The sequence below is a fragment of the Spermophilus citellus genome (genome assembly GCF_964194105.1).
Source record: "Spermophilus citellus genome assembly, chromosome: 18".
In the NCBI taxonomy this organism is placed as follows: Eukaryota; Metazoa; Chordata; class Mammalia; order Rodentia; family Sciuridae; genus Spermophilus; species Spermophilus citellus.
This window is the reverse complement of record NC_138200.1, coordinates 10,258,313-10,365,406: the sequence shown is the minus strand read 5'-3', so window position 1 is coordinate 10,365,406 and position 107,094 is coordinate 10,258,313. Positions and strand designations below refer to the sequence as shown.

The following is a 107,094-nucleotide window of genomic DNA, read 5'->3' as shown; positions in this document are numbered from 1 at the left end:
TTAGAGCTCCAACAATACACCCTACTGACCTCCAACAATACACCCTACTGACCTCCACTGACAGTTCAAAGTCTGGCTGACCACAAGCATCACTTCTCCCCCACCCCTTGATGGTCCCTCAAATCCTGGCGGACCCCTGCGTATCCACAAGCCCCCCAGGATTCCATCTGATCCACTATTGGTTAATTTTTCACTAACCTCCTATATATATATAAAATCCATGATTTCACTATCTTCAATAACCACACACCTCCAAAACCCATGTCTGCTTCTAAAATTTTATTGGTTCCTGCATTGTCACCAGTGTCCCAATGATCAATCCAGTAACCCAAAGTCTCCCCTCACTTCTGCTGAAGACACCCGTGCCCTAAACCCATGTACTCAGTGACTTCCCAGATTTCTTTTCAGAATGCCCCAGAGGTATTTCACACTCAACAAGTCATATGGTGAACTTGGCATCTTACTCCAAATCCTGCGCCTCTCTGTGTCCCGGTCTTAGGGTCACCTGGGCCACAGACCAGGTGTCTTCCTAGATTTGTACCATTTCTCTTCACTCCCTTTCTCTTCCAGTTCCCAAGTCTTTTGCTTTCCACTGCCTGAATTCCTCTTTCCTCGTTCTTTCCTCTCTGCAGCCCTGTCCAAACTCGTCTTCGGCTTCCTGAGACCCCCCATCACCTGCATCAACCTTGTTTCTGGTTTCCCAGCCTGCTGTGTCACCCCTACCTACTCTTCCAATAGGGGCTGGCAGGGCTGGGGCTGGCATTCAGAAGGATCTTTCTAAAACACAAATATGTTCAGGACCTTCTATTGCTGGTGATCGCCTGCCATCCCTAGTGCTCTCAGGGTAAAGTTAAGCCCTGTGTGATCTGGCCCCTGCCAATTTCTCTTTCTAACCTTATCTCTCACCACTACCCCTTCACTCTAAGTCCCATGTAAACATGTTTGAGAAAGTACCTCAGTACATCACATCATACTCTCCTGCTCTTGGGGCTTTGCACATGCCATTCCCTATGCTGGGAATGCCCTTCCCCATTCTTTTCTTGACCCTATCAGAGTTGCTCAGGAGCTCTGTCAGTCCTCTGAGCCCCATAATCTGAGTTGCCACTGTCTTTTGTGTAGTGTTTGAGGCCAGGAAGGCAAGGCTGGAGCTACTTGGTCACCTCTGTGTCCTGGGCACAGGACTGGGCTGACAGGAGTCCTGTTTAATGACTACCAGGCAATGTTTGTGTCCCCAGAAGAGCCCCACAGCCCTGGCTTGGCATCCAGGTCAACAAATGTGGTGAACAGATGAATGAATGACTTGGCCCTGCTGGGGGGGCAGGACCGAGTTTATTTTGAGAAGCTTCCTATCTGCCCTCCAGGGGCGGGGAAGCAAATCAGTAGCAAGAACACAGCTCAAAACTAACTATATATAAGGGAAAGCTGCTGTCTACCTGCTTGGGGAAAGGGGCTCAGTCTTCCAGGTCCTCATCCTCGTCCTCCTCCTCATCTTCCTCCTCCTCCTCTGCGGCCGCCAGGGCCTGCTCCTGGGCAGCCTTGAGGGCCTGCTCCTCCTCCACCGTGGGGTCGTTCATCTCGGTGATCTCTGGGCCACTGGGGTACTCCTGCTGAATGGGGGCTGGCAGGGCCGGGTTGAAGTTGTCAGGGCTGTACTTGTGGCCCCAGCCAATGTAGAGGTTCTCAAACTTCCTAGAGAGCAGCGAGATATCAGGAAACTTAAGGATGAGAGCAAGCATAGGCATCACTGATTGCAAAGTCACTAGGGGACAGGTGAAACGTGCCCACCAGGGTTTCTCGCAGCTATTCCCTGAGCACCTGTTCTGCACAGACCCAGCGCCTGTGGCTATAGAGCGCTTCAAAAGTGGCAACTGGGAACGGAGAACTGAATTTTAAATTTTATTTAATTTCTTTTTTTTATCTTTATTTATTTTTTTTAATATTTTTTTTTTAGTTCTCGGCGGACACAACATCTTTGTTGGTATGTGGTGCTGAGGATCGAACCCGGGCCGCACGCATGCCAGGCGTGCACGCTACCGCTTGAGACATATCCCCAGCCCTTATTTAATTTCTGAAGTTGCTTTGTGATTTCCTCTCTGACTCATTTGTGATTTAGACTTGTATTTTTTTTTTGTCAAACATTTGTGAATTTCTCCTGTTTCCTTCTATTACTGATTTCTAATTTCATTCTGTGGTGGTCAGGGAACATATTTTATATGATTTCAATCCTTTTCTATCAAATGAGATTTGTTTTACGACTCAGTACAAGATCTGTCCCAGAGCATGTTTTGTGGATAGGCCTGAGATGAAGGGATTCTGCTGTCATTGGTTGAAGTGGATTTTATTTAATTTTAGTGAATTTCAATTTAAATAATAAAACTGATACTCAGTTCCATTATTGGAAAACTTCTTAGTATGCCTGGAGCAACTTGGGGACAAGGACTTCCTCTTTTAACTGTAAATGTTGTGAAGTCTTTCTGATGAAAATTTAGCATCCAGATTGAGACATGCTGAGTATACAGACTCTGAAGACTTAGTGTGAAACAAGAATGAAAAGTAGCTCATGAATGATTATTTTATGATTGATATCACCAAGTAATTATAACATCTTAGATATTCAGGATAAATATGTTACTAACATTCATTTTGTCTGATTATTTTACTAGGAAATTTTTATTTACACATGTGGTTCATGTTATTTATGTCGAACCTAAATAAAATGGTCCAGGTGTTGGGGACACAGCAGTAAATAAATGAGACAAAGTGGCCCTGCTGTCAGTGTTCTGGTGAGAGGCTGAATAAGCAAGAAGGGATCCTTAATCCTCATTCTACCAATTCTACCTGTCCAGAGAAGGAAAGAGGAGCAAACAGGACAAGAGGAGGGGACTAAGGGACAGGGAGAGACAGACAGGGAGGGGGGCAGAGAGAACTAGAGGGAGCAAGAGAGAAAGACACGGAGACACAGGGCTCTGGCCCTGGAGGAGCAGTTTTATTTTGACCTCATTTTCATGGCTTTGCAATTCTCAAGAGCATTCTCGACAGCTCTCCAGGGCTCTCTGGGAGCCCTTCCAACACATGGCTTCCTTGGAAGCCCCCCGATCCCCGCCTGTCCTGGCTCCCGTAGCTTTGAAGGTTTGGCCTCACCAGGGAGCTTGACAGAAATGGGGAATCTCAGACTCCATCCCAGACACATAGAACCAGAATTTGCATCTTAGCTAGATCCTGGCTGAGTCCGCCACCCACAGAACAGGACGCTGGGGATCCGAGGCTCCTTTTGCCTGCCTCTCCCTGACACCTCTTTCTTTTCCTGCAGAATTCAGATTAATTCAGATTAAAGGGTGTTTTTCCTTCCCTGATCCCCTGATGCCCTAGGAAAAATGGCAGTGTGGTACTGTCAGTGGGCCCTGCACTCTCCTGGTGGCACTTACAAGACTTTGTCACAGAGTATTTGGTGGGAGGGGTGGAAGGAGTGTTGTACAAGTAATGCCTGTGCTCCCTCCATCTGCTCTGGGGCCTGGGGTCCAGCACATAGCTGGCAAATAGTTTACTTCAAGGTTTTCTTCTTTTTGGTAGTGGGATTGAACCCATGCACTTTAAGACACAGCTACATCTCTAGCTCTTTACAGTTGATCTTAGCCAAAAGGCCGAGAAGCGATCTCTAGCTCTTTCTTTATTATTTTATTTTAAATTCGAGACAGGGTCTTGCTAAGTTGCTGAAGCTGGCCTCTAACTTGTGATCCTCCTGCCTCAACTTCCTGAGTCACTGGAATGACAGCACATCTCACCAGACTGGCTCAAGTCTTTATGAAGGAAAAAAAAAAAGTGGATGGATAATGGATGGAGACTGGGCGGCTGAATGGGAGGGTGGGTGAATTGGTGGTTGGATGGGGAGGAGGATGGATGAGCAAGTGGAGCTCAGACTCTGGAACTTTTGCTCTCAGAGGGCTGTAGGTAAATTAGGGTGTGATCAGAAGAAGCCTTTTGGCAAAAGCAAATGTGCCTCTTCCAAGCTTCTGGAGAAGAAAAAAAATGATAGCCAAGAATGTGGTTAAGAGCTGGGCGCAGTGACGCGAGCCTCAAATCCCAGCGACTCCAGGGACTAAGGCAGGAGGAAGGCAAGTTGAAGGCCCTCAGCAACTGAGCGAGGCCCTAAGCAACTTGGCAAGACCCTGTCCCAAAAGTAAAAATTAAAAGGGCTGGGGAAGTAGCCCAGTGGTAAATTGCTCCTGGGTTCAATCTCTAGTACCAAGAGAGAGAGAGGGAGAGGGAGGGAGGGAGGGAGGGAGAGAAAAGGATGTGGTTAAAGTATCAAGTTACATGAAATCCCACCGTGACAACATGGGGTTGCAGCCCAGGTTCACATTTATAGGGAAAAAGGAAATCTATGAAATTCATCCTGCCCTCTGGTGGTCAGGGCTGGTAGCACCCCGAGGAACTTGAGGGGAGTGCGGAGCCAGGATGGGAGGAGGCAGGGGTGACTTCAGTTTGCCCATCTTTTGACATTAACTGAAGCAGGATCCTGGTGGGAAAGATTTATGCCCTAGAGAGAGAAGACCCTTAACTGGAAGATCTAGGGGACCCAGGAGAGGAGTCGGGTCCCCCAGAGATGAGATTCCCTGTCAGAGATCCAGGTTTATATCCCACAAGTGTGGCCCTGGGCCAGTCTCTTCCCCTCTCTGATCCTCCATTCTTTCCTCCAAGGGGTTCATACTTTCATCTGGCATTTGTTTGTTTGGAGTGGAGTCTCTGTTGCCCAGGCTGGCCTCGAACTCTTGGGCTCAATATCCTCCTGCCTCAGCCTCTGGAGTAGCTGGGGACGTGGGCTCATGCACTGGCCCAGCACGGGACATCTCATCTTAGCCCCAGTGGAAGCCCTGTGAGCTGGGAAGGTCAGTCCTGGCGGTTCCTGAGGGGCTCTCCCAGGCTCTCTCCTAGTGAGCTTCCCTGTCTACCCCGGTTCTGAAGAAGACCTAGGGGGTCTCCTGCTGGAAGGGACAGGGACAAGACCTACTTGCCACTCGCGTAGGTGTAGGCCCCTGGCCAGAGGTTGGAGCGCACCACGGCCACCGAGTACTGCGGACAGAGGGTGCAGGACAGGCGGATGGTCCAGGGTGACAGGTGCATGATTTCTGCAGTGAAAAAGCGGAGAGTGATAGGGAAATCAGGGGTCCCTGTGTCCAGCATGGCCTCCTCCAGATGAGGTGGGGGACAGGAAGGGAACAAATCTGGAGGACTGGAAGGCCCAGGGGAACTGCCACAAACCAGTTCACAGTCTTCGGCTTCTGTCTAGGCCTCAGGGACATGGGGATACTCATCTTGCAGGGTGACCGGGAGGCCTGGTGACAATGTCTGCAGTGTACCTGCTGCAGTGTCGGGCACCAGCCAGCCCTCCTAAGTCTGTCATCAGTGTGGATCCAGCTGCTGAGGGCAGGGCGCAGGCTGCAGACTCATGGAATCTGAATTCACATCCGGGCTCTGTCCCCTCACCCTCTCCTACCCTCTCCGAGCCTCTCCTTCCTCTTTCCTTCAGGTACCTCAATCTCAAGAAATCCCTGTCACTGGGCACAGTGGCACTCCTGCATAACCAGAGGCTCAGGAGGCTGGGGCAGGAGGATCACGAGTTCAAGGCCAGCATCAGCAACTTAGCAAGGCCTTAAGCAATTCAGTGAGACCCTGTCTCAAAATTAAAAAATAAAAGGAGCTGGGGATGGGGCTCAGTGGCTAAGCACCCCTGGGTTCAATCAGAAAGAAAGAAAGGAAGGAAGGAAGGAAGGAAGGGAGGGAGGGAGGGAGGGAGGGAAGGAGGAAGGAAGGAAGGAAGGAAGGAAGGAAGGAAGGAAGGAAGGAAGAGAAATCTCTGTCCACTCATACAAAGTCCAGCCCAAGTCTTGCCTCCTCTGCAGGGGCTTCCCTAAGCATATATCCCTCCCCCAAGTCCACATGGGACTCAAAGGAGTCCTGTCTTCAGATCAGGGCCATTGCCAGGTGCCAGGTGTGATTCCAAATATGGTTGCATTACCATAACCCATGGGGAGGCAGTTCGTGATGCCCATTTTACAGATGAGAGCAACTGAGACCTGAAGAGATGGCCTCACTGATGGATGGCCCTGGGCAGTCTGCCTACCCAGCCCTCCTCAAGGCTCCCCGTAAACCCTACCTGCATCCTCGGAGAGCGGCGTCAACAGTGGGGGCCCGACCTCCTGCTCTACCTCCTCTATTCCCTCATCCGCCTTCTCTTCCTCCTCACCCAGCTCTTCCTCCTCCTCTGTCTTCTGCAAAGGGTTCACCCAAGTGCAGCGACCCTGGAGGTGGAGGAAAGGTCAGGTGACATCCCCAGTGTCAGAAGCCAGCCTACACCAGGGTTGGGGGTGAGGGCCAGGCAGGACACTGGAACACTGGCCCTGTCCTTAGGGACCCAGGTACAGGCAGGAAGACAGGATTAGTTACCCAGGCCAGGGGCCTGGGGAGAAAGGGTCGAGAGATGATCCTAGTGAGGTAGAGCCTCCTACCTACCATTGACTATGATCCCCATATTCACTTATTGATAGTTCTTTTTTTGTACCAGGGATTGAATCCAGGGGCAATTAACCACTGAACACATCCCCAGCCCTTTTTATTTTTTTATTTTGAGACAGGGTGTCATTAAGTTGCTTAGGGCCTTGCTAAACTGCTGAGGCTGGCCTTGGGCTTATGATCCTCCTGCCTCAGCCTCCCTAGTCTCTGGGATTACAGGAATTGATCATATATTTAATGAGCACCTGCTAGATGCAGGCCCTGCTCTGGGTGCTGGGGACACATCTTTGAGCAAAGAGACCTTAAAATTTCTGCCTTCAAGTGGCTGACACTTGGCAGCCCATGTCCTCTCTCTGCTTGTCTGTGGAATGGAGGTGTGCCTGTCACTGGATTGTTGTTGGATTCCACAGACACTCAAGAGCCAAAGAATGCTGCTGCTTACACTTCCGCTTCCTCCTCTTCTCCTTCTTCTTCTTCTTTGTGTGTGTGGGAGGCTGGAATTGGAACCCATGCTGTTCTACCACTAAGTTCCATCCCCAGCCCTTTTTAAAATTTTGTGATAGGGTCTCATTAAGTTGCTAAGGCTGGCCTCCAACATTCGATCCTCCTGCCTCAACCTCCCAAGTTCCTGGGATGGTAGGTGTGAGCCTCTCACCTAACTTGCTGAATGCTTCTTTTTTGGCAGGGGGTGGGGGATTGAACTCAGGGGCACTTGACCACTGAGTCACATCCCCAGCCCTGTTTTATATTTTATTTAGAGTCAGAGTCTCACTGAGTTGCTTAGCGCCTTGCTTTTGCTGAGGCTGGCTGTGAATTAACTCATGATTCTCCTGCCTCAGCCTCCTGAGCCACTGGGATTACAGGCGTACACTACTAAACTGCCCAGAGCTGAATGCTTCTTGAAGGAATGAACTCAAGTGCACAGCATAGAGAGATCCCTGTCTCATCACCATGGAATAGGAATGGTCAGTTGTACTGATCTGGAAAGGAGTCATTTGACCCAGTACAGGGTTATTTGGATTCAAAAAAGGGAATTATTTAGATTCAATAAAACATAAAGTCTACAATTAAAAAAATTAAAACCCCATAAAGTCAATAACAGTTTAATTAATTAAAAGTTCCTCCCACATGCAGCAGGTGCTTCCTTGAATGAATAAATGTATGATGTACAGTTGGGATGTACCAGGCATGCAATAAATGCAGACCCATGACCCTTGGCTCACAATTTAAAATCTGAAAAGCTCAGAATGCCACAAATGTTTGGAGGCTGGGGATGTGGCTCCATGGAAGAGCACTTCCTAGCAGCCCAAGACCCTGGGTTTGAGAAGAAAAAATTTTTTCATCAGTCATTTGGCAGGCCAGGAGCAGGGTACTCGCCTATAATCCCAGCTATTGGGGAGGATGAGGCAGAAGGATTGCAAGTTCAAGGCCAGCCTCAGAAAATTCAGGAATCCCTGTCTCAATTAACAAACAAAAAGGGGGCTGTGTTTGTGGCTCAGTTGGTAGAGCACTTGCCTAGCATGTGCGAGGCACTGGGTTCAATTCTCAACACCACATAAAAAAATAAATAAGTAAAATAAAGGTATTTTGTCCATCAACAATCCAAAAAGAAAAAAAAATAAGAAAAACGAAAAAGGGCTGGGGATGTAGCTCAGAGGTAGAGGGAGCTTGAGTTCAATTCCTAGTACAAAAAAAAAAAAAAGTGTTTAACTCTGTGTATGTGTGTGTGTGTGTGTGAGTGTGTGAGTGTGTGTGTGAGTGTGTGAGTGTGTGTGTGTGTGTGTGTGTGTGTGTGTTTTGGCAACAACCTGAGCTGATGAGAGGTTTACTCCAATTTGCTACAGAAATATTGATGCATTCAACTATGGGCTGGAGTCCCCCTGCCCATTGCCTGATGTGTTCATAATGTATGGTACATGCAGTGAACCATCTTTTTAAAATCTGAAAAAATTCTGATCTTCAAAATGTTGCTGGTGCCAAGGACTCCCAATGGGCATTATCAACCAATGCCTGTTGAATAAAGGAAGGAGGGATGGGAAGATGGATGGATGGGTGGGTGGGTGGATGGGTGGATGGGGTAGCAGAATAGGGGATGGATGGATGGATGGATGGGTGGGGGGATGGATGGGTGGGTGAGTGGATGGATGGGGGTGGGGGGTGGGGGATGGATGGACGGATGGGTGGGGAAATGGATGAGTAGTGACTGGATAGATGGGAGTAAGGGGGATGAGGGATGGATGATGGATGGATGGATGGGTGGGTGGGTATTATTGAACACAAGGCCTTGATCCTATGCGGATTATACCTGAGTTACCCTGCTCTGCGCTGGGCGTGGAGGGTGGGGCCCCAGGTCCTCACCTGCGGCAGGATGTGCTGCATGTGGTGCACCCAGTTGGCCAAGGAGTCGACCATCTCGAGCACTGGGATGCCCTCAAAGTCGGGGTTCTCCTCAAATGAGTCTCGGCCCGCGCCGCCCTCCTCCTCCTCGTCGCCCTCCTCCTCGCCAAACTGGTAGAAGCCTAGCGGGCTGATGTGCGTGGCGGCCGAGATGCGCGCGATCTGGGCGCGCAGGTAATTGGCCTCGTTGCCGGGGAAGGGCGGGTAGCTGATGACCGGCGCGTCCAGGTGGCCGGTGAAGAACTTCTTGATCTTGCGGGCGTGCACGATCTGCGCGGGCGTGACGTGGGGCAGCCGCGTCCACGGCCGGCCCGGCTCGTTGCACACAAAATACAGGTACTTGTTGGCACCGGTGCGGCTGTCCTCCTTGGGGATGGCTGGCGGCGGCTTCCACGTGGGCTTGGGGATAACGTCCACCGCCTTCTCCTCGTCCTCCTCTCCCTCCTCCTCGCCGTGCGCCTCCACGACCTCACCGCCCTCCATCAGCTCCTCCACTTCCTCCTCCTCGGCCTCCTCCTCGCCCTCCCGGAACTCCACCTCGGCCACCAGGTAGCTGCGCTGGAGCCCCAGGATCTTGCCCCAGAAGCGGCACGTGTGAATGGGCTGCTGCTCCACCAGCTGCTTCAGGGCCAGGAAAATGCGGAAACTCTCCACCGAGCTCAGGCCCACCCCGGCCTGTTCGAAGTAGAAGGCGGCCTCCATGATGTTGGGCACCGCGGTCTCGACCTGCGGAGGCGCGAGGGAAGAAGGCTGAAGCTCTCTGCGCCCTCGTCTGACTCTGGAGTCAAGCAACCGAAAACACTATGTAGCTGAAGAGCTCATGATAGCAGTTTTGGCCAGTGAGTTCAGGGGATGTCCCTGGGGAGAATGTCCCTTGGTGGAAAAGAAAACCACACTGAGGAATCAGCGAGGTCAGAGGATGGAGCGGGAAGACCTGCCCTCACTGCCTCCTGCTCCACCATCTGCTTGGATGGGGGCTCAGAAGGGGTGAGAACAACTTAAGAGCTGAGAATGGAATCCAGCAGAATCCAGTGAGATTTGGGGGACTACCCACATTTGAATATGTGAGGCGCTGAATAATGATAATCCCATTTGATGTAGAAGATACAAACTTTTTGGGGGGGGGAGGGGCTATCAGGAATTGCACTCAGGGGCACTCGGCCACTGAGCCACATCCTCAGTCCTATTTTTTGTATTTTATTTAGAGATAGGGTGTCACTGAGTTGCTTAGCCCCTTGCTTTTGCTGAGGCTGGATTTGAACTCACGGCCCTCCTGCCTCAGCCTCCCAAGAAGCAGTGATTACAGGCATGTGCCACCACTACACCTGGCCTCCAAACTTTTTTAAAAGTTCAATTTTGAGGGCCCAGGTGAGGCTCAGTGGTAGAGCCCAGGCTTCTTCTGGGGGAGCCCTGGGTTCATCCCCAGCACCAAAAAGCAAAAACAAAAACAAAGCAAAACAGAACAAAAAAATCAATTTGGAGCACAGTGTTGAAATGGACAATGGACTCCATCTTCCTCCCAGGTCTGCTGGGTGACACTACTGTTCACAGATGTTTGAAGTCTCTCCCTCCCCATCCCCACCCCCCCTTGCCACTTCCTTTGACCCGTGGAAATAACAACAGGAGGGATGTGTGTCTTGCTCAGGGCAGAAATGTAAGAGCCCATGTGCAGTCTGCAAGCTGTGCCTCAGTACACCCTCCTTCGCCAGGCTCCCAAGGGACCCAGTGGCTCAGCCCTGGGGGGACAGCTGCACCAGCAAGAACTGCGACATGTGGCTCTCAGCTGCTGGTGGCTTGTGTGGTCCTAGGCTTGAGAGACCACTCCCTGACTCACACTCTGGGAGGACGATTCTTTTTAAAGTGATTCTGGCATTTTCCCTCAATCTGAAATGATACAAAAGTTCAATCACTAGCCCATGTTGCCCGTCAGCAACTCAGGAGGCAGAGTCAACACCCAACCCCATGACTTGCCATCTTGCAGCAGGGAGGGAAGTTGAAGGGTTAGGTGTGGGCAACTATTCGGGGTATGTGCTTGGCGGGCCCATGAACCCACCACCATCCCTTTTCTGGAACCTGCCATGCACAGGTTTCCCCAAATGGCAGATCAGACCCTGCTCTGTGGCTGGATGCAGAGACGGCATGAATGGCACCCATTGCCCGGAAATCATTTTCTGAGACAACTGGGTTTGAACTTAGCTGTTCGGACCCCAGAGGCCATGTTTGTAGCTCTTATTCTACATCCACCCCCACCCCCACCCCCAGCTTCCTGGCCTGGACTTTTGTTGTTGTTGTTTGTTTGGTACTGGGGATTGAACTCAGGATCACTGAGCCACATCTCCAGACATATTTTGTATTTATTTAGAGACAGGGTCTCACTGAGTTGCTTAGCACCTCACTTTTTTGCTGAGGCTGGCTTTGAACTTGTGATCCTCCTGCCTCAGCTTCCCAGTCACTGGTATTACAGGAGTGCGCAAACCTACCCAACTCTGTGGCCCGGACTTTGTTCCTTTTTCTCTCTCCCAGTTACCATACACAGGAAAATACCACCTGGGATCTGGGAGAAAAGAATTCCTAGTGGAAATTGGGTGCATTAAAAATAATAATAATAATAATAGGTTTATTTATTTATTTTTACGTGGTGTTGAGGATTAAACCCAGGGCCTCACATGTGCTAGGCAAGGGTTCTACCACTGAGCCACGTCCCCAGCCCCTGGGTGGAATGTTTAACAAGTTAATGTGCAACTGGGGGGTTTGGGGGCTCCATGCCACCACGTGGAAGGACAAGTTGGCCCAAAGAAAAAGTAGCGGAGATGGGAAGAGAGGCCTAGAGGTGATGTGACCCATTGGGATCCCTGATTCCAAGTTGTGCCTGAGATCCAGCCCTGTCCCTACCCTTGAATTCCTGCTCAACCCAGAACGGTCCCCAACCCCTTCTCCACCTCCACCACCCTCCTTGTCTGCCAAAGAGATGCCAGTGGAAGCTTTCTGAGGCACTTCTGGGAAACTTTTGTCCCTCTGATTTTTAAAAAAGGAGGGAGACATACAAACAAGCAAAATATCCTTCCTTTTCTGGAAGGGGGTGTGGATGTCTGGGGCAGTGGTAGCCACTTTGCAAACAAAAAGTGACCGGCTCAGGAATGAAAGGTGGACCTGATGAAGAAGGTGGCACAGGTGTGGGAAAGAGCTAAGTTCCTCCTGGCCTTGCAGGGCTTCTGCACCAGCTCTGCCCACTTCCAGGTGTTGTTGTTGTTTAATCTTCTTGTTTTCAGAGATGCAGTCAAAGATGTATTTAGGAAAGCAGAGACACATTCAAGCCACGGTGTCTTGCTGAACTGCTTTAATCAAACACTTGCACCAAAAATAAGCCTGACTGACTGCAGTGGACAGAGACGGAGTTCAGGTCAGGCTGCTCTGATGCTAGGAACTGCTCTCTTGGTTTAAGAACAGGGAGGGAGGTTGAGTGCGTGGGGAGGGCAGTGCTCGGTGCCTCTTCACGGGGGAGCCACTTTGCCAGTCCTCGGCAGTCAGCACCTGGCTATGATATGTGAGGCAACGGTGGATCTTGTCCAAGCCACTTGTGTCTATTTCTCCAGAATCATATGTTTCTTAACTTAAAATGATCTCCCTTGTCAAACAAGTACAGTAAGGTGTTAGTTTTTGGAATGTGGTTTAAAAAATAACTATAGTTAGTTTAAAATTATAAATGAGACGAGTCAGACACTTTTCAAAACAGAGGTACAGGATGGGAAGTGTGCTACCAAAATAGCAAGCCCTGCTGCCAGACGGATGCACACCGCACACAGGAGGAGCCCGCCCAGGGCACAAGGTGTGCACAGTGCAGCGACCGGAAACCTGAGTCCATCCCAGAGAAAACAGTGCTACAGATAGCCTTTCTTTTTCTTTCTTCACCCCCCCCCCCAGATTTATTTAGGAAAAGCAGATACAGATTCAAGGGAGAATGTGGGCTATCACAAGGGAGAGATGTCTTTAAGGGTAAAAAAGAAAGAAAAGAAAAAGTAAGAAATACAATTCCAGGAAGAATACCACCATCTTGAGAGTAAGAAGCTTTTGAGGTAAAGCAAGGAACACCCAAGGGAGAGTGCAGGCCAGCTCCTGAGGTGGAGACAGCCGGGGGTGGCACTTCAAGAAACTTGAGAAAAAGAATGAATTATTCTATAAATACTTCTAGGGATTGTGTGTACCTAGCCATTTGGAAGAAATAGAAAATTCGAGAATTTAAGAGATTTGCTCAGACAAGACAGAAAAACAAAACGCTTAGTCATTGATTTCTTTAAGGAAACAGCACCCACAGTTTTGCCATATACTGACCCAAATTGAGAATTCTTGTTTTTCTCTTTTTTGGTACTTGAGATTGCACCCAGGTGTGCTTTACCACTGAGCCATATATGCTCAGGCTTCTTCTTCTTCTTTCTTTCTTTTTCTCTCTCTCTCTCTTTTTTTTTTTTTTTTTTTTTTTTTGTGTGTGTGTGTGTGTGGTGGTGCTGAGGATTGAACCCAGGGCCTTGTGCATGCAAGGCTAGTGACAAGCACTCTTCCAATGGAGCTATATTCCCAGCTTACTGTTTTTTTTTTTTTTTTTTTGGTTGGTACCAGGTATTGAACTCAGGGGCATTTAACCACTGAGCACATCCCCAGCCCTATTTTGTATTTTACTTGGAGACCGGGTCTCACAGAGTTGCTAAGGGCCTCGCTAAGGTATTGAACTCAGGGGCATTTAACCACTGAGCACATCCCCAGCCCTATTTTGTATTTTACTTGGAGACCGGGTCTCACAGAGTTGCTAAGGGCCTCGCTAAATTGCCGAGGCTGGCTTTGAACTCTCGATCCTCCTGTCTCAGCTTCCCTAGGCGCTGGGATTACAGGCGTCCCCCACTGCGCCGGGCTCCCTTCTTGTTTTGAGAAAGGGTTTTGGTAAATTGCTGAGGGTCTCGCTAATTGCTAAAACTGGTGTGAATTTGCGATGCAGAGTGTCTGGGATAACAGGCATGCGCCATCCGCCGGGGCCAGCTCTGCAGTTCCAAGGGGGTGGGTCTCCCAGAACTAGGCATCCTAAGGGGGCGGAGCATCACTCGGTTTACCCATCAACGGGGGCGGGTCTTCAGGGAAAGGCGGCCTGAGGGGTGAAGCCTCCTTTTCTGTGGCGTTCTAAGTGGGCGGGCCTCTGAGGCACAGCGTTCTAGGAGGTGGGGCCACCAAGGACGTGGGTTAGATGCGGGTGTAGTTCTAGGGGGTGAAGTGGTGGTCTGAAGTTTGAACCCGTATTCTCAGGGCAGTTAAAAGCTGCCCTTCCGGCGTAGCGCTTGGATTCTCCTGTGCGCTCTGCTCACCCACGGATTCATTCATTTGTCACAGTGCAGTTCCTGAGTCCTCCCACCCCACTGTGTGCAGAATCCTAGAATCAGAAACCGCCGACCAACAAGCCTTATCTACAAGTGTAGTAGAGGCTGCAGCCTGGGCTTTAGAGGTCGTGGTCCTGCCTTCCTTTTCCTTTCTAGGACACTTTCTAGTTGAGTGCCCTCTGAACCTCAGTTTCTAACTCCATAAAATGAGAATCATAAATAACATCTACGGGGCTGGGGATGTGGCTCAAGCGGTAGCGCGCTCGCCTGGCATGCGTGCGGCCCGGGTTCGATCCTCAGCACCACATACCAACAAAGATGTTGTGTCCGCCAAAAACTAAAAAATAAATAAATATTAAAAAATAAAAAAATAAATAAATATAAATAACATCTGCCTTGCGGGGTTGTTTCAAAATAAGACAACACTCCTGGATCCCTTAGCAAGCGACTAAAGATGTCAGGATTATTAGATCCTAAACAAAAGTTTGTTGAACTGAAAGAACATTTCACCTAAATTTTAAGCATCATCTAATTCTGGAAACCTGTGGATGGCAGCAGGTTACCGAGTCGCGGGTGGAAGAGTTCCCGGCAGGACTTAGTTGACACCCGGGGAACGAAGGCTGGGGGAAGGGGAGCGATGGATTCAGAGTCAGAGGCCCTGAGTTTCAGGAAGACGTCCCAGGGCACAGTTATTTTCTGGAGAGGGAGGTGGGGGCTAAGGTGTGGTAGACCAGCCTCCGTGTCCACGTGACAGCCGGGGGTCAGCTACCTAACAGCGGAGCTGCCCGGCCTTTCCCCTGCTTCCAGACTCCCACCGCCCCCGGGAGCAGCAGAGGAGCTTCAAGGCCCTCTGCGCCCCGCCCACCCACACACCAGACTGAAGTCGCTTCTGGCCTCAGCCAGGTCTCAGCCCAGGCCGCACCCTAAGCCTGGGTCCCCACGGCGCCCCCCGCACGCCTCTCCCCACTGGCTCACTCACCACCTCCTCCTCCATCTCCTGCTCGCCCTCGCCGCCGCCGCCACCGCCGCCCCGACTGAACAGCGCCTTCTGCTTCTCTGCCATCTCGTAGGTGGGCTGCATCTCGGGGTCATTCCGCAGCGTGTCCATCTTGGGGTGGAACCACTCCCACTGCGTGGTGCGGTTCAGAGACTCCAGGATCGACAGGGGGTCCTCGGGCCGCTGGTTCAGGATCTTGGTCAGCAGGTTCACCAGGTGCTCATACCTACCTCCCGTGGGGAGGAGTGGAGGACAGAGTCTAGTCAGTTCACTGGAGACACAGTAGGGAAGAGAAAAGATCCCTGCCCTTGTGGAACTGACCTTCTGACGATGGAGACGCCATTGATCACATAGGCAGAATATATACCGTGCCAGCCATGGGGTGGCAATTTCTTTGTTGTTTTTAGAACCCAGGGGCACTTTACTACTGAGTTACAGCCCGAGCCCCCTCCCCCGCCCCCTTTTGAGACAGGGTCTCACTAAGTTGCTGAGGGTCTGGCTTTGAACTTGTGATTTTCCTGCCTCAGCCTCCTGAGGTGCTAGGATCACAGGTGTGCACAACCACAGCTGGCATGGGGGAGTAATTTCTACTGAGACAAATAAAGTAGGGATTACCAGGCATGGGAGATGGTTTGCAATTTTAAATAGAGAGGCCAAGGAAGGCCTCACCAGGTGGCATTTAAGCTGAGATCTGAAGGAAGTTAGGGGGTAAATGATGATTTTTTTTGGGGGGGGGCAAGGAGAGTGTTGGTCAGAGGGAATAGCAGGTGGACAGGCTCCGAGACACATTATGAGTCTAATGTAATCTTTATACCAAGACCCAACGACACAAGGGGAAAGGAAAAGTTGCTGAAATCCTAAACAAAGTTCAGTTGAGCCCAAAGATGTTTCCATCAACAATGGGTATCTATATATGACAATGGTATCCTAAGATTATATCACCTAGTGACGTTGTAGCTTAGTACACTTAGTACAAGTACACTCCATGCACAATAATAACCAACACACAAGTCTCAGACAATACCATTAAGCAACATGTGACTGTGTTAGCATCCAGCAATTCCTAAAAAAGGATGACATGCCACCATTAAATTGAGCTAATAAGACTGCAAAGCTTGAGTGACATTTAAATAAATAATCTAATTCATCAGATTTAAGATGTTATGTGAAAGGGGATATATAAGAACACCTCAATTGGTACAGAGAAATTCTTCATAATTAAAAAAATCTTCTATAACAAATTAGGAAAAGAAAGTCTTCTTTTCTTTTCTTTTTCAGCGCTGGGGATGGAATTCAGATTCTCACCCAGGCAAGCACTCTATCACTGAGCTACATTCCCAGTACAAGAATAGTTTTTTTTTTTTTTTTTTTTTTTATGATGTTGGGGTACAAGTGATCTACAACACATACCAAATATAATGGTGAAAAATTATAGTTTCCCCTGTGAGATTGTGAATGAGAACATTTACTTTATCCATTTCCATGTAACACCATTCATAAGGTCATAGCCAATGCAATAAGGCATGAAAAAGAAAAAGGTTTGAGAAGGGTAGCAAAACTGTCATGGTTTGCTGATATGACTGGGAATGTGCAAGGATCTTCAGATGTGGGTTATTTGCCTGCTGGAAGAACACAGTGATGATTTTGTGTGGCTGGAATAGAGAGCAGGGATTGTGGGATTCAGGATTCAAGGAATACAGAGTGATAATATTATTGTAATGGTTTCCATTCTTGAAAGCCAGGCACCACTATGGGCACTTGAGAGAAATGTTGAATCTGCACAATAGCTGTGGATTTCCACACTCCAGACTAGGCACCAAGGCTTAGGAAAGTTGAGGTTAGGAGGTCACCCAATGGTGGCATAGTCAGCATCTGAAAGTAGGTTAGTCTGATTTCAAAGCATGTCATTTTAAGCTGTCGGTGTGTGAACTGAGGTCAGCCTCCTTTGAGGTTGCCCCCCTGTGACCAATTTGTTGGCAGCCTTGAGCGTGGTGGAGAATGAAGGGCCCTGACTAAAGCTGAGTAAGTTGGTAAGAAGAGGTGAGACCAGCCAGGGCTTTTCAGGAAGGAAACCTGAAGCTCCTAAGAGTTGAGATTTGTTGGTGGACCACCAAGAAGTTAATTTTGACTGGATTCTAGGGTCTGAGGTAGGAGGGTAGTGACTAGAGGACCTTGAAGGCTCTAATGAGAGCCCACACCTCCTGAGGGCAATGAGGGACCATTGCAGGTTCTGAGCACAGGAGGGGTAGAATCAGCTCTTTGCTTCAGCAAGACCCATTATTTCATCAGCCTCATTTCCTCCTAATCTTCCCTTTCCTCCCTTAGTTCCAGAAACAGCTTCTTAGGTGTTTCTCATACACAGCAGGCCTCCACGCCTTTGCCTTTGCTGTGCCCTATTCATGGACCACCCTCCCTCTAGTGATCTGGAGTGCCTGCCCTTCCCTCCTCCAGGCCCCTGGCCAACATACACCCCATCCCCCAATCCTTGCCTTATTTCTCACCTTAGCCTTTACCATCACTTTACCATCTTTTAATGTTTATTGTTCACCTTGCTAGAAGTGAACTTCATGAGTATCTAATGGAGTCAGAGAGGTGTATTGAGACTTCAGCTAAGTGCCTCTGGCAAGTACCTTCCTTGGGCAGGGAAATTGCATGGATAAGAACAGGGGCCTCAGAAGCCAAATCCCTTTTCTGGAATCCTGGCTCTGCTGCATCCTAACCGAGTAATATTGGATAATCAACCTAACTTCTTTGGTTCAGTCTCCTCTGTGGAACAGGGACAGAGATGCACTAAGGTCAGCTGTGAGAACTAGATTCTAATGTGAGAAGTGCTGGTGAGGGTGGGGTAAATGAGCTAGCTACCATCTGTCTCAGTTCCTAGTTGTTAATGCGTGGAGGGGTCAGTGGTTTCCCCTGAGGACAACCCTGCTTGACTCTTTAGACCCCACAGCCAAGGCAGGCCCCTCCCTGTGTGGGTCCCCCACCCCTGGCTCCTGGCCGCCTCTCACAGGCTGAGGTCGCAACTGATGCTGGTCTGCAGCAAGTAGGCCTTGGCATTCTGCACAGCCAGCTCCCGAGGCTGCGGCTCAGGCATCTCCATACCGAAATTCATGAAGCCCATCTCCGAGGGTGAGAAATGCAGGGCAGGGTCATCCCTTAGGTAGGGCCCATGTTCTGTGTTTTGCATGAACTGCGGGTCATCTGTCTGGTACATGCTGTACTGGCCCAAGACATTGGCCCCGGGGTCCTGGTAGACAGGGGATTCCAGTTGTTGGAAGAAGCCGCCTTGGCTCTGCTGCAGCTGCTGCATTAGGTCGGTGGTTTGTTCTTCCTCTGGGATTCCGCTTTCATCCAGGTAAGTCCGGGTCTGGAACTGCAAGGGAAAGCCTGCGCTCGAGGGCTGGTACTCCACGCCGCCCATTATGCCTTCCTCCGCTTGGTACAGCGGCAAGTTCTCATCTTCGGGCAAGTTGCCCCCCTGTGACCAGCGGAGGTTGGTCTGGCTCGCCCGCAACTCCTGACTGGGCCGACTGGGCCGGCTGCCCCGACTGCCCCTTTGCTGGTTCAGCAGGGCCTGCTGCACCTCGTCGGGGAACGCCGCCTGGGCCTGTGAGGGGTCCCAGCTGCGCCTCTGCGCCTGGGCCTGGGAGCCCCTCCGGCTCGAGGACTGCTGGGAAGGGGCCTCAGGGTTGGGCGACGGCGGGTCCCCCATGGCTTGAAAGGGGGCGCAGACGACTAGAAGGAAGGCTTAAGAACAGGAAGGCCAGACCAGTCACCCGCGGGTTCACACAGGGTTGCCGGCCTTTAAGGTCTGGAAGGGCGGGCCGTTACTAAACCACGCGGGACGCCCGAGCGGCGTGTGCGCGAGCAGCAGGCGCAACCAGGGGCTTCCAGCATCGAGGGCCACAGGGCACCCACAGGGCGGCAGAGAGCAGACGGCACCCGTGCCCAGACCGTTTCCTTTATTGTTTTTAAGGCAAAGCACCCACCGCCCGGCCCGCCCCGCCCCCCACGTCCCCGTCAGCTGTTCCCCTTGGTCTCCGGCTCCCCCCCTTCTTCCGTGGCGGGGCTAGGGGTCTTCACAGCATCTTCCCCCGCAGGGGCGAGGGTCTGGGGGCTCCGCTCCTCCTTTGAGGTCAGCCCGCCGGCTGCTGCTTCCTGGTGGCAGAAAGCAGGGGGCAGTACATCAAGAGTGTGGTCGCACCTTCAAACCCTCAACGCCCCACTCCCCCCGCCTGGCATACACTTCACCCCGAGCTTTGAGTCTTCCACTGCATCTCTGATCGTCACCCCTACCTTAGGCAAGGGCCCCTCAAGACTAGAGTCCAGGAGTGCGGCCTCGGTCAGCCCAGAGTCGTCATCCATGCTGATGAAGATGGCTGGGGTCTCGCACTCAGGCCCCTCCTCCCGAAAATCCATGGTTTCCTCCGTGGGGGCAGGACCCGGTCGGGCTGAGGACGAGGAAGACGCCACGGGGACTCCCGAGCCTGCAGGCTTCAGCTTTTGTTCCTCCTCTAGCTGCCGCTTTAAGGCCTTCTCCTGGGCCAGCCGCAGGCCGATGAGGTCCTGAGGGGGCCGAGGGGCCGGAGCAGGGGCCAGAGCCAGGGGTTCCAGGTCATCCTGGGGATGGGGAGGGGCACACAGAAGCTCAGGGAGAGTGCTCGCAGAGGATGGGGTAAAGGAGTCAGAGACCACCCTGCTGCGGAGAGCAAGGAGGGTGCTAGGTCAGGAGCGCCTTATCATGAGCGCAGGGAGGACGGGGGCAATTAAAAGGGCCGCCCTCTTTCAGTAGGAGGGTATGCTGACACAGGTAGCCTAGGCAGCCGGCACCTCTCAGGGTGGGAGGAGGTGGGAGGCTCTTGCCGGTTTGGATTGACAGGGTTGGGGAATCTAGACTGGTGGGCTGCAGGACCCTCACCTCTTCCAGGGACCCTGCAGGTGCCTCCTTGGCCTCTGGCTCTTGCTTGCCACTGGCCTCCAAGATGGTCATGATCGAGTTGGGGATGTGTGCTTGCTAGGTGAAGAGCAGGAGGAGGCGCTGTGGAGAACTCTGGCTCGGAGGCCCTCTTAGACACCCCCAAAACCTCTAGAGTCCTTGATCTTCTGTGGCACAGCAGGGATCCCTTTGCACCACCATACTGCCCCCGAGCTACCCATCCACACCCTGGGGTACCTGGTGGGGGGTGAAGGAGCGCACGTGGGCCAGCAGGGGCTCCCGGAGCTCAGGGCACTTGTCAAAGACAGCTCCCAGCTGCTGGGGTGGCAGCTGCAGGATGACCTGGAAGCTCTGGGGCTTGGTTCGTTGGCAGCACTTGATGAAGCCCTCCCACACTTTGGGATACTTCCACACCTGGACCAGGCAGGGAGGGAGCTGTTGGGAGGAGCCGCAGGCAGCCACCCAGTGGAAACTGGGCAAAGACCTTGCTGAGACCATAACCCAAATCCCATTGTCTGAGATTCTTCTGGGCTATACACAGCTCTGCCCTCCCACTGGGGGGGCTCTGCCTTCCCAATCCAGGCAGCTGGAACATGAAGACAACTTGGGAAAGGAAAACACTAAGACCTGTCCTCCCCTCCAGCCAGCTCTCCTTTGTCAGTCTAGACAAAGACTCCACAAGCAAGGTCTCATGTATTCTCACAGTAGCCTCAAGAGGGCGACCTTACCCCTGTTAAAAAAAAAGGCTGAAGAAGTACAGGGACTTGTCCAGGGTCACAGGAAGTGGGGGCAGAAACCAAATTTGAACCCGTCTGCTTCTGCATTGAGCTTCTAAGCCAGATGCTGCAAAGTGGCAGTCTTTGTGCTACTATCTGGTGCTTGCAGGTGAGATTTTTTTGGGGTTCATTATTTCTTCTTTGGTACTGAACCCAGGGGTGTTCTGCCACTCAGCTACACCCCAGCCCTTTTTATTTTGATAGGGTGTTGCTGAAGCTGGCCTCAAACTTGTGATCCTCCTGTTTCAGCCTCCCAGGTCAATGGGATTACAGGCATGTACCACCATGCCCAGCTTGGTATTTCTAAAAGCTCTGATTTCTCATCAATTGAAAATTGGCCTATCTTTCAGCTGTGGGATGCATCTTGGCCAGGAGCAGTGCTGTGTGCAGCCCCTCAAGCCTACACCACTCCTACCACCCAGCTGCCCTCACTCACCACCCTGTGGCCTTCCGAGTCACAGGCCCCTGGAGCACTGTGCTTTCTTGGCAGGAGGCAGAGCAAGGGGTCTCTGATGGGCCTGCTCAGCCAGGCTCCCCTTGGGGGGAGGAGGGCTCAGGTGGTCTCCAGTCTCTCCTCAGCACCACCTCTGCAGTCTGTTCCTGGGGGCCAGGGCTGGATGGCCAAGGGCAGGTTACCTGCTTCATGATGAGTCGGGAGAGGATGTTCATGACGAAGCCCCCCAGGCGGGGGTACATGGTCAGGGACTGGATGACGGTCCTCATGAGCAGCATGGGCAGGGGGCTCTGCTCCATCAGCTGCTGCATCACCACGGCCAGCACCTCCGACGTGTATACGTTCCGCTCCGCAAAGCACAGGTTGGTGGCTGTGAGGAGGCGGAGAGTGGGCCTGTCCTCTCTTTGCCCAGCCACCCCTGGGGAGTGGGAGTCCAACCACCCTTGAAGAGCCTCAGCCCTGCTGCCACGTGTGAGGACAGGGGCCGCCTCAGTTTCCTGGAGCTCCCAGGCCCCAGCAGAAGGCCCTCTCCTGAGGGCACATTTCAGCTTGGCCTTTGGTCACCTATGGGCTTAGTGCTAGGGAGGAGACATGTCCCACTACCTGGAAACCTCATGCCAGGCACACTGGGGACACCATAGCCCCTTTGAGGACAGCCCTGGGAAAGTAGCTACTGACTTCCATAAGCCTCTCCAGAGGGGACAGAAGGTGGCCCTCCAGCAGGCTGGTTAGGAGCATAAGGGTCTGTGCTGGTGCTGGGATGATGGGGGATACCAGGGCTGGCAGGTGTGAGGACACAGGGACACAGCAGGTTCTCAGGCAAAGGAGGGACAAGATGAGGATGGGGCTGGGACATATGATGAATCCCCCAGCAGCAGGAGCCAGAAAGGCTGGCCTTGGGGTCTGTACCCCCAGGAGTGGTGGCAGCACCCCATCCACTGTGCTAGTAGGGAAACCCAGGAGCTGCCTCAAGCCCACCTTCCCCAAACACCACTTGCCATGTGAATCTGTCAACAAGGAAGTCTTTATTGAGTCATAAGAGATCCCCCAATCCTTGAGAGATTAGTGGAGAATGGGGTGGGATGGTCCTACAAGGAACAGGGGGCCCAGAGAGGAAGGAGGGGTGTTCTTCAGGAAGACAGACCCAGGAAAAAGGCTGAAGGGACAGAGGAGAGTGCAACCTGAGGACCTGCCGGAAACTGAGGAGGCACCTATTCCTCGTTCTCATGACCAGAGGCCATGGGTCCAGCCTGCTCTGCTGCCTAGAGGCCTCCAGAGCCAACCCCATTCCCTAGCCCAACCCTCACTCCTGCCCAGCCTCCTCCAGGGCTGCCCGCTCAGCCTCTAATATGCTCTCCACATAGGAGCCTAAGGGGTCTCCCACAAGCTCAAACCTGACCCTCTTTCCCCAAGAGGACCGAGAGAGATCAAGGACAAATCACCACTGGGGCCTATAGGACTCCATGTGGGCAGCCAACCTGGCCTCCACCTGGTGCAGCCCTGGACCACTTCACCCCTACTTAGCCTTCCTGCTCTCCTTGGGCTACTACCTTCTCCAGGAAGTCCCACAGCCAGGCTAGGTCAGACAGGTCCTCCTGGCTGCCCCATCAGAGTCCTGTCCTCTGAGCTGAGATTGTCCCAGCAAAGTGTCTCCCTCTCTGGACTCTGAACCTGGAAGGACAGGACTGGGTCTGACACCATCTCTGCATGATCCCAGCATCAGCCAGAACAGGGCTGAGCCAAGTGCTATGGTGGGTCTAGTTAGAAGTGGGGGAGCACTTGCTGAGTATGCATGAGGCCTTGGGTTCCATCCCCAGTACCCACCCCCGCAAACGGGGCATTCAAGGAGTCTAATGACCATTCCTGGGCCATGATCTTTTCTTCCCACTGCTATTCATTAGATGCCAGTGTGTGTATATGTGTGGTGGGGGTTGAATGGCAGGGGCACTGGCTCCAAAGTCACAGGTGAAGACCGGACTTCTCAGTCTGGGTCTTGTGGTGCTGGTGCTAGTGTAGCCAGGACTACTGGGGCCTAAGCAAGAAGTATGCTCTGGGCTGGGCTGGGCTGGGTGGGCTGGTGGACTGGGTGCAAGGATTCAGCAGGAATGGCGGTCGTGTGCAGGCCTGAGAGCCCGGCAAGAAAAAGGGGTGTGTGAAGAGGGGCAGGCCCTGATGAAGCTTTCAGGGCCCTAGCTGCTGGCCACCTGCATGACTGTTGGCAAGGCCCTTTTCCTCCCTGGGCCATGGTTTCTCAACCCTAGGCCGGTCAGGGCTTCTGCTCCAGGTTCAAGGACAGTCTTAGTGGGTATGATGTTGATCCCCTCAAACTGTATGCAATCTATCTGAACATGTTGCCCTTGGGAACAGGGCGGAACTTTGCTCAGTACTTCAAAGGGGTTGAGGAGAGGAGGGGGTGTAGTTGGTGGAAAAGCACATGCTTAGCATGCATGAGACCCCGGGTTCAATACCCAGCACTGCAAAAAAATGCAGGTTGCAGGTGGCACGAGGAGCCTAATGCCCGACTCCTGGACCATAGCCTACCCACTCCTCTCCCCCCCACTGCTCTCCCACTAGAGGCCTCGGTGCCGCCCCAGTTTCACGTCTCTATGAGCTCCTCTCCTGCTGCAGGGGTCTCGGAGAGCACCTGCTGAGGAGAGCTACGGAAAAGCACGCTGAAGAAGCCACTCCATGCCAGAACATGAAGGAAGAAGCTCAGAGATGAGGCCCCAGACCCGAGATGAGGGGAGTCAGAGAACAGTCGTCTTCAGAGCAGAGAAGGGAATAGGCAGGGACTTCATTTCCAGAGCAAGGACAGCTCCTGACCCAGAAACCTCATGGAGAGAGGGAGTGCAGGGGCTCTGGAGAGCTGGGACGAGCTCTCCTCAGGGAGGCCCCCTCCTCAGGGAGGCCCCCTGAGTGTGTGTGGGCAGAACCCTTAACTCAGGTCCACCTAGTTCAGATTCTGTTCTCTGTCACACTGCCTAGGTGCTGTGTGGTCCTGTGCAAGTTACTTAACTTCTCTGGAATTCGTTTCCTGTCTACAAAGTGAAAGTCGACATTCTTACCAGGTAATATGATGGCACCAACAGGAACAGGCCGTGGGCAATAAGGAGAGCCTGGCTCAGAGTGAGTGGTGTGCAGTGAGAGCTGGACAGTTTGTTGCCAACTCCTGGTCACAGAGGCACTCTCCTACCTCATCTCAGGCCTGGCACCTACTTCAGGCCAACAGGTGCCTGGTGTCCCAACTCTGCTCTGCCTACTCGCAGCAGTGGCTTCCGACCACTACTCACTGTGGGCCCTGCTTGTTCCCTGGGACCACCCTGTGCCAGTATAGTAGGTAGGTACGCCACGCCTTATGTGGAGACCGAAAAAGGTGAGGGCCTGAAAAGCAGGACCTGGGAGTGGAATAGAGGGGAATGCGGTGTCTTGGAGCCAAAGGCAGGCTTCAGGGAGCAGTGTTCAATGGGGGGGCAGTTGCCAGCCAGTTGTGTGGGGCCATGGAGACGCTACACCCCACAGGGCTGGCCACTGAAGTGTGGGGGGCGGGGCACCTCACCTTTGATGATGGATTTCATGTCGCACTTCACTGAGTCGATGTTGTGTAATGCAATCAGGAGCTCTCCAGGGTTCAGGGGGGACAAGGCAGAGTTCCCTTCACCTGCAGCAGGTGGGAGGAGTGGGGAGACAGTGGGGAGTCTAAGTGGGGGCTCCGAGGTACCCAGACTGGGGGGGGGGGAGCTGTAAAGATGAGATGCCCTGCTTCACAGGGGCTAGGGCAGGGCTGGAGCAGGGGAGGTCTGTGGGTGAAGCTCGGAGGCCTTCGCCCTGCCCTGCTCTCCCCCACCTGGGTTCCTGCCCTCACCAAAGCCTGTCAGTGCGGCAGGGCTGCTGTGGCCCCTGAAGGTGGTCCAGGAGGGCCCACAGCTGGCTCCTAGCACCAGCTCTAGTATGGAACAGATGCTCATGGACATCTGCAGGGCAGGGCAGGGCAATGATCGCAACCCAGAGTGGCCCCAGTGAAGAATGGTCACAGAGGCACTCTTCTGCCTCATCTCAGGCCTGGCACCTACTTCAGGCCAATAGGTGCCTGGTGTCCCAACTCTTCTCCGCTACTTGCAGAGTGTGTGTGTGGGGAGCAGCGGTATGTGGGGTGGTCCTCTGCTGCTGCTATTTGGACGCCCCAGGCCCTCCTGGGCACAAAACCAGCAGGTGTGGTGTTTCTGGCCATGGGGGAGGAGGCAAGGAACCCTCATTACTTGATAGTTTTCTTTTTTGACCATATCAGACAAAACGCCCCTGGCCCACAGCTTGAGGGATCCAGGTAAGATCTGAGGGACCAAGTGCTTGGCCTGGGAGCACTGCACCCACTGAGACCAAGGCAGGCAGCACCACAGGGAGCAGCACAAGTAGATGCCTCTCCCAGAAGGCGATATATGCCTCCCCAGGCACTCTGTATGCCCTTTGTGCCCACCTGAGGGAGGGAGGCAAGAAGGGCTATCACCTGTCACCTACCGTGCTGGGTGCCCAGCAGGCGGTTGAAGACTTCTTTCACCACAATGGGGTTGAGTTTGATGAGCTTGGGCAGAGCCTGGATCACCTCCTTCTACAGGGGAGGTGGGGTGGGCACCATCAGATACACCCCACCCTTTCCCCAACAGGCCCCACGTGCTTGTCCTGGGGAGGGCTCCAGCCCCCATCTGTGCCTTCCTCCCACCATTTAGGCTGCTCCCCCTGCAAGGTGGACAGAGCGCACCATCCTTAGGTAGATGAGGCTGGCTCAAGGTCCCAGGCTCACAGGGTGAGAGCCCACCAGGGATGCAGCACTTGAGGTGCTTCCCCCACATTGGGGACACCAGTGTGTCTGCAGGCCTTGGGACAACCGTGTACACACAGGATACCACTGTAGTCCTCAGCTAAGATGGGACGTGACCTGCTTAAGGCAGGAGCAGCTCTGGGACTGTGCCCCTGAACATCTCCCACAGGGCCCAGCTGATGGAAATTCCTGGCCACAGGCCAGCTGCCTTTCCACCTGGCCTCTCATGCTTCTGCCCCCCCCATCCCACCACACACTGGCAGGGGACAGCCGGACAGCCCACGCTGTACCTTCTCCAGCCCATTAAGCACTGGGATGAGGAAGCGGACATCGGGCAGCCGCTTGTGGTAGAGATCCCGGACCCGCTTCACCAGCTCCGGGGAGGGTGGCACTGCAGAGGGGAATGAGCAGGAAGCAGTTGGGGTGGTGAGGACAGGTGAAGGTGAGCACCAGAGGCGGAGGCACAGGCACGTGGGTAAGGGACAGCTCAACTGCCCAGCAGGGACCCCCATTGCCCTGGCTGACCACAGGCAACCAGTGATATCCTGTTCTAAACAGAGAAGCCAGGGCCCCAGGACAGGAGAGACCCACTAGGTACAGTCATCTGGATCCAGCAGCCCTGACTCCCAGGGCTGGGAACATGTAGGGAAGGCCAAGGAGGGAAAAGCCCAGGCACCTTTATCTGTGAGGCTGTGCAGACATCGAGTGACTAGTGTCTCTGCCCCCTTGGGGCAGTTTTCCACCAGCAGGAGCAGCTCTGGTGAGTTCATGCCCATCCCTCGAATCTAGAAGCAGAGATTAGGAGGACTTGACCAGGGTGAGAGCTTGGGGAGGCCAGGGGCATCAGGGGAGGTTGTTGAGGGGAATGCTGGGAACAGGAGAACTGGACATGGAGTTGACAGCTGGGGGACCTCTGGACAAGGTGGTAAGAGTGGAGGTCAGACACACCGGGCTCTTCCTAGTATCAACTGGGACCTGTTCCAGCCCCCTGGCCTCTTTGATGCTGCCTCTTCTTCCACTGTCTTGAATCTAGCCCGTGTGCCAACTCCTTGGGTAGGACCTTCCCACGACCATCAGCTTGGCCAACACCCCAGGCTCAGCCTGCTGCTGGTTCTGGAGTCAACAACGGTAGTAGGAGTCAGGCTCCCCTTTGCTCGAAAACATTTACAGCCATGAAGAAAAATTGGCTACCTGCAGCGTGATGGGCTCTTTCCCGCAAATTGCAGGTGGCTCACCTTGGAGGTGCACAGAAAACCTTGTTATCCCCACTTTATAGGTAAGCACACCATCACATCTGGAGGCAGGTGTGTGGGGAAGAACACACTGTTCTTTCTCCCTTTGTGTCTGTTAGAAATTTTCCAGTTTAAAAGTCCAGGGCAGAGATGAGATTATGAAAGTCATTTCAAATCCCATGGCAAACTGGAGGGCGGACACTGCGAGCTGCAGGGCTGGCCTGCCAATGAGCTGCTTCTCCTGTGGGCAGCCCTGTGGCTCCATGGAGAAGGGCAGGGGGGACATTTTTATGTAAAGACAACTTAAGATTTCTATTGGCAATGGAGGGGAAAGCCAACTCTAAGTGGTGACAGGGGCACAGAGGATGATATGCATGTGTTCAGACTCCTGAAATGCTTGGGAGACTGGATCATGCCCTTTGTTTTCACTGACAGGGCCTAAGGACACGGTGAGAAAGGAAAAGGCAGAATATGAACCCAGGTCTGTCCAACTTCAGGCTCTGAGCCGCTGGGCCCACCTGTCTCTTCCTGCAAATACGGATGATGTGAGGACCACCCACAAGCCACTGAGCTGCAGGCCCAGGGTGACAGCCCTCTGGGCTTAGCCCTAAAGCAGAGACACCTGAGCAAGAGCTGCAGTTGGGGACTCAGCCCTGCCAGGGAGTGGGCACAACCTGGTGGGCTCAGGGGCCTCACCGGCTGCTCAATGACCCTCAGCACGGTCCGCTTGATGTCAGCGATGGCCTCGGTGTACACAGCGGCCAGCTCGTGGATCAGCTTGTGGTTCTGAGGCAGGAGGGCCAGGTAGAGGTACAGACATTGCTTCACTGTCTCCTCAGTCCAGGGCGCAGCCACCTCTGGCAGGACAAGGCCAGGTATCAGACTCTCCACCCAACCCCTGACCCCAGTGTTTTCCTTTCCAGGGAGCAGGGCAATGGGAGGAAGGGGGCAGGCATAGAAGGGAGCCAGCACTGGGAAGCAGATCCTCCAGGGAAGTGGGGCAGCCCAGGACTCGTGCTTCCAGCCGCCTCTGACCACGAAGCCATGGTAACTAGAAGCATCTTTCTAAAATGCAATCTGACCCTGTCCCCCTTCCAGTCCTGCCAAGACCGCCCTGTGGCCTCAGGATAGCCCCTGGCTTCTTGCCTGGCATCATCTGCCCTGTGCAGAGAAGGGAGCAGCAGCCCCGGCACACTCTGCCAGCCATGCAGCCCCTGAGGCCAGCCTTCCAGGTCCTCGCCCTACCAGCTCCTCTTCTCACACCTCCTCGTCTTGGGGTTCACAGTGCTCTCCTGGGCAGGCTTCCCTGCACCCAGGCTGAGCCTCGCCTCCTGTGCTCTCACCAGAGCCCCTGACCTTCCCAGGCAAGGGTCCACTGACTTGGGGCCTAGGTTTCACTGTCTAATTCTGAGGACCTGGGGCTCTGCTAGGGACCTAGCTGGAAAGTCCTTCCTGGAGCCCACAGCGCCTAGCCCTCCTTGTCCTTAGGCTTCTCCGGCCCCTTCAGGACAGGACAGGCACCCTCTTCACCAGGGCTCCTGGACCCTCCTGGACCCCCCTGGCTAGCTGTGCCAGCCCTGCCCGCTCCCATCGCTTGGTCTGAGTGTCCTCCCTAGCAGGCTGGGCAGGGCTCAGTATGCATCTGATGAACCTGCACCAAACCTGTGTCCTTGTCAGCTCCAAACAGCACAGAGGGTGGGTTGGGGTGGACCAAGAGCTGCAGGTAGTTGAGGGCAAACTTCTCCACATACTCCCGCAGCTGCTCCTTCTCGTACATGCGCTTGATGAACAGCAGGGCCTGGGAACGCACCTGAGGAGAGAGGGGCATGAGAAAGGTACAGTGGGCACCAGGAGGGGAGGGCCAGTTGCCCTTCTCAGCAGCACTAGGGTGAAAACAAGCCCAGCATGAGAAACGGCCAGCACAGCGGGGACGGGGCCAAGGCCCATTGCCAGTGGGAGGGAGGTGCCCCTCCCGGCTGCTGCACATCATGACCTCTCTTCCACCTCCATGTCAATCTCCCAGGCCTTGCCTGGCTCACTACTCCACGCAGCTTGAGCTTTCCTTGGTTCCTCAAAAGTGACGCTGCCTGCCAAGTCTCTGGCTTTGCGACTTGGCACATTAGGCTCCCCACTGCCTGGAATTCCAACATGGGCTTGGTCTGTTTCACTCAGACACCATCTGCCAGGAGCCACGAGCACCACTTTGCCCCCAGTGACAGCACAGACCAGGGAGAGTACACTGGGGTACACTGAGTGAGGGATACTCCCAGGCCACCAGGTGAGGGTTCTGGCAAAGGGCTGGCACAGGGACAAGCAAGGGCCCTGATCAGGCCCTGAACATGCCCATCAGGCCCCATCCAGAGCACACCCCCCATTTACAGCCCAGGCCTCGGCACACTCCTCTCTCCCATGAGCCTTTCCACCTCTCCCCCCACCCCCACCCAGCGCTCACAGCCACACACTGCTCTGCTCCAGCACTGAGCATGCCATGTCTTCACTGCCTGCATCACACTGGCTCCTTGACTAGTCAGGTCCAGCTTTTAGGGGTTCAAGCCAGACGTGGTGGCCCACGCCTGTAATCCCAGTGACTCGGGAGGCTGAGGCAGGAGGATCGCAAGTTCAAAGCTAGCAACTGAGCAAGGCCGTAAGCAACTTAGTGAGACCCCATTTCAAAAAATCAAACAGTCTGAGGTTATGGCTCAGTGGCTAAGAGCCCCTAGGTTCAATCCCTGGTGCCAAACCAAACCCAAAAATCAAAATGTGTTCAAGCTCACCAATGTGGGTGGAGTGCAAGGGGGGATACCACATGCTGCTGGAATCCCTTGTTTTTCAGTGGCCTTGTGCCACTAGGCTGGCTGTTTGCTAGGGACAGGGGAAGGCCTCCACACACAACCAACTGAGCACAGCCCAGGGTGGTACAGGGTTCACCTTGTCCTTCTCGTGGGAACTGAGGTCCAGGAGGACATGCAGGTACTGAAACTGGCGGGATGGGCGCTTGAAGATCAGGTCTCGAAGGGTGGACATGCCCAGATAGGTGCGGCTCTGTGGCAGGAGGGAGGGGATCAGAACGCCATCTATGGCCGTGTGCCCTGGAATCTGTCCCTTACCTCCCCCAGATCAAGTCAAAAGACCAGGCCTCCCATGCCAGCCCCACCACCAGGTCTAGGTTCTGTGCCCTTCAGACCCCGAGGCGGGCACTGTCCCCAACCGGGTTGCATGACCAGCAGGTCCCTGTGGCACCACAGCCGCCTGGCTCACCTCGTCTTCACAGTACTTGCGAATCACCTCCAGGGCACTCTCGGTGATGAGTGGTGCCTCCAGCACCACCTTGGTGAAGATCCTGCCAAGGGAGGCACAGGGAACAGCTGCAGAGGAAAAGCTATCTGCTTCCCAGTGGCCCAAAGCTGGTTCCAGAGCTTTGACATGAATAGGCCACAGTTCAAAGCCACCAGCTGGCTGATCTGAGCAGAGACTTCTCTGAAAGTCAGTTTCTCCCTTTGGTCAATGGCATTCCTAATTTCACTCACTTAATTCAACGATGAGAGGGAACAACGGGGTGCAGGTGGAGAAGGCTTTGTTACTTTAGATGTGGGAGTCACACAAGACCACCTGAGATAACATTTGAGTCGATGCTGGTGGATGAGAAGGAGCAGCCACATGAAGAGCTAGGGGAGGGGAGTTCTAGGCAGAGTGGACAGAAGGAGCCAACGCCCTGAGCTCGGCATGTCAAGGAACAGGCAGAAGACCAAAGTGGCTGAAATTTGGGAGGAGAGGGGCAAAGAAAGGCTAAAGAGCCTGGGTGACACCAAGACTCATAGGCCAGGAGGCTTAGGAGGCTGTATTTTACCCCCAAGAGCAACGGAGAAACATGGAAGGTTCTTGGAGGGGAAGTAACCAGACAGCATTAACACCACAAGATGTCACCAGAGCTGCCCAATGGAGGACAAACAGGTAAGCCGAGGCCAAGAATAGGGAGGACGCTAGATTAAAAAAACAAAAGAGGCCCAGAGGTAAGTGCAAAGGCCACTCCAAGCATGTGGCAGAACTGGGCAAAAGCCCAGGGAGCACAACCCAGGCCCCACACTCAAAGCTGAATCCTTGCACATGGAGACAGGGAAGCAAGAAGGGAAATGCAGGTGTGTGTGGGGGGGCACGCAACTGACATGGGTGATGGTGAAGAGGGAAAGGAAAGCAGGACACAGGAGGGAGTCAGGAGGGCACAGGGGTGTCTCCCTCACCCATCTTTCTGGTCTGGTTTCTCCTGGAGGCCAGAGAGCAGACGGATGAGGCAGTCCTCGTACTTGTCCAGGGTGCCTGAGGGACCCGCTGCCAGGTAAGCATTGTATTCCTGGTAGAGCCAGGCAAAGGCCAGGTCCAGCCGGGCCCGAACATCCTCCAGGATGAAGGACAGGACCTCAGCCTTCAGACCTGAGTCAAACTGTGTCACCAGGCTGGCTAGGATCTTGATGCGCACCTGGTAGAGCAGCAAGAAAGCATGACGGGTGGGCCGGGCCATCCAACACCCCATAATCACACCCTGCAGCTCCTCCCTCCTGGACTTGGAACCCCCAGTGCAGTCATGGTGTTAAAGTAAGGAAGGCAGCTGAAGACTCCGTGCCCAGCAGGGTCCCGTCTGTGTGGCGGGTGGAGGAGGGAAAGGAACAAACTGTCAATCAGCACCAGATAAATGTGAGTTGGCCGAAGTACCTGGGTCCTTACAAGCACAAAAAAAGATCTGGAAAGATGCTCCTAATTTGGGTAGTCACCTCCGGAAAGGGGACAGGAGGCAGGTGATGGCCAAGGAAGACTGTATTGTGTCTACATTGCCTATAAATCTTTTGTTTTGTGGTGATGGGGGATGGAACCCAGGGCCTTGAGAATGCTAGGCAAGCGCTCTACCACTGAGCCACATCCCCAGCTGTGGTAATATATTTTTTTTTAAGTCTTTTTTTTTTTTTTTTTTTTTTTAAGAGAGAGAGAGAGAGTGAGAGAGAGAGAGAGAGAGAGAGAGAGAGAATTTTTAATATTTATTTTTTAGTTTTCGGCAGACACAACATCTTTGTTGGTATGTGGTGCAGAGGATCGAACCCGGGCCGCACACATGCCAGGTGAGCACGCTACCGCTTGAGCCACATCCCCAGCCCATATTTTTTTAACAGCCTGTGTCCTTCCTTATACTACTGCCTAATTAAAAACCAATTTCAAATAATGGGGGAATGGTTGATTAACAGGGTTACAGCAGTAGCAAGCAGCAGAATCAATTTGAAACAAGGCGTGCCTGACAGTAAAACCTGCTCCTAAGAATGCTGACAATCACAAAGGACCAGGACCACAGGCGCAGCCCTCCTCCTAGCCTGGCCCCAGGACTGGTGAAGAATGTGTGTGTGTCTGCATTCCTCTCTCTGGTGGAACAGCCGGAAGGCAGAGCTGGCGTCTGCAGCCAGGAGGTAGGACCCTGCCTAGGCTTTCCCTGGGATATGAGGTAGACCCTTGGGGCAAGGACTGAAGGACTGAAGGACGGCTGGGGGACAGGCATACCTGTGCTGCCCCGCTGCAGGCCACAGCCTTCTCAGCCCGCAGGATCCGCTTCACAGCACCCAGCTTCATGGCTTCAACCTGTGCATCTGTCAGGGGCTTCAGCACGTCACTCAAACGGAAGATCTTCTTGCGCCCACCGGCACCTGCCAGCCTGTGCAGGAGAACAGGGTCAGACACAGTGACCTGGAGCATCCTCTGTGTAGCCAGGGCCCATCTGCTAACTCTCCCCACCTCAGGCACGAGACAAGCCACACAGGTGCTACCTGTCCTCATGCTGCATCTAAACTCTCCATGACTCTGAGGCCCAGCAAGGCAAGGAGCAAGGGGCAGGAAGAGCTGCCACTGGGTTTTGCTTAGGGATGGTTCCTGTGAGTAGAGACCTGAGTGAAGGTGGCACCAGACACCAAGACCAGGGGCAGCTTTCCAGGTAGAGAAAGAATGAGTACAGAGCCTTCGGAGGGGACCTGCTGTGGGTGTGATGCAAGGAGGGAGCAGGGAAGGGACAGAGAGCCTAGAGGGGGCGGGAGGTCCCCTCAGTAGTACACAAGCCCAGGTAGCTGGTTTGTGATCCACATGTGAGGGAGACAAAGATAGAATGAGAGTGACAACTAGGAGCCCTCGCCACATGCTAGGATCAAGCGATGTGCTTTCAACCACGACGGCCTTCATCCTAAGTTTTCTACCTCATTAGCCTGACCATCATTACCAGTTGACACCATTCTCCCTAATGGTTATGAGACACTTTTCTCCCATTTTTACAGAAAACACAAAGGCTTAGTGGTTACAACACTGATTGGAATCAGAGGCTCCCACCCTGCCCAGCTCCTAGACAAGGACTCACCGCGGCTGTGTAACAGGGATGATGGGCTCTGGCCTCCTCTTGGCCTGGGGCACCTCCTCTTCCAATGGGGACATGGAGCTCAGAGAGCCCACCACAGAGATGGCTTGGCCCTGGGCTGACAGACGCCTCTTGATCAGGACACTCTCCGGCTTCACCACCTTCTCTTCCTTGGGTTCCTCCTTACACTGTTTGGTCTGCTCCACACCTGAGGGGACACCCAGGATGTCAGGCCCACTTGCGCACACCGGACCCCTCAGGATGCTCCGCTCCAGCTGCACCTTGTGCCCAAGATGCCCCAAGGAAACCTGCAACCTCTATCCTCATTTTGCAAAATAACCCGAGGCTTAACCTAGAGGTGCCATTTGTTGCTGGGGGGGGGGGGGGATATCAAATGATACAGCCACTTCAGAAGCATGATGAGCATTTCTTTCTTTCTTTTTTTTTAAATATATTTTTAGTTGTTGATGGACCTTTATTTATTTGCTTATTTATATGTGGTGCTGGGAATCGAACCCAGTGCCTCACACGTACGAGGCAAATGCTCTACCTCTGAGCTACAACTCCAGCCCAATGAGCAGTTCTTACTAGCACTGATGACACCCTAACCTGCGACCCCAAAACCCCACTCCCTGGTATATGCTCAAGACAGACAAAAGGCATGTGTGTGTGCATCAAACAAAATATCACACAAACATTCAGAGCAACTTTATTCATGATGAGTAAAATCTGGAAACAAGCTACAGGTCCAGGATCAGGAGTTCTGAAAACCCCATGGCAGTGTGTTCACAGGAGAAAATACTACTGAACAATAAAATAAACTACTAGTTCACACAACAACAAAAACTTAACAGCTAGCAAAAGCCAGGCCTCTGTGATTCCATTTGTATGAAATTTAAGAAGAGGCAAAACTACTCTAGGAGGCTCTACTCTAGGAGTGGGCGCTCTGGAAGTGAGCTGCTCTAAGTGGATTGTAGCCAAGGAACTTTCTAGAGTAATGGAGATGGCTACCTTGATCTAGATGGTGGTACACTGGTGTTTTCACTATGAAAATTCACTAAGGTGTACACTTCAGAGTTGTGCATTTTGCTGTACAACTTATTTTTCAAAAGCACTATTGAAGTAGGTAAAGCTCTGAGGCTCCCTGAGGCTAAAGAACCCAACAAAAGTCACAGAGTTATTAGTAAGAGAAGGATCCAATCTGGTTCAATTTGGATCCCAGATCCAGGTCTGCTGGATTTCAAAGCCCAGAACCCGAGAATACCGAGTACTCACTCTATTTAAGGCGTCTGTGATTATTCACACGTTAAATGGCACACGATCTTCCTCTGCACCACCATGAGGAGTGGCTAGTGCTAATCTCTGGCCTGGGCCAGCTCCATGAGACACTCACCTGGACCCAGTCCTGCAGCCGTCATCTGTGTGGCCATGAGCCGAGCCAAGTGCTTGATCTGGGCTTCAGTTCCTGCTGACTCCACAGGAGTATAGATGGCTTGGAAGGAGGCAGGCATGGTCTCAGGCAAGTACACCATGCTGATGAGGACCTGCAGGGGGCCCAGGAGGGATTCCTTCCTTAAGCACTAACTCAACAGGTACTGGTCCTGTGCCCAGGCAGTGAGCAAATATAGTGCCCAAGATGGACCTATGCCTGCTCTAGGAGACTGCAGCCCCCAAGGGAGTCAGAAAGCCAGCCCCAGCCACATGGACAACAATTCAAGTATCCACCCCTGGCTCTCCAGCAGGCAGACCCTCCCCTTGAAGGAGAGAGGACAGTGACCAGGGTGAGGGAGTTGGTACAGGGATTCAGAGCACCTCAAGAGGGCCTGCTGAGTGGTGGTGACAAGTGACTTCCTAAAGGAGTAGGGATGAGGTCTACCAAGGTGGGAGGGCCTGCTGGACAACCCCTCTGGTGCCATCTGGAGGAGGTGGTGAGTGTGGTGTGGGGACAGGGAATAGACGGGAAGATCCCCCCCCTCCTTGCCCTGGGGAAGACAGGCTGCCATCCTTACCAGATTGGCCACATTGTCGGGCGTCAGCAGAGGCTGCAGGAACTCAGCTGTGATGTCTGTGTCTGACTGGCCCGAGATCTGGGCGGAGGCCTTTGAGGTCCCTGATGGACCAGGCTCCAAGTCCTTGTCTTCATCATCTTCCCCTAGGTTGGGCTCTGAAATAGGGGAGAACGAGCTATGGGCTCTGTACAAAGCAGTGGCCCTCTTCTGGCATGGAACCCAGGTGGCCCTGCCTCCACTGGCCTTAGCATCAGCACCACACAGTGGATGAGGACCAAGGCTGTAGCCCCTGGCAACAACCTGCCTTTTTCTGGGCCTCAGTTCTTATCTGGGAAATGGGAATAAGCCAAACCCCCTATCTAATCACACCAAGTTCTATGAAGACAATATTATTCAGTATTAGTTTTGCAAAGCTACGGATGGAACCCAGGGCCTTGTGTATACTAGGTGCGCACCCTACCACTGATCTACATGCTAGCCCAGAAGACAAGAATAACAAAAGGTCAAACAACTAATCATTTCACAGAGATTTACTATATACAAATCTCTATTTTTTTTATTTTTATTTTTTTAAAGTTGTTGATGGGCCTTATTTTATTTATTTATTTATATGTGGTGCTGAGAATCAAACACAGTGCTTCACACACACAAGGCAAGAGCTCTACCACTGAGCCACAACCCAGCCCCCAAACCTCTATCTTTGAAACAGTATTCAATTTTTCTAGGAATGAGGAAAATACAGAAAACAAAAACCCTCAAAACCCAACAAGATGGCATTTTTTGCTTATATGATTAACAAAAAAAATCAAATGGTTAGTAGTAACAGATGTCAGAGGCGATGAAAATGTAAACACACGGCCTGGAAAAGCACTGGACAGGGCTGAGGCTGTAGCTCAGTGGTAAAGTGCTTGCCTCGTGAGGCACTGGGTTCAATCCTCAGCACCACATAAAAATAAAGATAAGGTGTGTTCATCTACAACTAAATAAACATTTAAAAAAAAAAAAGCATTTGATAGTAGATCAAATTTTATATGTGCATGCCTTGTTGACACAGCAATTCCATTTATAGGTATGTACCCCAAAAACTCACACGAAGATCAACTGCACAGGGAATTCCCTGCAGCACTGATGGTACGGACAACAGCAGACTGGCTGGACACAGGACAACAGTCCTAGCCCAAGGGACAGAAACCAATACTTTGAACCATAGAGAAAAAGTTCTATGTCATAAAGATGTTCCTTGCCAGGTGTGATAGCACACACCTGTAATCCCAGAGGACTGAGACAGAGGATTGAGAGTTCAAAGCCAGCTTCAGCAATGGCAAGGCACTAAGCAACTCAGTGAGACCCTGTCTCTAAATAAAATACAAAATAGAGCTGGGGATGTGGCTCAGTGGTTGAATGTCCCTGAGTTCATTTGCGGGTACCTAAAAAAAATAAAAAAAGATGGTCCTTGAATTTATATCTATAAAATTGTATGGCAAGAATGTGATAAAATGTTACATAGTTATATTAACAGTTTGTAAGGATCACAAAGAGTTGGCCCTGCACTCTGCAAAGGCATATATAATTCAGCCCACTGCTTAAGACAACCTAGAAAAAAATGAGCAAAAACTATGGGCACTTTGCAGAAATGAAAATGGCCACCAAACATAAACAGATACACAGCCTGGCTTCAACACAGGCCAGAGTGCAGACCCACACCAAGGACACCATTTGTGCCCAGCGAGTTTACAGTATGCCCAAGGCTGGTGGATTCACTGAAGGGTGCCATACATTGCTGCAGTGCTTTGGAAACCAGCCTGGCAACAGCTATGGAGAGTGTAAATCTGCCGGGAATGGTGGCGCATGTCTATAATCCTAGCGGCTCAGGAGGCTGAGGCAGGAGGATTCAGAGTTCAAAGTCAGCCACAGCACCGGTGAGACACTAAGCAACTCAGTGAGACCCTGTCTCTAAATAAAATAGGGCTGGGGAGGTGGCTCAGTGGTCGAGTGCCCCTGAATTCAATCCCTGGTACCCCCAGCTGCCAAAAAAAAAAAAAAAAAAAAAGCAAGAGTGTAAATCTACCCAGTAGCAATGGACACATTCAGTGCTCGGACTTTTATTTCTGAAACTATTCCATTCTTAAAAGAAACCATGCCAGGACAGGGGCTGGCTCAATGGTACAGTGCATGCCTAGCACGTGTGCTGGGTTAGATCCTCAGCATCCCATAAAAATAAGTAAAATAAAGGTGTAAAAATACAAGACATTATTTAAAGAAAGAAAGAAAGAAAGAAACAAACAAACCATGCCAGGAGCGGTGGCACACACCTTATATCCCAGCGGCTCAAGAGGCTCAGACAGGAGGATCACCAGTTAAAGGCCTCAACAATTTAGCGAGGCCCTAAGCAACTCAGAGAGACCCTGTCTCTAAATAAAATACAAAATAGGGTAGGGATGTGGCTCAGTGGTCGAGTGCCAGAGATCAATCCCTGGCATGCCCCCCCCCAAACAAACAAACAAACAAATAAATAAATAAAAACAGACTCAAAGGAATGACTGTTTCCAGGGAAAATACAAGATACCTCTGGAACATCTTGTGATGCTAGAATGTAAGAAATGCTCAGAAAGTGTTATTGGACCCGTTAAAAGAAGATAGAAGCCAGGTGCCTAAGTATGAGGAAATTTGAGCAAGAAAATAAATAACAATGGCAACAGATTATAACGTAGAAAAAAAGAACCCATGAGCCCTTACTGATAATAAACTTCGGAGACGAAAATAAAATTCTTCCCTGCCAACTAACAAATGTGGAAAGAAGATCTTTTTGTAAACAGTACAGCTATCATAGATTCAGACAAATATCAATGGACATTACAACTACAGGGAGAAAGTTTTAGAAGAAAAAGTATTTACAGGTTCAAGGATCTCCCCCAGCTCAGTATTTACAAAGAGAAAAATGGTACTTTTTTTTGTCTTTTATTTATGGTACTGGGGATTAAACGTAGGTTTCACATATGCTAAGCAAACACTCTACCACTGAGTTACATCTCCAGCCCTTTTTATTTTGAGACAGGGTGTTGCTAAATTGCCAAGGCTGGCCTTGAACTTGCCATCCATCTTCTTACCTCCACCTCCTAAGTCATTGGATTACAGGGGTGTGCCCCCCAGCCCAGATGAAGCTAAAGAAGAGTGCGTGACACTAGAAACCTGGCACATACCACCTTAACCAAATGAAGAAAATTAACATTATGAGTAATGGGACAACTTGCCACCACATGCCTCCAAGTCCCCTGAACAGAGGCCAGGGCATGGTTTCCCCAGCATCACTGCTGAGGGTGCAAACCTGATCCAATCACGAGGCAAAAGCACACAAACTCAACAACAGGACATTCTATCAAACTACCATCCTGGACTCTTCCTAATGTCGATGTCACAAAGTCCAAGGAGGGCTAAAGAATGGATGCGGGAGATTAAAAGGGACCTGCCACCTGAGGTAATGCATGTTCAACATCCCGTGAGGCATACACAGGAATGTTCCATACTCTTTCTGTAACTTGTCTTTAAACTCAAAATTATTTCAAAACTAGAAGTTTAATAAAATAGAAAAATAAACTTGATGAATCAAAATAACTTTACCATCCCACACACCATTCCCAGAAATTCCACCACGGGACCTGCCCTGCACAGAAAATGGCTATACAGACACTGCTTATGCTTAACTACGGAAAAACCTAGCTAGATTCACAACTCACTCCTTTTACCAAAATTCCTTATTTTTTAACATGAAAAAAGAATCTTTGGTATATGTTCTAGAAACAAACATGGGTCATATTTTTAAAAAAATGGTGTTAAGGAAGGCTATTAATATAACCATGAAAAATTACTTCCAAAAGAAGGCTGGGGATGAAGCTTGGTGGCACAGTGATTGCTTGTTTACATGAGACCCTAGGTTCAATTCCCAGTACCCTCCATTACTTCAAAAAGAGCCAAGTACAGTAGGCACATGACTGTGATCCTGAGGATTCAGGAGAGGGAGAAGATGGAGTCTATTTTCATTTTATTGCTTTCACTTATTATATATCATTACATTATATAAGTCATGATATTAATGCAAATTAAACACAGTTTAATGTAAATAACTGAACTTTTTAAACAGGGTATGACCCATGGCCCCCTCCTGCCAGGCCCCAGCCTCAGCTCACCCAACTTCATCTTCTTGAGTGTGGAATCTGAGTCATCTCGGGGCCGCTTGCGGGCATCCTTGCTGCTGGGCATATTGCGGGCAATCTCAGCCTGAGGTGTGCCCAGGTCCACCAACAGGGTGGTGATTTGGGCCTGGAACTCCAAGGAGGCTGGGTGCTTGAGCACACTCAACAGGTGCAACTTGAGGTTCTTGCGTACACTGCTCACCTGCGATTTGGCCAGCGTTGGCGGGAGGTTGGCTGTAAGAAGAAAGGCAGGAGTTTGGTGCTGTAGACAGATCTCCAGGAATCCTGCTAGTCTAAATTCCCAGCCCCAATCTAGGCCAGTGGTCTTGCGGGCAACTCCGAGGAAAACTCTGTGTTCTGAGATCTAGTGTGCGGCTCTCCCCCTTATAGGCTGATGCATAAAACCCTTAAGTGCACTAGTCCCCTTCACAGAGAAAAACACAACCTCCACTGTATTAAACATAAAATCTCAGGTCCCTCCATCTCTGGTCTCCATTCTAAACCCCTTCCCCTGTGTAGGGCTATAATTGGACCCTCACTTCCACAAACTCCCCTTCCAATGTCTGCTGGTCACCTTGATGAACCAGTCTCCCCTGCTCCAGCGCAAAAGAGGATGCCTGTAATTTTGCCTGCCCAGTGTCCACTGTCCCTTCCTCAGCCAACAACACTCCCATTCCTCTTTGAGAGGACCACCTCGTCTCCATCCTCCATCCAAGTGCAAGTGAGACCAGGGGCCACTGAGAACACAACATTCCCCTGGCCACTGTGATTGGTTCAGGGATAGGCTTATAATTTCTGCTCAGCCAATCAGAAACAATGAGCATCAGTCCTTGGACTTTTGCTGGAATGATGGGGAAGCAGGCACTCTCTTTCCCTGGCGGTTGCTAAGTGGTTGGAATGGAAGCCTGGAGCTATGGGACACCTTCTTCGCTACCCCAAGGAAAGACCCAGAAAAGGAAATCAACACTGAGAAGATAGAGCCAAAAGATGGACAGAGACTGATCCGAGATTCTGCATATACTCATGATTCAACTCCAGACTTTCAAGTTTTTATCTGTGTAGAAAAGCAGAGAAAATATTCTCTATTTCTAGATACCCATCAACAAACATTTTGCTGATTTTAGAATATATAGCCTCCCCTTTTGGAGGCCAGAGGGAAAGACTAGAATAGAAAGTATTTCATGGACTTTATGCCATTTCACTCACACGCATTTTGATATTAAAGCCAGTTTGGGTTTCTTTTTTTTAATTTGCAGTGTTGGAGATCAAGCTAGGCAAGTACCCTACGAGTGACATCCCTAGTCCTTAAAGTCATTTTGGAACTAGGTTTCTGCCACATGCTAAAAATTACTATCTAATACAGAGAACCCTTCCCTCGTGCCCACGGTGGCTAGAGCGACAACAGCACTCAGGGGCACTACCTATCTCACATCTCTTTATGCAAGGGAAGTGTGGCCAGTGGAGAGGTGAGGGAGGGGCTCGACTTACCATGCAGGGTTTCATAGGCCTGGATCACCTCAGACATGAACATGGGTCTTTGACGGGCGATATTGGCGAGGGAGCCCAGTGCTGTGGTCAGGTTGATGGAGGAGATGGCGGGGTGCACCATGAACTTGAGCAGCTGCTCCAAGGCTGCCTTGCCCTCTTCCCACAGCACATCTGAGAGAAAGGAGAAAACCTGTTAGCAGGGTCCTTTCTCCCAGTCCTCTGGAGAGAGAAGCTTTGGGGCTTAAAAGAAGGCTGAGTCCTGATACTCAGGTGTCTAGATGTCAGGAAAAAGAAAATTTAGTGCCAGAGGTGCTCCCCCACTGAGCTCATCCCCAGCCCTCCTTTTATTTTATTTCTTAAATTTTGAGATAGGACCTTGCTCACTTGTTCAGACTGGCCTCAAACTTATAATCTTTCTGCCTTAGCCTCCTCAGCAGCTGAGATTATAGGTGTGTACTACCATGGCTGGCCTATGAGACTATTAATAAGTATAAAAATTAAGTTTTGAGAATGTTAAAGCATAGGTTTACAATAACAGAATACTAGAAATAATTTTAAATATCCATCTATTGAAAACTGACTACAAGAATTATATTGTTGCTAGGCACGGTGGCACATGACTAGAATCCTAGTGGCTCAGGAGGCTGAGGCAGGAAGATCACCCCAAGTTCAAAGCCAGCCTCAGCAGTTTCGTGAGGCCCTAAGCAACTCAAAATAAACAGAAAAAAGGGCTGGAGATGTGGCTCAGAGGTTAAGTACCCTTGAGCCACATCTCAATCCCTGGTACCCTCCCACCAAAAAGAACTATATTGCTGAATTTTGAATACATACATATATACACACATAGACAAAGAACTTACAAGTCTCTTGTAGTACCACTATCCTTAATCCAGTCCCTAACAGTTAATGCTTAAAAAGTTTGGTAGGTAAACATACTGAATTCCATATTATTTGAAATAGTGAATAAAACACGATGTAAATGTTGATTGACAGAGAACTGCTTATCATAACATGAGGCTACCACATCGTGGAATATTGTGGAACATGTGAACATGGTTTTGGCAGGAAAGGATGTCATTCTTATTGTTTAAAGAAGTTGTTAAATGTTACATAAGAATAGTTAATACTTACAGAATGCTCTGATGCCAGTCATATTATCTTACCAAATCCCATACCTCTACCCTAAAGTAGATGCCATAATAATGGTCCCCAGTTTAGCAAAAAGGAAACAGGCTCAGAGAAAGAAAGAGTAAGTCACTTGCCCAATGGAAGAGCTGAGAGTCAAACACAAGCCACAACACCCTAGTGTTTTCAGCTGAAAATATAAAGCATGGTCTTGACTTTGCAAACCAAAAAGCAAACACAGCATCCCTGGAAGTAGTCTGGAAGAAAAATCATGCTCTTTCCAGTGTTCACCTCCCTTCCCCACTGGGGAAGAGAGGCTATCCCCCACATCTCCAACCCATATCACTTGCCAGTTACAGCATACATATGTACTACTTTAATAATTCAATTAAGAAAAGCATGAAATAACTGACATTTATTAGTTTGCACTCTCACAGAACCTCAATACAAGCCTGTTTAAGAAAGGAAAGTGTAGTTCAGAGAGGAGTAACTGACTCAGCCATATGAGGAAGTGGTAAGCAGGATTGAAGCCTAGCCTCAGGGCTCTTAACCGCTGAATTACCTGTAGTATGTTGTCTTCAGAAAGTAAAACAAAAGCAGGGGCTGGGGTTGCAACTCAGTGGCAAGGCGCTTGCCTTGCACATGTGAGGCAATAGGTTCAATCCTCAGCACCATATAAAAATGAATGAATAAAACAAAGGCATTGTGTCCATGTTAAAAAACAAAAACCAAACATTATTAAAAGAAAGTCTGGGGGTTGCGGGGAAGGGTGCCAGTATGGACAATGGCAGCAGAGGATGGGCACCACTCACTGTACTGGATGTAGGGGTGGTCTCGAGGGATGCGGTCCAGGCTGATGTCATGCTCCTGGCGTCGGGGTACCTCTGAGTCAGCCACGCGGGGTGACAGGGTGACAATGAGGCCCTCTACAAATTTGATGGCGTGGGTTCGTATTCCATCATTGTCAGAGTCTAACAGTAAGATGATGTCCCCAGCCATGGCAGACACCATGTCCCAACAGGCTTCCTGGAGATCACTGATGACCCGTGACTTCACCATCCACTGCCAGAAGGCCAGGGAGGAATAGAAGAAAAAGAGAGGGACAACACATCAATCACCAGCACCTTGCACTATTCCTAGAGACCTGTGGATGACGAGAATATTCATCTGGTTAACAGTTACTGAGTCCCAAAGGTCCCCAGCTCAGTGTCAGGTGATGCTGAGGACAGGACCCTGTCTGGCTCTGCCCTGGTATGATTCGCAGTAATAACCCTTTGTCTTCAGATCCTAAGGAAGACAAGGAAGTAACAATGCTGACCTCAGGGTGGTGGTGATTAAATGGCCTTATTAATCTCACTGACACCAATGAACAGTTCCCTAGTGTGTCCTCTTTATATCCCAGCCTAAAATCGATATTCACATAATTCTTCCATCAGGGCCTGGTTCCCTCACTGGGCTGAGTTCTGTGAAGGCAGAACCTGGAGTATCTTGGTCACTGCTGTGGCCCTACAGGGATGGGCAGAAAGGAGGTGTCTGGGAAATGTTTGGTAAATGAATAAATGAACAGATGGGTGGAAATAAGGATGGGTTAGCGGCAAATTCATGACCCAGAAGACAACACAGATCCCCTTGTTATCTAGTCCCATAGACCAAAAGCACATCTTGACCATCAAGAATCTGGTCTGAACCTGGTTTGAACTCCAATAGATTAGTCTGTAAATCAGACCATCAGATAGGATGCCCCTGGAAGGGGAGGGAGCGCTCACCTGCAGGGCTACTTTGTAGAGCTGGGTCATGGTGAGGATGGCCTTCTTCACCACATTCACATTCTCGTCCCTCAAGAGCATGTTGAGGTTTGCAATCAGTTTCAGCAGTAACTCAATGTCTCGTTTGCTGGAGATGGAGGAAAAGGGGCAAGGTCAAGGTGGTGTTAGGGCAGGTTGTGGGAACCTGGTATCCTGGCAGAAAAGGAACTCAGGGCCCAAATCCCAGGGAACAGGAATGGAGGTGGCAAGGTTAAGAACTACACCCGCTTTGTTTGCCAGCAAATCTGGAACCACAGAACAATGTTTGACACCTCTGGTCTGAGCTGCCCCTGAACCCTCCATCTTGGTTGATCTGCAATCCCCTCTCCTTAACCCTCTTAAAGCCCTGCTTTTCATGTGAAGAGTTACAGAAAAAGACAACTGTGTGAATTTGAGCATGTGACTTTACCTTATTTATAGTAGTAACAGTACTTATTGTATAGGTTGTGAAAATTGCAACACTAAAGTGCTTAGAACCAACCCCTGGAAAGCATTAGATAAATACCATCCATCAGTGTTACTTAAATCACTTTGTTTTATACATTCATTAGTCTTGTTTATTTAAGTGGGCACCCTATCCTAGCGCCGAGTACCAGTGGGGTCACCTTTGTTAACACAAAGAATAAAAAGTCTCAAACAACCAGTTGATAAACAAAAGAATTTAAGGTGGCCAACTCATAATGCTCAGCACATATGATTCTTGCAGTATATATTTACAATGTGAAATTAAACATTAATCAAATCAGTAAAAAAAAAGACTTTCAGCTCCACAAAGGCAGGAACAGCACCTGGCTGTGCTCACTGCTGTGTCCAAACTCATTTCACCTCTCCAAACCTCAGTTTTCTCTTCAATTAAATGGTCAAGTAACTAATCCACAGAGTCAATGTTAAGGATCAAATATCAGAGTAGGTCTAGCATTTAAACAGTGCCTGGCAAACAGAAAGCACTCATATGGGCTATTTCACTTTCTTCTGGTCACAAAGCATCGAGTTAACGTCTAATGACCCAACTTAAACAAGTCACTTTACCAGAGCCTCAGTTTCCCTTTCCATAATAAGAGGGGAACCGATAGTACTCTGTGAAGATTACAGATGAAAATTAGGGAAGGACCCAATGCTGTACAGGCAAAAGCATCCTGCAATTACTGTTAAGATAAAATTCATTTACTTGTTCCACAAATACACAGTCAGTCTCTGCTAGCTCCAACTTGTTTCAGGCAGGCCCTGGAGATAAAGTGGCCAATAAGAAATGTCAAGCCCTATTCTTGCAAGGCTCATGTTTCTGTGGGCAAGAAAATTACTAAGGTAACTTCAATAAGTAAAAACACTACAAAGTGTAGCACAGGAGGAGCGCAGAGGAAAGGGGGCAGGCAGGGCTTTCTTAAAGACCCAGGAAAGAGCATACCATGTGGCTACCTGGGGCCCAGGGTCCCCAGCGGGCACAGCAAGTGGACAGCTTGTGATACTCCCCAGTGCTTTCTGAGGAGCAGAGAGGGAGATGGAGGACAGGGAGGGAGATGGGGCCAGGTGAAGAGTTGGGCTTCAACCTAAGTGAGACGCTGGGCCAACAGGTGTCTGAAAGTGGGTTTGAAAGCTGGGGAGTGGTGACATCCGATTCACGTTTTAGCAGGATCACTCTAGCCCTCAAGTGCAAAAGTGCAAGCAGGGAAGGAGTGTGGTGCTTCCCCTCGGGGGATGAAATGCTGTGGAACTAAATTGTAAATGTACTAAATGCCACTGAAGAGCTCACTTTAAGACAGTTATGGCCAGGTGCAATGCTGTGCATCTGTAGTCACCGCTCCTGCAGAGACTGAGGCGGACTGCTAAGCCCAAGAGTTCAGAGCCTATGGATAACATAGTGAGACCCCGTCTCTTAAGAAGAAAAAAATAATAAAATAGCTAAATTTTTGTTATGTGAATTTCATTTCATTAAAAAAAAAAAAAGAGTCAAGTCAGTAAACAGGAGACAAAAAGGAGGCCAGTGACGTCATCGGGCAACAGGGAATGGTGGCGTGGCCCAAGGTAGGGCAGAGGAAGTGACTGAAAATGACGAACTGCTGCATGGAGCAGGGTGACAGCCCCCACTCACAATGAGAATGTAAAGTGCAGGGGAAGCTGAAGAATCATGTGTGGCCCGAGTTCCCATCTTACTAGGTATTTTGGGGGGAATAAGTGTAAATAGGAGGGAGAATGAGTCCAAGAAATGGAGAGTGGGACCCCAGGGCAGGCTCCAGGCCAGACCAAGAGCTGAAGAGACTAATGCCACCAGGGATGCCAGGGATGGCCCTGGCGCTGCCCCATACCATGCTTCCTCGATGAAGCCAATGACAAATTTTCGCACTTCAATCGACTTGTCTGCTTGGAAAGCGATGATCTCCTGCAATGTCAGAGAGAGGACGGGAAGGTGGGTCAGGCGCCAGCAGGACCCCTCCCCTCACCGCCTCGCCCAGGAAGTTGTCCAGTAGTTCACTCTCACATCCAGGAAGTTGTCCAGTAGTGTGGGGTCTTTGTTGATGATCAGCTCCTGGACCTGGAAGGAGATTGGGGTGGTGAGGAGCATCAGACATACAAAACCAGGGTCCAATCATTGCAGTCAGAAGTAGGGGGAAAACAGCATGGGGTCAGGCAGCAGAGAAACTCAGTTCAGTTCCTACTCTGCCACTCACCACCTGATCTTGGGCAACTGGCTACCCCTTCCCGAGTTTCAGCTACTCTCTAAAATGAGACCTGAGGGGCTGGGGATGTGGCTCAATCGGTAGCGCGCTCGCCTGGCATGCGTGCGGCCCGGGTTCGATCCTCAGCACCACATACCAACAAAGATGTTGTGTCCACCGAAAATTAAAAAATAAATATTAAAAAAAATTCTCTCTCTCTGTCTCTCTCTCTAAAAAAAAAAAAAAAAAAGGAACAAGAGGAAGAGCAGGACTAACCATCTCTTTAAAAAAATAAATAAAATAAAATGAGACCTGAACCTTCAGCTCACAGGTTTGCTGGGAGGCTTCAGTGAGATCCTGCAAGGTACAGGTCCTGGCAGGTATGTGGCAAGGACATGACGCATAAGGGGCTGAAGGAAGGTGGGCAATGCCCAGGCCTGACCTTCCTGAGGTCAACTGCCTATTAATTCTCCCCGCCTCACACTGTCACCATTCAGCAAGCATCCTATGACCGTAGGAACTCATTTCCTGAGACCCTGGTACCTGCCAGGCTCTTTAGAGAAGCCCCTCCCACAGATTTCCTCCTGAAAACCCCGAGCAGGCACAGGGCCTCACTCCATGGTTCAGGAACTGTGGGTAAGTGGCCCCACATTCACACCGCTGTCAGCAGCTCTACCGCAGAGGTGGCACTGGCTTTGAGGCCACACCGAGCCAGAAGCAGAACTGAGGTTCTTATCTAGGCAACCTGACCCCATGATCTCTGGACGCCACTGCCTCAGGTTCTGCTCCATGCACAGCGCTCAGCTTGTGCCCTCCTCTGCCTTTTGCTCGCCTCTGTGCCCTCAGCATGAGACCCTCTCCCTCTCATTTGGTGTCCCCTCTTCCAGAAAGCTCTTCCCGAACCCCTCCACCCCAGCCCTGGCTATCACTAGGCCAGGAGATTCCTGGGCGGCCAGACCTGCCTCTGGGTCACCACTGTCTGGTGACAGGCATGTCTTTCCCTCTAGACTGGACCCTGGTAGAAAGGGAAGACAAAGATGAAGGGCAGAAGACCTGGGCCCAGAACCCGGGACTGCACCAGCTCAGCTAGAGCGCCCCACTGACCACATGGACTCTCAGTTCTGCTGCTGTGTGTTCAGTGACACCGCCACCCCCACAGAGCCTCAGAGAGGACTGAATGAGAGCATGCGGCCCAACTAAGCTCCTGGCAGGCATCTACCAGGCGAGTGAGTGTGGGCACCAGTGTTCTCTCTTCACAGGCTCCCAGCTCCCCACACTCGTCCTTCCCGGCCAGGACCCTGCCCCCACCTGCTTGAGTACTGTGATCTTTGAGTCGTTGGTGATCAGCGCTGCCTGGTTCAGGAGATCCACCACCTGAAAGGAGGAGAGATGGGTGATGAAGCTGGCTCTGCCAGCCCCTTGTACTCCCAGCCCCTTGCCGTGCTCACCCTCTCTGAGGTGGTCATGCCATCAATGGCTGGCCCCTCCTCTTGTGTGAAAAACTGTGATGCCACGCTCCGGCGGGTGACACTGTCCCCACTGCCACTTGCCATGGCTGCTGTCAGGTACTGCCTGCAAAAGAAGGGGTTGGCTTAAGCTGTAGGCCCTTGTAGAAGGGCTGGGACAGACACTCATCCCGGCGCAAAGGGCTCAACCCTCCTTCCCACTCGGCCAGCCTTCTCCTCTCCCCCAGGGCTGGTCTCTCTGGCTTATGTATGTGTGTCACCTGGGGGACAGCGAGGTCTCCCAGGTCAGAGAACTCTAAGCCTCATCTCTCATACTTTACCCACAGCAGGCTGACCACAAACAAATGCTGAACAATGACCACATGAACACCCAGCAGCCGCCTCACTGACCTCTGCCTCCTGTCTCTACATCTGGGCTGTACTGTGGCCCGGACAACAGAGTAAACTTTCCAAGACAGCTCTGAGGAACCAAGACCTGCCCACAGCAGGGACTCGTTACATCAGAGGAGACTGCTAAATCCATCATGCTTCAGGCAGTCTCTGGAGGTCTACAGGGCTGTTTTGAAAAATGAGGGAATGTCTATGGCATCTTTCTTTCTTTTGTTGTTGGTGGACCTTTTAAAAACTCATTTATTTTTATGTGGTGCTCAGAATTGAATCAGTTGCTCACACATGCAAGGCAAGCGCTCTACCACTGAGCCACAATTCAGCCCAGACTGTAGCATCTTTTAAAGTCACACTGCAAAACTGTGAAATGATTTCATGTGGAGAGCAATCACAGATACCCATCAACTTCAGCACCACTTACAATAGCAAACTGCTAGAGCAGACAATGTGCTCTCAAATAGGGGGCTGGCTGAAAAAGATGGTGATTCACCAGCATAATAAAGAGAGACTATGCAGATCTAAAGAGGAAGAAGTAAAAGTAAAGGGAATGAGGAAAATCTCTGCACAGAGGATGCACATTCCATGTGAAAACTGACAGAGGAGAAGACGGGGTTCGCCATGCCGCTCCCCCTTCATCAAAGAAAGAAGTATGCATATATGATGAAGGAAGAAGACAGAAAAATTGCTGGGAACGATGGCACATACCTGTAGTCCCAGGTACTCTGGTACAGGAGGATCACTAGAGCCCAGGAGTTCAAGACCAGCCTAGGCAGCATAGTGTGACCCATCTCAAAAACAAACAAAACCCTCAAAGGATACACCAAAAAGCAAAGGAGGAAGGAAACAGAGTAAAAGCAGTTGGGTGGACCTCAGCACAATACACCACGAGGGAGGGAACTCACCAGGAAGCCCCCTGGCCTGCTGTATGACATCCACACATGCCCTTCAGGCCACTTTAGTCTGTTTCTGTGCAGATACAAAGTGACCTGAGGTGAGCCCAACTGTATACAGAGTGACAGTGCTTACTCCCAGGGTGTTCTGAGGATGAGTTCCTGTACACAGTAATCACTAGATAAGGGTAACTATTATCGTTGTGAACATGGAAAAAATCTGAAGGACACTGAAATTCATAATAATTTGAAGAGGGTGAAGATACATTCTTAAAAAGAAACCCAACACGTCGTCCATAGTAGCCACTTACAGCAGGAACTGGCATCCAACAGATCACCCTAACTTCCCCCTGCCGATTCTCCTGTGTCTTTCTCAAGAGTCAAAACCAAAGCCCCGACCAAGGTCTGCAAGGCCTGATGGGAGAGGGCTCCCCTCCTCTGTGCTCATCGTCCTGTGAGCATGCCATGCACGTCCTTCCTTAAAGGTTTCATGGGTCTTTTCCTTCCCAGCTGTGGCTACCAACTCCCTCATTTCCTGTAGGTCTCCACTCAAATGTCTCTGCAGTGAACTCTTCCCTGACCACCTTTGTCACTTAATCATCACCAACACATTACATGTCCACAAGCTCCAAGAGGACAGAGACTTGTTGGTGTTTGTTCACCTTCCATATTTCCAGCCTAGAACAGTGCTTGGCACCTAGTAGATGTTCAATAAATACCTGCTGAATGAATTAACACTCCTGTCAAAGAACCCCAATCACTGGGCTCAGTATTTCTGCCCTTTGGTTCTAGAATACCTAAAAAATGAAAGCTAATATTTAAAGAACATTTTCTACCTGTTCAGTGTAATTCTAGTGTATGTGTTAATTCACTTAAACCTCATGATACCAACTCTGAGTTAACTTCATTCTATTTTCTTGGTGCTGGAGATTCAAAGATACTGTTTAATTTTCATTTACAAATTATGAAATCGAAGGCAGAGAGGTAAAGTCACTTGAATGATGGCACACAGCTGGTAAAAGGTAGAGCTGAAAATATGTATACAGAAGCGTTAACTTACCACTATGCTGTATCATTTATCCGAAAGGAATTTCTTCACCCCAGTATGTTCGTTAAGCCAAGAGGCAGGACCACTTTACAATTAATATACTGCCAGCCCAAATCAGAACATAATGAACCCTCACATTCTTTTTTTTTTTTCTTTTCTTTCTGGCACTGGGGATTGAACCCAGAGACACGTTAGTACTGAGTCCCATCCAGCCCTTTTTTATTTTAAGACAGGGTCTCACTAAGTTGCTTAGGGTCTAAGTGCTGAGGCTGGCTCTGAACTCGGGATCCTCCTGCCTCAGCCTTGTAAGTTGCTGGGATTATCAGTGTGTGCCACAGGCACCTGGCCCTCCCATTATTTTCATAATACACCAAGACCTACCAAATTCTTTTACCAATTCCTTTTTCTTTTGCTTTCTGGTTTACCTTTAAGTTGCTATTTTTTAAATATACATTTCCCCCTATTTTGTTGATCCTCAGTATCCCAGGGGGATTGGCTCCATCACCACCTTGGATACCAAAAATCCATGGATTCTCAAGTCCCTTATATAAAAGGGTATAGTTTTTAATAAACTTACACCTATTCACATACATACTTTAAATCAACTCTATTTACAATCCTGATACAAGGTAAAAACGCTGTGTAAATAGTTGAGAATGCCAAGAAAAAAAGTCTATACATGTTCAGTAATGTCAAATACCCTTGTCCCCAAATATTTTCAATTTGAGGTTGGTTGAATCCACAATGTGGGACCCAGGATAGAGGACTGACTGTATGCTGTACAATAATTATTATTTTCCATTTTCTTGAACCCATTTTGCATAACATTTTATCTGCAGATGTATCTTGGGTTTCTTTTTTGTTGTTGTTGTTTGCTTGTTTTTTTGCCAGTCTTCTAAAACAAGAACATTTGGGATGTTTGTAGTCTTTGGCTATTACAAGCAATATCACTGATGGCCCTCTCTACCCGTATACTCCCTTAAGGAGTGGAGTGCCCCACTCCCACCTGGGAACATGACTACTTCCCTGTAATTCCAGAGTGGCTCTGGGAGTACTATTCATTCATTCAACAAACATTTACTGGGTATCACCAGGATGGTGGCCACTGTGCTGAGAACACAGCGCTGGCTGAGACACACTTGTGCTCAGGGAGCTCATGGTCACAGACACAAGCTGAGAGCACACAAATAAAGGTCTAACAACAAGTCAGGCCGTGCGTGACAAGAAGGAAAGGAACAGAGGCCTATGAAAACACTGAGCAGGCGATTTCGGGGTGGAGGGCGGGCGGGAAAGGAGGGTTTCGCAGAGGAAGTGACGTCGGTGCCGAGACCCGAAGGATGAATGGGAGTTAGCCAGGCAGAATGGGTAACAGGATGTTGCGGGCAGAGGGGACAGTCGGTGCAAAAACCCTAAGCGGGAAGGCGCGTGGCGAGCTGGAGGAGCCGAGAAGCGGTGCAGCTGCGCAGGGTGGGGGGCGAGCAAAGGCAAAGAGTGGAGGTCGACAGGTGGACGCGCCTGCGGGCCCACGGTGGAACTTTACCCGAGGGCACTAGGGAGCCAAAGCAGGGTCCTGAGCAGGGGAAGAAACGGGGGCCTCGAACGCCACTGCGCCCCTCTCCTTTCATGGGGCCTCCCTCCGCCCGCGCTCCGGCCTCTTCAGGGCCCCTCCTCCCTTCGTCCCCAGGCCCTCACGCCGCTTCCCGCTCACCGCGGCTCCGGCCTCCGTCCCCCTCGCGCCCCCTCAGCAGCGCCTCTTCGCAGACGCCGCCACCGCCATCTTCCGCCCACCGCCGTGACACTACGCACGCGCCCCACACGCAGGACCGCCGGGAAATGGAGTCCAGTCCGCGGTCCGCCCCCGCCTCTACCTCGTGCCTCGCGGGCTGCCTTCCGCCCTCCCCCATCCTCCTCTCGGTCGGCCTCCATTTCCGGCCTTCGAGCGTCATGCCTTCTGGGAAATGTAGTCCCTGGCAAAGGCGCTGGGCGGAAAGGGGGAGTAAAGGCTTCTGGGAAATGGAGTTCGCGGAGCTTCGGAGTCCTGGACGGCTGGTGGGGAGGCTAGTGGGGAGGCTCCTGGGCGAAGCTCATGGGTCTTGGAGGTGGTCTGTTGCCCTGATGGGGTCTAAGCAAAGGCCCTGAGCCGCTCCACCTTTGGGCCTGACCATATACACAGTCTGAAGTCTTTACAGCCGTCGGAAGCCTCAGTGTCCCTGTCGGTCACATTGGAATGTGGGCGTCTCTGGCTGGTTCTTATAATGGCATACAGGTCCTTCCGCAGGCCATAGTGCCCTCAGCTCTCCTTTCCTAGGTCGAACACGCTGGGCTCTGGCTTTTCACTTTCTCAGGTCCAGACGATGAAGCCCTCTGGGGTAGAAGGGTGCTCCTGGATGGTTCTGCCCTCCGGGTCCTCAGTAGCAGCAGCGTCTCCCACCCGTAGCTCCCTCCCTCTTCATCCATCTCTGGCTCTCGGATCCCAGGGCAGCGACTCCCGACGTCTGAGGTCGGTGTCCTCGCGATCCCGCAGGGGGCGCCCCAGTCCGAGCGCGCCGCCCTCGGGGAGGCGGGAGGGCAGCCCTGGGCGGGCGAGGGCGGGGGTGTCCCGGCTATAAAGCGTAGCCGCCTCCCGCGGCGTCCGGGACTTCGGGACCCCGGGCAGTCGGACGGGCGGGTGCGAGAGAGCCCGAGCACTCGGTTTCCCCGGGCCGGAGCCGGGGCGGGTGGGGGCGCAGGACCGGGGGATGCTGGGCTCGGTGAAGATGGAGGCTCATGACCTGGCCGAGTGGAGCTACTACCCGGAGGCGGGCGAGGTGTGTCCTCGGGGACCGCGGAGCGGGAAGGTGGGGGGCAGGAATCGGGCTGTGGGCTTAAGTGGGGGCAGGGGCCGTAGTGTGTGCTCAAGGGGCCCAAGGAATCTAGTTGGGAGTCGAGGAGCTAGGGACACGGAGACCAGGTTTGGGAATTAGGGACGCGGGACAAGGCTTAGATGGGAGGAAAATTTAGGCAAGGGTCAGGTCGCATCTTAAACCTGAGGGCCGGGTGTTGGGCCCTGAGATCCGAGGGATTAAAATGAACAATTCTAAGGCAGGAATCAGAGCTCCAGGGTAGGCGATAGAGCAGGAGGATTTCGGGAAATGGGGTTCAAAGGAAAGGGGGAAAGATAGGGACTAAGAGAAAGAGGGAGTCACCATTAAGGGAAGTCTGAGGTGGAAGGGAGCCAGGGCTAGAATACAGTGTTGAAGGTGGGAGTGGAAATCAGAATTGGGGTTCAGGGAAAAGGATCAGCTGGTAATCTAAGAAAGGATCAGAAATGGGGTTGGTGGTTCAGGGGTAAGAGAGATTCTCTCCAGATGTAGTTTCCCTTAGGGAGTCTGAAATAACAGGTGGCCTAGATAGACCAACACTCAGGCCGTGTCAACACTGAGGACTAAAGAGCAAGTGATGTGGCCATCAGCATCTGCAGGAGAGGTAGTCAGTCCATCTTCACCCCCCTGCCCCCATTCATCACCCTCACCAGAACTTACCCAAATCCAAGGCTGGAGGATTTCAAATTGTGCCCCTCCTTACTCCCCCAGCCGCCAACCTCCACGTTTCTAAAGCCCCCATCAAGCCCCATTTCAGACGAGGCTTCCCAGAGTAGGGGGCAGGGGCATATCCTAATTCCCTCAACCTAAGCCCATAGAAAGTCCTTTTCCAAATCTAGCCCATATTCCTCTTACTGCAAGGACTCTTGCTTTGCTCACTTACTCTATAATCGAGATTGTGAGATTGGGGAGGTTGTCGTGGGGGTCTAGACATGTGTGAGCCTGGAATGGTTTGCAAGAAGTCAAGATCTAGGGGTTCTGGGGAGCTCTGGTCTGGTTTTGAAACAGTTGAGTGGGATTCCTGGATCCCCAGGCTTGCAGGGCTTGGCGTGGTGCCTGGGAGGCGCCAGTCCTGGGTCTGGGGAGGTGTGAGGTGCACTTGGGTTGGGGCAGGGCTGTCTAGGGAAGGGACTGGGAGCATTGAGAAGTGGAGGGTGGCTGGAGGTATCAGTTCTATGATGGGGAGAGCAGAGACCAGGGTGGGAGGTGGAGGCCCAGGTAGTGGGGGGTCCCAGTGGCATCCCTGGAGAGCTCCAGGACTAAACCAAGGATTTAAGGTGACCAACTACAAATGAATGTTCCGGGATACCTTAAGAAGTAAATGTTGGGGGGTGGAGGACTAGGCAGGAGAAGCTGTAGTTCAAACGGATCCAAACTGGGCAGTCTGGAGGTGATCAGCATTTGGGGGAGTATTTTGGAAGAGTAGACATATGCATACCGTCTGAGGGTTTCCTCGGCCTTCCCATCAGGCAAACACCCTTCATCCTCTTGGGTCAGAACAATGGAGAGAGACACCTGCGCTCAGCCAGCCACAGAATTGAGGGTCCCCAGACCGCCTCTTGTCCCCTTCACCCTCCTGCTGGGTGAAGTAAACACCATGAGAGCCTTTGGATCCCTGTCTGGAGGGAACATGGAAACTTCTGACCCTGGGGTGTCCCCACTGGTCCAAGGTTCACGCAGATCAGCTGACCCAGTTGCTCCCCCATTTTAAAGGTGGGAAATATGAAGCCTCCCAAAGCTAGGTCTGGAACTAAAAACCAGGATCTGGTTTCCCACTGTCTCTCTCTGCTCCCTGTCACACCCTTCTCCAGAAACAATAAGGAAATGAAAGGGGAGAAATTGCAGCCTCCTGGGTGAGGGTGCAGGTCCCTTGAGGGCTTCCCCCCAATCTCAGCCCCGCCCTGTAGGGGGAGATCCGGTTCAGACCCGGACATTAGGGGTTCATCCCAGTCACGGGCGTGGGAAAGCCTAGGGTGGATTAGAGCAGCTGGAGTGCTTGAGGTCAGACCTCAAGGAGGACTTCCGGGTGGGTAGTGAGCCAAAAAAGGAGGGCCCTGGGGTCCCAGAGAGCTCAAGGAGATTTAGAAACTCTCTGCGGATCCACCTGAGTCCATCACCTTTCCTGCTCATCCCTTCCCTTATTCTTGAGAGGGCAAAAGCTGCCAACCTGGGGAAACCAGTGCATGGACCAGGGGAGGAACTGTGGCTCCAAGTTCAATGTGAGACCTCTGGGGAGACAGAGATGCTGAGGGAAGGAAGATAAACAGATGCGGAGATGTGCTGCAGGAGGAAGGGGTGGGCTGGGAGGGGAGATATGGGGGTGGGGGAGCTGGGGAGGGAGGTTGGGGAAAAATAGATGGGGGTGGACCTCAGGAAGAACAGACAGGGAAAGAAAAAGGAGGAGGTAGAGAGACCCGGAGAGGAAGAGGAGTACACATACACCAAGAAAGGGAAAAACAGACAGATACACGGACTGGACCTTGGGGCCAGCAGGATCCAGATGGTTTCCACTAACCCATAGCCAAGGTGGCTCTAGTCAGAGCTCTAGCAGCACCCTAGCACCCTGAGACCCCAATTGGGACAGACTGGGGCAGATGGAAGTCTGAGGACGAGAGGATGGAAGACAGTGGGTGAGCTGAGCTGTGGGTACACAAAGAGAGGCCACCGTGTAGCACACTGCGCTCACGGTCTTCCCTGGACTCTCAGCTCCAGGAGGACAGGCACTTCCACCTGTCTCCATTTCTGCTTTTTTATTTATTTTCTTTTTAAAATTTTTGAGGTATAGATGGACACGATACTTTTATTCTATTTACTTATCTTTATGTGGTGCTGAGGATCGAACCCAGTGCCTCACTTGTGCTAGGCAAGCACTCCACCCTGAGCCCTAGCCCCAGCTATTTTGTGTGTGTGTGTGTGTGTGTGTGTGTGTGTGTGTGTGTATGTGTATTTTGAGGTGCTGGAGAGGAAGCCCACAGCCTCAAGCACTTTTCCATGGAGCCACATTTCCAGCCCTTGCTCTCTGCTTTTATTGCAAGATCCACGACATAGGTCTGGGCCTCAACTTTTCAGCTGTAGCTGTAGAAGCTCAGAGCATCCTCACAGCACTTCCCCCAGAGTGTGGGTCTAAGGACATGAGGAGCTGACAGTTCCTGGGAAGTGCTTGGAGTGGTGCCTGGCACAGAGGTGGCTGATGACTACGTGTTAAATGGATCATTGAGTGACTGTATAGACCGTGATTTTGATTTTGGTGCTGGGGATTGAACCCAGAGAGACTTAACCACTGAGCAACATCCCCAGCCCTTTTTATTTTGTTTGAGACAGGATCTCACTAAGTTGCTTAGGGCCTTGCTAAATGGCTGAGGCTGCCTTTGAATTTGCAATCTTCCTGCTTTAGCCTTGTGAGTCATTGGGATTACAGAAATGTGCCACCATACCTGGCTACAGGGTGATTTTAAAATGTGCAGAATGACTAACATATTTCATTGAGCTAACATGCACTTTTTCCCCATTTGAACATTTCTGAGATGTTGTATAATCCATGATATCTAGTGATTTTTAACTTTGGGTTTTTTTTTCATTTATATTGACATATAAAATAATGCTATAGCTTACAGTCAAGTGTTAGATTTGATGGTACATAGAAATACATATGTTAGGTAAAACTGTGATTTCTGATCTTTTTGGGGGAGTGGGGTGAGTACTGGGAATTTAACCCAGGGCACTTAACCACTGAGCCACATCCCCAGCCCTTTTTATTTTTTTATTTTGAGTCAGGGTCTTGCCAAGGTTCTGAGGCTGGCTTTGAACTCACGATCCTCCTGCTTCAGCCTCCTGCTGCTGGGATTACGACCAGCACCACCAAGCCCCGCTGATCTTGATCTATAAAAACAGTAATTTTTAAACTGACGTGTTGATGTGTGCCCATGGTCCCAGCTACTTGGGAGACTGAGGCAGAAGAATCACTTGAGCCCAGGAGTACAGGGCCAGCCTGAGCAACAGAGTAAGACCACTCAAAAACAAACAAACAAATAAACAAACAAAAAAAACCCTGTAATTGTATAACTTAAAAGATTGATAAAGAGCTCTACAGATGATGAGATTATTAGCGATTTATATTAAGTACTTGTTAAAATTGAAAAGTACAAATTTATTAGATAAATTAGTTTCTCAATTGACTTGGTTAATTTTGATTGATTTCTCATTTTTTTTAAGTCAAAAAAAATTGATTCTGCAAGTTTCGCACAGTGGCAATGTCACAGCCAATGGCATTTATCTGAGGTGTGAGGATTGCTAATTGAAAACAACTTTCCCCAATATGGTCGGCATTGGCAAGTTTTGATAGTCTCTACAGAGACTGAATTTTTCTAAAACAACTGATTTTATTTGGTTTCAGGATGTCTCTACACTTTTAAAATTTACTGAAGATGGTAAGAAGTGCTCTGCTAAGGTTTGCCTAGCATATATGAGGCCCTGGGTTCCGTCTCTAATACCATATTTAAAAAACAATGAAGATAGAAACTGTTTGGGGTTCTGGGGTTCTGTGTATTGATATTTACCATATTCAAAATTAAGATGAAGAGATTTTAAATATATATTAAGTCATTTTAAATTAACAATCATTTATTAATACAAATAACATGTTTTTATTAAAGCAACTATATTTCAAAACTTTAGTGAGACAAGTGGCACTGTTTCACATTTTGCCAAGTCAAGTCTGGCTAGATAGGAGAGCTGGAGTCTCATAGCTGCTTCTCATAGTCCCATCTTTTGCAATGTCGCTTGCCATGGAACTTCTGGAAAAGTCCACCGGGCATCGTGAGATGGTTCTGAACATGGTTTTGACCTCGTGGACACCCTAAAGGTGTCCCTAAAGGGTTTCAGATTTCCCCAGGGTGTCCCTGACCACAATTTGAGAGCCTCTTTGAACATGCCCTTGATAGTGTGGGAGCACTGGTGGGGGGTGGGGGTACAGAGCTGGTGTACAGGGAGGGAGAAGAGACTCTGAAAGACAGCTGCCTTCAGAGGGAGATAATGAAAGAAGAGGTTTTTATAGGAGGTGGACAGGCAGCGTGGACACCTGCTAATCCCTTGCTGACCAGCAGCGTGGACACCTGCTAACCCTTCCCCCTATCTCTTTCTCTTTCCGCAGGTCTACTCTCCAGTGACCCCAGTGCCCACCATGGCCCCTCTCAACTCCTACATGACCCTGAACCCTCTGAGCTCTCCCTATCCCCCTGGAGGGCTTCCCTCCTCCCCACTACCCTCAGGACCCCTTGCGCCCCCAGCTCCTGCAGCGCCCCTGGGGCCCACCTTCCCAGGCCTGGGTGCCAGTGGTGGTGGAGGCAGCAGCTCAGGGTACGGGGCCCCGGGACCTGGGCTGGTGCACGGGAAAGAGATGCCCAAGGGGTACCGGCGGCCCCTGGCTCATGCCAAGCCGCCATATTCCTACATCTCACTCATCACCATGGCCATCCAGCAGGCCCCAGGCAAGATGCTGACCCTGAGCGAGATCTACCAGTGGATCATGGACCTCTTCCCTTACTACCGGGAGAACCAGCAGCGCTGGCAGAACTCTATCCGCCACTCTCTGTCCTTCAACGACTGCTTTGTCAAGGTGGCACGCTCCCCAGACAAGCCGGGAAAGGGCTCCTACTGGGCCCTACACCCCAGCTCCGGGAACATGTTTGAGAACGGCTGCTACCTGCGTCGCCAGAAGCGCTTCAAACTGGAGGAGAAGGTGAAGAAAGGGAACGGCGGGGCCTCTGCCACCAGGAACGGTACAGCGTCTGCCACCTCCACCACCCCTACTGCCACAGTCACCTCCCTGCCCCAGCCCCAGCCTCCACCCCCTGAGGCAGAGGCCCAGGGAGGGGAAGATGTGGGGGCTCTGGACTGCGGCTCGCCCCCTTCCTCCACACCCTACTTCACTGGCCTGGAGCTCCCGGGGGAGCTGAAGCTGGACGCGCCCTACAACTTCAACCACCCCTTCTCCATCAACAACCTGATGTCGGAACAGACCCCGGCACCTCCCAAACTGGACGTGGGGTTTGGGGGCTACGGGGCTGAGAGTGGGGATCCTGGGGTCTACTACCAGGGCCTCTATGCCCGCTCCCTGCTCAATGCGTCCTAGCAGGGGGATGGGAACATGGTGGTGGGGTATGGCTGTGGTTCACGCCAGCAGGCTCTTGGGGCCTGGTCCCTCTGGTGACATGTTGCTTGTCCCATTGGCTAACACCTCGTTTGGTCTATTACTTACTGTGATGATCCACTGGGTACTGTGATAACCGCCATGGACATCTTGGTGGGCCCGTGGGGTACTGCGAAGACTGTCATGTTGATTGATGTTATGGGTTGATCCGTGGGGTGCTTTGATGGCTGCCATCTGGGACAACATCTTGGGTGGCTCTTTGGATTCTGTGATGGACATTTTGATGGACACTTTGGGCACAGTGGTGATATCATTTCAATGGCATATTTGGCCCATTGGGGGCTCTGGTGTCCTTGGCCACCATCCTGCATGACATCTCTTTTGGCCCATGGGGTGTTTGGATGTTTACCTGTGGGCCAGGTGACACCATTGTGCACCAGGATGACCACACAGCCCCGCATGCACCATGTGGTTGGTTGTCTCTTCAGTGCGGTTTGGGTGGGGGATGGAAGGGAGAAGATTCCTGGGTTCTCTCTGAGGCTCATCCCCCACCCTGGTCCAGGAGACCCCAGAAGTGGCTGGTCAGGGTGTGGGGAATTTCTACTGAAGTCTAGTTCTTGCCTGGGAAGCGGGATACTGGCTGTGTGACCATTAAAGGCACCGTGTCTGCCTCTCACTGAACGTTTCTTTTCCTTGGCGGGCCCTGCAGAGCTTGAACACCTGACTTTCTGTTCCCCTGTCCCCTCTCCTTTCTGCCCCCAAGAGCTGGCTTCCTTTGGGGGAAGGGCTGAGGGAGGCACTGACCTGACCTTTGGCTCTTTGCTGTCCCTGACCCCAAGGACAGTTTGTTCATCGATAGCAGCCCCCGCAGCAGTGGGGCCAGAGCAGCAGGGGGAGGTGGCTCTGTGGTGACCAAGGTTATCTCTCCCTGCCCCCACTTCGCAGATACTCACCTTTAGCTCTGAGGCTAGGAGCCTAGGGGCTGCTCATGTCTTGGTTAGGCTGGGGGTGGGGGTAAAGGTTAGATGAGGTGTTGAACTGGAGGCCGTGTGCGTGTTGGAGGGTATGAGTGCAGCCTGCTCTGTGGCTGTGGAGCATGGCTGCGTGGCGGGGTTCCTGCGGTCTGCTGCAGGGGATCTACTTGCTTGTAGCCCTCCGTTGGGCGGGTTTGTGTGTCTGTCCATACTGTGGGCATGGGCTCACTCTGGGTCACAATATCAGACTCGTGTGTGTGTCTTTTTGTTCCATGTTTCTCTGTGCACCTCTCCCTGGGCCTCACACCTGCAGGCCCCTGTGTATCACTGTGTCTCCATACTGCCTCCACAAGAGTGTGTGGGTGACGGCTTCCATGTCTGCCTGTGTGTGTGTGTGTGTGTGTGTGTGTGTGTGTGTGTGAGATTCCTGTCTCGGCCGTGTGCCTGTCACATTGTGTTTGTGTGTGAGTTTGTGCAGAGTTTGCTGGCTGTCCCTTGCAGGCAGGTGGGTGTGTGGGGAAGGAGCTGGGTCCTCCTCTCCGGGCTTGGGGTCTGGGGTATCTGTTCCTCCAGGGCTCGCCCAGGTGAGGCTGTCTCAGAAACAGCCCTGCACTCCACACCCCTCTTTTCATTATGGAAACTGAGGCCCAGAATGGGAAGGGTCTGGGCGAGGTCATTCAGCAGGGCTGAGACAGGTGGGCAGGTTAGGTGTGTGTGTATGTGTGTGTGTGTGTGTTGGGGGGGTACTCAGGTTGAACCCTGGGGTGCTCTAACTCAGTGCTACATCCCCAGCCCTTTCTAATTTTTATTCTGAAACAGGGTCTTGCTAAGCTAAGTGGCTGAGGCTAGCCTCAAATTTGCAATCCTCCTGCCTCAGCCCCCTGAGCTGCTGAGATTACAGGTGTGTGCCACTGTGCCAGGTTCTGACGGTGGCTTGTCCTCACTTTGCTTTTGCCTTTCTTGGTGGCATTGGCTTCTCTGGTTGCCCTGACCACTCATTCATTTCTTCAGCCAGCCAGCCATTCCGTCATCCAAAGACCAGAAACTCTGTTCAGCCACCTGTGAGTGAGTGACTGCCTGCTCCTCCGGTCTCCCAGTTCTCTCCTTTCTCCTAGTCTCAGTGTCACTCTGTCCCCAACTCTTCTCTCCCTCTTCTGTCATTCTCCCCTCTCTGGGTCTCTGGCTCTTCCTTTCTCTTGGGTTCCTCTCCTGCGATCTTTTTCTGGCTCTCTGGTCTGGCTTCCCTGGCCTCCCGCCTCCTCCCAGGTCCGGAGTTTCCGCCTCTCTCTACCTGCCACCTCGCAGGCCAGGCCCTCTATTTCTGTCGCTGTGCCCGCCTGGCCGGCTGCGTGTCACCCCCGCCCCCTGCCGTGCTGGCACCCCGTCGCCGTCCACCAGCCTTGCTGTCCTGGGCAGGCCGGGGAATTCCTCCTGGTTCCTGGAAAAAACAACTGGGGCCGAGAGAAAGGCCCTCAGTCTCCCGGGCCCCCGCCCCCTCCCGCGGGCCTGGGGGTCTCTCCGGAGTCTTGGGCCCGAGGCAGGAAGCCCTGCGGTTTCTGGCTTCTCCCCGCGGCCTCCGGATCTGGCCCCCGCCCCCCGGCCAACAGCCCAAATATTATTCCGCGGGAGGAGTCGGTGGTGGCGGGAGGAGGCCCAGGCTGAAAGAGGCTTTCAGGGCGGCCAGGCCTGGGGCTTCCTGTCCCCAGGCTCGGGCCTCCGGCCGCCCCAGTAGGGACCTCAGGTGGCCGGAGGGGCGGGGTGTTGTTGTAGGGTCCTTAGGGGAAGGTGGGGCCATCCCTCAGGGTGTCTGGTGGCCACCAGCCGGCCTGGCGTGGGCAGGTGTGACCCTCACCCAGGGACAGCCGGCTGATGTCCAGCGTGGAAAAGTACCACGGTCAGACACTGGACGCATGGACAGACAGGAGGACGCCAGGGATGAGGAATGGAGGGGTAGCCATGGGGACACAGCCGGGCTTGGGCTAGGCGCCTGAGGTGACACAGTCCAAGGGAGGGGCCTTTGGGTGGGGAAACAGAGGATAGGGCAGGGTCCCTTCTGTGGGCAGAGGGCCACCCTTGCATCAGAAGGTTTGAGACAGTAATGAGGCCACCAATGATAATATATAATAATTAGAAGCTCCTAAGGCTGGCGCAGAGGCAGGCCCCTATCCCCAGCTACTGGGGAGGCTGAGGCAGGAGGAGCCAAGTTCAAAGCCAGTCTCAGGAACTTAGTGAGGCTAGAAGCAATCTAGTGAGACCCTGTCTCAGAATAAAAAATAAAGGGCTGGGGATGTGGCTCCATGGTTAAGTGCCCTTTGGGTTCAATCCCTGGTACCAAATAAATAAATTAATTAATAAATAAAAAAATTTAGAAGCTAAGGTGTGGGTGGAGCTGTGTCTAGTGGTAAGGCACCCCTGGGTTTGATACCTGGGAGGTGGGGGGGCTACTAGGGTTACCACGTGTGCAGCATTGTATGAGCCCCCTGCGGAACCGATCCATCCAATCCTTTCCAACTCCTCCCCCCTTTATCGTTGGTAAAACTGAGGCACAGAGGGGAGAAGTGACTTGCCCAGCGTCACACAGCCAGTGAGTGGTATGTCAACTGACCCCAGGTGGTCTGGCTCAGAGTCAGTCTCATAGCCACAGCCGCTCTGGAGATGGGAGGGACAACAGCAGTACAATGGTCTGGGGGCCCCGGCCGTCTGTGGTGGTCACCCTGGCTGCCTGCTACAACTTGCTGCTATGGAAGACAGCACCCCTGAGGCCAGCGGTCTGGGTGCTTTACATACATGTGCACTGCTGTGCTTGTCACTGGGCTTCACTCATGAGCTTGGGTGTCGGGTGTCTGTGGGCGTCTCTCTTCAGGGTGTCGGTCTTGGGTTGGTGTCCACCACTGGGTTGATGTAGGGGTCACTGTGTTCATGTGTCTGTCTCTGTTCTGCCTGTCATGGTCTTCTGTGTCTGTCACTGTGGGTCTGCCTATATCTGTCACTGTGTGTCACTGTGTCTGTCCCCCTCTGCTATGTGTCACCATCTGCCCAGGTGTCACTGTGGGTGTTACTCACCACGCAGGCCACAGGTGGGCGTGTCGGGCCCACTGGTGCCAGGGCTGGGGCCCAGCCCATCCCACCCTGGCTGCCTGGGCCAGGCCAGGCGCCTGTTTGCAGTGCCTGCCCCAGGTAAACACCAAGATCCGGCCCGAGGCCGCCTCCCTGGCCTCTGCCCCTGCCCCTCTGCCTGCTCGGCTGGGCTGGGCTGGACCAGTCTACAGACCCCCTCCCCCTGGAGACGTGTCCTGGCTGCCCCCTGCCCTTGACACCGATGTCCCAAGTCCCTGCCTCGACCCCAGCCTGCTGTCTCGTCCTCTCTGGGTGCCTCTGACCTGTTTCTTTCCGTCCCGATTGTCTCTCACCCGGTTTCTCTGTAGCTCTGCCTTTCTCTGAAATGACCCTTGTCTTCATTTTGTCGGCGTCCCTCTCCCTGTGGCTTTTTCGCTCTCCAGTGAAGTTCCATTTCTTTGATGTGTCTCCAGAGGAACCAGTGACTCTGTCTGCCACTGCCTGGCTCTGGGCTGTCAGAGCCCCCAGGCTCAGTACCCTTCTCGCTAAGTTTCTTAGAGTCTCTTGCTCTTAGCCACTATGTCTGCGGGTCTCTGAGCCCCCAGCCCCCACAGGGGCCGACTCTGCCATGCCAGGGCCCTTAGGGGAGTGTGCGGCCCCCAGCCTCCCGCCCCAGCCCTCTGGTATATCTATATAAAGGTATATGCACATATTATTTATATCTGTACTGGGGCAGGAGGGGCAGACACTGGGGCCTTTGTGCAGCCGCTGCCCGCTGCCCGCCTGCTTGCCACTCCTCTCCCTTCGTCCCTGCCGCCTGCGCGCCTACACCCCCCCCCGGGGCACAGAAAGGTTCCTGTGGGGCCTGCCAGCTTCCTCTGCCCAAGGTGTGAGTGGGCACGCCACGGTGGGCAGGCAGGGAGGCCCCGGGGGGTTTTCCAGCTCCTGGGAAGCTTTCCGGGTGGGGAGGGTTCTGGAAGGAATGGGACTCTTCAGCTGGGCTGCTGTCTGTCTGCATCTGTTGTCCCTGGGTGTCCCCAGGTCCTTAACTGGCCTCTCCCTGGGGGTCCGTGAGTCCATTCACCTAGATGTTTGAATTTTTCTTTGTCACTTTGGGTCTCATTCACTCGTGCGCACGTGGTCATCGGGCACATGCTAGGACCTCTGTGTAGCACTGGACACAGAGACCTATGTCTGACCTGGTTGAGTCTTGGCCATTTCTGTCTCATTTGCTCCATTCCTTTAGCCACTGTTGAAACTTTCCACCTGTTCCTATTCAAATCCAAAGTCATTATCAGAGCCACTGCTCCTGTAGTTCCCCCATGATCCCTCTGATTTAATTTCCTATGACTTTCCCCCATGCAGTAGATGCTCTGGCCATCTGACCGCTTCCGGGATAAACTACCTCAGGGCCTTTGGGTGCACTATCCAGGGAGATTTCCCCTGGCTTGATCCTCCTGTTCTTAGAGTCATTCCCCCTTCACTACATTCCTCCTACAACAGCCCTCTGCCACTCTTCATCTCCTTTCCCTGGTTTCTCTTCTTAGAACTTACTGCTCCATGGCTGATATATTTCATAGGCCTGTCTGTGTCTTCCACCTGAACACCAGCTCCGTGAGAACAGGGGCTGCCTTCTCTCCCTGTTGTGCCCAGATCACCTGCTCCAGGCTTGTCTTGCCGTGAATGAGAGGGAGAGAAGCACATTCATCAGTGCATCCAGCTCCCTAGCCCTGTGCTGGGTGATGCTGGGGACACGGCCCTAACCCTGCCCTCAGGGGCCTTCCAGTCCAGCTGTCAGACAATGATGAGCAGAATGAGCAGGGCCAGGGCCTGAAAGCAGAGGGGGCTGTAGGAACCCAGAAATGGCACCTAATGGAGTCAGAGAGGGCAACCTGGAGGTGTCAGCTGAGGATGGGGATAGGGAAAAATGAACTAGGCCTCTTTCTGATCTCTGGGAACCAAATGACCAGAGCAGGGCCAGTCTCATCTTCCTCCCAGAGCTCCCATGGTCTCAGTCTGTCAGAGAACTTTAGGGGTTGAGATGTCTTGACTCAGTTCCAATCGAGGCCTTGCCCTGGTTTCAGTCTCCCATTTGCGGTTTTTGTGTGTGTGGTTTTTTTTTTTTTTTTTTTTTTTGCAGCTCTGGGGATGGAACCCAGGGCCTGCATGATGTCAGGCAAGTGCTCTACCACTGAGCCATACCCCAGCTCCCCTCTGCTCTCTCTACGTCGCCCCTTTCTTCTAGATCTCTGTTCTTGGCACCTCATCTCTGTATTGGTCTCTCTCACCCCTGGACAGTTCTCCATTCAGTTCACTTATGAGCATCTGTCTCTCCCTCTGTTTCTGCCTCATGTCCCACATCTCCGAGGCTCTCTCCCATTTCTCCCTGTCTCTCTGGGTCTCTGGCTCCTGTGCCTCCTTATCTCTTTCAGGGAATTGGTCTCTTTGTGTCTTTGCCTGGGTCTCTCTCCGCATCTCCCTGTGTCTCTTCACCTACTCACTGATTCCTAAATTAATCCAGAACCCCAGCACCCTGGCCCCACCCCAGCATTGGGGGAAGGGGACTGACCCAGCCCCCACACCACAGGTCAGGCCGCCTGCTCAGTTAATGGTTAACCCAGCCTCTATCTAGAATACACACCAGCTAGGCTGGGGGTGACTCCCCTGCCCCCCACCCACCTACCAGCTGCTCTTAAAGGACCAGGTGTCCTCCACTCCACAGCTCTGCAGCCCCCTACTGGGGCAAGAGGTCCAGATGTCTGGAGGCCTGCAGTCCTGAGGATCTGGGGGAGGAGGCCACCCTGGCTTGGATCTGCAGAGCTGGGTCAGGGAGGCCACAGACCTGCCAGGAGGGAGCCAGGTCTGGAGCTCCCTCCAGCATCTCCCTTGCTTATCACCTAGCATATTTAATCAGGGGTGGTTTTCTCAGCCCTGCCCAGAGCCCAGACTGGCAGTGCCAGCGGTGGCAGAGCACCTGAAAGCTGATGAATGGGGGGATGGGTCCTCCAGATGTGGAGGGAGCCACAGGGTCCTTAGTATTTAGGAGTTAGGACTTTGGGTCTGCAGGTGTGGGTGGGACCCCTGTGATCCCAAAGGGTAGGTCAGGATGTTAGGGTTCTTGGGATTTAGGTGATGAAACACCTGGGGACCCGTGGGTCTCAGAGCCGTCTGAGCACAGCGCAGTTGGAAGGGTGCGATCATTCTCCACCTGTCTGCCCATCCGCTGGCCTTTTTGGCTCAGTATTCACCTTTCCCGGAACCGAAAGGTCGTAAGAGTGGGGAACGCCTGGGCTCCCGGGGCCGCCCTCTCGTTTTAACCCTTACTTTGCCGCAGCACGCTTAGGCCCCGCCCCGTGACGCCAACAAGCAGGAAGTCCTGGTTAATGATCAGTCACCAGGACAGGTGCGGGACAAGGCCGCGAACATCACAGGCAGCCGCAGCATGTGTGTGGGGGGGTATGTCTTTTACCCTGCTTGTGACAGTGTTCTAGGGTGGCCTCCCAGAGATGAGGACTCCAGTTCAGGTTTCCCAAACATCTGCCTCCCGGTACCAACTGAGGCAAGCAAGCAGTCACCTAGTTCAAGGTATCTGTTTACTTTCCTCTTCTCTGGCAGTCCCGCTAGCAGTCTGGCCTCAATTCCCTTAGCAGCTCGTTCCCTCCAAGAAGCCTCCCGCTGCCTCCCCCACAACCTTCGAGGACGCCACATTCTGGGTAGATTATGTAGGCCGGCTACGGAAGGCTAACCTGTTACGAGCTTGTCTGTGGTTCCCATGAAAAGTCCACCCCATCTGAACCTCATTTCTGTCACCTGAAAAACGGACCAATGGCTACAATTTTTGACCAGTGTTAAAACAGCAATTATAATACTAGCGGCCCGCCTGGGCGAAGGGCGCCACCTGGAGGTTACAACGCAACGTCCTCTCCCTTGCAGGAACAGTTTAGTCCCAGAGGGGGCGCAGCATCCCACACAACTGAGGGACCAAGAAAGGAAGGAAAAAAAAAAAAAAACCATCTTTCGGTTTATTGAAGGAGGTACAGGGTGGGAGAGGGGGGGAATAAAATGCTTTTGCTTCGTTTATAAAGAGCGAGTGTTCAGGGGGCCCCTTCTCCAGGAGCCGACACCTCTCCCCAACTACAAGCAGCAGCAAAGCCAAGCCAAGGAGGGGAGAGGGAAATTGGAGGGGCCACGGAACCCCAAACACCCCCTCTGACAGGAGCCACAAGCTTTGTCCCCCCACCCACAATGCATCTACCCCAGGGGACCCATCTGGGCAGAGGAAGGGGGTATGTACACAGGTGGGGATGGCACGGGTTGGGTGAGGGAGGGAATAATTTATCCGCAGTTGCGGTGGGTGGCAAGGGGGGAGGAAGCAGTAGCCTGGTGGCAGTGGTGGCCTAGGGGTCCCGTTCCTTCTTGACCTTGATGTCACCAGCAAGAATGGTGGCGATCTCGCCCTGCATGAAGGCCCAGGGGACGGAGGAGCCCACCAGCGGGCACTTGTCTCCACTGGGGCAGTACACCTCCCCGGCCGGGCCCTGCGCCTTGATGAACTCCCGCGAGCAGGGAAAGCAGAACTTGTGTCCGGGCACCGAGGGGCACTGGACAAAGTGGGTGTCTTCCAGGCGCTCTCGGCACAGGGTACAGCAAAGGGGAGCTCCAGGGGTCGCCCCTGTGCCACTACCACCCCCGCTGACAGCTTCGGCCCCCGCTGTGGGACTGACTTCTGCCTCACCGTTGCGGGACACAAGGCGATGCTGGGTCGGTGGCTGGGTGGTGGAGGAGGCTGCGGGGCTAGCACCCCCTGCACGCACAGGGCCTCCACCGCCACCAGGGTCCTTGGGAGAGTGACCTAGGGCCTCCGCCACATTCTTCAGGGCGGCAATGGGTGAGGGCACACCAGGGGTCTCAGCAGAATATGGCCCGCCAGGTGCCACCCAGTGCCGCTGCTGCTGCTCCTCTGTTGTCATCTTCCCAGCCGCCTCACCCTCGGGCTCAGGGGAGGCCTTGCGGCGGCGCGGCGTGGGTGCCAGGTTCCGGGATGGGGCTCGTGGAGGTGGGCCACACAGAGCTGCAGGGGCCGGCTCTGGGTACTGCTGGGGCAGGGCCTCGGCAGGAGCGGGCTCTCGAAAACTGCGGACACCATCAGTGAGCAGCTCGCCCAGCTGGCGCCATTCGCCCGAGCCATGACGGCGTTCATACTCGAGGTACTTGAAGCCCGAGGAGGCCAGGGCCTTGCCAGGCTCCCGCAGAGCATCGTGAAACATCTGGCGAGCCACGGCCAGGACCCCCGCGTACACATTGCCAGAACCACAGGGGTATTCGGTGAAGAGCTTCAGCTCGAACTCGTATCCCGGAGGGCGGGCAGTAGCATCGAAGGCGAACACCCGCCCCACCAAACCGTGATCCTTCTTGAAGCGGACATTGAAGGGGGCGCAGGCAGACAGCGCCAGTAGCTGTTCCCGCACAGCTTTGGGACGCCCGTGCCACTCCTCCGCCCGGCCCCGCATAGCCTCATTCAGTTCTGCCAGACAGTCTGCATTCCTCTGCTGCTTCTCCTTCTCGAAATCGGAGCCGAAAAGTGGACGGGCAGGACTCAAGCCGGGCGCCAGCGTCAGGCCTCGGCCTCCCAGGCCAGACACCGCAGCTGCCAGCAGCCCGGGGGGCATCAAGCTGGGCATAGTGCCAAGCAAGGCCCTGCGCGCCCCTTCCGCCACGGCCTCCTCTCGGCCCAGCCCATTGGCCAGGCGGGACCCTAGGGTGTACTCCAGGGCTGGCGAGGGCAGCGGGAGGCGGCCAGACGATGTGGCTCTGTCATAGCGGTCCGGGCCGGAGACGCCGCTGCCGGTCCCCGACGGCTGGGGCTGGGCCTGCGGAGGCGGTAGCTGGGGACCCTGCGCGGCGGCCACGGCCAGGTCCTTGGTGGTTGGGTGCTTGAGCGCTGGGGGCCCGGGCGAGCGGCCCTCCGGGAGCACGTGGCTGCGCTTGAGCTGGCGAGCGGCGTCGATGAGCAGCTCGATGCGGTCCGCGCCCTCGAAATTCACGCAGCCTCGGCACACCGCCTCGCTGAAGTCCCACACCATGGCCCACGGCATCTTGGGCAGGTCGCACAGGTAGCACCACTGGCGGCGGGACGCCTGTACTGACGCCATGGTCCCCGCGCGCGCGCCGCCAGGTCCCCGCCTTCCACCCGCCGCCGACGTTCGATCCGCGCAGCAAACGTTCGATCCGCGCTCCCGGGACAGCGCGAGCCACAGTCCGGCCTCCGGCTCGGCCTCCCCGCCGGATCCAGGCCCGGCCCCCCTTCCCCGCCCCCTGGGCCCTAAGCCTTTTTCCTCACTCCCGCCTCCCTTGAAAAGGCAGACAGAGGCTCGTCGGCGCCCCCACTCGGTCCGGGCTGCGAGCTGAGACGCACAGCTCGCGCCCCGCGATGGGCCGCGGGCGCCGCCGCCTCGGGGTCCCGCCGCTCTCGCCGCCGCCGCTGCTGCAACGGCCGCCGCCGCCTCCACCTCCTCCTTCTGCCCCAGAGGCCGCTTCGCAGGGAAAGTTACATAACGCGAGGGCAAAGCCTTCTGGGAAACGTAGTCCCGCCGGGGCCGTCTCTTAAAGGGGACAGCGGGCAACAGTGGGGGAACGCCGTCTCTCGCCCAACAATCCTCAATACTGCTAGCCACTGGGCGGGGAGTTCTGCGCGCTCAGAGGAGAATAGGGTCGTGATGATGTGATACGAATGATCAAAGCTACCACGGATTAAGAAATTGCCGAAACTGGACAGGCTGCGGGGCAATCCATACCTGCTTTGATTTGCTGTGCACCTTTAGGCCAAAGTCTTGCCCTTGCTGAGCCTCCGTTTCCCCGCCCATTAGAAGAAGGCCAATGACGGATTAAGAAAGCTACAGCTCTTGGGGCGGAGCGAAGAGGTCCTGATTGGATGGTTCAGGGTAGGCATGGGAAGCCGGCCACTGGAGGTTTGTGTATACTTGGCACTGTGACTTCTCTCAGCATCCTAAATATCATCCTCTGGGGCGGACCACAGCCAGAGAACGGAAAGGGCTAAGGGCTTTCGAGCATAGAGCCTGCCTCAGTTTTCTGATCTGCTAGAGGGGAGTGACCGAGCGCCTTCTAATTCTGTTCCAACTCTGCCTGATCGCTTTGGTCTCCAAAGGGTTACACTGCCGGCTTCTCTGCTCCACCCCTCCATTTTCACTACTATTCCCAAAATGCTCTGCGGGGCGGCCGAATGACGCACTTCCGCTGTCTGGAAGGTTGGGGGAGGCCTTCGCTATTCTCGCTGACGCCCCCCCACACACACATTTTGGGGCTCTTTCCGTGCTTTCGGTGTATGGGGTTTGGGTTACCTTACCCTCTTTTGCAGGCCCTTGTGTCGAGAAGGGGCCAGGAAATGGCGAACAAAAGGAGGTTGCTGCGGGGAGTGCAAGCGCCAGACCACCCTTCCCCAACCTTGAGTGCTTACTACGTGGTGGGCCCAGCCAGGCTTGGACCCCCTGTCTTCTCTCCCAGTCTTGGAAACTGTGGGAAGGCAGACTTTGAGGAGGGGCGATGCGGGTCTCCAGATTCTAACGCATATAAGCTCCTTCCTCTTTCTGGGCTGGGGTCCGTGTTTTGTGTTCAAAAATACGTGGATGACTTGCCAGTCTGCACGCCGAGTGCTTTTCAATCTGGGGAGTCCGCCTTCCTTCCTCTGCTCCCAACCCACTGCGGCGGCTACAGCTGCCCGGATTTTCTGCTATCTAAAGTTGTTTGTTTTACAATTACCTACCAACTCTATTATTATTCTAACACTTTTTCTCCCTTGGAGGGAAAAGATTACCCATTTTTTGCTTCATCCTAAGGAATACTATTCCATAATCACAAGTTTTATGTACTAGCTACGTTTTATTTTTTTGGTGCTAAGGATGGAATCCTTGGCCTCATGCTGACGCCCTCTATCACTGGGCTACACCCCCAGGCTTTCATCCTCCCTACTTCTTTATTTTTTTTAAACAGTAAGTTTACTTTTTGTTCCTGCAAACTTTTGGGGGGAGTCCTGGGGACCCCCAGGCAGCTGTCCTGGTATGTGAGGCAGCCATCCACGCTGCTTTTATCTTGTGGCTCTATCTTTTCAACACAAGACCTTTTGCATATATGCTGATTAAATCTGAAATTTAAAATATTTCTTTGTAGTAGACATTATTCATGAGAAACTCTAGTCAGAAGATCCAGTTCATTTAGGAACCCTCCTGCAAGTTTAAGGGCAGGATGCCAGCAGCACTTAGCTCTGATGAGGCAGACAGCAGCACAGCATTGTGGGCTGTTTTTTAAAAAAAAATCAGTTAAAAGTACAGAACTATTAAAAATGGCCATTCATGTCCCCAAACTTACCTTTTTTTGGGGTATTGGAGACTTAACCCAGAGGTGCTTAACTACTGAGAAGCATGCCCATTTTTTTTTTTTTTTTTTTTTTTGAGACAGGGTCTTGCTAAGTTGCTAGGCTGGTCTCAAACTTGTGATCCTCCTGTCTCAGCCTCCAAGATTGCTGGGATTGGCAGGTACTCACTACCACACCTAGCTCTCAAATTGCTTTTGTGCTGGGTTTGGTGGTCCACGCCAGTAATCCCAGCAATTTGGGAGACTGAGGCAGGAGGATGAGAAGTCTTGAGGCCAGTCTCAGCAACTTAGCAAGACCCTGTTTCAAAATAAGAAAAAGGACTGGGGATGTAGCTTAGTGTAGAGCATCCCTGGGTTCAATCCTTAGTACTGGCGGGGAAAAGTTGCCTTTGTGCCATTCTTTAAATACTAGTGAGAGCTGGGCAGGTGGTGCACACCTGTAATTTCAGCATCTTGGGAGGCTGAGGCAGGAGGACCACAAGTTCAATGCCAGCCTCAGCAACTTAGCAAGGCCCTAAGCAACTTAGCAAAATAAAACATAAAAAAAAAGGACTGAGGATGTGGCTCAGTGGTTAAGAGTCTCTGGGTTCAATCCCTGCATTAAAAAAAAAAAAAAAAGTACTAGTGGGAGCTGAGTTCTGGCCAGATTCAGGCTTCAGGTGGGACCAACTGGCCTGTGACCAGTTGTGACATTCCACAAACTTCTCAGGGCTGGGAATGGAGATCTTTAGAGTCTGTTCTTCCTTGGGTTCCTTCAGGCTGGAATGCAAGCATGCATGTAACTTGGCCTGGGGCCTGGCACAGAGGACTGCCATGTGGCTGGGGCTGTTGCTCATGGTAGAGTGCTGGCCTAGCATGCCCAGATCCTGAGTTCCATCCTCACTATGGCAGAAAAAGGAAAAAAAAGTATCTTAAGTGGAAATTTTTGTTTATAAGCTGTACATTACTTTAAAAAGCAGTATATTACCGCTTTTGTGTGCTAGGCAATATTGGGGACACAGGAGTGATTAGAGAGGTTCACACCCTTCCCTGAGGAAGTTCAGTCTGGTGATGGAGAGAGACATTAAATTTAACTGGTGTCAGGAAAACATTTCCTGAGGTAATATTTGAGCTGAGACCTGAAGAATGTATACATCTAATAGTAGAAAGTAAAGACTCTTACATCTTTATGCTCATTTCACAGATGAGGATAATGGAGGCCCCCAGTTAACAGCTGGCCCACCAGGCCTGAGTCCAGTGTAGTGGTTATTATTTACTTTGCTACCAGACTCTGCAGCAGGCAGTACAAGGGAACCTGTTGCAATCTAGGCATGGGGGTTCACACCTGCAATCTCGGCGGCTTAGAGGCTGAGGCAGGAGGATCACAAGTTCAAATCCAGCCTCAGCTACTTAGGGAGGCCCTAAACAACTTGACGAGACCTTATCTCAAATAATAATAATAATAATAATAATAATAATAATAATAATTAGAGGGCTGGGGATGTGGCTCAGTGGTTAAGTGTCTCTGGGTTCTATCCCCAGCACCTAAACAAAACCCAAATAGCACCCCCCCAAAAAATGAAAAGCAAAAAGGAGTTCCTGTCTTCCTCAAATTCTGGGGGCTATGTGATAAAAAGATAAGGCCTGTGTTCACTTAGACATATCATGAAATAGAACTGTGAGAATCTAAGAGGCAGACCCATCTCTGCCTTGGGGAGGGAGATCCAGGACGTTCAGGCTGGTACCTGAAGGATGAGGCAGATTTCATTTGAACAGAGAACTTGAAATGGCTTTAAAGGGGTGCGGGGAGGCTGGAAAACGAACCACCCGCCTCCAACTTGGAGGGGGTGTGGCCTGCCTGGGAGGGGGCGGGGCAGCTGGAGGTGTGGGGCTCTCAGGCTTGTCTCAGACACAGCCTCAAGTAATTGTATGAAAAATAAGTTTATTGATATCTTGTCACCACTGAGGAGAAAGGAGGGGGCTAAGCTCCGGAGGTCAGAGAGGCAATGAGAGGTGGAGGACCCAACCCACACCTCTCAGTCAGAACCCTGCCCTCCTCTCCTTAGGGTACAGATAGTTACATCCTCTTTGTCATCCATATTCTGATTTGTCTAGCAATTTTTACCCCCTCCAAAGTCTGGGTTGGGGAGGCCCCCACGGGTCAATTCTCTTCAAGTTAAGAACAGGAGTTGGTAGGGCAGAGGGGATGTGCAGACCCGAGAGGTTCCCCCCACCCCAACCCACAAAGGGCATTATAATAAATAACATAAAATAGATGGCTTAGAAGTCAGGGCTAGGGGAGGCAGCCAGGCAGACAGCATTGTACCAGAGAAAGGGGCTGGGGAAGCCTCCGAAGAGGTCCCCAGAGAATCAGGCACTAACTAGCACAGGGAGTGGGGTGCTCACCCCCTGGAGCAGGGAGCCAGGGTGCAGCAGGGAGGGGTCGGAGCATCGCCCCTCTCGCGACTGCGCCAAGCTGGGGGAAGGGGGCGCAGGCAGCAGCGCGGGCAGCGGAGGTTTCAGGGCGATTTCCACCGGCCCCGCCTCTTCCGCGCAGGGAACCCTTTCCTCCGCTTGTGTGGGGGGGAGTCTTGCGGAGGGAGCGGGGCTGGGGTCGCCCGGGACGCCCCCTCCTCGCTCCTAGGGGCTATGATGACTCCTCTGGCTGCCACCACAGCCCCATCCACGACAGCAGCCACCACAGACACGGGTTCTGGGGTTACTTCCACCTTGGGCGCAGGCGGGGGCGGCGGGGGCCTGGGAGGCGAGGGAGGGGGCGGGGGCGGCGGCGTGGGGAGCGGGTCGACCGGGGTTCCCGGCAGAAGGGGCAGCAGGGCGCTCAGGGCCTCGCTCAGTTTGGCCAGTCCCTGCCGAAGGGTGCCAGCCAGCTCCCGGATGGCATTGGCAGTCTCCTGCTGGGCCCGCAGGAAGTCCAGGGAGGGATCTGGGACCGCAGGCGTGGGAGGAGGTCTAGGAGGGGGCGGGGGGCTGGGAGATGAGGGTGCCACTTGGGCCGGCGGCGCGGGTGGCGGTGGAGGGGCAGAGGGTGGTGGAGACAAGGCCAGGCGGGGCAGCTGGACCGTCTGCAGGGCCGGAGGGGGCGGGGACTCACGCTCCTTGGACCGTGGGCAGCCCCCTTCCTGGGGGTTGCAGGAGGGCCGGGCCCAGGGCTCCGGGCTGCTGGAGCCCCCCTTGCTGTGGGCTGGTGTATCTGTAGAGAGAGACATGCAGGTAAGGTATGCATGATTCCCTCCTCACCCCTAGTTCCTTCATCTCTCCCCTACCCTGGCCCGAAAGATCCTTTAAACTCTTTAAAACCTAAGTCAGGCCAGTAGAGGTGGTGCTTGCCCGTTAATCCCAGTGACTCCGGAGGCTGAGGCAGGAGGATCACAAATTCAGAGCCAGCCTCCGCAATATAGTGAGGCCCTAAGCAATAGGGCGAGGTGGAGCACATCTATAATCCCAGAAGCTCAGGAGGCTGCTGCATGAGGATCCTGAGTTCAAAGCTAGCCTTAGTAATTTAGCGAGACACTAAGCAGTTAGTGAGGTCCTATCTCAAAATAAAAGATAAAAAGGACTGGGGGTGTGGCTCAGTGGTTAAATGCCCCTGGCTTCAATCCCCCAGTACCATCATCATCATCATCATAATAAAAGAAAATTTAAAAAAACCTAAGTCACATGACGCCTTGGAACAGAAGCCTATGACATGGGTCAGTCTTGGTCTCCAGGGAAGAATCAATACATTCAACCTGTCAGGCCTGTGCCAGCTTTAGCAGAAAGGGGTCTTGTAAGCCTCCTTTGGGGCCAAGCAGCTCCCATCTCACTCAGAGTAAGAGCCACTCTCTGCCAGGCTGTGAACCATCTGGACACAGCCACACCTCTCAGGCTGCCGTCCTAGACCCCAGGGAGGTGGGAGGCCTGAGACAGAAGTGCTCCAACATCAGAGGTGCTTCTGGAGGCTCTCTCAAACCAGGAGGCCAGGATTTTCCAGTTCTTCCTGGGTCTCCACTCACCTGGGATCTCATTCATACTCCTGAATTTGAACTGTCTGTACCAAAAGGCTTCCAGATTCTGGGCCAGACTGAATTTCTGCCCTGAGTCCGACTTTACTTCCCAGTGTCTCCAGCTGCATCCTGGGCACAGTCCCTGGACCATGTAATGCCTTGGATGTGCTTGCTCACAGCTAAGCGTTTGATCCTCCCCCATCTCTCTTTCCTCCACCACCCACATCACTGCTGATGGCAGCTTCATCCTTCCAGCTGCAGGGGCTAAACACCTTCCCTGTGGTTTTCTTTCTCAAGACACCATCCACTTCAAACACCACTGGCTCTGCCTTCAAGCTAAACGCAACACTCAACCTCTTCTCTCTACCTCCCTGGCCCCCACCCTGTTCCAACCGCTGTCCCCTTTCACCTGGAGGACTGCTCTTGCCTCCTCACTGGGCTCCCTGTCTCCACTCCTTCATCAGCGGCCGAGGGGTTCAACCAAAATTCAATCAGGCAACAGGAAAGAAGCTAGTCACAAAGGACCTTGTATGGCATGATTCCATTTACACAAAAGGTCCAGAAGAGGCCAATCTCTAGAGACAGAGTAGATTGGTGATTGCCTAGGGCTGGGGGGAAATGGCTTAAGTGACTTAGAGGTGCAGGGTTTCTTTTTGGAATGATGAAAATGTTCTCAAATTGATTGTGGTGATGGCTGGACAACCCTGAATATACTAAAAGCCCCTGAATTGTCTAGGTGGGTTGCATGCTGTGAGAATTACATCTCAACAAAGCTGTTCTAAAAAACACAAGCCAGACACTGTCCTTTCTCTGCTCAAACCCTCCTGAGACCCCCATCCCACTTAGGATAAAGGCAAAGTCTTTGAGGCCCCAAGGTCTGCACTGTTGGTCCCAATTGCCTCCCTGACCTCATCTCCTCCCTTCTTTCTACCTTCCTCACAGGCTCCAGCTACTCTGGCCTCCCTGCTGGCCCCCAAAACTCAGCCTCCTCCTGACTCAGGGCCTTTGCACTTGCTGATGCCCTGGCCTGGGAGGATGTTTCCCCAGACACCTGTCTGGCTTCCTCCTTCACCTCCTCCAGGTTCAAATGCGGCCTCCTGGGGATCATCTTCCTTGACCATCATACAAAGTAGCCACCATTTTCCCTTTTCTCCCTCATAGCCCTAGCTGGTTTTCTCCCAGCATGCATCTGCCCTGCATGCAGGCCATCTCTGTTATCTGTCTCCTCCTGAAGTCGGTTCCATTTTGCTCACTGCTATTTACCCAGCAGCTAAATAATGTCTAGTAGCAATTCTTTTTTCTTCAAATGAGAAAAGAACTGTGACCTCCAGAGTTAGCACTGACTGGACCAGGGCCCAGGTCCTCGTGGCAGGTTCCAGTGCCCACGGGACAAGTCTAGCCCTTCCTGTGGAGACCAGGTCTCAGCTCTTCCCTCAGGGCCAACACACATGCTGCTCCCTCCCCCTATGTCACACCACACCTGGCCTGGCACCTCCCCTGGCTCAGTTCAGACGTTCCCTCCTTGGGGAAGCTGCCTTCACGTTCCTGGCCAGATCAGATGGTCCTAGTCTCCCCCAAACCACCAGCCACCTCCTGTCTGAGTGCTGGGGGCCCAGTCCCCTGGACCAGCCAGTCTGGGAGGCCAGGAGAGAGATGTTGGACCTGACAGTCCTTGACACATTCCTCATCGAGTCCCCTCAGCTACTCTCTGGGTGGATTCTATTGCTGTTACCCCATTCCACAGATGAGGTGACCTGAGGACCAGAGTGGGGTCCCAGAGCAGTGGAAGAGGGGTCTGGATCCAGGCTAGCTCCAGAGCCTGCGCTTTTAACTACCGCTTGGCAGGGGCTGTGACTCTGGGGCGGGGTGGGGGTGTCAAGTCTTCCTTATAAGGAGCAAGGAAAATGTGTCACTTGGAAACCTGACTTTTCTAGGCTATTGAATAAGAAGGAATGGAAAGTGACCCAGCCTGCACACCCACAGGGCTCACAGGAGTCAGGGAAAGGCCACTATGGCAGCTAAAATCATATGTATTCATAACCTTGGGGCCTCAGTTTTCCCACCTGTAACTGAGCACATGTTTAAAGATGGGACTAAAATACTGGAACATCTTCCTGAGGGCCACCCTGGGGATCCCTGGACCCACTGTAGATACAGGGTTTAAGACAATGCCTGGCACATAGTAAGTCTTCAATGCTGTTATTCTTTCAAATACTATGTCAGAGATAAATGATCCTTAGTTTGTTGTTTTCTTTGGTACTAAGGATTGAATCCACAGTTACTTTACCACTGAGGTACATCCTTAGTCCTTTTTATTTATTTATTTTTAATTGAAAATACAGAGGCTTTGCTAAGTTGCTGAGGCTGGCCTAGAACTTGCAATCCTCATGCCTTGGTCTCCCCAGTTGCTGGGGTTACAGGAGTACATCACCACGCCTGGTTTATATATACTCTAACTGCCCGAGGCTGCCCCAGGCCCCATTTCTGTCCTTCAATATGAGCAGTTCTGCATTTACGAGTTTTACACAGTGTGGGAGTCTAATGATGGATGCTTTCAGCCCATACCTGCCTCAGGGATTTTGCACACGCTGCTTCCTCTAGCTGGAAACCATCTACTAGGCTCAATATCTCCATTCAGGACTCTGCTTCCTTTTACCACCTCTGAGAAGCCCTCCTGGAATGCCCTGCCTTCTATAATTTACTACTTTCTTAATGTGCAGTATTTTTCTTCCTGATATATGATATGTTTGGGGGGCTGCTTGTTTGTGGCCTGCTTCCCCCAACTACAACGTCAGCTCTGTAAGGGAAGGGAATTCATCTTTTTATCTACAGTATTCCCAGCACCTGCAATACTGCTCTGCCTTGGAAGAGGTTCTCAATAAATACTTATTGAACAAGTGAATTAATAAAGCATTATAAAAATAACTTTGTCCTCTGTGCTCTGGTTCATTGGGGCCATTTTACAAAAACATCAAGGTTTAAGTCAAGCTGAGAAAGGTCCTCAACTGAGAATGTGACTTTCCTGCTCAAGACACTTTTATGCCTCTGAAATTCCCATATGATGAAGTCCAAAGTCCTGACCTTGACTTACAAGCCATGTGTAATCAGATTCTGGTATATCCATTAACTCTCAGTAACTCAATAAAATATCAATTATTGTTGCTGGGCAACATACCCAGTGGTTAAGTGCATGGACTGGGAGTTGGGACAAACACATGTGCTGGGTCCCCACACTCTTGCTGTGTGACCTTGGGTGGGAGAATGAGCCTCTATGAATCATATGCTCTTGAGTTGCCTTATCCATGTTCCTTGTTTTCTCAAACCCTTCACTATGAATAAAATTCAAACTCCCTACCATAGCCTAGCATAGTCTCAACTTTGCCCACCTTTCTGACTTCATCTAAAAACTTTTGTTCAATGATTTTGCTTCAAAAAATTGGCTTTTTTTTTTTTTTTGCCTCTGTGCATTGCACATGCTCTTCCCTTTATCAGGAATACTTTCTCTACTCTTCTTCATTCTGTTTTTTTCTTTTCTTTTTCCATACCAAGGATTGAACCCAGGGGCACTTAACTACTGAGCCACACCCCCAGCCCTTTTTTTAAATTTTTTTATTTTGAGATGGGGTCTCTCTAAGTTGCTTAGGACCTGGCTAAACTGCTGAGGCTGGCTTTGAACTTGCAATTCTCTCGCCTCAGTGTCAGAGCTGCTGAGATTACAGGCCTGTGCCAATACTCCTGGCTGTTTCATGCAAGCTGTGTCTCATTCAACTTGGACATCCCCTCCTCCATCCCCCAACCCCCAGGCTGAGCCAGATGCTGTCTCTGGACTCCCACAACCCCTGGGTTCCCCTGCCCCAGCCAGTCCCATCACTCAGAACCATCGCAGTTTCCCCCAGCTGTCCCAGTCACTGATGTGTTATACCATCTAGCACAGGGCAGGTATTCAGAAATGGAGTAGAAGAAATGATAATCCAGAGACTAGGCTAAGCAGGAAGTGAGTCTCTGTACCCAGTTCTCCATACCTGTACTGGAGGCATGACCTTGAGAAAGTTACCAGGCTTCTCCAGTCTTTGACTTATAAATTACTGAAACAGTATGTACTTCCCAGCATTAACCATTATATCCAGCGCTAAACTTGACTGTTAGCAGACTCTGTGCAAAGCAATTCGCCCAAATTAACTCATTTAGTCTTCCCAGCAACCCCTGAAGGTGGAGACTATTCTTATCTTCACTTTACAGATGCAGAAAGTGATGCACAGAGGCAGAAAGTGACACACAGTGGCTTCTGGGATGCCATGGTTGAGTGGCAAAATTGTGACTGGCACCCTATTTGGAGACAGTCTACTTCCAGAATCACTACCCTAGGATGAGTTTAATAAGTCCTGCCTGTGCAGAGATGATCCCCGGGGTGGACTCAAGCCAGGTCTCCTAGGTCTGGTTCCATTCTTGACTCTGGCAGTCATTAGCTGTGGGACCTGAAGCAAGTCATTTTATTTTTCTGAGCTTAATTTTCCCAATGGTGTAATGGGGACAACAGCACCCACTTCCCAGAGTTGTAGTTAGGATCTGCTTAGCTACATAAAGGACTTGAACAACGCAAGAAGACTGTGCATTTGCATTCGCTGAGGTGATGGTGAAGGAACTCACCTGCCCGTCGGTCCTCCCTGCGGTCCTCAGACAACACATAGCGCTGGGCACAGGCGCTAGGGGCGGGCGGCTGTGAGGAGGCGGCTGCAGGGGGCTCCTCTGGCCCGGCACCAGCCCCTGATCCCCCCACACCAGGACCCAGGATGGCGAAAATGGTCTCCTCCTCCGCGGAGAAGGCGTCCTCAGCGGCGGGCCCGGCACCCTGCGTGGAGTGAGGCACGCGGGCCAGCTTCTCCTTGGTGCGGCGCTTGAAGTCGTTCCAGCGCTTCTGCACCTCTTGGCCCGTGCGCTTCCAGCTGGTGATGCCGTTGATCTTGGCGGCTATGCCGTCCCACACGCGTCGCCGCTCCGCCACGCTCACCCGACGGCTCTGCGCGCCGTAGAGCTGCGGGTAGTGGGCGCGCACCTCCCGGATCAGGATCTGGTTCTCTTCGAACGAGAAGCGCGGCTTGCGCAGCCGGGTGGTTTCCTCCGCTTCGCCCGCCGCCGCTGAGGCCATGGCGCCCCCCGACGCCGCTGTCCGGCCGCCTGGCGCATGGGGGGCGCCGGCGCTGCGGGCAAAGGGCGTACAGCGCTGGCCGGGGCTCAGTGTCCCCCGCCGCCCGGACAAGGGCTCCTAAGTCCCCTGGGCAGGGGTGGGGGCGGGGGCGGGGACGGCGGGCTGTCAGAAGTGCCTACTGATAGCTGACACCGGCTGAGCGCTCATTCTGTGCTTCTCGCGGCGCAGAGTGCCTCGCCAAGGAGTTGATGGAAATTGGGGGAGGGTCTGGAGGGATGGAGGGAAATAAAGAAAAGTGGAAGGAAAGGAGGTGTCCGCAGGAGTTAGAGGAGAACGGGGGCACGGGAGAAGAGCAAAGGGAAGGAGAATGCGGATGTCTCGGGGGCCGAAGAAGCATGGGGATAAGGAGAAGCCGAAGGGACTCTGCAGCAAGAGGACATCTAGAGCAGAGAGGCGCTCTGGGGGTTCCGAGGGCAATGGGGGGTCTGTAAGACCCATGAGACGGGGCCCTGAGAGGATATGTCAGGAAATAGCGGTGAGATGGGAGCTAATGGGTCAGCGACAGAGCTGGGACAATAAAATATTAGGGATTAGGGTCTGCGGGGATTGTGGGGGCGATGGGATTGCCAGGAATTGAGGAGACCTCCAGAGATAACGGGGGTCCGAGACCAGCAGGGGACAACGGAGGCTATTTGGGACTTCAGAAGAGTGAGGGTCGCGGAGGGGGGGGGACCGAGTCGGGCCGCGGGTCACTCACCGGCGCCGCCGCAGCCCCTGCCTGCCGGTGGGTCAGGGCTCGGGCGTCTGCGGCCTCTTTCCTCCCCCTGCCCTCTCCCTCCCCTCTCTTGGGCCCCGCCCCCGACCGCGCCGAGAGCCAAGGCGCACGCGCGCCTAGCGCCAGTCAGCCCAGACAACCTCACAGCCCGGGATTCATTCTCATTTCCCCAACACGGCGCAAGCGCACAATTGCCCTCTAGCGGGCTCGACCAGCAGGCTGCAGCTGCGCAGCCGCAAATTTAGCGCAGAGCTGGTTCCACTAGCCTCCTGGTTCTACAACTACGCACGCGCGAACTCCTGTCGCGCGCAGGCGCGTCCCTCGTTCCCCGCGGGTTTTGGTACCTGGGCTTGATCCCAGCGCAGGCGTAGCAATCCTTACAGAATGGGAACTGCTGGGACAGCGCTAGGACCGAGCGGCGCCTCTGCCTTTCTACAGTTTTCCAGCCCACTCGGCCTTCTAACTACGCAAGAGTCTAGAGAAAGGGGAGGGAGGCCGAGCTGGAAAGGATGGGAAGCACTTCGTCTCCATGACAACTGCGTGGGTGGTGTGGGGGTGGCATTAGGGAACCTCAACGCCACCACCCTTACCAGCCCCTGCTCCCGGCACCGGCGAACTAACTACCGCCTACGAGTTGAGGCGGGGCACCCTGGGGATACTCCGCCTCCGGCGATGCAGTAACCATAGCAACCCACCAACCTCCCAATCACTTTGGGAGGCCCCCTGTCCACACATTTACGTCATGGCTTGGAGAGGGAGATCTGAGGGAGGAGTTTCTTGGCCGCACCGCAGGGAGGTTGATCTTGGCGCGGACCCACTTTAAGCGAAAGCACGGAGACGGGAGTGAATCTGGATAACGGGTTGAATGAACTGGATGAGCGGATGAGGCAGTTAAGTCCGATTAAATTTTGTTTAGCATCCTGCAGGAGTCTTCAAGGTCATTCAGCAAAGAGGACTACAATCATCAATTCAGCAACTGTTTTATGAGTCGCTCACATAGCTTCAGGTGTAATGAACAGAAAAAGTCAAAACTCCCTACTCTTATCGAACACTTATTTAGTTGGGAGAAACACATGATAAAAGAAAATGTATAGGTGAGAAGGTGGAAAGTATTATGAGGAAAATAGAGAAAGGAAAGGGGGTAGAGGATGGAGGTGTTTGGGCCTGGATGTCTGTCATCTTTTTTTTGTTGTTTTGTTTTTCTGCAGTGATGGTGATGGAACTCAGGGCTTCACACATGCTACACAAGGGCTTCACTACGGAGCTCCTCCCCCAACCCCTGTAATTTTAAAATAAGGTGGGTAGTAAAGGTCTCGCTGAGTAGATGACCACTGAGTTGAGACTTGAAGGAAGTGGCAAAGCAAGTGCAGCCAGAGGTGAGACTGTGTGTGCTGTGAGACTGTGTGTGCTGTGTTCCACGAGCACTGAAGAGGCCAATGGAGCTGGTGTAACGAGGACCAGATGGTGTGCAGCCATTATTCTGGGTAAGGTGAGAGGCATGGAGGGCTGTGAGTAGAGGAAGGTGAGCTCTGACCCAGGCATAGCTGACTTGAGGGAGCCAGGATGGGACGTGGGTGTCCAGTGAGGAGGTGCCTGCAGTGGTTCAGGGGAGACAGGGTATTGGCTGCCCCAACCAGGGTCCTGATAGCCCTGGAGGTGGAATTGAATATGGTATGAGAAGGGGAGGAGACAAGGTGACTTTGGCTTGAGTGAAGGAAACCATGGAACTTCCAGATGTGAGGATGGGCAGGGCTCCAAGATGATGAAGAGTTCAAGTTTTCTCAAACTTGAGTTGCACATTAGTTAAGTATGAATATTAGATATTTGAGTCTGGACTTGAGGAGAGACATCCAAACTTGAGAGATAAATTTGGGAGTTGTCAGTATGTGACATTTAATTCCGGAGGACTAGTGGGTTACTAAGGAAGCAGGTGTAGGTAGAGAAGAGTTCTGAAGCCTGAGGCTGCACATTCCTATGTGCAAGGTAAGGGCAGAAATCAGCAAAGGTACCAAGGAGGAGCAGGGCTGTGTGGTGGCCCAGAGGCCAAGTGAAGGGTGAATTTGAGGATGAGGGAAAGACTCAGGGTGCCAAATGCTGCCCAGGGGCCAAGCCCAGTGTAAACTGAGAACTGGCCACCAGAGCTAGCAAATACAGAGATTGTTAGTGATCTATCTTTATTCATTTATAGTACTGGGATCAAATTCTGGTCCACACACAATCTAGGGAAGTGCTTTTCAGTCGAGCTGTATCCTCAGTTCAGTTGTACAATCCTCTTTTTTTTTTTTTTTTTTTTTTTTGAGGGCCTTACCAGGGATTGAACTCAGGAGCACTTAATCACAGAGCCATGTCCCCAGTCTATTTTGTACTTTGTTTAGAGACAAGGTCTCACTGAATTGCTTAGCACTTCACTTTTGTTAAGGCTGGTTTGAACTTGCAATCCTCCTGTCTCAGCCTCCCAAGCTACTGGGATCAGTTATATAATCTTGAAAGAGCATTTTTGCTGGGCACAGTGATGCACTCCAGTAACCATTCACTCAGGAGACTGAGGCAGGAGGATGACAAGTTTGAGGCTAGCAAGACCCTGTCTCAAAACTTAAAAAAAAAAAAAAAAAAAGAAGACTGGGATTCGAGCTCACAGTGGAGCAGCTCTGGATTCAATTCCCAGAGCTGAGGGGTGGGGGGGAACATTTTTGGTGGTCAGGTGAGGGTGATGGCTAATTGAGTGTGTTCAGGAGAGGGTTTAGCAAAGACAGTCCTTTCTAGCATTCAAGTGGAGACATGGGTCTTATTTGGAAGAGAGCTTGGGGTCAGGTGAGGCTTATTTAATATACGAAATCTGACTGGTTTCTGTAGATGACTGGTTTCTGTAGAGGAGATTGAGGCTGCAGAGGAGAGAGGGGAGAGCATTTAAGTCCATCAGACTAAGAGGTCACTCATGGAGCAGGTGCAGCTCCTTGAGTTGGTCCAGTGGGTTTGACCCAGAGCACAAGTGGAAGGGGACTAAGGGGCCTGGGTCCTGCAGCCGCATGGGAGGGGATGCAGGGCTGCTGCAGGCATGTGGAGAGCTGTAGGGTCAGGAGACGTGAACATTCTTTGTTGTGGTCTCAGTAGAGCAGGAAGCTGGGTCACGGGTGACAAGGAGGTGCTGGGTTAGGGGACAAGAGATATAAACTTGGGAGTCTTCAGGGTCTCATTGGGGACGGGGAAATGTTGACAAGTAGAGCCAACCTGAGATTGCAGGTGATGAAACTGGAGTGAGGCAGGCCCTGGGGTGTGTTCTCTGGTCCTGCTTTTGTGAGCAGTGGCCAGCTAGTTTTAGGTGAGGTCCCGCCATGTGTCATGAGATCAGGGTCCCCACAGGGCATTGTGGGCAATGTTTTAAAGGAGGTTGAACATGAGCTGTAAGCAGGGTTGAGCAGGGAAGGACAGGGGCTGAGTGTCAGGAGAGAGCCAGAGGAGTGGGCAGTCAGGGGACATCTGGGGCAGGGGTGAGGAGGGAACTGGGGACAGGGAAGGGAGAGACTAGATCAGGGCAGAGAGTGGCATGGTTGGGAATGAACAGGAGAGACAGTTTGAGAGGCAGGATTCAGAGCACTGGGAGGGGAGGGGAGGGGAGGGGAAGTATAGGGGACACCCAGGTCCCTAGCCCAGGAACCAGATGAAGGTGTGGTTTCACCTAGGATATGGTGGTTGTGGGCTGCTCACTGAGTGTAATGGCTGTTGCTGCTTGTGTCCCAACCCCCAGCCCTTCAGTATGTGACCTTCTCTGAAAATAGGTCATTGGAGATGTCCTTAGTTAAGGTGAGGTCATGCTGCAGTAGGGTGGGCCCTTGATCCCAAATAATGAGTGTCCTTGTAAGAAGAGGACAGAGGTGCTCAGGGGCAGAGGGCTGAGAGGCAGAGGGGGAGCAGTGCAGCCTCAAGCCAGGGAAGGGCCAGGGCTCTTGGGAGCTGGAGGCCTCCAGCAAGGTCCTCTGCTGGAGCCTTTGGAAGGAGCGAGGTCCTGCCACATCCTGACCTCAGGTGCCCGGCCTCCGGGACCCTGAGTCCATTTGTTTTGTTTGTTGGTTTCTTCTTTCTTCCACTGGAAATTGACCCCAAGGGCACTCTACTGCTGAGCTACATCTCCAGCCCTTTTTATTTTTTCTTTTAAGACAGGGTCTCACTAAGTTGCTGAGGGTCTCCCAAAGTTGCTAAGCTGGCCTTGAACTGTAGTCTCTGGGATGATGGATGCACACTGTGCCTGGCCAGTTCCTTTGTTTGGAACCACTGGGCTTGTGGCACTTTGTGACAGCAGCCCTAGGAGAGGAATTGCTGGGCTGCAGGCTCCCTGGGAGTCTGGAGGGAGAGGCTAGGGCCCTGGTTCCTCAGCTCCCTGAGCGTCCCCAGTTCTAGTTCTGACATTTAATTAGCTGTTGAATAAATGACTCAATTCATTACCAAAAAATTTGCTCATCATGATTTGTCTGTCTCCAACCCTGAGCCTCTCCAGGGTGTCCATCACCTCCAGAAATTTCACCTTGGATGCCCACAGACACTGTGTATCCTCCATTCCCCAGCTGACTCACATGTGCCCTTTCTCACTTTTGCAGATCTACCACCCCCTCATCCTGAGTCCTGAGTATTTTCCTGAGCACTGAGCATGAGCAGTTCTCCCAAGTACTGAGGACACCATCCATTGCTTTCCATAACCGCTGCCCACACCTTGTCAGGGATCAGTCCCTTTAAACTGTCACTCAGTTGAGAGGCCATCGGCCTCTGTCTGATGCACCCTAGATATGAATCAGAAAGGGGTGCCCTTCCTCCAGTGGGCAGAGCAGGAACAGCAGGACCCCTGCTGGTGCTCTTGTGTAGGACTCCCCCTGCCCCCATGCCGGCACCCCAGCTCTGAACTGGGGCTTCTTTGATTTTTCCCCCACTGTTTGGTTCCACCTGGGAGTCAGGCTCCTGGGGGCAGAGCTGCATATTCAGAGGAGCTGTGAGTGGAGGACTTAGCTGGGGTCTTTGGTTCTCCCTGTAACCAGTGTCTGGATGAAGAATCCACAGAGTCCACGGGTGGATTTGAGCATCTGGAGAATGAACACTAAAGGCCAGGTTCTCCCCAGGGTCGGCGACATCCTGAACTCTCCTCCTCTCTGATCTTCTGTCCTAGCCAGCTTCCTGCACATTCTGCAAACACACCAGGTTCCCAGTGCCACCTCAGGACCTTTGAACTTGCTCTCCCTCTGCCAGGAATGCCCTCCTCCAGATACTCTGTTGGTCCCGCCTTTCATCTGGACTCTGTTCAGATGTGACCCACCTGACCACCAGCCTCTTCCACTCTCCCTCTGCTACCCGACCTTGTTGGCCTTCACTGGGCTTCTCACCCTCTAAGACATTATGTTAGCACCTCCACTAGAATGTCAGCTCCATGAGGGCAGGGACCTTGTCTATTCTGATCCCACTGTTTCCCCATCACCCAGAACAGCGGCACCTAAGAGATACTCAATAAAAAATTGTGCAACAATGGAATAAAAACCCCGTGATACTACACGCAGCATTTTGTGCTGGTGTGTGTGTTTCCTGGGAGGCTCCATATTTTCCAATACTTCTCCAGGGAGCCTGGGAGCCCCAAATTTAAGAACTATCCAAAAGTCAAGTCTTGCAGGGTGGGATGGGAACCCCCAGACAGGGCATGGAAAGGGAATCTGGGGTCAAGGAGCAGGCTGGGGAGGAACCTGGGAACCCAGACACATGGGGACAGGGCTGGAGAGGAGCCCTGCATCCTTTCCCACCCCACCTGCTGCTTACTGGGATTTGGGGCAAATACAGCTCCTGGGCACCCTCCCCCATCTCCAAGGACAGGGCCAGGAGACAAGGCAGAAGCACAAGGACTTCAAGGACAAGTCAAAACGATCTTTATTCACCAGAGCTCAATGCCAGGGCCTTCCATTCTGAGCCAAAAAGCAACCAACTTGTTGTGCTCCATTTGTGTTAAATAAATAAATAAATAAATAAATAAGCAACCAACTTAAAATCTGACCAGGGCTCTCTCATTTGCCAATAAATAAACAAACAAACAAACCAACTTAAAATCTGAGCAGGGCTCACTCTTTTGCCCTCAAATAGATAAATACATATATAGATATAGATAGATAAATAGATAAATAAAGCCACCAACTTAAAATCTGACCAGGGCTCTCATTTGCCCTTAAAACAAAATCTAGGCAGTTGCCATTCCCATCCAGGCAGGCAGATCTCTTTCCCGTGGGAGCTTCGCAAATTTAACTACTGTTGGAGGATGAAAAAGTCACCTCTCATGATTTGGGGGTGGGGGAGGTGGCAGGGAGATGCATCTCACTCCGGGAAGTTCCCACGGGGGAACTGGAGTTGGGGACAGCAGCGGAGTGAAATGGGTTGATGAACGAAGAACAACAAGGGAGCCGGAGAGTGTCGCTCACCGCAAGGCCGCACTCCAGGTAGCCTGGGAAGACACAGGGTCCCTCCAGTGTGGTCCTGTCCCCTGCCTTGGCTCCTGACCTGGGACGCTGAAGGCAGGGAGGAATGAACAGCGTGGTCCCTGCTGCCTCTGTGGGTCTGCAGGGGCTGAAGGACCAGGGAAGGTGGGTGTGCAGCCAGCGCCCATTCTCAAGTTCTCCTTGGGAGCATCGGGCCAGCTTGTCACCCACTCCAAATTCTGAGGCCAGCTTGGAGAAGCACACGGGGTCTTGTGGGGCCAAGGATCCAGGGGTTCCCCCAGGCCTGGGGCTGAGAAGTCAAAGGAGCAGGGCTAGTGCTACCAGCAGGCCCCAGAAGGACTGAAGTTCTGTGACCTGTGGCCCAGAGACAGCCAGGGGGGCGGGAGTGCTCAGCGCAGGGCTCCTGCGCACCAGAAGCCCTGGGACGCCCCGCCTGGCTGCCAGCAGCCTCCGTTGCTTGGGGATCCAGCAGGGATGGAGTGCTGGGGGCCAGGGATCCCAGGGCTGTGGGAGTGGGAGGGAGGGTGGAGGGAGCGGGTGGGCTGATCCGGGAGGGGTGCGGGGTGCGGCGGTGGGCACCTCATGGTCCTCAGCGCTTGACCTTGCGGCCGGCTGAGTTGCGTCCACTGCGGCGGTAGAGGGACTGCTGGTTGCCATTGAGAGGGCAATACTTGAGAGTGTGGGCCTGGCCCCCGGTGGCGCCGCACAGGGGACACACGTAGTGCCTCAGGATGGGACACAGCACCACGCCCTCGGCTGTCTTCAGCTGGTGTGAGGAGTAGACGTGGCGGGACTCCCCGTTGTGCTTGCAGAAGTTGCAGAGGGCAGTCCCCAGCCCCTGATCCTGCCCCAGCTGGGGGCCAGGTCCCTGCTCCTCAAGTTCCTCTGCCTCCAGCCTCTGGCTCCTGCTCTGGGTCAGAGTCAGCACCACCTGGTTCAGGTTGAGGTAGTCCTTCCACATGTCAAAGGGTGGCAGCTCCATGGCAGGGGCCGGCTGGAGGGGGGCTGGGCCTGAGGACCTGTGGGCAGGAGCAGCAGTGTTTTGTGGAGCAAAGGAGCTGCACCCCCTTTTATACTCCCCAGAGCCCCTTCTAAGCAAAGGTGGAGCTTAGTATTTAAAGGGCCCACTCCTGCCTATGACCCCCATTTGACTCTGGTCTCCCAGGGAGGTCCAGAAGGAGGTTTTTTCCAGGTCCTGCTGCCTCCAAGGTGCTCTGTGACCTCTGCAAAGGCTCTTCCAGTCCCTGGGCCTCAGTTTCCTTGTCTGCTCAATTAGGATATATGGTTTTAAATGCCCTCCCCCATCCTTCTTTCTCCAAGGCTGGAGGGGTGCTCCCTCTGAATACTCCAGAGCCATTGCTATTCTTTATAACTGTCCCTTACTGTGAGCCAGACACTGGGCGGCACAGTTACCTGCATGATCTGACTTAGTCCTCACAATATTTCCATGAGGGCCACAGTCATGATCTTGTTTTATGGATGCTGACTGAGGCTCTGAAAGGGAAACTCATTGGCCCATGGTCACACAGCACATAACTGACAGGAGTGGGCCTGTGGAACTCCAAAGCAAGTCCTTCTTAAACCTCTTAAAACATTTTTTATCAATCCTGAATTAGGAGCCACTTTTCCTCTCCTGCTATGCTGGGAATGAAACCCAGGGCCTTGAGCATGCTAGGCAAGTAGTAGACCACTGAGTTACATTTCCAAATACTTCGTGTGTGTGTGTGTGTGTGTGTGTGTGTGTGTGTACACGCATGAGCATGTGTGCTTGTGAATGTGTGTGCTGGAGATTGAACATAGGGCCTTGCCCATGCTAAGCATGCACTTTACTACTGAGCCACACCTCCGGACCCAGAAGGAGACACTTAGTCAAGGAATATTTACTGGGCACATGCTACAGTGCTCAGTGCACATGATCTCTTTGAATGGTCAAGGAGGTGACAATGGTCATTTACATTTTATAAAGGAGAAAAAGAGACTGCAAGGTTAAAGAATGTACTTAAGGTCACACAGCAGGGAAGTGGCAGAGCTGGGATTGACACCGATGTCTTATGTCCAGAGACACTGGGAATTGATATTAGAAGGTGCAGAGGACCCTGGCCGTGAGTTGAGCACAAATTTCCCACAGTTTGGAGAGGGGACAGAGAGTATCATCAATAAGTGCTCAGGAAGCAGCCCCAGGTTCAAACCTGGCTACTCCCTGCAGCTCTGAACAGCTGGTTATTTAACTCTGACCAGCCTCAGTTTCCTCTTGTGTTGCTCCAAGATGATGTCAGCACCTGCCCCAGAGCACGGACTGGCTGATCACTAAGTCCTAGCACAGAGCCTGGCCTGGGCCAGGTGCTCATGAAATCCAACGATGGTGACTCAGAACCAATTAATGCAATAAGCCTAGGGACTCCCTTGCTGAAGGTCTCCTGGGGGCCAGTCCCACGCCCCCTTCCCCAGACCCTGGGAAGGAGGGTCTATTAAAAGTCCCATTGCGGGCTGGACATGTGGCTCAAGCGGTAGCGCGCTCGCCTGGCATGCGTGCGGCCCGGGTTCGATCCTCAGCACCACATACAAACAAAGATGTTATGTCCGCCGAGAACTAAAAAATAAATATTAAAAATATTCTCTCTCTCTCTCTCTCTCTCTCTCTCTCTCTCTCTCTTAAAAAGAAAAAAAAAGTCCCATTGCACAGAGAGCTTGTCCCAAGTCATATATGGTCGGTAAGTGGTGGGGTTCAGCCAGGGCTGTCTGTCCCCAAACCCAGGCATCCTCCTGTCCCCTGGGTGCCTGCTGTGAGCCAAATGTAAGTCATCAGGGATAGCAGCAGAGCTTGGAGTGTCTTGCCTCATACAGGCAGAGACTGAGGTGACACCAGAAGTGGGGAGGTGGTATCCCAGTGACACATTTGGGCGGATGTCCTTGAAGGAAGACAGGGTGGTCTGTATTGTGAAGAACCAAGGGGACCAGGACAGGCATGGGAACCCTGTGCTGAGTGCTTTGTTTAGGGACACAGCAGTGACCTTTTCCGTGACCTTTTTAACTCAGGTTGAGCTACCTGGTGCCTAGGGCCTGGACCCTGTGACCCAGTGACCATTACTGCAGCTGTGCTGGGAAGACTGATGGAAGGTGGGGGCGGGTTTGAGGTCCCCGACTCCCCTGAACAAGGGCACAGACTGGAGAATCCCAGATTCCGGGGCCCTCCCCGTGGGTTTCCTCCCCCACCCCCTTTCTCTTCCATTTCTTTCCCCGGCTGATTGTTTACTTCCAGACTCTGTTCTGGGGCTCCTCTGCCCTGCCTCCCTCTCCGATGTTTTTCTCGGGGAGTTAATTGGACCAGCCTCTCCTCAGCGCTCTTTCTGCTGGGCCCACAGCTCTGCGAACCCAGAGGGTCCTGGCCAGAAATTCAAGCCAGGTGTTTACTGCTGACTGCGCCCCCGTCCAGACGTCGCCCACTGCCGGCCGCCCACGCCGTCTGTTTACTTGAGTTTGCTCTTGGCCTGATGCCAGCTGAAAATAGCCCAGGGGTTCAGAGAGGCGTGGGAGGGGCTGAGGTTAGAAATCCTAAAAGGAGGGGGAGACTTGCAGAGACCCAGACAGGGAGATGAAGACCCCAAGGGTGATCATGATCGTTATTGTCCTTGTCCCTGCGGCTGGCCTGTGCAGTCTCATTGTGACAATCTTGTAGTCCTGTAACAGTCCCATTGTACAGAGAAAAATGAGGCCAAGAGAGGAAATTCCATATTGATGTTGATGGCAGTCACCAGTTTCTTTCTTTCCTTCTTTTGGTACTGGGGATTGAACTCAGGGACACGAGCAGTGAGTCCCATCCCCAGCCCTGTTTGTATTTTATTTTGAGAGAGGGTCTCACTGTTGCTTAGGCCTCACTGAGTATCTGAGGCTGGCTTTGAACTCGAGATTCTCCTGCTTCAGCCTCCTGAGTCACTGGGATTACAGGTGTGTGCTCTGATGCTGAGCTCCTCCATTTCGTCTTATCCCAGGGTTATAGAAAGGAGGGACACTTTCACACAGTGAATCCGGAGACCTGAGGCTGCAGAAGGGAGAAAACGAGAGTAAGGTGTTACACGAGGTGGGGACCGTGTGTGGCCGCTGCAGTCATGGGGCTGGGTCCCCTCCTGGCTCTGCTGCCTCCACTGTCTGGCTTTGGGCAAGTGATGCCAGCCCAGTGGTCTGTTTCCCCCATTTCACAAAAAGGAAGATTATTGTAGTTCCCTTGTTAGGAGACCGCCGAAGGATGACACCCAACACGGGTAAAGATACTAGAACAGGTACACAGTGAGCGCTCACTTATTTTATTGTTAAATACTGGAGACTGAATCCAAGGGCACTTGACCACTAAGCTACCTCCCAGTCTTTTTTATTATTATTATTATTTCAGTTTTGAAACAGGGCTGGGCGCTGGCGCTGTAATCCCAATGGCTCGGCTCCAGAGGCCAAGGCAGGAGAATGTCAGCCTCAGCAACAGTGAGGTGCTAAAGCAACTCAGTGAGACCCTGTCTCTAAATAAAATACAAAATAGGGCTGGGGATGTGGCTCTTGAGTTTGATCCTCTGGTCTCTCTAAATTTACCACCACGCTGGCCTGGAACTTGTGATTCCCTTTCCTCATCCTCCTGAGTCCCTGGGATTACAGGATTGTGCTACCTGGCTTGGTAGCACCTTGGTAATACCCTAACGGATTACTAAAGAACTCTAAGTGGAAAGATGGAGATTGTTGGGGCACAGAGAGATGGAAAAATATTTGCTCATTCAACAATTTTTTTAAATATTTATTTTTTAGTTTTAGGTGGACACAACATCTTTATTTCAACCCCAGCCCTCAACAAATATTTGTTGAATGCCTGATTGTGTCTAGCATTTTAGAGGTGCTGAAGATACACCCAGGAACAGAACAGGTGAAAATCCCTGCAACCCCCCCCCCCCCGGAGAATTAAGTTAAATAACAAATAATATAGACAGATGAACAATAGTATGTCAGGCTGAGTAATGGAGGGAAAGTAAAGGGGAATAGGATGTTGAGTGGACAGGGAGGGCTCTTGGAAGAGGCGACATTGGGGGAGAATCTTAAAGGAGGTGAAAAAGAAGCCTTGTAGAGGCCCTGGGGTCAGCATGTGGCTACTGTCTTCAGGGGTCACCAAGGGGGCAAGTGTGGTTTTGAGGGATTGAGAAGGGAGTCGGGGAGAGGTTATAGAGGGTGAAAATTACTCCCATTTTCCAGATGAGGAAACTGAGGCTTGAGAGCCGATGTCACTTGGCTCAAGTAATAGAAGATCACGGCTGGGGTTTAAACCAGTGTCTGTCCAAGTCTCCTGGGTCCCTGTGAAGAATCTTGGTCTGCGTGCATCGCCCTCTCTACTCAAGATGGGTTGGGGGTTTGTCATTGTGATTCCTTTTCCCCATCCCCAATTCTGATGTACCCAGGTCTGGTTGGGATTTGTCCCCCAGCACAGGGCCTGGGTAACACCCACTGTCAGCTTACAGAGGTGAATGTTGAACAAACGAACAAATGAATGAATGTCAAGCTGAAGACTTTGGACTATGTGCTGAGCAGGCCACTGGGGAGCCAAAGAAGGTTTTCAAGTGGGGGACCATGGTCTTACCTGAGCTTTAGAAGACACTCCCCACTTCCTGTCCACTCTGGGTTCTTGAGTGTGTGCTCCTTCTGTGTGAAATGCTCCTGCCCACTCCTTCCTGCTGTTCTGCAAACATCAGCTGGGAAGCCCCCTCCTGTCCTCGAGGAAGCCCTCCTGGTCTTCAGGCTGGGTCAGCCCCCACCCCCCCTCCACATGCTTCCCAGTCCTGAGCACTCTAGGCTATCACTGTCTGGGGACCAGTTTGTCTTCCCCCATAAGTGCCCCCTGAGGACAGAGCCAGTAGTATCTTGTTCATGGCTGTGTCCCCAGAACTGCCCTGCACAGGGCTGGGCACTCAGAGAAACCTTCTTTGGAAAAATGAATGAGACCAAAACCGGGGCAGAAGAGGGGAGGGTGGGGGTGGGGACTAACCAGAATCCTAGATAGCAAAATTACTTAGACGAGGGTGGAAATGGGGACAAAGGGAGGAGGAGACGGATTCGGTGGAGACTGCAATCAGCTTCTCCTGATTCTGGTGATTTACGTATGTACTTAAAAATTTCTTTTTGGATGTTGATGGACCTTTATTTTATTCATTTATTTATATGCAGGGCTGAAGATCAAACCCAGTGCCTCACACATGCCAGGCAAGTGCTCTACCACTGAGCCACAGCCCCAGACCGTACTTTTTTTTTTTTTTTTTGGCTGGGGGGCACTGTGGATAGAGCCTAGGACTTGCCCATGGCCCTCTGCCCCTGAACTACACCCCAGACTTAGCTTTATTTCTTAAAGTATCCAAATCTACTGTTTTTTGTCAGTTGTACTATTATTTGTTTTTTGTGGTGCTGGGGTTTCATGCAGGCCCCTGCTAGCTGAGCTATTGTTTATTCAAGGACTAACTTCAAAAATTAGAGTGTGAAAAGGAGAAAAAAATAGTACTTTTAACTGGCAGGCACCACATTCACCAAGCAGTCAAGATGATGTGCTCACTGACATTGATCCTGTCTGTGTAGCTGCACAGGCTAGATGGAAATGACACTTTGGCTTTTTCATGTTTCTCTTCAATCCATAATTGCAGTCTCCTTGAGAAATTATCAGACAAACTCAAATTGGGGGATATTCTACAAAAGACATTCTGTGCCAGGCACAGTGGTGTATGCATGTAATCCCAGCAACTCAGGAGGCTGAGGCAGGAGGATCTCAAGTTCAAAGCCAGGCTCAGCAATTTAGCGAGGCCCTAAGCAAACTTTCTCACTAAATGAAAAACATAAAAGGGCTGGGGATATGGCTCAGTGGTTAAGTGCCCCTCGGTTCAATCCCAGGTACCACCAGCACAACAACAACCATTCTAACAGGGTAGTCTTCAAAAGTGTCAAGGTCATGAAAAACAAGGAAAGACCAAGACACTGTTACAAGTTGGAGGAGTCAAAGGAGATATGAAAACTAAATGAAATGTGTATCCTGGATTCTACAGAAAAAGGAAATTATTGGAAAAACTGTCAAAGATCTGAATAAACTTTGTACTTTCACTTCATATATTAATTTCAGAATTTTTTTTTCAAGAGAGAGTGGGAGAGAGAGAGAGAGAATTTTTTTTTTTTTTTTTAGAGAGAGTGAGAGAGAGGGAGAGAGAGAGAATTTAGGCAGCAGAATACAACAGACATGAGTATGTCAATATATAAATCAACGGAAGTGTAACTGATGTGATTCTGCAATCGGTATACGGGGTAAAAATGGGAGTTCATAACCCACTTGAATCAAAGTGTGAAATATGATATATCAAGAACTATGTAATGTTTTGAACAACCAACAATAAAAAAAAAACATTTATTTTTTAGTATTTGGCGGACACAACATCTTTGTTGGTATGTGGTGCTGAGGATCGAACCCGGGCTGCACGCATGCCAGGCGAGCGCGCTACCACTTGAGCCACATCCCCAGCCCGAGAGAGAATTTTTTAAATATTTATTTATGTTTTTTAGTTCTCCGCGGACACAACATCTTTGTCTGTATGTGATGTTGAGGATCGAACCCGGGCAGCACGCACGCCAGGCGACCGTGCTACCGCTTGAGCCACATCCCCAGCCCGAATTTCAGAGTTTTGATAAACCTAGCATGGTTAGATGACATGTTAAATTAGAAGAAGCATGAGCTGGGGTTTGAGCTCAGGGCTAGAGAGCTTGCCTAGCACGTGTGAGGCACCGGTTCCATCCTCAGCACCACAGAGAAATAAATAAATAAAACTAAGGTATTGTGTCCATCTACAACTAAAAATATTTTAAAAAACTAGAAGGAGCGGAGTGAGGATATGTGGGAACTCTGCAGGATTTAAAAAAAAACAAACTTATGTCAACCTGAAATTATCTCAAAATAAAAAGTTTTAAGAAAAGAAAATCTCAGTCATTCATACCCAGAGATGTATCCAGTGAACTATCTTATTTAAAAATTCCACAACATTCCTTGTCTTTTACCTAAAGTATTTATCCATTTATATTTTATGTAATTACTGATATATTTGAGGTTAAATAACACTGTTTTGTTTTATACCTTTATTTGTTCTTCCTGGTATATGTTTCTTTTCTTTTCTTTCTTTTATGGTACTGGGGATTGAATCCAGGGGCATTTACCCACTAAGTCACATTCTCAGCCCTTTTTTATATTTTATTTTGAGACAGGGTCTTGCTAAGTTCTTAGGGCCTCACTATGTTGTTGAGACTGGGCTTAACTTTCGATCCTCCTGTCTCCGCCTCCTGAGCTGCTAGGATTATAGGTGTGTGCCACCACACCTGGCCTGATATATGTTTCTTTCTTTCCTTATTCTTTTTTTTTTTTTTTTTTTTTTTTTTGGTACTGGGGGTGGAACGCAGGGCCTCATGTGTGCTAGGCAGGTGCTCTATCACTGAGCTACATCCACAGCCCTTTTGTCTCTTTTTATTTGTTTATTTATTTATTTATTTTTAAAAGCACTAAATCCCACAACCACCACCAGGTTAAAAGTTATAAATGTTTCTGTTCTTTCAGGGGTTTGAGGAATTACAAATGTGTAGTTTTCATGCAGAAGTCTATATTTTAAAACTTTACCCATTCCTGGGTAATAAAAAGACCTTAGAACACCTTAAACTCATTTAATTTCTTTTCAACTCATATGTTACTGCGGTCTGGAATTTTAAGTCTGTTTTCTTCTATGTTATTTCCCCACTAGACATAACTGTTTTTTAATTAGTTGATTTTTAAGATGGGGTTTTGCTCTATTGCTCAGGCTGGCTTCAAATTCCTGGGCTTGATAGGCACAATGATGCATGCTTCTAATTCCAGTGATTTGAGAGGCTGAGACAGGAGGATCATAAATTGGTGGCCACCCTCAGCAACTTAGTCTCAAAAAAATAAAAAGGACTGGGAATATAGGTCAGTGCTGAAGCACCCCTGGGTGGTTTGATTACCAGTATCAAAACAAAAACAAAAAAGAAAGAAAGGAAGGGAAAAAAACAGCCTCCTGGGCTTAAGCAATCCTCCTGCCTCAGCCTCCAGAGTCATTGGGACTACAGTTAAACACTACCAAGCCCAGCTAATGTTACTATTGTAAATGAAAAATGTTCTCTTATATTTCATGCGTGTATGGACCCTTTTCTTCAGTCTTTCTTCTTTCTGGTATCTTCTATTTTGGTATCTTGTCTTCTGCCCACATATATCCTTTATAATTTTCCATAATGAAGATCTGATGGTTAGAAACTCTGTTTTGTGGTCTGAAAATATTTTACTGGTGTGAAGCAAATTGAAATTTTATTACATTCAATGAAATATGAAAACATATGTTATAGGCTGAATTGTGTCCCCTAATCCCCAAATCCATATGTTGAGTCCCTAATATCCAGTACCTCAGAATGTGGACAGATTTGTCGATAGGGCCATTAAAAGAGGTAATTTAAAGTAAGTTGGTTAGGGTGAGCCCTAATCCAGTCCAACCAGTGTCTTTATAAGACAAGTAATTACAAGGGAACACAGACTCTGCGCAGAGGAAAGAGCAGGTGAGGGCACAGTGAGAAGGCAGCTGTCTGTAAGCTAAGAAGAAAGGCTACAGAAGAAATGGAACCTTCTGTCAGCTTGAGCTTGGATTTTTTGACTTAAAAATATCTGTTGTTTAAGTCATCCAGTCTGTGGCATTTTGTGATGGCAACTCTAGCAAATTAACACCAGGTACATTCTTAAAAGTTATTTTTGCAGGGTATAAAAGTCTACATTAGAAGTTCCATAGGATTGGGGATGTAACTTAGTGTAGAGTACTTGCCTAGCCTGTGCATGGCCCTAAGTTCAATCTCTAGTACTATTAAAAAAAATCTGGGTGCAGTGGTGCCCACCTGTAATCCCAGCAACTTGGGAAGCTGAGGCAGGAGGATCACAAGTTTGAGTTCAGACTCAGCAACTCATTGAGACCTTAAGCAACTTAAGAAGACCCTGTCTCCAAATAAAAAATAAAAAGAAATGGGAGAGCCAAGCACAGTGGAGCACGCCTGTATCCCAACAGCTCGGGAGGCTGAGGCAGAAAGATAGCGAGTTCAAAGCCAGCCTCATCAAAAGCGAGGCGCTAAGCAACTCAGTGAGACCCTGTCTCTAAGTAAAATACAAAATAGGGGCTGGGGATGGGGCTCAGGGGTTGAGTGCCTCTGAGTTCATTCTCCAGTACTAGGGAAAAAAAAGTAGTTCTCTTTTGCCAGGTGTGATAGTAAACACCTGAAATCCCAGCTACTAGGGAGACTGAGGTAGGAGGATAGAAAGTTGGAGACCAGTATGGACAACTTTGCAAGATCCTGTCTCAAAATAAAATAAAAATGACTGGGGATGTGGCTCAGTGGTAGAGTGCTTACCTAGCATGTAAGCTAGGTCATGGGGTCTCTCTCCAGTAGCTCCCCCACCCAGAACAAGTTTTGTTCTTCAGCATATTGAAGGTTTCATTTCATATCCTTGTGACTTTTTTTTTTTTAACTGGGAATTAAACCCAGGGGCTTAAGAACTGAGTCACATCCTCAGCCCTTTTTATATATTTTATTTTGAGATAGGGTTTCACTAAATTGCTGAGTTTTCAATTTTAGTGATTATTTATTCGTTTCTAGAAGTTCTGTTTGGTTCTTTTTAAAGATGGATGTCAGGCAGGGGCGTAGCTTAGTGCTGGAGCTCAGCCTGTGTGAGGCCCTGGCTTCCATCCCTAGCATGGCGAAAACAACCCCGATCCCAGGTCACTCTTTCTAGTTTCCTATTCCCAGCAGCTGTGTTCCTGGTGTCTGCCCTTCAACGTGGGGACCCTGACAGTGCTGAAATCGGTGTTGGATCTTTCCAGCATCCAAGAGTCTGAAAACACCTGTTCTGTTTTTCTGGTTCTTGGTGGTGTTATATTTCCCTGTGGCCTGATTCTCTTGGCTGAGTGACAGGTGACCTTTACGTTTAACTGTGGGTTTTCCCGGAGGCTTGAGGCGGATCTGCCACCTCCCACCCTCAGAGGCTGTGTTGGCTTTGGCCAGGCTCCCTGTCACACTTCCGGTTAGAACCTCCTCAAACCTGGTTCTGGCTTGATGGCTCTTGACTCACCCACGCATCAGTTCCAGTGTTGTCCATGTGTCCCTGGGTCATTCTGAGGCCATCACTTGTTGGGGACTTCGCCCTCCCCTTCCTTCTCCTATTCTGCTCAGTGTTGAGGCTGCTGCCCCTGGAGTTGGGGACAGGGGCACATTTTGCCCTTGCTTAGGGGAAAGCACTTTGGGGTCCCAGAGTGGTGTGGAGCGTCTTTCTTTCCATGTGCTGTCCTGGCCAGGCCCTGGACCTTGACTGTAGTACTTAAACTGAACCATGCTCTCCAGCAAGCACTTCTTACAAAACGATAGGATCATGCACTGGTGTGGACTGAATTATGTCCCTCCTGAACTTCACCATGTGCTGACGCCAGGGACTCCAAGGTCATGGTGTTTGGAGCTGGGGTTTTAGGGGTGGCAATTAGGGTTAAAGGTGGCTGTAGGGGTGGGCGCTATCCTGATGAGATGGGTGTCCTTATAACAGGGAGAGACACCAGAGGGCTCTTTCTCCCTGTCCATAGGTCCCCAACAGGGCAGAATCTAGGCCCCACAAGGACCAGAAGGGCCCTCTGCAAACCAGGAGAAGACTTCACCAGATACCAATTGGTTAGAATCTTGATCTTGGACTTTTAGTCTCCACGATGATGAGAAAAAAGAATATTTTTTATTACGTAAGCGACCCGATCCACGGTATTTTGTGATGGCAGCACAGACAGACTCAGACACGGAAGTAGAGGAAAAAAATAAAGTGGTGAACCCTCATGTCCAGATGGCTCAGTCCCACTGTTACCAACTAATCTTATTTTCTCTCTGCCCCACCTCTTGTGCCTCCTCTGCCAGGCTATTTAAACAGACCCCAGCCATAAGGTCATTTCGACCATAAATACGCATGGTCGCAGACCTAGTGGTGCTTCGACTCACCATCTTTTTGACTTCAGGAGGTGCAAAGGCCTTACATATTCAGAAGAATCTGTACTCCAAATGGATCTTTTCCCTCGATGCTGGGCAGCAGCAGAGAGCTGCTGTCCCACTTAGACTTGGACGCCAAGGAGCAGCAACCCCCTCTTTACAGTGCAGTGTTGCTAAATTATGATGTGCCAGAGGCTATGTGTATTAAGTGCATTTTTGACTTATGGTGGTTTCAATTTACAATGGGGTTCATTGGGATGTAAATGCATTGTAGATTTATAAGCATTTGTACTTCATTATGTAACTCGAAAAGAATGAGATTATATAGCCTAGCACAGCTGCATGCCTATAATCCCAGCAACTCTGGAGGCTGAGGCAGGAGGACAGCAAGTTTGAGGCCAGCCTTGGCAATTTAAGGAGACCTGTCTCAAAATCAAAGAGGCTGGCAGTGTAGCTGTTGGGCGCCCCTGAGTTCAATCCCCAGTACTGCTAGGAAAAAAAATGCTGTGTTCTGACTGCTTGCTTTTTCATTGGCTTTATTCCATTTCTCTCCCTCTTCTCAGGCCTACCTATTCACTGAAACACAGCAATAATGAAATGAAGCCAATTAATTTCAGTGGCTTACAGTGACCTCTTACGTTTTCAAATGAAAGGAAGAATCACACATCTCCCACTTTAATCAAAAGCTAGAAATTATTAAATTTAATGAGGAAGACATGTTCAAAGCCAAGGACAGGCTGAGAGCCCAGCTTCTTGCATTAAACAACTAAGGTGTGAATGCAAAGAAAGGAATTCAAAGGACTGCTGCAAGCCAGGTGTGGTGGTGCACACCTGTAATCCCAGTGACTTGGGGGAGGCTAAGGCAGAAGGATTGCAAGTTTGAGGCCAGCCTCAGCAACTTAATGAAATTCTTTTTGTGGGGAGGGGTAATGTGGATTGAACTCAGGGTCACTTAACCACTGAGCCATATCCCCAGCTCTATTTTCTTTCTTTTTTAATATTTATTTTTTAGTTGTACACAATACCTTTATTTTGTTTATTTATTTTTACGTGGTACTGAGGATCGAACCCAGGACCTTGCACGTGCTAGGTGAGTGCTCTAGCGCTGAGCCACAATCCTAGCCACCCCAGCCCTATTTTTTATTTTATTTAGAGACAGGATTTCACTGAGTTGCTTAGGGCTCTCGTTTTTGACTGGGCTGGTTTTGAACTCAAGATCCTCCTGTCTCAGCCTCCCAAGCTGCTGAGATTACAGGCGTGTGCCACTGCACCCGGCCCCAGCCCTATTCTGTATAAAAAATAAAAAGGACTGGTGGTAGAGAAACTTTAGGTTCAGTTGCAAGTACAACATATACAAGGATAATTTCAACTTCATAAAAATAATATAATATTTTACCTAAACATTAATCATAATTTAAAAAAATTTTTAGCTGTAGATGGACACAATACCTTTATTTTATTTGTTTTTATTTTTATGTGGTGCCGGGGATCGAACCCAGTGGCTCACGTGTGCTAGGCAAGCGCTCTGCCATTGAACCACAACCCCAGCCCTGATCATAATTCTTTATATTATCAAATATTTAAATGTCAACGGTTCAAATTTCTTCAGTTGTTTCATAATTTCCATGGCATCAATGAATTCCTTTTCATGAATACACTATCAGGTATGTTTGTTTACAAGTGTAAATGAATTTTCCTTAACTGATATTTTATGTACGCTATACATCTGCAACCTCTCCACATTTGTAAATTAAAAAGGACCAGTTGAAAGTAAATGGAAGCCACAATCTAATATTTTCTTCTGATTTTCTGCCAGGTAATCACGCATAGCCCTACCAGGAGGTGGTATATTTTTTGCAGAGGGGAGTCCTCTATTTAGAATTTTCTTCAAAAGTTATGGATCTGTTTCCTAGAAGCATTCATGCCCTCTGTCTTAGTTCGGTTTTGCTGCTATAACAAAATACCAGACAGTGGGTCGTTTGTAAACAAGAAAATTTATTTTCACAGTTCTGGAAGCTGGGAAGTCCAAGATGAAGGCCTTGGCAAGCTCAGTGTCTGGTGAGGGTCCAGTCTTTGCTTCCAAGGTGGCACCTTGAAATGCTGTATCCTCGCACTGGAGAAGGCAGAAGCAACCAGGAGGAACCCTCTCCATTAAGCCCTCTTCTAAGGGCCCTGATCCCATCCATGAGGGTACCCCTTGTGGCCTAGTCACCTCCCTGAGGTCCTACCTCTTAATACTGTTATTTGGGAATGAAGTTTCAATATGAATTTTGGAGAGACACGAACACCCACACCAGGGCCAAATATCCAAGTTTTGTTGGTTGGTTGGTGCTGGGGATTGAACCCAAGGCCCTACTGATGCTGCAAAAAAATTTTGTGAACAACTTCAGGGGATCCTGAACTGCCTTATTTAGTCTGTGCTCCCCAGGTGAGATGCCCTTCATGGAGTGTGTCCAATATTCTTGAGACATGGGCTTATTTGAGAACCTGATGAAAGCTGTGTCCTCATGCCCAGAAAAATCCAACACCCTCGTACCATTTGGCACACCGATGGCCTGCAGCACAACCCCAGCCATGTTCAGAGAACGAGCAGCCTGATTCCTTTTCTTCCCTCCTCCAACCTTTTAGTTTCAAAAAATTTAGACTTACAGAAAAATGATAATCTAGCACACAGAAGCTACATTTGCCACATTTGCTCTCTCTCACATGTATATATATCCAGCTATAGTAGATAGGTAATTATGTAAATAATGCGATATTTATGCATAATCATGTATCTATATATCCCGTAGATATTGTTTGGTTGAAGGGATGGAAAATTCCAGACTCCAGGATAAACATTTCAGTGTGCACCCATCTCCTTACAAGAGGAATATTCTCCTGCATAGCTGTACTATGATGATGCACTTCAGGGAATTTAACATCGATAGAGTAGTGTTACCAAATATGCAACTCAACACCAAATTTTCCCAACTAGTGTTTTTTTTTTTTTTTTTTTTTTTGGTTCTAGGTATTAAACCCAGGGACCCAAACTACAATCATTTTTTTGTGGCAATGTTTTGTTTTTCTCTAAATACAGTATCTGATTCAAGTTTAGTTATAGTGTCTCTTTAGTCTCTTTTAAACTAGAGCAGTTCCCTGATTTTTGTTCTTGCATTATATAAATATTTTGCACTGAACTGAAGGGTGCTTAACCACTGAGCCACATCCCCAACACCCCCCCCCCTTTTTTTAATATTTATTTTTTAGTTGTAGTTGCACACAATACCTTTATTTATATGTGGTGCTGAGGATCAAATCCAGGGCCTCGAACATGCTAGGCGAGCGCTCTGCCACTAAGCCACAACCCCAGCCCCGATCCCCAGCCCTTTTTTTTATTTTCAAACAGGTTCTCACTAACTTGCTTAGGGCCTTACTTAGTTGCTGAGGCTGGCCTTGAACTTGTGATCTTCCTGCCTCAGCCTCTGGAGTTGCTGGGATTATAGGCATGTGCCACCATGCTTGGCTCATGATCTTAATCTATTTTTTTTTTAAAGGATAAGCTAAATGTTTTGTAGACCTCTCCTTATGATTAGTTTTATTGTATGCATGTTGGGAGATTTTAAAAAGTATAGATACTGGGCAATTCTATCCTGTCCTGACATTGAGTGTGTGGGTGTCACATCAGGGTGCTCATGATGTCAGGCTGCCTCATTATTGGTGATGCTAAGTCGGATCCCTGGGTTAAGGTAGTGTCCAACAAGTGTCAGCACCCTGAACAGTGCCTTCTGCCCTTTGTAATTATGAATCGAGATGGGTGGTGGGAAGGGAAGGGAAATGACAGATCAGCAAGTGTAAACAGTTGGAGGTTCCAAGTGGGAGCTCCCTGAGGAGAGGGCTTTGCCTTGTCTCCTGCTGCACCTGCCGCTAGGACAGCACCTGGCCCACAGGCTCAGCCAGTGCATGTGGACATGAAAGAACAGTGGGAGGTGCTGCAAAAACTCTAAACAGGGCGTTTGTTAAAGACTGGGGTGGGATGAAGTAGGGTGTGTGGCTATTTTAGGTGGGATGTTCGAGGAACACCTGTGTTATTAGGGCCACCTTGAACTGGAAAGAAGGGGGAGAGCAAATGTAAAAGGCCCCTGAGGCCAAACATAATTATGATGAGCAGAGAGGGCTGGGGGGGTGAGAGGAAGTGGGGTGCACCCCGGTTCCCCCAAGATCAGGCTGGTGAGCTGCCTGACAGAGTGAGACTTGGAACGTCATGGTGGGTAGTATGGATTTTACTCTGGAAGTCACTGGCGGGGACGGGAGGTGGGGGGATGATCGGGAGAGGGAGAGTGTAAGCAGAGGGTGACATAATGCAAGTTTTCCTTTTACCCTTGCTATGCAAAGAGATGTCTCTTTTTCTCTCTGTGGTTCTCTCACTGTTTGGGGAACCCTTTGGAGAATCTAATGAAATCTGTATGGAAACACATGCAAATTCATGTGAGACTGCAGGACATTCACAGTATGTATGTATGTATGTATGTATGTATGTCCATATGTATTTTGGATCAAACCCAGGGCCTTTAAAAAAAAAAACACTGAGCTACATCCCCCAATCCTTTATATTTTGTTTTGAAACAGGGTCTTGCAAAGTTGCTGAAGGTCTTGCTGAATTACTGAGGCTGGCCTCACACTTGCAATCTTCCTGCCTCAGCCTCTTGAGTTGTTAGGATTACAGCTGTGCCCGGCCCTACTTGGCACAGGGCATTCATTTTAATATTCAAGTTCACACTGTCTGGTTTGGTCTGTGTTCCTTAGGTAAGCTGAGTCATGCCTAGAAATAATAGTTAACACCTACATCACTTAATCTTTGCCAGGGTCTATTCTGAGTGCAGGGAACTGAGTCCTCATAACTCAAAGATGATGCTCATTATAAAGATGGGAAAACTGGTAGTTGCCTTTCCTATGAGCATATAGGAAACCAGTGGCAAAGGCAGGGTGACAAACCTGAAGTCTCTGTTCTCAGCCACTGGCCAGGAATCATGCCTGTCAACTCAATCTCAGGGTGGGGTCAAAGAGGCCACTCCTAACACAGGTCCAGGGTCTCCCTAGCGCATTTGAGGCCCAGCAGCCAGAAACTCTGATTGTTTATTGGCCCCAGCTTTGCCAGGAAGGGTGGGCAAAGCAGGGAATATCTGTTGGGTCAGGCATTACCCGCCAGGCTTGTAGGGGTCAGGGTGGGGTGGGGTGGGGGGGCGGTGCTGGGTTGGTGTTTCACAGCTGGTAAGGTAGGCATGGGGAGGTCATCTGATCAGAGCTTGTCATCCTGTGCATAGTGTTGTTACCATGTGTATACTCCTGGGGTCCGTGAGAGTATTTGAGTCTTGATAAATATCAGAGCTTAAGCTCGGGAAGAAGGATGCATGGCTTCAACCACCTAATTCGTGTCGCACTAGGGGTGCAACTTTGGGGAAGCCACTTAGCGTCTCTGTGACTCCTTTCCTTATCTGTAAAATGGAGATAATCTGTTTTCTTTTTCAAAATTTCTATCTCGGGGCATTCTGAGCATTCAAGGAGATGATGCACATTAGCTTACGGTGATGAGCTCACCAGACGCGTCCTGTGTGCTTGCCATTCTGCTGCGTGTGCCAAGTAAGAGTGCATCTGTCTCACTCTATGTCCATCGGATGTTGTTTGCCACCCTGAACGCCTGGATACTTTCCGGATCTTCATTCCCAGGACTAATTATAAACTACCTCTGGCATCCTTCTGCGTTCCCTGCTCAAACCCAGGATTCCCTTAACCTCGTCCCTGCTCAGCCCTCCAATCCCAGAGCGCTTCGACTTCCATCCCGAAGGACAGGGCTCCTCAGCCACGCCCACAGCCATATGGCCACGCCCCTCCGTTGTCCTCCAATCCCAGGCATAAGAACGTTAAGCTACGCCTTCCTGCCAAACTCAGGGCTGGGTGGGCCCAAGTCTATCCAATGAGCGCTGCGCCTCCTCGCCCAGGGCCCGCCCCCTCCACCTCCTACCTAGGTCTAGCTCCGCCTGCAGCCGGCCGGGGGCAGCTCCGCCCAGTCCCGGCTCAGTGCCCTGTCTAGGGCTCCGATTTGCCCAGTGGGGGCGACATCGAGGTACCTCTTGCCTCAGGGCCTCACAAATCTCCGATCCAGGCTAGGGTGGGGCACGGGCAGAAGCTGCTAGACTCACGTGACCCCGAGACCTCTGCCCACTTGAACTCCCTTTATCAGTGTGTGGGCTTTCTTAAGCATCTCAGGGATGGACCTTCTGGGGGAGAAAAGCTCCTGGGAGCGTTGTGGGGATCTCCCTTGCCAAAAGTCTGTCCGCTACCTGCTACCTTCACCTTCAAA

The 107,094-nt window shown here is 51.4% G+C and overlaps 6 protein-coding genes across 9 annotated transcripts; 1 reads left to right on the top strand and 5 right to left on the bottom strand.

Moving 5' to 3' along the window:
* Positions 1-1,438: 1,438 nt before the first annotated feature.
* RSPH6A (radial spoke head 6 homolog A) lies at positions 1,439-19,084 on the bottom strand. The gene is made up of 6 exons (XM_081273060.1): positions 18,273-19,084; positions 15,247-15,490; positions 8,869-9,633; positions 6,155-6,299; positions 5,009-5,126; positions 1,439-1,689 (listed from the first exon to the last, which is right to left on the bottom strand). Exons 1-6 carry the CDS (start codon positions 18,974-18,976, stop codon positions 1,452-1,454), a joined length of 2,214 nt encoding a protein of 737 aa, XP_081129186.1. The 5' UTR covers positions 18,977-19,084; the 3' UTR covers positions 1,439-1,451.
* Positions 19,085-19,211: 127 nt separating this feature from the next.
* On the bottom strand, positions 19,212-52,768 carry SYMPK (symplekin scaffold protein). Of its 3 annotated transcripts, XM_081273057.1 has the most exons (27): positions 52,622-52,768; positions 48,571-48,694; positions 48,431-48,496; positions 46,945-46,998; positions 46,772-46,845; positions 44,430-44,556; positions 43,476-43,725; positions 41,539-41,709; positions 40,045-40,284; positions 35,861-36,015; positions 35,245-35,395; positions 33,855-34,059; positions 33,014-33,164; positions 31,714-31,949; positions 30,734-30,815; positions 30,404-30,517; positions 29,138-29,285; positions 28,172-28,332; positions 26,920-27,028; positions 26,534-26,634; positions 25,943-26,033; positions 24,987-25,088; positions 21,613-21,800; positions 20,438-20,635; positions 20,183-20,278; positions 19,561-19,884; positions 19,212-19,422 (listed from the first exon to the last, which is right to left on the bottom strand). In XM_081273057.1, the coding sequence occupies exons 2-27, from the start codon at positions 48,673-48,675 to the stop codon at positions 19,285-19,287; spliced, it is 3,837 nt and encodes a 1,278-aa protein (XP_081129183.1). In that variant the 5' UTR covers positions 48,676-48,694; positions 52,622-52,768; the 3' UTR covers positions 19,212-19,284. The 3 variants fall into 3 exon arrangements, with proteins under 3 accessions (XP_081129183.1, XP_081129182.1, XP_081129184.1); XM_081273056.1 differs by lacking the exon at positions 52,622-52,768 and having other exon boundaries at positions 20,438-20,614; XM_081273058.1 differs by lacking the exons at positions 19,212-19,422; positions 19,561-19,884; positions 20,183-20,278; ... (1 more) ...; positions 21,613-21,800; positions 52,622-52,768 and adding an exon at positions 21,861-22,586.
* Positions 52,769-53,601: 833 nt separating this feature from the next.
* Positions 53,602-59,904, top strand: FOXA3 (forkhead box A3; the record flags this gene model as incomplete). The annotated part of the gene is made up of 2 exons (XM_081275076.1): positions 53,602-53,720; positions 58,924-59,904. Exons 1-2 carry the CDS (start codon positions 53,652-53,654, stop codon positions 59,902-59,904), a joined length of 1,050 nt encoding a protein of 349 aa, XP_081131202.1. The 5' UTR covers positions 53,602-53,651.
* Positions 59,905-67,961: 8,057 nt separating this feature from the next.
* Positions 67,962-70,480, bottom strand: IRF2BP1 (interferon regulatory factor 2 binding protein 1). Its single transcript, XM_081273189.1, has one exon. It carries the CDS (start codon positions 70,103-70,105, stop codon positions 68,351-68,353), a length of 1,755 nt encoding a protein of 584 aa, XP_081129315.1. The 5' UTR covers positions 70,106-70,480; the 3' UTR covers positions 67,962-68,350.
* Positions 70,481-74,270: 3,790 nt separating this feature from the next.
* MYPOP (Myb related transcription factor, partner of profilin) lies at positions 74,271-82,323 on the bottom strand. Of its 2 annotated transcripts, none has more exons than XM_081273053.1 (3): positions 82,228-82,323; positions 80,972-81,737; positions 74,271-75,531 (listed from the first exon to the last, which is right to left on the bottom strand). In XM_081273053.1, exons 2-3 carry the CDS (start codon positions 81,468-81,470, stop codon positions 74,840-74,842), a joined length of 1,191 nt encoding a protein of 396 aa, XP_081129179.1. In that variant the 5' UTR covers positions 81,471-81,737; positions 82,228-82,323; the 3' UTR covers positions 74,271-74,839. The 2 variants fall into 2 exon arrangements, with proteins under 2 accessions (XP_081129179.1, XP_081129180.1); XM_081273054.1 differs by having other exon boundaries at positions 80,972-81,522; positions 82,228-82,322.
* A 6,935-nt stretch (positions 82,324-89,258) lies between these two features.
* NANOS2 (nanos C2HC-type zinc finger 2) lies at positions 89,259-89,685 on the bottom strand (the record flags this gene model as incomplete). Its single annotated transcript, XM_081275487.1, has 1 exon — positions 89,259-89,685. One exon carries the CDS (start codon positions 89,683-89,685, stop codon positions 89,293-89,295), a length of 393 nt encoding a protein of 130 aa, XP_081131613.1. The 3' UTR covers positions 89,259-89,292.
* Positions 89,686-107,094: the final 17,409 nt, after the last annotated feature.

Excerpts from the sequence above, each read along its gene's own strand:
- MYPOP (XM_081273053.1), bottom strand. The coding sequence starts at position 81,470 with ATGGCCTCAGCGGCGGCGGGCGAAGCGGAGGAAACCACCCGGCTGCGC. Across the intron at positions 75,532-80,971 it reads CAGGGAGGACCGACGGGCAG|ATACACCAGCCCACAGCAAG; the intron begins GTGAGTTCCTTC and ends CTCTCTCTACAG.
- SYMPK (XM_081273057.1), bottom strand. The coding sequence starts at position 48,675 with ATGGCAAGTGGCAGTGGGGACAGTGTCACCCGCCGGAGCGTGGCATCA. Across the intron at positions 41,710-43,475 it reads CCACCCCTACATCCAGTACA|ATGTGCTGTGGGAAGAGGGC; the intron begins GTGAGTGGTGCC and ends CCTTTCTCTCAG. Across the intron at positions 26,034-26,533 it reads TGCTTAATGGGCTGGAGAAG|AAGGAGGTGATCCAGGCTCT; the intron begins GTACAGCGTGGG and ends CCTCCCCTGTAG.
- RSPH6A (XM_081273060.1), bottom strand. The coding sequence starts at position 18,976 with ATGGGGGACCCGCCGTCGCCCAACCCTGAGGCCCCTTCCCAGCAGTCC. Across the intron at positions 15,491-18,272 it reads ATCAGTTGCGACCTCAGCCT|GTATGAGCACCTGGTGAACC; the intron begins GTGAGAGGCGGC and ends CACGGGAGGTAG. Across the intron at positions 9,634-15,246 it reads AGGAGATGGAGGAGGAGGTG|GTCGAGACCGCGGTGCCCAA; the intron begins GTGAGTGAGCCA and ends GCGCCTCCGCAG.
- IRF2BP1 (XM_081273189.1), bottom strand. The coding sequence starts at position 70,105 with ATGGCGTCAGTACAGGCGTCCCGCCGCCAGTGGTGCTACCTGTGCGAC.